The following is a 141,779-nucleotide window of genomic DNA, read 5'->3' on the forward strand; positions in this document are numbered from 1 at the left end:
AGAGGCCACAACAGTGAGAGGCCTGCATACTGCAAAAAAAAAAAAAAAATTACATCCCAGGGGATAAACGTATAGCTGATATATATACGCATAGCTGATTCACTTTGCTGTACAGGAGAAACTAAGACAATATTGTAAAGCAACTATAGTCCAATAAAAATTAAAAAAAAAAAAATTACATCCCTTCCAGGGGGCAGCCTGTGGCCAAGGACCAGCTGAGGCAGGGATGTGAGCACTGCCTCCTTGTTCCTGAAGAACTATCCCAGCTGCGGAGCCTCAGTTCCCACCGCCTAGCAGGGAGCATAAGGCCTGGTAGGCCTCATCGGGTTCTGGAGATACCATAGCCCATGCTTCACCAGGTAACACAGAAGTCTGCCAGCTTAGAGTGGGAACTAGGGCAGGAAAGGGCTCTGATCAAGTTCAGGCAACCCTGCCTCTTGCGCTGTACAACCCGGCAGGCTCCATGGAACCAGAGGATCTGCGGTAGGAACAGATGCCACGTGGAGTTTCTGGCAAGCCCCAGGAAGAGAATAATAGTATATTGGCTTCCCTGGTGGTGCAGTGGTTGAGAGTCCGCCTGCCGATGCAGGGCACACGGGTTCGTGCCCCGGTCCGGGAAGATCCCACATGCCGCGGAGCGGCTGGGCCCGTGAGCCATGGCCGCTGAGCCTGCGCGTCCAGAGCCTGTGCTCCGCAACGGGAGAGGCCACAACAGTGAGAGGCCCGCGTATCACACACACACACACACACAGAAAAAGTATAGACGCCTACGGTTCTGAAGCAAGACAGGACATCTGCAGGAAGAACTACACACCAGTTCAAAAGCAGTTCCCAGATGCTACAGAACCTGGGAGAGATGACGTTCCGACCAAGTGACACCAAGTGATCACACAGGCAACCAAAGATGCCCATCGTGGACTCGGTTTTGTAAGATCCACCCAGTCACAGGCAGGCCCAGCAGCAATCCATCATAAGATGGAAGTGGTACGCTCAGGATCAGCATGAGTGAGCTTCAGGAACAGGTGGCCCAGACCCCATGTTGTGCACCAGTGTTGCCCCAGCTCCAGGCCTAAGGCTGCACGGGGGTCCTGTATGGCCAACTGACAGAGGAGGAAAAAAGCCGAGCCAAGTGCATACATGGGTCAGCTCAGTATATGTCAGTGTGAACCACGGCTGCTGGTTCTCAGTGGAGGCAGAGAAGGATACGTTTGACACCCAGATGGTCCACCGGGGCATTTCTTGGTGTTATACCCAATTTTAATGATAAATGGCAGCCACGGCGTGAAATGAGAGTGGTAACCAAAGCCCCTCAGAATCCTCAGGAATGAGAGCCTGGGTCACCCCACCAAGCAAGCCACTTAGGCCAGCAGAGATGCTGGCCAAGAGTAAGAAGAATTTAGTACAGGTGGTGGAGAAGGGGACATCTGAGTATCAGTTAGAGTCTTGAGATCAAATGCAGTATCAGGGGCTGCAGTTTGCCCCATTAAGCCTTCTCTTGTCAGTTTCCCTACAAAACAACGCACAGTCCTAGAGAAACCATCAGAGATGGGGCAAACTTACTATGAAAAGCAAGTGGGTCTGAGCAGCTCAATGGATGATCTGTCACGAATACTGTCTGCCCAGATCCCCCTTTTCAGGACCATCCACCCATCTCCCAGCTGCTGAGAATATGGGCTGCTTATGGCTCGGAGCTTCATCCATCATTGGAAATTGCTTTACCCAAGGTACGTCCTCTCCCTGGGATGGCCCTGGCCAATGACTGGCTGATGGGGGGAAGCAAAGGCCCAGTCCCCTTCCTTAGGGACAACTCTGAAGGACCATCTCATTTGCAGCGCTCCCCATACAATTAGCTGAGGTCTCTAAGGCAACCACATTGGGGGCCTGGTCCTGCCTGCCTTGCCCCCTTATAGGTATATCTCCTGAGAACGCGCCTAACTAAAATTTTGCATGCAGCTCTGCATCTCAGAGTCTGCTTACTGGGGACCCAACCTAAGACATCCCGCAAGTGCATGCTGAGATATTGGAAAACTCAAATGATGCTGACTTAGTTCTTTGAAACAAGGAACCCCAACAGTTTCACAATGACCTACTGATCAATAGTTAAGCCTTGGATCAATCTTTAGGTTGGTTGTTTGCAACCTGTCCCCTCTCACTGGGGTTTAAGGAAATTATCAAAACTAGGGGAATGCAGCCTGAACCACACTTTATTGGTGACTTCCACTGCTGTGCCCTTCTTCCTCACTTGAAATCATATGACTCGGGAAAAATTTAACTAATAATAGTAAAGCCTTCAACAAGACAAGGACAAACCCAGGGACCTCTGTCAAGGAACACAACCAAGCTTGTCCTTCCAAAGGCAAGGGAAGGGAGATTAGCATTTAGGATGTCTACAGGGGGTTCAGTGCCATACAGGAATATTTTTAGTAAATGACAGAGAAGAAGGTAGAAAACAGGATGATTGATTGACAAACAACTCAATTTTTAATCTGGACATCTTTAATAAATTTCAGCAATGCAGGATTATCAATCTCATCTCACCAGGATTTCTACCCTTCACAAGGAGATGGCCTTGATTTTAGATGCCAGAATAAGTGTCTTCTTTATCAAAAGGTTCCCTGTAAAGGGCCAAGCCTGAGCGGCCCTGAGCCGGTCCCCGGGAGCCAAGTCTCACCAGCTTTTCATGGTAAGAGAGTTTTTTGTTTGTTTGTTTTTGCGGTAAGCGGGCCCCTCACTGTTGTGGCCTCTCCCGTTGCGGAGCACAGGCTCCGGACGCGCTGGCTCAGCGGCCATGGCTCACAGGCCCAGCCGCTCCGCGGCATGTGGGATCCTCCCGGACCGGGGTACGAACCCGTGTCCCCTGCATTGGCAGGTGGACTCTCAACCACTGCGCCACCAGGGAAGCCCCGCGGTAAGAGAGTTTTTCTGAGTAGTTACACATATGGAATCAGTCTCTATGTAAAGCCTTCCTAGATTTAAATGCAAGCAAAATGCAAATGCCAACTTCCCCTGGTGTGGTAGTGCTATTCCAGGAAGTTAAAGTCACAATGGCAAGTTTCCTGGGTCAGCAGAGTGCAAAGCTCTTTCCATCCTGGATCTCTTTTGACTCTTTCAACACCTTGAAGCAGATGCAGTGCTATTATTATCCCCATTTTGCAGATGAGCAAACTGAGGCTCTGGGAAATTAACTAATTTGCCCAAGATTACAAAATGTTGTTAATTGTCAGAACTGGAGCTTCAACCCAGTCTGTCTGAGGTGGAGCCCATGTTTTTAACTCTGATTCCTAAGGATTTTTAGCGATGTTATCTATACATCATAGCATCATAGCCACTTACATTTCAGATTTTAACACTTACATATCAAATTTAATAGTATATTTTCTATGATGATTTGAAAAGGTGAGGTTGTATACCCTCCTTTATTGTGGGAGAGGGCTGTGGTGTGTTGTTGGTTGTCTATTTTCAAGATTTTTCAGTCAATTTGTCTGTATTTCTTACTTCCAAACAAACAAAAATTCAAATTATATTTTTTTAAGTCACAAATAAGAGCCAAATAAGGAAGTTCTATATTTGACATTCTTTATTGAAAATAAACATACTGAGAATAAGACAACGTCCTTCCTAGTTTTCCTGGTACCAAGCTAAGTGAGATTTCCATACTGAATCGTGCTGCCCAGAATTTCTTCCTTCTTTGAGGGACGAGGGTTGAGGGTGGAATGGGAGGGGAGAGCGGTGGATAGACAGCTTCATATTTGTCCTATAACAACCTCTCATTTATTGTCTTCTGTTCTCTAAGAGATCTTCAAGCTCATGTTTTATTTATTTAAACATAATGAGGAAGAAAAGTCATTTATTGTCTGTAGTCTGATGGTTTCAATAACTAAAGTCTTTATAGATCTGTTTCTGTTGCCCGTTTTTGCTGGTTCTCACGGGGTCGAGTTTCCTTGTGTACCTGGTTCTCATCGACCATAGTCCAGTATTTTTTAAATTATTTATAGGAGTAATACGAGGCCAGATGTCCAGAGATCTGCTTCTGTAATGTGCTGGAGCCATACCAGTCTGGGCCCACCTTTTTTTTTTTTTGATGTGGACCTTTTATTTTTATGTCTTTATTGAATCTGTAACAATATTACTTCTGTTTTTTATGTTTTTGGTATTTTTTCTTTTGGCCACGAGGCATGTGGGATCTTAGCTCCCCGACCAGGGATTGAACCTGCACCCCCTGCATTGGAAGGCGAAGTCTTAACCCCTGGACATCCAGGGAAGTCCCAAGGGCCCACCTTAAATCACATCCAAGGCTGAGATTTCCTGGACCTGGACAATCTGGGTAATTGGAACCTGGGTTGTAATTCTGCGTTAAGGCTGCTCCACTTCCAGGTCGCCTCTCCCAGGGGTATAGCCCTGGGGCTCCCCACATACTGTGGAGAGGGCTGCCTTCCGGCCTCCATCGCCCTCTCCCTTCCAGTAGCTGTAGGGCCATCAGGATCAGTAACCCTCAGGGTGAAAGCAGCCTCTGTGCTCATTCACCTCTCTGGTTCCTATTATTCCATCCCTGTCAACCTAGTCATTCTTACTTTCCTATCAGCAATTTAATACTATTTAAGAATATTTCAAAAAATATTTTATGCATCTATTGTAGTTGTCTCCTGGGAAAGCTGGGCCAAATAGTTTCACCTACTATTGCTAGAAGCCTCATCCTACAAGCTTTTCAAGAAATAACCAACTCAAACCAAATTTGAGGCCCTACTAATACCAAATGTTTGATTTATGTGTCTTAAAATAAAATAATTACTTTTCCAGGGCTTCCCTGGTGGTGCAGTGGTTGAGAATCTGCCTGCTAATGCAGGGGACATGGGTTCGAGCCCTGGTCTGGGAGGATCCCACATGCCGCGGAGCAGCTAGGCCCGTGAGCCACAACTACTGAGCCTGCGCGTCTGGAGCCTGTGCTCCGCAACAAGAGAGGCCGCAACAGTGAGAGGCCCGCGTACCGCGATGAAGAACGGCCCCCGCTTACCACAACTAGAGAAAGCCCTCGCACAGAAACAAAGACCCAACACAGGAAAAATAAATAAATTAGTTAATAAACTCCTACCCCCAACATCTAAAAAAAATTACTTTTCCAACAAAAGCCTCTTGAATTGTGCTCGCTGAGGTCTGTGGTCCACAGAGCGCTGGTTTAGGGTTCTCAAAGGAAGTGGGGGGGATCTAGAGGTGGGAGGGGAGATGGTAAGAGTCACCTGCAGCACCAGGCCCACCGGCTCTGCCCCCGAGCAGCTGTGCAACCTTGGCCGGTAATGCCAGCTCTTGGCTGGTTTCCTCATCTGGAAAATGAGAAGAAGAAGAATAATGCCTGTCTCACAATGTTGTCATATGGATTAAATGAGATCAAATAACACATGCAAAGCCTTTAGCACAATGTTAAGTGTCCGATAAAGATGATTATTATTATTATCCCTGAGGTGCTAATGTTCTCAGAGACATACGCACACATACTCTCCAGACTGCCCTCTTCCCCACACGTGCACACAGACTGAGTCGAGAACCACTGCCTTAGTTAATGATGATTTGAATAAATCACTCAATTCCAACGGTCTGCTTGCTAAGAACGTCATTCTGAAGGCCTTAAAGGCAGGCCTCCTGGATTTTATCTCCCCTTAACTCATTCTGTGGCCTACAAATTGAAAGGACCACAGTAACTCAGATGTGGAAAGGGCCTGGAGATTCCCCCCAATAAAAGGTACCCCTGCAGCCACGTGGTAAGTTGTGCTGTTGTGATAAAGCGGAGGGCTGTTTGAAAATAATCAGAAATTCTCTCAGGAAGCCCAATTATATTTTTACATCAAGAATCAAAATGCTGGTGCTGTAGACTTCAACCTATCATTCACAAACCTTTTATCCTGTAATTAAGCCAGATCTGCTGCTGGGCTAATTCTTCCCTGAATGACACCACCCTTTGAGCCAGGCCGTATGTCGGCAGAAGACTTCACTCTGATGATCTATTACACCAATACATCACCGCGGTGAGCTGCCTCCTTAATGATTTATCTATAACACATCATCAAAGTGAGGCACGCTCATAATATATTGCTCAATAAGTCTGCGATGGCCAAGGGGGGAAGCCACAAACAGCGGCCGAGTCCATGCCCTTACATGGTTGGTGTCAGTGCACGGGGCCCACGCTGGGCACTCCCTTCCTAAACAAATGTTTATGTAGGTGGGAGGGCTTCCACACCAATAGGCTTTTAAAACATGAAGAACCATGACCTTAAGAAAGTCCTATAAATCCAAAGCAGAAAAGCCCCTCAGTGGGTAGTGAGATCGACCCTCTTAAGCCTGTCAAATAGGTAGAAAGCATTTTCCTTAAGCTCTTACTTAGTAGAAGGCCAGGGCCACTGCACTGCACAACTCCAGGGGGCGCCGTTCACAAGGCAATCTGTGCAAATGGTGCCCCCTGGGGTTGTGCAACGTGCAGCCTGAGCCACCCCACGCAGCAGCCCTGTTGGAGGCCTTGGTTAAGAGCAGACACTCTGGCATCACTGCCTCCTTTGAATCAAGGTTCTGGGAATAATGGTTGTATTTCATGGGGTTGCTATGTGATTGAACAAGATAATGTAACCAGGGCACCTATTATGTCCTGAGCACTGAACATATATTAGCCACGACTGATAGCAACCTTAACGAATCCCGAGAGCCAGGACACCTGCAGGACCAGGGCTGGGGTAGCGGGCAGCCCCTGTGTACTGTGATCTCCATTCTGTGGGGCGCTGTCTAATTCTTATGTATTTAGATCCTGCTTCATTCCAAAGAAAAAAGGAGGGCGGGGGCTTCCCTGGTGGTGCAGTGGTTGAGAGCCTGCCTGCCGATGCAAGGGACACGGGTTCGTGCCCCGGTCCGGGAGGATCCCACATGCCGCGGAGCGGCTGGGCCCGTGAGCCATGGCCGCTGAGCCTGTGCGTCCGGAGCCTGTGCTCCGCAACGGGAGCAGTGAGAGGCATGCGTACCGCAAAAAAAAAAAGAAAAAAAGGAGGGCGAATGGACAAAAGAATGCTTACAGAAAGTATACGAGGATAAAAATGAGTAGATGGGGACATCTGGACAAAGGGAAAGAAAGATCAAGCAAAGTTTAAGCAAAAAAGTAGTACACAAAACACCTCCAAGAATGGGCCAGGGTGGGAGAAATGGGCACACTCGCCTACTCAGCACTACTGTTCTAGAAGAGCGATTTGGCAAGATGGTTAATGACATTCCTACAGAAAAAAGGGGCGGAGCATCATGCAATTTTGCTAGCATCCCCCAATGCGTGCCGGTGCTTCATGTCAAAACAGGACTCAGAAGAAACTGCTCTGTGAGGACCCATCTTCATAGCCGGCGCGTCTGGAACAGGTCTGTGATAAGCAAGAGGGAAGCAGACAGACTCTGGGGCTGGTGCCTGGAGGCACAAGAGATAACATCAATCCTGGGCAGGGCCCTCCCTCACGCTCCTGCTGCCGGCTGGGACCCTCTACAGCCTTCGAGCTGGAGCAGCTATGGCCCTGGATCAGAAGCATCCACCCTTTGCCTGGCTCAGCTCATGGTCCCTCTGACTTCTCGGACCCTGGGTCCATTCAGCTGTCTGTTGAAACCTTTGGTTCTTATCCCCATTTCACAAAGTCGAGAATCGAGGTAGTTGACGGAACAAGAAATACAGCCATAAGCATTTTATGTAATTGTGATTGTGATTTGTAACAAGAAATATGTATTGGTCTCTGCCCCCGGCTCCTGACACAGGGCTCTTGAAACCCCTGTAATTTCCAGGGTGATAGGAGTGTTTTTTGTTCCAATGAGGTGACTCCAGGCGGGCTCTTAGATAGCTGCTGGATGAGGGCTGGTCACCAGAAAGCCCAAGCCACTATTAGAAGCTTGGAATTTTTAGCCCCGCCCCCCATTCTCTTGAGGAGGGAGAAGAGCTGAAAATGGAGGTAATGATTGATAATGCCTATATGATGAAGCTTCCGTAAAATCCCGAAAGTATGGTGTTCGGAATGCTTCCAGGTTGGTGAACGTGTGGGGGTGCTGGGAGTGTGGCGCCTTGGAAGCTCCACGTCCCTTCCCCATACCTTGTCCTAGGCATCTCCTGCATCTGGCCGTTCATCTGATCCTTTGTCACATATAAACTGGTAAACGTTAAGTAAGTGTTTCCCTGAGTTCTGTGAGTCTCCCTAGCAAATTAATGAAACCCAAGGAGGGGGTCATTGGAAGCTCTGATCTACATCTGTTTGGTCCGAAGCACAGAGGATGACCCGGGCTTGTGACCTGCCGGCATCTGAAGTATGTGTGTGTGTATGCGGGGTGAGGGTGGGCAGTCTTATAAGACTGGGAGGCTGGGCTCTTAACCTGTGGGATCTGATGCTATCTCTGGGTTGATAGTGTCAGAACCGAATTAAATTGTAGGATACTCAGCCGGTGTCTCAGAGAATTGCTTGTTGTAGGGGGAAACCTCCACCTATTTGGTGACCAGAAGTGAAGTGTTTGATGTGAGTAGTGAAGGTAACTGACAAGAAGAGACACCCAGGAGGGAAGAACTGGGTTTTCCCCTACATAGGAATGTGGAAGACTGAGTTTTTCCCCTACAGTAATGCTCCAAAGATAGAGGAACCATATTAGTTTCCTAGGGCTGCCGTAACTGCCACAAACCGAGTGGCCTAGAACACCAGGAATTTATTCTTTCACAGTTCTGGAGGCCAGAGTCTGAGATCAAGTTGCCTGCAGGCCATGCTCCCTCTGGGGGCTGGAAGGGAGAATCCTTCCTTGCCTCTTCCAGCGCCTGGTGGTTGCCAGCAAAACTCAACACTCTTTGGCTTGTGGTTGCATCTCTCCAATCTCTGCCTCTGCCCTCACATGGCTGTCTTCCCTCTTTGTGTGTGTCTGTTTCCAACTATCCCTCTCCTTACAAGAGTGCCAGCCATTGGATTTCGGGCTCACGCTAACGCGGTATAACCGCATGTGAATGTGATTACATCTGCAAAGACCTTATTGCCAAATAAGGTCACATTCACAGGCACCGGAAACTAGGACTTCAACATACCTTTTGGGGGGGAACACAATTCAACCCAAAGTAGAGCCTTAGTAGGTGTTACTATACAGAAGAACTAGGTGGAAATACACCCCAATGGAAGGAAGAGAGAATCTAAGTTAGCTCAACCCTCATCTATCATGGCAGGAAGCCCAGACACTGTGACTGCAGTGGGTAAACAAGAAGTGGTGGAAAAAAAAAGAAAAAAAAAAAGAAGTGGTGGTATAAACTATGATTTCTGGGAAAGTAATCACCAGAGGTGCTAAAACCGGAAGTATTTAACAGTGGTTGACCCCAGAGACAGACCTGGGGTAGGAGGAGTCTAAGAGCCTGTTCAGGGAACTCTGGGGACATCTGAATATGGACTGGGTATTAGGTGATATTAAATTAATTTTTTTGGCTGCACTGCGCGGCATGTGGGATCTTAGTTCCCCGACCAGGGATCGAACCCGCACCACCTCCAGTGGAAGCGCAGAGTCTTAACCACTGGACCACCAGGGAAGTCCCTAAATTACTTTTAATTACCATCTTATTAGGCTTAATGATGGTATTGTGTTGATGTAAGAAAAGGTCTTTTTTTTCAGAGAAGCAGGCTGAAGTCTTGGGTGAGGGAGGTCATGTCTGGACTTGCTTTAAAATACTTCAGAAAAAATACAGGCGAGCAAATATGGCAAAATATTAATAAGGGTTAAGTCTACACGATGAACATATGGAGGATCATTACACTATTTTCTCTACCTTTACGAGGGCTTCCATAATCAAAATTGGAAAAGTGAAAAGATTTTAAATAAGTATTTAGTAAGTCTTGGAACGTGCTCACTTGCCCCATCTTTGTGGCTCTTCTGGGACCCACAGACCCAAAGAATAGGCCTTCTGAGGTCTTGTAGTTCAACCCCTTATTTTACAAATGGCTGAAAAGGTTTAATGACTTTCCAAAGTCACAGCCAATTCGTGGATGAGCTGGGGCCGGGCCGGGGTCTCCAGGAGCCTCAGCCTGTGCTCCATCTACTGTCTCAAGTCTTCTCCTGTGTCGGTTTTGGGCTTAAGGGAGCTATTTTTAAATGTCAGTAAGAAGTGGCAGCACAGTCAGTTTTTTTTTTTGTTTCTTCTTGTGTTGTGTTTTTAAGGCAGACATCGCCTATGAGTTCTCATACATACTAAATTTTGACTATACCCTGAAAGTTTTATTCTCTTCAACGTGACAGTAAAGTACATTCAAGTCCTTTAGATCTTAAAGTAACCCCTTTGGGGTTTGGCAACGCATGCCAGTTGAGCAGTAAAGCATCTGTCATCTATCCTTCATTAATATTAATTATAAGTGGCCAACAGCTCAGGGGAACAAAGTCCTGTGGATGAGAGTTTCCTAAATCCGACCTTCCTGACTTTACAGGTATTCAAGGTGGTTCTTTTCAGAAGCCAGTCTGAATTTGATTTTGATTACTTCAACAATCAAAAGGGAAGGAATAAACAGGTCCAACCTTAAGAACATGCTGGATTGGAGGTTAGGTTGCCCAGGCCAGGAGAGACCCGGCTGGAATGCTGTAGGACTATGGAATGTTCTGGTGCCCTTTATCTGCCTGGAGCTCAGGTTACCAGACCGTTCCTACTCACCTGGCCTGTCTCCCAGGCCCCCTTCCTCTTCTCGCACATCCAAAATTGGGAAAGTGAGGGATGGGGCAATGTTGCCAAAGACAAGTTTGCCTTCTTAGGATTTAATGTGGAATTTTTCTGACATTAAGCCTCTTGCTCTAACCTCAGGGGCCCCATGAGTGTGGCTGGACAGCGAAACCGGGAGCCAGGGCTCAGGCACAGTCACTGAGGTAAGCCAGGCCCTGGGCTCAGACCCTTCCTCTGCCCGGTCTGAACTGGAGACCCTGCCTCACTGTGAGAGGCGACAGCCCAAGGCTGGCAGCAGTGACAGCACAAGCCCATTGTTCCTTGAATTATACCCTCGGGGGGCTGGAAGGGAGCCAAAGTGACACATATGCCATGGCAGGGGGATGGATCCCAGCAGGAAGCCAGGCCTTGGGAAGAGGATGCGCTCCAGGAGGGCGAGGAGGCCATGACCCTGCCATGAACTGGAGCAGGCCCATTTCACCTCACTTGGCAGGAGCCAGGGGAAGCTGGTGATAAAGCTCAGGCTCCTCCTCTCTCCCCGTGTTTAATATTCTAGAGGTAATCCTGAGCATGTCTAGAGTTTCAACTGAGCACGCCGGGAGGGGGTTTGAGGAACAGTGGGCATCTCCTGCAGAATTCTTTAGCAGGAGAGACGGGACCATCAACCTCTCCTGTTCTGCACCTCTCCTGAGGCCACAGTCTCCGGCTCTGCCCTCCTGGGAGAAGCCCAACCCTGCAGCTCCACACCCATTTCCATCTTCCCACACCTTTATTTCACGTAACTGTAGAAGGCTTGAGAGTTTACAAAGTTCTGCCACACCAGCATCTTGGTGGCATTCTGCCCCCCAAAGCATCCTTGGTGCCAATACGATTATCCCCACGATATAGATGGGGGAGCATTCCTTTGTTCATTCACTGTGTATCAACAAATACACTTTCAAGGACCTATTAGGCTCCAGACCCTGTGCTGGGACTGAGTGTGGCTTAGAAGGGTTAAGTGACCTGCCCAAAGCCACAGTCACACAGGGAGCATCAGGATTTGAACACAATTCTTTTGACTGGGGCCTCGAGAGGAAAGAAGGCAGAGAGCTCTTCCTCCCAACACACCCGGGTGGCACCCTAAGCCTTGTGCTCCTCTGACCTAGCATCCCGGGTGACCAGAGGCAGAGGGGTCCCACGACCCACCTGCAGACCAGCCAGGGACAAATGGAGGGAGCGGGGCACTGGACAGGGGGAAGGACAATGAACAGATCTTTCTGGCTCTCCGGACCGCACTCCCATCCGATCCACCATTTCAGCCCTGGTACCCACGACCTCCTGCCCTTCACTGGGAGGGGGACCAGAGGGAGTTCCAGAAACTCCTGCCCCAACTGCTGAGCAGCCCCGGGTCCCAGAAACAACGTCTCTGAGGTCTTCTTCTGCTGGGCCTCTAGGTTGTGACCCTCTGGCTTCCCTCCACAATCTGGAGTGCAGGGGGGGAGAAAGAAAGGAGAAAAGTTTAACACAAGGAGGGCAGGGGAGCAACAATGAGGAAGGAAAGAAGGGACAGAAGGAATGCCATTAAGACACTGGTTTCTACACACACACACACACACGTACACACAATCTGCCTGAGCAATAACTAAAGAAAATCAGTTTTTCAGTGAAACTTACCAGCGATGGGTAAGTTCCAATAGTGGACAAGTTTGCAGGCTGGCGTTTGGTTTCCTCCTTTGTCTTTTTTGATTGATTGATTGACTGATTGATTGATTGGGTGCTAGAAGGCTGGAAGAAGAAAAAGGAGATGGTAACTATTGGGGGGAAGGGTTGAGAAAAGATAAATGGTTAAACAAGCGGCTGGTGAAAAGGTACTCGACACCACTGTTTGGTTTCTTCTGCGTTTTGATCTAAAGCACATTCGTCTCCACCCAGTGGGAATCAACAGTTGCTGAGGCCTTCAAGCAGGGAGAGCAAAGACACATCTGATTTGTTCACGCTCATTTGCTCACAACTCCAAGAGGTAGATGTGAGTATTCCTGTTTTACAGATAAGGAAATTGAGGCACAAGCTATTCATTCACTCACTCCCCTAATGTCACAGGACAAAGCCATCTATCTGGGTTTCAAGCCCAGGTCTGTCTCTGCAAAGGCCCGGGTTTTTTTCCACTACTCCGCGCTGCCCCCCTGCCCGCAGCGTTTTCTCCCTCCATCCTCCGGAGCAAATTCGCAGATGTGTCACTGACTGGAGAAGGTTAGAGAACACTGCTCTGGGCAGGGTCCCCAGGGGCTCAGCACCAGTTAGGGTCCTTCCCCTTCTGCTCCTATTATGATGCAGACAGTGCTGGGTCCCCTGCCCCCTACCCGGTAAGTCTTTGTCATCTGCCCTGAGGCCCATCCGCTCCCATCTCTACCCTATCCCAGGCACCCCAGGACCTCAGCTTCCTAAATCTCAGGCAGAACACCATTTTACAAGGACACTCTCCAACCTTGAAAGGCAAGGTACCCCGAGGCAAGGAAATAAAAAATGATTGTGGCCGATCAGCATGAGAGTGCAGCGCCATCTAGCGGTGTTGGGGCCAAGGTCCCAGGCGGTGACATTTTCAAACAATCAATATCTCATTATTAACCATAATCACAGCCTGATGTTTACTTTTGGAGAAATGTTCAGCAGCAAGGGATGCAAGTGCACTTTTCTGCATGTTTCAAGAGGTCTGCGATCCTAAATGCCACAATGACTATTAAACAGTGTCCTGCCCATGAGCAAACAGGAGGGAGCAGAGATGGATTGTATGTCTTTTCATCTAAGCTGCTCACCAAAAACAAAGCATCCATTGAAGCGACTGACCTTTCACTAACTGCTGGAAAGAAAATGCTTGATAAATAATAAATAGACCACTACTGGATGTTACTTAGAATCATCTTTTAATTAAAAGAACTGAGCAACTAGAAGGTCAGGTGACTGACATTTAAGTTCCAGTCCAGGAAAAGCATCAATCAAGGGTAAAACTATACCCCCAATGTAATTTCATTGTCAGCTAACATTTAACGAAAATCCCTTCTCTGTAATCTGCCCCGATGGTGGGTGGTAGGGGGTGAGCCATGGAGGCGGCATTTGTAGGGAGCATAGCACTTAACTTCCGGCCTCCTTTGCCTTCCCCTAGCAACCTTTTCATTTTCATGCTGCAGCAATAAACACTTGTCTGGTTCAGCGTCTCCACAGAAACTGCTCCAGTGCTGGGCTCATCCAATCGGAGACCCACTTGCCACACTGAGCGCTACCCTAGGAGTGACAGGAAAAACATTTCCTGCCTTTTCCACAGGAGGGCAGGTGCCCTTCCTCCATCTGCTAAGGTGACCTCAACCAAGCTGCTCACTGAACATGCTCAGGCATCCATCTCATCGAGCACCATCAAAGGCTCAAAACGCATGATTAACCCAGCCAGCCGGTCCTCCACCTTTTGGCTGTTCTGGAATAGAACGCAGGAACACAGGGACCAGGAACAAAGTAATAACCTTGCCCCCTCCCACCCCCACCCCCCAAACACACACGACTCACCTTTCCTTGTTCCTAGCTTCACGGTGCCAGCCTGCTTCCATTATCGGAGCCACACCATGTCACATGCCCCAGGTCCCAGGTAGTCAGGGAAACAGACCGCCTGGTTCTGAGCAAGGCTTGGTCAGAGCTGAGAGCCCAGAAGGATGGATAAGGCCACACAAGGCTAGCGTGCCTCATCTGGATGCCCAAGAACAGAGGCAGGCACCAGTGCTAGCCTCAGAGAAAATCTCATCATCCCACCTGAATGACTTTGTTTAAAAAAAGAATCTGTTGGATGTTTTCAAGTGGCAAGCCATCATTTATTTAGGGGGAAGGGTATCATTCTAACAAAATCAGGAATCCTTTGGAGGCACAGGTTTTCTGTAATACCACTTTCACTATCAGGAAAACAGGACATTAAATATTATATAGACAGTCCCCGACTTATGATGGTGTGACTGACGATTTTTACACTTTACAACGGTGCAAAATTACGCATTCAGTAGACACCGCACTTTGATTTTTGAATTTTGATCTTCTCCCAACCTAGCAATATGTACTGTGATACTCTTTTCTTTTCCTTTTTTTTCGGTACTAGGGCCTCTCACTGCTGTGGCCTCTCTCGTTGCGGAGCACAGGCTCTGGACGCGCAGGCTCAGCGGCCATGGCTCACGGGCCCAGCCGCTCCGCAGCATGTGGGATCTTCCCGGACCGGGGCACGAACACGTGTCCACTGCATAGGCAGGCGGACTCCCAACCACTGCGCCACCAGGGAAGCCCTGCACTGTGATACTCTTTTGTGACGCTGGGCAGGGCAGCTCCCAGTCAACTATGAAATCACGAGGGTAAACAACTGATACACTGACAACCATTCCGTCTTTCACTTTCAGTACAGACCTTAACAAATTACATGAGATATTTGACACTTTATATAAAAATAGGCTTTGTGTTGGATGATCTTGCCCAAGTGTAGGCTAATGGAAGTGTTCTGAGCGTGTTTAAGGTAGGTTGGGCTAAGCTCTTATGTTCAGTAGCTTAGGTGTATTAAATGCATTTTTAACTTATGATATTTTCAACTTATGGTGTGTTTATTGGGACTTAACCCCATCATAAGTTGAGGAAGACTACACAAAATTACAAAAAGACTTGTGCTTGCCTTTTAAGGACACACAATCAAGGATCGGTTCTACCCAACAAAAGCAAAAGGAGAACTCTGTAAAACCTGGTGAATCTGGGACCACTTAAACAAGCCTCTCTATTTAAATGATGGATGATGCAGGACCTGTTTCATCTGCTGACTTTCTTGTTCCCCCGTCCTGGCTCAGTCCCCACACCCTGTGTCTCTCTACCCTCCCCCTGGAGAGCTCATTCATTCTCCTGGCTCCAACCCTTACCTGTGCTAAGGTTTCCTCTGCATCTCCCAGACACCCAACCGATCTCTGTCTGCCACTTCAACATTGAGCCATGACCTCTAACACAGCATGTTGAGAACTGAAGTTCTCTTCCCCACCTTGCTGTTAGCGATATCGCTATTCTTCTGGTCACTCAGGTTTGCAACCTTGAAATCCCTGCCTTCAAGTGGGATGGCTACAGAGACCAAAGTCTTTCTGACATGTCTCTTCTTCCCTCCCTCCCTGCCAACTCCCCCAGCCCTATTCTTTATGTCACATCTGGGTGAACCCTCCTCTGACCTGACAGTTTTCATTATGTGTTACTTCCTTGCTCAAACTTCCTTCTACCCACTCAAGTCCTCTGTGTAGTTATCGAGGCCACCATGATCTGATCCCATCCTATCTGCTCAAACCTGTTTTCCACTGCTTCTCAAGAGAGTAATAAAGGCACCTGTCACACATGCTACAAGTGAGTTTTGCATTCATTATCTCAAGTAATTCTCACAGTGCTAACTGGAAGCCAAAGAGGCAAACGTCATCCCTATTTTGTAGTCAGAGAGATGGTGACAGGCACAAGGTCACACCAGTAAAAACTGGAACAACCAGAACTAGAGCCCAGACCTTCAGACTTGTCTGGTGCGAACTTCACTGTAACCTGGACACATGCCTTCCTTGGCTTCAGCTCAGCAAACCCACACGGAGGGCGAACTCCTGACTTGATGATTTCGTGCATACAAATAAGAATTTCTGCTGTTGTTCATGCTCTCAACAGGGAGGGGATAGTCACCTCTGCCATGGAGACCAGGGTCGACCAGGCAGGAGTACAGAGCGGACCCAGGGTGCAAATGCAGCGAGCGCAGCCTGGAAGTGTCTCGACAGGGACTTGAGACTCAGTTTGGATGTTGGTAAACCTTGCGAGCAGAGATAGCTTTTGAAAGGGCTCTGAAGGTATGGTTTCTAAAGACTGTGGTGGCAGGGAGGTGCCCCTGACAAAAGAAACAGCACGCACGCTTCACGTCCCCCCTGCCCTTCAAGGCTCTCCAGGCAGTGGTCCTAGACTAGTCCAGGGCTCATCCCTCTCCCCGACTTCCGTAATTTAAAAGGATTCCTGTTCATCTTGTTTTGAAAGTCACTCTTATCTTCCCAACTAGATTTTAAGCTCCTTAAAGAAGGCCGAGAATGAGGTCATACTTCCATTCTCTCCAAACACTATAGGGACCTGGTGATGGCTTTTGCCCACACTGACCATGGGAAGAGTTCTGAATTCCCCAAGGAAGCTTCACACCTTTGACAATGCCTTATTGTTTTCTTTTTAAAGATTTCCCATCCTGGCTTTCTCAGAAGCCCAGACTTTGGTCACCCACCCCCCAGCAGCTGCCAGTGGGGAGGGGGGTGGCTGTTCAGGGATCCTTCTGTTTGGGGTGCTGGGGCTCCTGGGTTCTCTCTCTGGCTCGGGGTGGGGGACAGGGAAGGCGGGAGCACGCTCCCAACCCAGCCCCGCAGCACGCAGACCTCTCCTCATATCGTGCAACCCAAAGCGGCTCTGTGGGAACTGGCAGCCGCCACCCAGCCGCTCACAATGACATTCCCTTTGACTGTTTTGATCACTGAGGTTCAACCTAAAGGTTTGCTACGCGTCCATACGAAGGATCTCTGAGACATTAAGTGGAAAACAAGGTACAGAACAGTATACATTGCGTCCCCTCGTACACACTCAAAATTATTTCTGGAAAGAATGGTGATAGTGGTGGCCGCAGGGAAGGGAAAATGGGAGGGCCAGGGGACAGGAGTGGAAAGGAGGTTGACTTTTCACCTTCAAATTTTGAACCATGAGCATGTATAACTTTTTCTTTAATTATGCAACAAATAATTTTCTTAAACGTCTTCATTTCTATGACAAAGAAACCACCTTGGGCTTCCCTGGTGGCGCAGTGGTTGAGAGTCCGCCTGCCGATGCAGGGGACACGGGTTCGTGCCCCGGGCCGGGAAGATCCCACATGCTGCGGAGCGGCTGGGCCCGTGAGCCATGGCCTCTGAGCCTGCGCGTCCGGAGCCCGTGTTCTGCAACGGGAGAGGCCACAACAGTGAGAGGCCTGCGTACCGCAAAAAAATAAACAAAATTTAAAGAAAAAAGAAACCATCTTTTAAATCCCAGAAAGATAAGGTTTCTGAGAATGAGGGAGCCACGATCGCCCTTCTGAGAACAGAACCAACTGCTCCACCTGCCGCAGTCTTCCTCTCAAGGCCAGGCCCCGTATCTGGCACCCAATGGTTGCCTAATGTCGAATGGATGTAATTTACTTCCCCATATAAATGTAAAGCAGTCCCCAAACAAGAGGAATTGTACAACAGTGATAAAGGTGGGGGGGAGAAGCAGCATGGCTGAGAATGGCTTTTGCCTCATGTACTCATTGACCTTCCATTACCTGAGCACCCTGTGCAAGGTGTACAGTCTGTGGGGTGTGGGCCCCGCCCTTGACATGCCAGGAGACAGAAGAGACTGCACACAGGAACAGGGGGGAAAAGCTACACAAGTTTTAAAGTAAGAAGTTTCTGGAGCAGCAAATTACTGATAGCTGAAGGGTGTTTTATTTATTCAGTAAAAGATAAGGAAATGAAGAGAGCAGGAGAGCTGGTAAAAACTTGTAAGCACACCCTGACACCAGGGAGGAAAGTGGATGCCGGTGAAGAGCATCATTCCTCTTGGCAACCCAGTTACCTACAGAGAAGTCATCTGAATTCAGTCTTCAGCGGGATGTAATCATTCATTCACTCAACAAATCTTTCCTGAGCAGCCTACTACCTGCAGGTCTATGCTAACCATCTCCAGCACTCAATCCATGAGATTAAAGTTATAGTCTTGGCCTTGGTCCATCATCAATGATAGGTCCTCATTCTCACTGCAAAGCACAAGTCAGCCTGGCCTCTCAAGCAAAAAGTACAAAGATTAGCTGCAGACACAGTTGGCCAGGGAACCACACCTGATGTGCAAGTAAAAGTCTGATGGATCAAGAGAAGAGAAACGGGCTTCCCTGGTGGCGCAGTGGTTGAGAGTCCACCTGCTGATGCAGGGGACACGGGTTCGTGCCCCGGTCCGGGAAGATCCCACATACCGCGGAGCGGCTAGGCCCGTGAGCCATGGCCGCTGAGCCTGCACGTCTGGAGCCTGTGCTCCGCAACAGGAGAGGCCACAGCAGTGAGAGGCCCGCGTACTGCAAAAAAAATTTAAAAAAATAAAAAAAAAAAAGAGAAGAGAAACATACCAGAGAATCAAATGTGAACACAAAACCCCAAGCAAACCTACTAAGAGTGAGTCCCATTCAAACAATACTTACAAAGGTTTCCTCATGCTATTTACAGTTTTAAAGTAAACTTACTTTATAAGCACCAAGGAATTCTTTGTTTAATACCGCCCTAACATAAAAGTTCACATAACTGCTTCTTCAAACCATGATACAGAGCTTTATGACAACCTAGAAGTGGAAACCAAGAGAAGGCAAACGTGATGCCTTAGAGATCAAGAAACATTTACACAGTTCAACTGTTAAAAATAGTACAACATTCACGTTGTGAATCCAGTTTGGATGTCAGTATACACAGCATACAAGTTCTTCAGGGAGGTGAGAGGCCTGTCGACTGTTCTCCAGGTGCCCCCAAATGCTGCGCCTGTGGATCTTCTTTCAGAGACTGGTTCTCCTCCAACGCGGTCTGGGGCTCGACACCCATGGGTTCAGATTTCCAGGAAATGTGACTACCATCCTGTTGCTTAAAAGACCAGATATAAGTATGTCACACAGATGTTATGACTTTCACTCAATCAGCTGAAGCTATATGACTAGCACATTCTATCACTGACTCAAAAATCTAACATTAATATCTCAGGTCAAATTTGATTACAACAAATAATAAAAGTCTCTACAGAACCACAATTTTAAAAGCCCTCGTGACAACTCACTTGTTCCAAGCCGCAGTCCTTACCACAAAAATCTAGTTAATTCAATCTAACGGTATTTGACCTGGAGCCACGGTTGGGGAAAGAAAACCAAGCCTTCCTTTAACCTCTGACAAACAGACAACCAATCCTAGTAATAGTTTTAGCTAACAAAATACTCACAGTCCTTGCCTCTCCTACTCGTCTTAAAATGACACCTTCTGCCAATAAAGCCTTCCCTGCTTCCACAAATAACTTCTCTTCATCTGTTTCTCCAAGTTTCTGTAGCTCAATGTACTTCTCCACAAACCTAGAATTCCAAGCAGTCAGATCTTCAGTCTGTATATTGAGAGCTGTCAAGACATGCTGTTACACAGTCCTGAGTATTCCCTTAAGAGAACTTCCTAGGGAGTCTGGGATTGACACGTACACACTGCTCTATTTAAAACAGATAACCAACAAGGACCTATGGTTTAAAAAAAGAGTTAATTAAAAAAAAAAAGAGATCTTCCTATAGGAACATCTTTTTCCTCAAGTGGAATGCAACAAAACCCCTCAAATTGACAACTGAATCCTAAAAAAAGAAAGGTAACCAAAGACTTATGGAATGGCTTACCGTTGACAGGTAGACTTGAAGTTTGGATTGAACAGATCAAAAGCTTTTTGACCAGATCCATAGGTTGAATAAAATTTCCTAGAAAGTACAAAACAACACAATATAAATCTCCAGTTATAGATCATGGCCAAGAATGGAGGAAAGAATAACTGCTGGGCCCTGAGGAACCGAGTATAACATGACCTACAGACCTTTTTTGTTCGTTTTAAATAAGCAATGCAGGCACATGGTAAATACATCAAATGTTACAGAAAGGTATCCAGTGAAAAGTAACACTCCTCCTCACCTCTGCACCCTAAACTCCCAGTTCCCCTCCCCTTAAGCAACGCTAACCCGTTTCTTGTGTATCCACCCAGGAATGTTCTACCACTATACAACCATACATGCATCTATCATTCCCTGTCCCCAGCCACGCTGTTTAACCCCAAGGATAGTAAACACATCTTTCCTTTTTACTTAATATTTCTCAGAGATCATTTCAAATCAGGGCACGTAGATTGTTTCTAGTCCTTTGCTACTTTAGACAGTGTTGCAATGATTACCTTTATCTATATTTCTCAGTGTGCTGTGCAAATAAGCCTGTGGAATAATTTCCTAAAAATGGTATTGCTGGGTCAAGGTATGCGCCTTTGTAATTTGGCCTTGCAAACTGCCAGAATGCTTGCCAAAGGGGCTGTGCCAACTTATACCCACACCGGGAAGGCAGGAGACCGCCTATTTCTATACACCCGCACCTAATTGTATCTCCTGACGTTTTGACCTTTGTCCATCTGACAGGTGAAATATTATAATTCATTGTAGTTTTGCTTTTCTTATGAAACAGGTTGAACATCGTTTCATGTTTAAAAGCAAATGAATTTCCTTTTCTGTGACCTGTCCATGTTCTTCGCCTATTTTTCCTTTTGGTCTTTCTCTTGACTCATAAGCAAACTTTATAGCAATATAAACAGGAATTAGCCCTCTGTCATACATGTCGCAAAATTTTTTCCCAGTATGTCACCTGACTTTTGATTTTGCTTATGGTAGTTTTTGTGTGCAGAAATTTTAATATTTTCATCTATGGCTTCTGGGTTTTTATATCATGCTTAGGTAGGCTTTTATCACAGAGATTATTTTTTAAATTACCCCATAGTTTCTTCTAGAACTTTTAGGACTTCACTTGTTACATTTAGGTTTTGATAAAACTGAAATTTATTTTGCTGTTTTAAGTTCTTAAAAATATCAAAAACACCAAAAAAAAAAAAAAAAAGGCCAAAAAGATAAAGGTTCAAAAAACGATTTAAGTATAAGGTGTTATTATTTTGGCCTTAACAGCAATAAAAGAGGAAGCAGTAAAATATTCCACGTTCTCCAGTGACTATCACCCAGTTCCACTGCCACGCACACAGTAGAAGCACAAATGATTTTAATGTGTAAATGACCTTGAAAGCATCCTGACCGAGAGCATGCAACGGACCTGAGCAGAAAACTACTGAAGAAGTATTTAATGCCCCAAAGATCTCTGAAAATTTACAAGCAGAGCCAGAACGTACTTGTTCTCCTACCTCAAAGGAGTGTCGTGAGAGGAAAAAAAAAAAAAAAAAAAAAAAGATTTGTCAGGTGAAAGGTGCCTGGACCTCAATAGAGAAAATGACTTTATAAATTGTTTTCTTACATCCAGGAATAGGGGTAAGAATAAGGTATATGTATTAATTTCAATTAGGCACAATCTTAACATTTAAAGAGAAAAGAAACTGTACATACTCTGGATACTAAAAACTGACATCCGTATTTGAAGGAAAGGGCTTTGTCAGTGATTTCCCAGTAAGGTGACCCTGAGCCTCATTGTTCTCCTGACTAAAATGGAGACGAGGATACCGACTGACCTTGCAGGGTTGAAGACAGACCTAAATGAGATAACGTTGGTTAAGGGCTTAGCACGGTGCCAGCCACCAAACAGATGTGCAGAAACACCTAGCTATCATTGCAATGATCAGTCAGTTGTTGGGCTCCAGATTCTACTTCTCCGAACTTCTGCTTCTCTCACATACGGGAGGGGCTCTGATTCCCTAATCTGGCTAGATAGACAAGACCGGCTCCACAGAGCAAGCCCAGACTCAATTCCTATTTAAGTTGTCAGACTGCTGGCTAAACCTTTCCTTCTAAAGTTCTGCAGCCTCCTGTCCACCATACGGGCCCGGCACTCACGCTCTAATCCGATCCTCGTAGTAGAAGATGTCCTGGATGTGAGCTTTCGCTTTGCCGTATCGCAAGCGGGGCCTTCGGAAGACCGGCTCCCTCAGCGGCGGGAAGGCATTATATATGTCAAACCAGAGGGGCTTCTCCTTCAACACACTAGCCCGCATCAGGTCCCGCGTCCTGAAGGAAGGGTAAAGAACGAAGGTCAGAGGGCTTCCCTGGTGGCACAGCGGTTAAGAATACACCTACCAATGCAGGAGACACGGGTTCGAGCCCTGGTCTGGGAAGATCCCACATGCACGGGGCAACTAAGCCCGTGTGCCTACAACTACTGAGCCTGCGCTCTAGAGCCTACGAGCCACAACTACTGAGCCCACGTGCCACACTACTGAAGCCCGGGCGCCTAGAGCCCATGCTCCGCAACAAGAGAAGCCGCCGCAATGAGAAGCCCGCGCACCACAACGAAGAGTAGCCCCTGCTCGCCGCAACTAGAAAAAAACCAGCGCACAGCAAAAAGACCCACTGCAGCCAAAACTTAATTAATTAATTTAAAACCAAGGTCAGTCAGTGAATCAGCGTAGCCGCAGCCTGGGACACCGGCGGGGTCACAGAGTCCGGAAAACACCCGCAAGGAGGGCAGAGCAGGAAGTCCCCTACCTACAGGTAAGATGTTTCCATATTCCAAACCAACCTAACAGTGCTCGGGAGTTAATCTTCCACCTTCTTATGTGCGTCCCACCCCCCTCGCCCCATCCCCGTCCCGTCAAGGAAAATGCAAAGACGGTCCCGCCAGGCCCATCAGCCCCTTCCTCCCTTCCTCTTCCTAGAGACCTCCACTCGGGGAGCGGACAGGTGCGACCTTGAACGTGAGAGCTAAGACATTCAAGGGGTGACGTAGTCAAGCACAATTCTTCAGAAACAGGAGAGAACACAAGAGAGGCCTGGCCGGGCTCAGACCCACCCAAGAAAGGGCGTAAAAAGGGGAGGCGCCCTCGGCCCACCCCGGCTCCGAGCACGCACCGCGAGAAAATGCTCCCCACAGTTTCCAGGCGGCTCCCCGCCATGCCCGGCGCCTCGGATCCCGTGCGGTTCCTCGTACCGGAACCGGAAGCGCCCGCAGCAGGCAAAGTGACTGTAAATCGCGGGCCGAGCCGCGGATCTCTGGGCTACCGCCCCGGCCCCAACGGGAGGGCGGAGCCAGGCAGAAGCAAAGGATGGTCGCATCGGCACGCCATCGGCTACACGCCAGGTTCAGACAGGAGCACTCGATAGCCGAGCCGCCAGGGAGGGAGCGAGCCAAAGCCCGGCAGAAGCAATAAATGACCGATCCAGGGGAGGGGTTAATTGTGGTGGTTGCTTTACCCTCTTTGGCCTTATTGAGCCAACTCCGCCCAAGAAGACCGGGCCGTGCGGAGGGAAGATGATGGGGAGGGAGGAGGGAGGCGCAGCCTAGGTCCTGGGAGAGCCAACTAGTCTAGGAATTCGTAAGGCAGAGATAAGAGGTCACCAGCTGTAGGTACGGGCTGCACCTAATTTTGGTTGGAGCCGCGCAAGACTGCGCGGAAGGCCCGGGGAGGAACGTCACCCGCCCAGGGTCACCCTAGAGCCCAAGCCTCCGTCCTCCGTCTCCTACTGTTTCGCTCTCCCCACTAAACCCTTTGGCCCTGGAGCGCCACCTGCATGCGCTCTAATAGGGATGCTGCGGGCAGCTAGTGTTTTCTCCCCGGGAGGCGTCGCTAGCTAGCTGTTCCTTAGAGCTTGAAAAGTGAAAGTGTCCGGAACAAACAAATTCCGAGAAGGAAACTCAAAAATCTGGGGAAGTATCCTCTCAGGATAACCTTTTGTCCCAACAGTCATACTTTGGGTAAAGTACCCCATAGAAATTAAAACACAATTTCACGAGGATATTTGTGCAGAGATCGTCATTGCAGCATTGTTTGTAATGCACCCTCCCAACCATCGAATGGGAGATGGCTGGAAAATTATGCTTCATATAATCTATGGAGTCCTATGCAGCTATTGAAATGAACGAGCTAGATCCATACGTATTGACCTAGATGAACGCCCACGACTTACTGTTAAATGAAAAGGGAAATTGCAGAGAAGGTCTTTAATCAAAAGAAAAAAGAAATCTTTTAGACGTGTTTGTATGAGGATAGAAACTATGTGGAAAGGCACCTATGGCTGTGAACATTGATTATCTCCAGTGAGATTGCAGGAGGGGAAGGGAGAATTATTTTTCTTTATGTATTCTTCAGAGTTTGACCTGTGAAGAGTTTGTATTCATTTTTGAACTTTTTAATCCAGTGAAATGTTCTGAATCACATACACACACAGTATCTCCGGGGAGCCCATTATCTTTGTCATCAAGAAAGTGTCAAGTCATCCCAGAGTCCTCCCTGCTCTCTGGGAGGCTGGTGAGGTGGAGGGGGATGTCTGATGAGCAGTTAATGCTTGCTTGTGTTCTCTCACCGAATCCACACACCTACCCACAACTGGCTGTTGTTATCCCCATCATAGATGAGAATGTGAGGCCACAGGGAGTTAAGTAACTTGTCTGATAGGTAACTGACAGAGCCAGGCTTCCAGCCCCACCTAGGCACTTTCTAGGACCCCACAATGCCTCCTTAGCCATGCCTCCGGCTGGAGACTGATGGGCTGAGAAGTCAGGCAAAACTGGCGCCAGGGGCAGGGGACAGGGTGATCTGAGGCCGAGGGCCGAGAGGTGGGTTTCACTGCTGCCTCAGGACCCTCTGGAGCAGGGAAGAGAGAGCACAGCTCTGGCCGCTGGGCCAAGCATGGAGTCCTAGGCAGGTCTACAAGACTTTGCTCTAGGGAGAGCAAACATACTTGCAGCTAAATATAGTCTTCCCAGGCTTCAAAACAAGTTTCTAATTCCGTCCAAGTAAGAACTAGCTGCCAGCCCAGACCACAGACACACTTCCCTTCTCATACTCGGGACTGCCCTGTAGGCCACTGCTGTTACCCAGTTACCGCTGCTAAAGAATTAGAAGGGCTTATTGCAAGTTCAGGGAGGGGAGCCAAAGACCCAAACGCTCGATGGGGGAGGAATTGCAAGGTGGCAGTTTTCTCTCTAGATCTTCTTGGGGAAGTCCCTTCCTCTTCTGAGCCTTTCAAGTTTCCCCTCCAGCATCCTATTTCATGCTTCTGTGACTGAGAACGGAATGTTGGTGGGTAGTGTAAGGAACCATGGAGATGTGGGAGCAAAGATGCATTGGGAACCCTTTGAACCTGCAACAGGAAGTTGCATCCCAGGGAGCATTCATTCATCACGTAGGAGGGAGCTGGGGGCCGGCAGAATGGACAGTAGAGGTTTTCTGTCTTCTCAACCAGGCCTCTCAAAGCTGCAAGAAGCTGATGCACTCATGCCATGCACCACACCAGGGACCTGGATTATCTCCTTCAATAGTTCAACTACCTGAGGCCATAGATCATGTCCTGATAATCTTACAGATAAAGGAATAGAGCTTGTAAACTCTCCAGAAGGTCATATTCCTTCCACAATACCGCTTGGCCCCATTTTGTCCCACTGCATCACACTGTAGATGTGCCCATTAATCCTGTCATCTTGGGCACTTACATAAATTTTCAAGCCTCTCTTTCCCCATGTAACATTTGGCGGTGTCTGCTCACTGCCAGAGTAAAAGCGATCATTCATGTAAAGCACGCATCACAGTGCCTATACGTAGTAAGTGCTTGTAACAAGGCAAGTCTAGTGGCTGTTACAGCATCACTTCTGCTGCTGTGTCCTGTAATCCGCTGATTGCCACCTGAGACTGCAACATTTTGATGATATTTCATAGATCGCCTTAATGTTTTATTTTCTTGTTAAATGATCCATTCATCCCACAAACATTTTGGCGCCCACCTGACCCTGTGCTGAGTCCTGGAGAAGCTGGCTGTCCAGAGGGGGAGACAGAGAGGCAAATGCATAATTGATAAGTTATGGGCTGAATAGCTTATTGACTATTGGGTAGCTAGGGCTGCCATAACAAAATACCACAGACTGAATGGCTTAAACAACAGAAATCTATTGTCTCACAGTTCTGGAGACTGGAAGTCAGACAGAGATCAAGGTGTTGGCAGGGCTAGTTTCTTCAGAGGCCTCTCTCCCCGGTTTGTAGATGGCTGTTTTCTCCCTGTGTCTTCACATGGTCTTCCCTCTGTGTGTGTCCATGTCCTCTTCTTATGACTCCAGTCATATTGGATTCAGGCCCAAACTAATGATCTCATTTTTACTTAAATACCTCTTTAAAGATGCTATCTCCAAACACAGCCACATCCTGAGGTACTGGGGGTTAGGACCTCAGTGTATGAATTTTGGAGGGACACCATTCAGCCCACAACATTGATCAACAAGGACTGGCACTGAATAGCTTCCATTTGCCTGCCCAGAGCCACACCCACTGTGTGCCCTTCTTCACCCAGCTCTGCTTCCGCCCCCGGAGGCTGACTTCTAGGACTGCATCCTCCAGACCTTGCCCTCTGTTTCACCAATGGGAGGCATTGGTCAGGGACTGGGAAGAAGGAGGAGACAGAAGTCATTCCCACCCCTCCTCCCTATACAATCCAGGACCATAAAGTCTTAGATCCACAGGGCGGCCTCTTCACACCCAGCTCTCTCCCCAGGTTCCAGTCTCCTCCCTTCTCTTCAGGCCTAGAGACGGCCACCTGTGCCCCTCTGTACCGCCCGTAGGGTCTAGGCCATCCCTTGAGGCTTCCCTACAGTCTGCCCACATCTTTGTAATTAGCGCCCAGGAGTTTGTCTGACAAAAAGAACAAGCACATCTCCAATAGCAGAAGAGCTTTGGCAAGTGAACCCCCCAGCATGCTGATGAAATCATGAATACTGCAGAGAGCCAGGACCAAAGAGCAGTTAGATGTTGCTTTAAAAGGGGAGGAAAGCAGTAATATATATTCAATCCACAGGACAGGGCCCAGGAAGAGGAAGGGCATGGAGGGGGGGGTCTTCAAGGAAGAGGCAGGAGTGCCCCCTCTCACCTCCATGCTGTTTGTCTCCTGGCCCAGACCCTCCCTCCTTGGAGGCCCACACCTCCACTGTCTTTCAACAGTCAGGCGGAAAGGCGCTTCAGCCCCAGCACACACAGCCAGGCTGCATGGATGTGCCCCCGGGACCTGCTCGCTCCCTCACCTTCTCTCTCTCACTTTGCGGGGCCTGGCATTGTAACTGTCTGCTTGTCTGAGTCTGTCTGGCTGGGCCTCTTTGAGGCAGCAACCAGGACTCTTATCTCTGCCTCCCCACACCCAGCCTGGTGCTTGGCCCAGAGCTGGCTCATAGAAAGAATTTTCTAGTTGAACAGCACGGAGAAATAAAACCAAGTTAGAGCAAATGAGGATGCAGTGACCTCAGCCCTCCTTTGCTGCCCTCCTTCCTGGAGGCCTTCCCTGGATACACCCATAGGGAGAAAGCTGTGGTTGAATGGAAGCAATCCTCCACCCTATCAGGCCCCTGGTCACTTCCCGTTCTGGCTGTCCTCTGTGCCTCACTGATAGGATAGATCCCTTTTATAAACCTCTGAGCCTCAGCTTGTCTTCTGTGAAATGGGCATCATCATAGCACCCACCACATAGCCTTGTTAATACCTGTAGTTAACCAGTGGTTTAACCAGTGTAGTTATTACCAGTGGGTTAATACTTGTAGAGTGCTCAAAACTGTGCCTGGTGTATAGTAATTGCTCAATAAATAGGAGTAATGATGATAACAATTTCTGACCATTCCATGCCCAAGGGCAACAGATCACAATGTATTCAATCACACCTACAATTAAATCTCATCTAACAATTTTCAAGGCATTTTCTTTCTTTCTTTCTTTCTTCCTTCCTTCCTTCCTTCCTTCCCTTTCTTTCTTTCTTTCTTTCTTTCTTTCTTTTTTCAGGGATTGAACGCAGGCCCTCAGCAGCGAAAATGTGGAGACCTGTGCACTGGACCACCAGGGAATTCCCTCAAGGCATTTTCACATGGCTGCCCATTCATTTCTTCAGCAAACAGCAGCCTTGCCCCCAAGGAGAATCCAGTTCAGGCAGAGGAGAGAGAAGCACTTTGTGCCTACCTGCCCTGGGTGGTCTGTATCACTGTGGCTCTTGTTGTAGCCAAGGAAACAGGAGCCAGCTAGGTCTGGCCTTTTGTTATCAGAATTAAAGTCCAGTGGGAACCACGCTGTGGAGTTTTCCCAGCAGAAGATGAGACCCTTGCAGGCACACATTTCGGGGCGCTGGGGTAGGCCCTTCTTTTCTTGGGGGAGGCAGAGCCCTCCATCTTTAATGTGTACCTGAAGGTCATGGGGTTCTTGGAAAATGCAGATTCTGACCCAGTAGTTCTGGGGTGAGGCCTGAAACTGCATTTCTAAAAAAACTTCCAGGCTGACGCCAATACTGCTGGTCTGCAGATAGAGTAATCGACTCACCCAAGTTTGCCACGGACTTTCCTGGTTTTAGCATTGAAAGTTCCACATCCGCACATCCGAGGAAACCACTCCGTCCTGGAAAACCAGAACAGTTGGTTACCGTATCCACAGACCACGCTTTGAATGGCAAGGTCAGAGCAAGACAGGCTCGTGCTGAGTTTGTACTGAGCTTCACAACTCCTCCCTGCAGAGTCCCTGGAATAATCCTCCTGGCCTGATAAAGGACTGTGACTCTTTATAGAAATGACAGGCCAGGTAGATGCTGGTTTTGTGGGGCCTGAAGCTTATGTAATCTCAATGGCCCTTTTAAGAAAATGGTACAAAAATATCCTTGCTTTGCAAATTTTACCAAACAGAAGACCATGTGAACAGAGTAAACTTCCTCGTCTGGCTTCAGGCCACACAGGTGCTCTGGTCTTCCTTCTGGGAACATGGTGTTTGGGCCCCTCGGTGACCAGCAACTGCCGCTTCTGAGAGACCACCACCAGGTGGCAGTAGATCTACACAGCCCCCTTCAACACCCCAACCCACCCCCTCGCCCCACCATCAACTCCAGAAACTTCCAAATCTTTCTCCAGCTGGTCTAGCCAATTAATCCAATGAATATTAATCTATGCTGTGATAATGGGCAAAAGGGGTTCATGTGCGGCTCTCAGCAGCATATTTGCCATTTAATGGAAATGCTAAGATTGTTTTTAAAATCAGATAAAGAATGCTAATAGATGACTTCCGGGCATGCTGTTGAAGATGTTTTTAAGCAGGTGGACCTTTCCGTGCTCTACAAATTGCAGTTATGCAGGGGTTCTAAGCCTTATCACCTGTTCCCGCCACCCCAATATATAGCTTAGTGTTTAGGCACCAGCTCTGGAGTTCAGCTGCCTGGGTTCAAATTCAGGCACTACCACTTACTGACGGTGATACTGAGTAAGGACGTTAACATCTCTGGGCCTCAGTTTCCTGATCTGGGAAATGGCAGTATAAATACTGATTTCATACAATAGTTGTGGGATAAAATAATGTTTGTAAAGCACCCCAGAAAAGTGACTGACATACAGTAAGCACTGATAAGCAGCTCTCAGCATCATCGTCCCACACCTTCCCTGCCTGCTTCAAACCAAGTTCTCCTTTGTTTCCTCCAACCTCAACCCCTTACCAGTTGCTTCAGGAGAACAGAGGGAGGGTTGAGACCCCAGCATGGTAATAACCAGGCCAGTTCTTCTGGGCACAGCATTCCCCAGCCCCATGAGCTCCTCAGCAAGCTGGGACTGAGCCCTGAGGACACCAAAGCATACAAAGGGGGGAGGGGCATTGGCTGGACCAGACTCCAGATAGCCCAGCTCAGCATTTTTGCAGAAGACAAATCTACGAGCATCACGTTGTGGATACCAAGAGCCCAGGGCTTGCAGATGGGCATGGTGTGAGGGTGGGTGGCTGAGGCAGTCACCTGACCCAGCCCGACTCCTTCCTGGGTCCTCTACACACTGTTCAACTGGGAGGGACTCATCATGGAGCTGGACCTGGTAAGCTTTCTTTGCCTTCTTTCCCCGCACCCCCCTCTCTGGTTCCGATCACCTACAGCTTCATCTACACTAACAGGCATAATAGTGAGTGGTGCTCAAACTTTGCCGCATATTAGAATCACCCGAGGAGCTTTTACGATCTGATTCCCAGGCTAAATCCCAAATCAATTAAACCAGAATCTCTGGGAATGGGACCAAGCAACAGAGATGATTCCAGTGTGCAGCAAGTTTGAGAACCAGTGTTTCTCAACCTTACTGTGCACAGAAGACAACGGAGGAGTTTTTTAAAATGCACATTCTGGTTCAGTAGGTCTGGAGCAGAGCCGGGAATTCTGTTTCTAACAAGCTCCCGGATGATATAGATGCCGCTGGTCTGCAGACCAAACTTTGAGTAGCAAGGTAGTAGAACTGTGGTTCTCAAACGTATCAGAATCATCTGGAAGCCTTGTTCAAATACACCCCAAGTTCGGATTCAGGAGGTCTGGAGCAGGGCCTGATAACATTCATTTCTAATAAGCTCACAAGTGATGCCAATGCTGCTGGTCCGTAGAGCACACTTTGAGCAGCAGGGGTATAGAGAGTGGAGCACAGGTTTTGAAGTCAGGCAGCCCTGGCCCCTTTTCTGACTTCACACCTTGCTAGCTCTTAGGTAACTTACTTAACCTTTCTGAATTGTCATTGCATCATCTGTAAAGTGGCCATTATTGGGCAAGATGAATCGGGCTAATATGAAACACCTAACAGACTGCTTAGCGTGCTGGTCCTCAAACTTGATTGCAAACTTGAGTGTGAACTTGAATTACCTGAGGCGCTTTCAAAGAAACCAACCTATAACTGCTGGTTTAATTGGTCTACGGTACTGAGCATCAAGATTTTTTAAACTACTCTGGTAATTCTGCTCTGCAGCCAGTACTAGGCACTGACCGAACACCATGGCTCCCAAACTTCAGTGCATATCAGAAGCACAGACTGCTGGGCTGCACCCCCAGAGTTTCTGACTCAGTTTGGGGTGGGGTTGAGAATTGGCATTTCTAACAAGGTCCCAGGTGCTGGTGCTATGCTGGCGGTGGGGGGATTTACACTGATCAACAGCTATCATCAGTAAAGAACGCACAGAGCAGGGATGAGAGGATAATCTTGGGCTGCTGAGGTCCAAACTCCAGGTCTGGAGCATCACCAGCTGTCCAGGTACGTCAATTTACAAGCCCACCTGGGTCTACCTGGGCTAGGGGCAGGGCAGGGGTGGGGGCAGAACATTTTTGTAGAGGAGGCAGGAAGAACCTGCATTGTTTATCCAGGAGAAAGGCCACTGAACTCAAACATGGCATGGGGACGGGGTGGGGGGGGGACTTCCTTGGCGGTCCAGTGGCTAAGACTCCATGCTCCCAATGCAAGGGGCCCAGCTTCGATCCCTGGTCAGGGAACTAGATCCCACATGCTGCAACTAAGAGTCCACATGCCGCAGCTAAAGATCCCTCATGCCACCACGAAGGTCCCGCGCGTGCCCTGACTAAGACCCGGTGCAGCCAAGTAAATGATAAAATAAACAAATAAATATTAAAAACAAACAAAAAATCATGGCATCAGAGGAAAAGCAGTGACTTGGCCTGGGTGACTCGGAGCCCAGAAATAAGTTGTGTGGGTTGAAGCCACAAGGAGGCCCACAGCTCAACACCAGGAAGAACTTTTTAACCTTGAAAACCGCCCTGTCTGAAAAGGGCACCAGCCTCCTCCTTTGGCAGTGAGCTCCCTGGCGCGGGAGGTAGTTCACCGAAGCCTGGGAGTAGGGAAAGCGAGAGGGGTTTGAACTGGAAGATGTCTGCGGGCCCTCTGAAGCCTGACACTGCACATCCCCGCAGCTCCAGGCGAGACGTTATTCCGGCAGCTTTCTGTTTATTTAGGAAGGTGACCGGCTGGAGCGCTCGCAACAGACTGGTGTTTCCCTGGCCTGTCAGCAAGCGGTTTACTCACTTTCCCAGGCAAACCGGAAGGCGGACAGCGCCAGCAGGTGGGCGAGGCTGCGGTGCGGCACAGGGGCCACCTGAGGGGCGCTGCGGGGATGCCGAGCCCCGGGGCCCCGCGGGCGGGCCGGGCAGGCGGCCCACGGGCGCGGGGTGCCGCGGGGAGGGGGAGGCGAAGAGGAGGGTCAGCCCACGCGCCGCCACGTCAGAGCACCAAGACAACACCAAGTCTTTATTACACGAATTCCTATGAAACTGCTCCAAGATAAAACCCACACGCAGGAGAAAAAACAAAAACAAAAAAACGGACAAAGCCACACACACGGACGGGGGGTGGGGGGCGACTGGCGCTCCCCCTCTTCTGTGCCCGGTCATCAGGAGCCCTTGGGGGCCGGTGGGGATTGGAGGGCGGCAGCACTTCCGCACTGGCTCGGGAGGCTGAGCCGGGCCAGGGTCCCCCTCCGGCACCGCGGGGAGCCCGCCACGCCCTCACTATCTCGAGGTGGCTTACGGCCACCAAGCCCCGCCAGGCTTGGCGCCCGCTCCCAACGCCCCACCGCCGTGCCGCTGGGCTGGCTCCCCGCTCGGGCCCTAGCCCCGTGCCTGCCGGGCTCCCCGGTTCTCCCGAGGTCGGCGCCTTCCCGCCTCCAGCTGGGCCACGGAAGCCCGGCTGCCCCTCCCTCCCTCCCTCCCTCCCTCCCTCCCGTTGGCAGTGGTTGGTGCCGGGTCAGGTTCGTAGGACCCTTGTTTTCCTCCTGGCCATTTGCCTTCTCACTCTTGGCAAGGGGCACCCAGCAAGCCCTTCTGCCCCAGAGGCTCTGGCCCGGCTGGCAGCCTCTCCTTCTTGCCCCTCAGTCCTGCACCTTCTCAGGGTTACTAAAGAACTGGCCGCTGCCCACCCTTAATGACAGCAGAACTTCTAGTCCAACTGGGGAGTCAGAGCCCCTGGAGCCCCCACTGTCGTGGGACTACAGGATCCCATCCAGGACTGACTTTTGTCTTCTGTCAGAGTAAACACTACCCCTGCCTAGCTAGAATCCACCAGCTCCGGGGTGGCCAGCCTCCCCATCCCTGCTGGGGGCCCTTGCCAGCCCCTAACAGAGGCAGCCCGAGGGGCCCAGGCAGGGTACTCAGCAGATACCTCCCTGCGGTGGCCCATCACTCCTCAGAGCGGGCCCGAGTGACTGCCCAGGGCTTTCTCACCCAGAGCTCCGTGCAGGGGAGTGCCAAGGACCAGCACCCCTGGGGAAAGACTGAGATGCAGAAGGCCATGGGAATAAAGGACCCTAGGTGCCCAGAAGGGAGCTGCGGATGGGGGTATGGGATCAGGCAGTGTCTGTGGCCCGACAGGAGAGACCAGGACGAGAGGTGGGCAGGGGCTCCACCTTCAGGCCAACGAGCCTCTGGTAGGATCATCCTCCCCTTTTGGGTACTCCAACCTTTGCCAGTTTTCTGGGTGGTTTTTTGTTTTTTTTTTTTTGTTTTTTTTTTTTAAGAAGAGGGGTTAGATCCTACATTTCCACTCGTTCCCCACAGAACAGCCTGGCTACGAAAGGGACTGTGGTTGGCTGTTGCCTCCACCCTCAGGCCCTTCCTCCAGTCACAGCATGCAACTCCGAAGTTCTAAGTCCCTTGGGAAGTGGCAGTGGCAGTGGCTGGGCTGGACTGTGGCTGGAGAACCACTGGGCCTCAGAACTCAAGCACCCTCCGTCCGGCTGCAGCTGGGCTCTTCAGCGGAGGGCCGGTTTGCTCTGTGGCTGCCTCTACCGGGTCAGATGGTCTCCGGCGAGGAGAAACTGCTGCATCTGGCAGGAAAAAGGGATGGGAGAAGTCTTTTTCAGTGGAGCCCAGGGGTCTTTCCTCACCACTGGTTCCTGGAGAGATGGTTCTGGGCAGAAGCTTCTAAAGACAGGAGGCTTCTCCTTCCCCCAGGGACTCTATGTCAGCCTTGGAACTCTGCCTGCGGTCACACCCACCAATCCAAGCTCCTAGAAACATTCCAACTTGCAAAACAGCAGGGACTCTGGCAGCTAGAGATGGAGTGGGGCGGGTGGGGTGAAGCAGCTGTCTGTGAAGGGCTGAGAGGTGTGCCTGGGTGCCTGGCCTGTTCTGTGATACAGCAGTAGCCCAGCTGAGCTACACCAAGGGCACCTGTAGGGGCAGAAAAGTAAAATGGGATCAGAATTTGGTGGGACCCCCCACACCAAGCTGAGGAGCCTTCGCTTGGAAGACCCATTCAGAGAGCAAGGGAGAAATGGAACTATAGTGCTGTCCTGGCGATGGGTGAACAGAGCAGGGGCAGTGGAGAGACCAGCAGCTGTTAACCAGGTGATGAGAGTCTGCCAGGGCAGTGATGCGAGGAGTAAAGAAGAGAAACGAAATGGGGAAATCAGAGGTGGGACTGTCTAGCTTTCAGTGAGTTGACAGCCAGGGCTAGAAAGACCATCGTGGGCACAGCTGGGGCCGTGGAGTGGATTTGGAGAACTAAGATGGAGATTCAGATTTGGGAACCAACTGCACAAAAGTATTGCTGATGCTGTAAGAGAGGCTGGTGGCACCGCTAGGGAGAGGGAGTAAGGAGACTTTGAAGAGGGTCAAGCCCAGAGCTACGGGGAGAGCTGGGATTGAGGGAGTGGAAGGAGCCACGGGAGCCCAAAGCGCACAGAGAATCAACGGCAGAGAGAAAGGGGATCCAGGATTCCTGGGGCCACAGGTGCCAAGGGAGGGCAGTTTCAGGGGAGACGATGGGCATGGCGTGCAGAGACAGCACCAGAGGATGCAGAACAGGAGAAGGCCCAGGACCTGGCAGGTGATCCTGAGTCAGTCTGGGGGTGGGGGTGGGGGCGCCAGCTGGCAATGGGTGAAGGAGGATGCACTTTTCTGCAAACTGGGTGATGATGGAAAATATTGAGGACTCTTGGTTTTTAAGACGGGACGAGGAGGATGTAGACCTGAGAAAGGAAAGGGAAAAGCTGGAAGACTCAGGAAAGAAAGAAATGATGAGGAAGGTCCTGATAAGGGGTGGCTTTGGGCCAGCACATTTCCCGGGGGACCAGTGGGAAGGAAGTGGTAGCGACACTGCACGGGAGGCGGGGGTCCTCCCCTCGGCTGGCTTTATTTCAGCATTCCGGATACCTGGGAAGCCTGGGTGCAGCAACATGGGTGAGGAGAGCCTGAGAGAACAGAAGAGGTCTGGAAGGGCCTGGTGGAGGGTGGCGAGTCAACTAGAGGTGACATGAAGGCCAGCCGCCCAGGCTGAGGGGAGAGGGCGCCTGTACTCTTCCTGGCTGTGTCCTCCCCACCCTGGTTTCTCCCCTCCACTACAGTTACCCTGAGGGTAGCAAGTATTTCTCCATAGCCTGAAACAGGGCCATACCTGCCACACCGTGAGCTCAAGAAAGCCCTGTAGGGCTTCCCTGGTGGCGCAGTGGTTGAGAGTCTGCCTGCCGATGCAGGGGACATGGGTTCGTGCCCCAGTCCGGGAAGATCCCACATGCCGCGGAGCGGCTGGGCCCATGAGCCATGGCCGCTGAGGCTGCGCGTCCGGAGCCTGTGCTCCGCAACGGGAGAGGCCCGCGTACCGCAAAAAAAAAAAAGCCCTGTAGATAGCTGACCCCTGGGACCAGGACAGCGGCTGGGGGCAGGGTGAGCAGGCAGCTTCCTGATGGGGGAGGGGCTGGAAGAGGGACAGGTTCCCCTGACCCCGGAGGAGGTGTTGACATTCCCTGTTTCTTCCCCAGGGATGCACTGGGATAGAGGAGGAAAAGCAGCCTGGAGGCCCATGGCTCCAGCCAGAAACAGAGCTGTCTTGAGAGGGGCCGTTCCCTCATCTTCCCCACCACCAAAACCCGAGGCAATGGCAGAGTTCTGTGTGGACGTGGCCGGGTGAGGCCATCTCAGTTTTTCTTAAATTAGTGTGCTGTGTGTATCCTGGACTCTCTTCTCAACTGTGTTGTAAACTATTCAAGGTCAAAGCTGGTTTTTCTCTTCCTGTTCCTAGCATCTGGCATAGGCAGGTGTGATTATCTTCAGTCAAATGAATAAATAACGCAAAACACTGGTTCCCCCATGCACACGCCCCCCGCCGTAACAAGGGAAAAAACCCCGGACCTGCGCCATCTAGTTGCCTGAGCCTGATGCCTCTGGACCACGGGGAAGACCACCCTCCGGAGTGTGGGGCAGGGCAGTCCTGCACCTTACCTCTTACTGTCCTTCCCTTAGTGCTTCCTCCACCTTGGGCACCTCCTGTCGCCTTCCCCGGAAGTCTTCGTCTGAAAAGCAGAGGAAAGCACCTCACCCTCCACCCTGCAGGGCCTCACTCAGACACGTCTCCCAGGCTGGGCAAGACAGATGAGCCAACTCTCTCCACCCTTGTTTGCCGGGGCACACGCTGATCCCCGGGAGCGATGCGCGGGTCTGGTGAGGGGCAACTGGGCACGGTGCGGGGTTAGGACCCCTGGCTGCTGCTCTGTCTCTATCGATGAGCTCTGAGGCCTTGGACAAGTTCTTCCCTCAGTTTCCTCATCTATAAAATGAGATGGGGAAGTTGGACTGTCCAGATGACCTCCAAGGCCCTTCTAGCCCTTGTTTCTGGATGTCTCCTGACCACCAAAGGGCTCCTCTGCTCTGAGGCCTGAGGATCAGGGTTCAGCTGTGGGCCTCGGAAGGTCTGAGGCAGTGTCTGCTGGCCCACACGCCTTTGGGAGGGACTGCATGAACGCTGGAAGGCCTCTGGGCCCCAGACACTGAAACTGCCCAGCGCGTGGTTCTCAAGGGGAGGCCCTTCCATGTGGGTGGGCCTGTCTGTCCCCAGAGAATATTCCCCAGAAACAGCACTCGGTGCTTTGTGCTCCAGGTAAAGATTTAGGTGGAGATGTGGCTGGGCCCCTTTTCAGGAGTGGAAGGGAGAGGCAATATGGACCAAGTCACGAGGGGGACCCATTTCCTTGGGTCGCCTTCCCACCAACCCTGATATGTCCCCCAGGTTCGGTGTCCCCTCCTTTACAGTCTGGGTTCACCTGTGAAACACCCAGGCCCTCCTCTTGGAGGACCACCCATCACAGGCAACTCAGAGCCCCGACTTCCCTGCCCTCCCCGCCTCACCACAAGTGTGGCCCTCCACGTCGTCCAGGAGATTGGCTGTTGATGCCGCAGCCCCCAGTCTGCCGGGCCATTCAGGAAAACTGTCCCAGGGATGGGTGGGCACTCCCTGTCCCTGGACTTCCACCCCCGCCCCAAGCTCAGGAGGCCTTCACCGCACCAGCCTTATCCCCCCAAACTCCCCAATACCTCCCGCAGGCTCCTTTTCTTGGGGTCAACTGAGCAGCCAGGCGCTGACTCTCTCCCCCGGCTCCCATCTCTGGGGACAGAGAAGGAACTTTCTCCCTGTTCTCCTTTGGCTGCTCAGCTTCTATAATAATATCCTGGGCCCTGTTTGACAAGCATGGATGGAAGTCTGGGTAAAATTGTGGAAAACCATATTTTTACTGGAGGAACTAAGAGTGAGAAGGCAGGGCCAACACGTGAATTGAGGAGGTGGAAAGGTCTGTGGATCAATTCAACTTAAGAAATTAGGGGGGTTTCCCTGGTGGCACAGTGGTTAAGAATCCGCCTGCCAAAGCAGGGGACACGGGTTCGGGCCCTGGTCCAGGAAGATCCCACATGCCGTGGGGCAGCTAAGCCCGTGCGCCATAACTGCTGAGCCTGCGCTCTGGAGCCCGCGAGCCACAACTACTGAAGCCCGTGTGCCTAGAGCCTGTGCTCCGCAACGAGAGAAGCCACCGCAGTGAGAAGCCCGCGCACCGCAACGAAGAGTGACCCCCGCTCTCCACAACTAGAGAAAAACCTGCATGCAGCAACGAAGACCCAAAGCAGCCAAAAATGAAGAAAATAAAATAAATAAATTTATAGAAAAAAAAAAAGAAATTAGGAAAAGGTTTGCTTATTTCCATGGAAGGACGAAGTTTTCTCTCAAGACACAGATTACCCCAGACAAAAAGTTAAAAAGTGGTAGGACAACTTCTGAGCCTACAGGGGGCCTACACTGGCCTGTTCCCCATGCCTGGTGATGGGAGTCAACACTGGTGTCAAGAGATAAGTCAGGGCTTCCCTGGTGGCGCAGTGGTTGAGAGTCTGCCTGCCGATGCAGGGGACACGGGTTCGTGCCCCCGTCCAAGAAGATCCCACCTGCCGCGGAGCGGCTGGGCCCGTGAGCCATGGCGGCCGAGCCTGCGCGTCTGGAGCCTCTGCTCCGCAGCGGGAGAGGCCACAAGAGTGAGAGGCCCGCGTACCGGAAAAAAAAAAAAAAAAAAGAAATAGGGCAGCGCCAGGCTGGCAGCAGGGCCCAGGGTGGGAGAGGGGAGCGTCACATGGCCCGGTCCCACTCTGCAGGAAGGGTGCAGCCTCAGGGAGTCCAGCCCAGGGTTTTCAGCACCCTTAGCATCCACCACTGCCACCCAGTGCCAGGCTGGAAAGGATACGACTGATGCTTCAACAAGTGTTTCCTCTTTGACTTCCTCATCTTGGTCTTCTCCGAGAAGGCCCTGGCCAGTTCAAACAGCTTCCTCCGGGTGGCTAGGGGCAGAGAGACCTGTGAGCCGGCAGCGAGAGCAGCAGGTAGCTGCCCCGCAGGACTGGGGCAGGTGGGCAGGCTGGTCGGGGAGGGGAAGAGGTGACAGCCATCGCAGACCGGGGTCAGGCTGGTGCCCTGGCGGAGCGAGGCTGCCGTCCTGGGTCGGCCGGCAGAGGCAGTACAGGCCACCGAGAGCCTGGCCAGGGACCGCAGCCAGCGGCTGAGATCCGGGCGCTCCTCCTTCCCCAGCTGTGACAGACGGCTTCGCATCTTGGCTTTCTTCCTGCCACCTCCCCTTCTCCCCTCTCCACCTCCAGGGCTGGTTCTGGGATTTCCATGACTAATCCGAGATTTTCTCTGAAATGGAGCCTGAAAGGATGGCAGCCTCATTCACGCATGGTTGTGTGTCTGGGGGGTGGGGTGGAGGGGAAGGCGGGACCCGGCTGGCAGGACTTTGTGGGAAGGGGCCACTGACCCGGTGGACCGCCCACCCACAGAACGTGGACTTAGCTTGGGCCTCCCCACTCAGGCCCGGCCTGGCCAAGCCCCCTCAAGCCACAGAGAATGTGAACTCTAAAACGGCGGGGGGCAGGGGGGCGCGGTGTCCAGCACATTATTATTTTTCTGCAGACAGATGGCTCAAGAGGATTTAAAACTTAATTTGTATCCAGACTGAGTTGCACAGGGAAGTGAGGCAGGAAAGCTGAGGGAGCCAGCCCGTGATTAAAATGTCACTTTGGTTCACCAAGAGTCAGCTGCATTAAAATTCCGGGTGGCTCCCTCCCTCCCAGGAGGCCACAGGCCTGCCTTAGAAGAGCTGGGGAGGGGGCGTGCGCTGGACTCACATTTTCCCATGTGTTTCAACTTGTCCCTGAATAAGGCATCTTCAGACGCAGCGGAGTTGTTGTCGCTGGTTCCTGGAAGGGGGAAGACACCTCTGAGGGCCAGTGGCTGCCCAAGGCCCGGGGAGGGGGGTCAGGGCTGTCCCCACAGGACAGGGGCTCAGCCCCACCCTTCCACTTGAGGAAGGGAGCAAAGAGCAGGCTTCCGCCCTAACCAGGAGGGAGCTTATAGCAAGGAGGACACAGGGGTTCAAGGAGCATTTCTTTCCCCACCCAAGCCTCACTCTCCCCTTTTCTGTAAAAAGGGTCAGTGGTCTGGTCTGTATGTGTGGAGGGCCGGCTCCCGCAGGCTTCCGACTGTCCGTTCCTCTGACCACTCTGCATTCCGTGAAGGCCCTTTGGTAGCTTGAAATCAGCCACGATGGGAGTGTTTACACCATGGAAGCTACCAGATGCTAAGCACTGGGGCTTCCCCTGCACCCCGACAGGCTGTTACACATTCACCAGCACGTGGCCAGCCTGCCTGCGTCCTGACATGGTGCGCCGAGTCTCCCCGTTCGCTCAGCACCCACTTGGGTCCCTCACTGCCCTTCTAAAGCTCCCACGCTAATCCCGAGTCACCTTGCCTGCTAAGTCCCTGTGAGTCATTCTGATCCACCTCAGCGGTCCCGGTGTCTATGGTTAATTTGGGATCAAGGACAAGAGGCTGCTGTTAAACCCCCAGATGCGCATCTGGTGGGACCTAAGCCCCCAGCCTGTCGCTTATGAATCAGTTGGACAGGATTTTCTGTCTTCAAGCTGGGATCAGCTGAGCTCCCCATCCTTCTGCCCCCCTCCCCCAGTCTACCACGCGATGTAAGATCTGTTTCGGGCAAGAGCTGCGGATTCTTCCTCTGAGGCGGGCAGCCTGTGTGTGTGTGGTGGGCACTGGCTGACCAGGGGCCACTGTGCACACACACAGGCAGAGTCCAGATGTCGAGTATGGAACCGGGAACTTCAGGGTGTCCCCAGCTCCAGCCTGACCCTCGTCCGTGCAGCCCAGCAGCCTGCTGTCCACCCCTGGCCCTCCTTCAGCCACTGAGGCAATTCTTGCTTCTCACCACCTTGGACATGAAGCTTCCAATTCTATTCCTCCAACACTAAGGCAGAGCCTGGCCTGTGGCAGATGTTCCCCAGGTACTGAATGAATGAATGAACTCTTCCCAGATTGATCCTGCCCTTCCCCGCCAACATGTTTTTGCCATAATTAACAAGTGTGTCTTCAGCCTTGCTGCTTCATTCTGCCTGTTTCTTGGATGCATCTCCAGTGTTTGTTCCCAGTAAAACCATAAGCTCCCCCCGGGCAGTGACCCAGTCTCTGAGTCCCTTGCCACCCCAACCCCGACACCGCGTGGGACATTACGTGGTGTGGTGTGTCCCCTTCTTGCCCGTGCTCCAGGCACCTCCAAGGAGTTCAGCCAGCCCGTTGGCCAATCCCGGGTGTGGGTTGCCGCAGCTGCTGGGTTGGTAAGAACCCGGGGCTGCTGAGTGGAGGGGCCATCTCCCTCTCGGCGAGTATGGAGAAGAGGGAGAAACCTCCCCACCAGCCTGTTTCCTCAGCCTACCCCCAAACTCCAAATATGCAAACCACAGCCGGGGTGTGAGCCCCCTACACCCTCCAGGCCTCTCTCTTAGGAAGGCAAGGTTACCTGGGACAGGAGCGGGAAAGTCAAAGTCATTTCCCACAGCTACGCTGCTGGATGTAGATTTCTGGGACTCGTATTTCAATCGATCTGGAAAAGGACCACATTCTGGTTGGGGAAGTTAGCTCCCACCCAGGGGCAGCCTGCGCTGAGATGCAGGAGGTTGTTAGAGGCCAAACCCCCAGAATCACACACACACACATGCACACACGACGCCTACGGGCTCTCAAAGAACCAGAACTCTCAAAGATTCGGAAACGACTGCCCTGACAACCTGCAGTGTCAGAATGTCAAAATGAGAAGGACCCTGGGAAGTCAGACAGTCCAGCCCTTCATTTAAAAGGAGAGACCCTGGGCTTCCCTGGTGGCGCAGTGGTTAAGAGTCCGCCTGCCGATGCAGGGGGCGCGGGTTCGTGCCCCGGTCCGGGAGGATCCCGCATGCCGCAGAGCGGCTGGGCCCGTGGGCCATGGCCGCTGAGCCTGCGTGTCCGGAGCCTGTGTTCCGCAACGGGAGAGGCCACAACAGTGAGAGGCCCGCGTACCGCAAAAAAAAAGGAAAGACCCCGAGACCCCCAGCACCTTTAATGCAGAGCTGGGACCAGCCTTGGGCCTCCTCTGTCTCAGGCCAGACTTCTCCCTGCACACCGTGCTCCCTCCCCCAAAACAGTCAGACACACACACACACGCACACACACACACCCCTCTCCCACAGGCCCCTCGCTGTACCCCCATCAAACACTCCCACCCTGAAGGGGGAAGGCAGCCAGGCTGGGGGCAGTAGAGTGCTGGGCCCAAGGACAACTCAAACACCCAAAAAACTCAAGAGCCCCTGCTCTAATGTCCTCTGCTCAGGGAGGCACCCACGGACCCAATCACTCTATTCCTGGAGCTCCAGACATACGGTGCCGAAGCCAGTGCCCGGCACAGAGCAGACAGGCAGGGGAGCAAGGGAAGGGCACCCCTCTCTCTCTCTGAGTTCCAGAGGAGGGAAGCGGTGGCTGGTGACTCAGGTCCCTGTTGGCAGAATTCTGGGGCTCCCACCAGAATAACTCAACAGCACAGAGGCCACCCCGAGCTCCAAGGCTAAAGCCAACATCAGCCCCTCCTTAGCCATGCAGCAGCGGCCGCAGCGCCCCACCCGGGGCACCACCTCTCTCCAGGGCAAGGAGGAAGTCGCGGTTGCGCTGCAGCTCCTTCATGAACTCCTCATTCTGCAGGAAGAGCGCGATCCTCTCGTCCTCCAGGTATTGCTTCCAGCGGTTCTCCTGGTCCCGGGGTCCGGGCCCGGCCGTGAGGGGCCGGCCTCCCTCTGTGATCGCAGGCTTGGAGCCCCCGGAGGTAGCCTGAGGAGGGGAGCGAGCATGTGGACCGCCTACTCACAAGGACGCACGCTGCACAGACATCCACGCGCACCTGGGGGTACACGTGTCCTTCCCAGGATGCTGTGGCCGCACCCTGCGGCCAGCACCTCCTACCTAACTTAACAGGCCAGAGCCCTCTCTGCTGAGGAAGCAGCAAGGGCTTAAAAAGTACTCCCCACCTCCTCCACCTTGGACGCCCCCCCTACTTTCCTTCATCAAAACCTGAATAGTCCTGAAGAGTGATCTGTGAACTGTTCAGGGTCCCCAAACTCAAAGCTCTCCCTGTCTAAGCTGTCTCAGGGGAGACCCCTTGCAGAGGGCCAGCCTCTGGGGAGAAGCACCCTGGACCTTTCCCAGGGAAGGGAAGGAAGGTGCTCTGGTCCTCTGCTGTTGACAGCTCCCCACCCCCCGCCCCTGCCCACCTCCCTCCAGCCTGGGGTGATGGCTGCAGCCAGGGAGCGTCCTCAGGGCTGTCACCTTCCTGGGTGGAAGAGGAAACCTCCAGGCCCAGAGAGGAAATGAGGCTTTTGGTTCAGTGTTCTTTCCCTACAAACCCAGGGCAACAGAAATAGCTCAGCCTGGGCTTGAACAGCAGGGAGTGACACTGGCTGGCATGAACGGTGTGGGCAAGCAGAGCTGCCGCACGGGCCAGGGGCGGGGGAATCCTCCGTTACCTGTATGCTGTCCAGCTGCTGGGGCAGGATGCGGAGAAAGTCTTCGGGGAGGTTGCCTAGCAGTGGGGGGTTCCAGTTCCGATAGCGCCTCTGGCCGGAAGGGGGCGCGGAGCCCAGCACGTCGATGCTGCAGGGTGAGAGGTGACGAGGAGGAGGGAAGAGTCAGGCCCAAACACAGGTGTCCTGGCCCATCACACCAAGATCCTGCTCAGACTGGCACTGCTGCTCCAGAGTCTCCCGTGGCCTCCGCTGCCTCTGGCACAAAGGCCCAGCACGCTAGCTCCCCTTCTCAACCAGGCTTCGGCTGACCCCCAGCCTCTGGGCCTGGGCTCCGCTGCACTGGATGTTCAGCTACTCAGCGCCTTCAAGGCCTCTGGGCCTAGAGAGCTCTGTGCTGCCGGCGCACATATTGCGTGTTGTGGATTTTGACATGGATGTGGCAGTCATGGCCCTTCACGCTTCTATCCCTAGCACCTAGCATGACGCCAGCTCCTCCTGGCTGCTGAGTGCCAGGCGTGCTCCGAGTGAACAGACACAGAGCTGCCAGCAGCCCAGCCCGCCCCAGTGCTGGTTTGCTAGGGTCGGGGGACATGAGGACACCAGGATCCCTAGAGGGTAAGCGGATCTAGGCTCCAGTTCTGGCGCAGCCACAAGCCAGCCACGTGGTCCTGGGTGAGACCCTGTCCCCTCTGGGGCTCAGTCTCCTACAAGCTGCTGTCTCCCTGCCCAGGTGCGTGGGAGCCCCTCGGGAGGCTGTCTCGAACAACATGCTGAAAAGGCACATGGAGGTGTGGGATTGGAAGGGTCCTTGTTCCAAGTGGCGCTGGGGAACCGCTCCCCTGGGCCAAGGCGGAGGCCAACAGCGAGGCGGAGAGGAGAGGAAGGAGACCCTGGCACGTGGCCTCCCTGACCCCCAGCCTCCCGCCCTGCCGTCCTGGCCTGAGGGCGGCCTGGGGCCTGGCCAGGAGCTCCCCACAGCTCCTCGGCAGCCTGCAGCGTGGCAACCGCAGGACACGTGTTCTGCTGAATCAGGGAAATGACACACAGAGAAGGCAGCCGAGGGCCGGGAGCCACTCTCTCTCGGGCCTGGCTCTGATTTGGTCTCAAGCTCCAGGAATCCCGCCCGCCCCCTCACTGGAGGGGAGCTTTTCCGGGCTGCCCCTGACTATGGAAATAACTTCCTTTCGTTTTCTATTTTGGGCGGGTGGCCTGGCGGCCGAGGGGGAAGGGCGGGGGCGGCAGCAGACAGGATAACAAGCCGCTAAATGCCTGGTGGGAGCTCAGCACTCAGACAGGAGCCAAGGAACCCCGGGTACCCTCTCACTGCACAGATGCAGGAATGGTCCAGAGAAGAGCCTGCCTTACGGCCCGGGACTCCCATTCCTGGGCGCCTTTCCTGCTCCATCACTCATCCACCTCCTATCACTGTTGGCGGCTTCATTTTTCTCCAAGGGCCAGAGAGTCAAGGGGGTGGATACCCCATCCCTCTGGGACTCGAGGACCTTCTTTGGTCGACCCCGGCACCCTTCCTCCCGCTTCAGGGTCTTCATCTGGGACATGGGTGCCCACCCCAACTCAATCACACCCACAGCTACCCAGGAAAGCCATGGAGAGGGAGCCCCGGAGTTGCAGCTGGACCCCTCTAGCCATTTGTTACTGAAACCCAAGTCGGGAGGGGGGACGAGGAGTAGAAGGCTGAGTGTCCCTCGCTGCTGGGCCCGCGGTCCTGGAGGAGGGGCAGGCCCGGCCCCCTGCCCTGGCACCGGCTGAGATGAGGTCAGCCCACAGCTGTGAGAGCCAGGGGGACACTGAGCACGGGCGGCCCAGGCAACTCCACTGTGGTCAGAAAGGAATGTCAGAAATGAGCTGAGAGGCAAATAAAAAACTTCCAAGGCTGTAATTTCAATGGAAGAACAGCAGGTGGCCTGTGAGGAGGGGTGCCTCTGGCCTTCAGAGCCTGTCATTCATTCAGGAAAGGACAGGCTGGGCGAGGGGAAAGAGAGAGAAGGCTTGGGGGGGGGGGGGCGCTCTCTGGACCCCAGAACTAGAACTGCATGCCCCATAAGACCCCCAGGCTTACCCAAAGGATATCAGAGCCCAGAAGGATTTCAGCAACAAGCCTTCCAGGCAAGATTTTTGGTAAAGACTAGACACTGAGGCCCTGATGGGGTCAGGCCTGTCCTGGAGCACACAGACCATCCTGCTAAAACCTGGGCCCAGGAATCCTGGCATTCCAGGCACGCTCCCCTGGGATCAGCCTGCCTCTCTGTGCCCCAGCAGGGCCAGCTCCCAAACCCTCTTCATCTTCACTCTCAAAGGCACCCCAGAGACTGGAGGTGGCAGAAGGGAGCCAGGCCATTCCTGCCCCCAACCCCCCCACTCAAATCTGATTGGCCCCAGCAGCCACAGAGAGATTCCTCAAACACTAACCTCACCCCGTCACTCTCCAGCTTAAACCCCTGGCTGGAGGATAAGGCCAAAGCTCCTTGGAGGACCCTCAAGGGCTTCCACGATCGTCTCACCCCTCCAGCCTCACCCAGACATTCCATACTCCCTGGAGTTCCCTCAGATGGTGCCCTCTGTCCTGCCTCCAGGCCCTTGCACATGGTTTCCTTTGCCTGGAGCGCCCTACCGTCCTCCGCTGTACCAGCTCACTGCTTGGACATCAGTTCCTCTAGGCTGCCTTCCCTGCACCCTGCCGCGCGTCTCTGCCTCCCCCAGACCCTGATCTCCTTGAGAGGTCAAGGCGGGGCTGTATTCATCTCTGTATCACACATGCTTCAGGTGACTCCATAAATGCTGGAAATGCATGTCCTGGATGGAGAGACTGAATGAGGCCCTGCAAATGAGCTGGGGGTGGATCTGGGCCTAGCAGGGCCAACCCGGGGCAGAGGGGCACGTGCCCAGAGGTTGGCCCTGCCTCTTCTGAGCGCTGGCCTCTGAGGGCAGCCTTACCCCTGGTCTCAATGTTCACTGTCAGAGCTGACCTCAGGGGCCCACTGTGCAGCCAGGGGCAGGAGGGAGCAGTAAAGCACTGGTGACAGGTCTGGTTCATACCCGGCACTGTGCTAACGGCCCCACACACAATACCTCGTTCAACCCTCACAAGAGTGCTGAGGTGGGGATTAGTATTCCCATTTCACAGATGAGGCAAATGAAGCTCAGAGAAGTTAAGCAGTGAGCCAAAGGCACCTCAAGAATCACGAGTTAGGCAGCTAAACGAGGCAGGGCGGGGGGAACGCTCTGCCTCTGTCCGACTTCACAACTAAGCTCTCTTCCCTGTATCCACCCCCAGGCCAGCAAAGCCTTCATTTCCGGGTCAGGCCCCTGAACCTGAGGCAAGGGCAGTAACTTGTCCAAAGGTATGAGCAAGACCTCCTGAGCCTTGGTCTAGTGCTGAGGTCATTTTGCCCCCAACTGGGGCTCCCATCACTGGGCTACACTACCCCTGCCCTACTTCACCCCACCATACACAGAGGAGGGGAGGGAGGATGCGGCCAGGATATCCATGCCAGGTTTACAATGGGATTCTGTCTCTTATGGGCTCAGTTTTCCCTTCTGAAAAATAGGTAGAACTATTCTGCCTAATAGAAACTGAACTTTTTGCAAAAGCATCTTGGGATATTAAAAAAATATCAAAGGAAAATCATTTAGCCCTGGGCATCATGACCCATCCTGGGCTGCAAGTCCTGCCAAGATCTCACCCAGACCTATCCACTTACCCCCTGCTTTGCCCCATTACAGCCTCTGGTATCACTTGTGATGGAGGGCCTCAGCTCTGCTCCTGTCCCTGAGGCGAAACAATGCTTCCTCCCCCCCCCATAATTTTCTAGGCCTCTATCAGCTCCCTGAGCTGCAATCACAGAGGTGTTTCTCATTAGGGGGATGACAGGACACAGCAGGGAAGAGCGTTTGTCGGCTTTGGAGTCAGAAACGACCTGGGTTCGAGTCCCAGCTCTGTAGCCTCAGGGAAGTTATGAAGCCTCCCTGAGGCTCAGTTTCCTCACGTGTAAAATGAGGATGGCAACAGCGCCTACCTCACAAATTGTCAGATGGTTTGAATGCGCAGGTAAAGGACCTTGTCAGTTCCAGGCATTTGAAGGGCACTTAGTAAATGGTAGCTGTTATTATTATCTATACCTGTATGATCACAGAGTTCTCCACCACCACTGTCTGGGGCTCCCAAGATCCCCAGAAGGGAAGATCCACTGGAACAAGGTCCCTGTCCTATCATGTCCCCACACCCCTCCCCACCCCAGGCCTGAGTTATTCTCAGGACCAGCAGCTCCAGGACAAAGAGGCACCTGGGCTCCAACGGCCCTCCTCAAACACAGAGCCCAGAAAAACAAGCACTTCAGAGACCCAGGGACCCAGCTGGCAACTAGCTTCATTTTAAACTTCCAAATTACAGAGTCCCTGATCTGGACGAAGTCTCCAGGGACCTAACTCTTCTGCTTCCAATTATCGAATTACCCCAGAAAAAGAGACTTACTTGCTCCCATTGCTTAAAAATCCCCACAACATCCCTAGAACAGGGATAGCAAATAGATATCCATCCCATCAGTTACTCATGACTGTCTGGGAGTGCTGTTTTGAGGAGGATTCTGAGGTTCTGTCTCAACTTAGCAGGAAAGAACACAGTGATCAATTAGTAATGTTTGCCATGGGCTCAGGCGGGGAAGTGTCAGTACACATTCCATGCGTTTGTCATCCCCAGTCTGCATCTCCCTTGACTATAAACTTCCAGAAAGCAAAGGCTGAGCATCGTTTATCTCTATGTCCTGTCCAGCGTTCAGCATAGCATCTAGTCTGGAGCAGGAATTTAGCGGATGTCTGCTCTTGCAATCCTTACAGTTTGAAAGTTCTCTTTGGTATCTAGCTAAAATGCCTCTTGCTGCAGTAGAAGCCTGTTCTTGGTGCAATAGTATACCGAAGGGTCCAGTCAAGTTTCCCACTGTGTTGGTACTCAATCCCAACCCCTGATCCCCTTCCCCATTGCCTTGCGTTCTGAGAGGAGATGGATTCTTACCGGGGAGGTGGAGTGGGGGGAGCCAGAGGGTAAGGCCTGTCGAACATGTGCATGTGGTAGGCTGGAGGGGAGTACACAGGCGGGGGCTCCTCATCAGAGCTATCAGGTTCCAAGGTCCTTTCCAAAATCTGTATCAGAGACGACAAAGAGAGAAATATTAACAATCCTTCCTTGAATTTAAATAACATTTAGACAAAATCAAGTGTGGGCGAGGAGGTGTCGCAAGGGGGCTCCGCTGTTGCTGGTGGGAGTGTAAAGTGATATGACCAGCACTCTGCGAAACCGCGTGGCTTCCTGCGCTAACGCTCAGCACACGGGCTACTTCTGAGCCCACGATTCCGACACACACAGCACACGTGAAAGCGCTTCTCCCCAGAGGGATGCTCCATGCAGCATTAGCCATCCGAGTAACGTTCAAAACCAGGCAAAACATGGGGCTTCCCTGGTGGCACAGTGGTCAGGACTCCACGCTCCCAATGCAGGGGGCCTGGCTTCGATCTAGATCCCACATGCGTGCCACAACTAAGGAGCCGGCGAGCCGCAACTAAGGAGCCGGCGAGCCGCAACTAAGGAGCCCGCCTGTCGTGACTAAGACCCGGCGCAACCAAATAAATAAATAAACACGTGGGGGTAAAAAACAGGCAAAACAAATTTACAGGGATTGCAGGTGGAGCAGTGTGACCTCTGGGGGCGGGGAAGGCTGAGAAGGGGCACAAGGGGGATTCCAGGCTCTGTTGATGTTTCTTGATCCAGGTGCTGATGAAACTTCACCGAGCTGCATATTTGTGGCTCATGGACTCTTCTGTCCCTGTGTTACTTTTGATAAATAACTTTAACATCATTCCTACCCTCTCTCAAAGTACTTCCACATCGATTATCTCACCTGAAGCTCAAACAACTGGGCAAAGTAGGCTATGGATCATTACCCCCATTTTACAGATGAGGAAACTGAGGCCCAGGCTGACCGATGAACATGGCAAGAGCCACACACTGTTTCTACAGCTGAGTCTTTAACTTAGATGTGGTCTCTACAGCAAGACTGCCTCATTCAGACACAATGCCTGCACACCCAGGTTGGATTCTCAGGGCAGACAGCAGCAAAGGGAGAGCCCAGGCTCTTTCTTGGCCTCCTCTCCTCATCCAGGAGCCAGAGAAAGGGGCAGGAGAAGCCAAGGCTGGGCAAGGGCCAGGCTTCCTGCCATATGGACTGACCTGAACCCTTCTGCAAAGGAGTCTGGAGCAGGAGGAAGCCATCAACCTGGAGAGCCCAGGTCACACAACCCCACCCCTGCGCCCTCCTCTCCAGCTCTGTGCCCATCTCCTCCAAGACCAAAGAATGTGGGAAGGGCTCAGAGGCTGTCAATTGGCCCAAAATTTGAACCCCAAGTGAATTTGCAGAAATCACTGCTAAGATGCCTCTGCACATCTCTGCCCGAGCCCAGCCATGCCCAGGCACCCAGTCTCAAAGGGACACCACGGCGGGTGGGCAGGTGGGTGAGTGAGCGCGCGCGCGCACGCACACACACACTGCCACGCTCTGTACACGTACAGCCAGCCTGACCCACGGAGGCCTCCTGCTCTGGAATGCACTAACGTTCTTTCCTTTGAGGCACAAAGTACTTAAACATGCTTTTGCAGAGAAAGAAGAATGCAGCTGCTTTTCGGGCCACTGCTCTCCTTACCCCAAATTTCCACAAGAAAAAGAGAGAGAGAACACTGTCAACTCCAGCCCTGCTCACTGACACACACTTGCACAACCTCCAGTGCTCGGCACACAAGTGCTCTAAGGGACAGGGTTCCACGCTGGGGCCTGTAGGCCGAGCCCCTCCCACTCAGTGGCTGGCTTGGACCGTCCCCCCGAAGCCGGTCTGTGCGAGACGGGCGAGGAGGGGAAGGCTCAGGAGGAATTGCTCCCAGAAGGAAGCCGCTTGGGGTTCCTCTGACTGGGGCCCATAGCAGCCGCCCCTCGGGCTCAGAGAGATCGGGCCTCCACAGCCGCGCAGGGGGGCTTCCTCCCCTCTCAGCCGCTCCTGCCTCAGCGCGGCCTCCTGGGGCTACAAGAGCCAGACGCTCATCAGAGACTCCTGGAGCAGAATGAGGAAACACCAAGGAGGCAGACAGCAGGCCAGGCACGCTCCGGAAAGGCTGATCCCCAGTCTCCAGGGAGAAGTAACCCCAGCCATGTCTCTGGACTCCGCCCCCCCGCCCCGCCCCCTCCCCCTCCCCCACCAGCCACAGTGAGGCTGTTCTTCTGGCTCTAAAGGTGCTGAAGTTTTTGGTTCTGTGGCTTCCTGGCTTAACTCCATGTGGGTGATGGATGCCTGCCAGGTGCTCTGGGGGCCAAGGTCTGGGCCATTTATCTGACAGGAGATATTTCTCTGTGGCAAGGATACCCCTCGGGCCAGCCCACCATCCATCAGCCCCCAGAGAGGGGGCTTTTTCAGTCAGCAGTTATCGTCATCCCAGCTGCTGCTCATAAATTTTCCGCAGCACTTTCCGCTGGCTCAGGAACCGCCTGCCGATGGGCCCACGCAGAGCTCCAAAGATGGGGGGTTGGGGAAACAGCCAAGGAGGGGTGCTGAGAAGGGGCTCAATCTGGAAAGCAAGATTCTTGGGAAAACAGACGCGCACACAATGCAGGCCCATCTAGGGCATCAGGCAAGCTTTGCGGAGGGTCACAGGGCTGTGGGTGCCATGAACAGAGAAGGAAATATGATCCTACCTGCCAGACTGTCAGAACAGATGAGACTGTGGAAGGGGGTCAGCGTTTGCAGAGAACTTTCCTTCCAGCTCACACTTAAAGGATGTATCTGCGCGCACATACACACACCTCCCTTTCACAAAGAAGATCTGGTTTTTCCAAAACTCCCTCCACTGGCTAATCCAGGCAGAGCCAAGGAGTGCTCTCCCAGGGAAAGAGACTAAAGAAAGCTGCGCAAAGACAGCAGCAACATTCATTCATTCAACAAATACTCCCCGAGTGCCTGCTATGTGCAGTGACTGTCCCGGGTGCTGCGCGTGACACAGGGATGAGCCAGATGCCGTTGCCCACAGGGCTTCTCCTCCATCCGGAGAGAGAACTCCCAGGCAGCAAGCAGCCCTATAGGAGGAAGAGCAAGCGGGCTTTGCCCTACAGGGTGACTCTGATGAACGGAGAATAGCCACCTGCAGGGCTGTGTTGAGAAGGACTCTGAGGCCACATCTGGGTCTAGGTTTCCCACTGTAAACGGGGGTAATAATAACGCCACTTCACAAAGTTTATGAGATTCGAAGAGATGATACACCTAAAGCATGTAGGATGGTGCCTGGCCCAGGCTGGGACTCAGTGAAGAGCAGAGCTGAATCCGATCTGCTGGGTCCTTCCGTCCTATCCATGGCTGCATGTCCCAGATGCCCCTGTGGGGCAGTGACCCTCTCGTTGAAAGACTCTGAGTGCCCCTTCTTCACCCAGCACTGCACGTCCTGCTGAGACTGGGGGCTCAGACATCTACTGAGCTCTTGGAGGGGCCGAGGAGGCCTGGCCACACCCAGCAAGTGGGCCTTGATGCAGTGGGGTGGTCCCTTCGCCCTCAGCCACCTTCCTGGAGAGAGGAGGGAACTGCTTGGGTATCGCTCGCGCCTCGGTCAGAGGAACTGAACTTGCAAGCTCTCCTCCACGGGTCCCTAGGCTCCAGAACACACCACACTCCTTCTCAACCGCAAGGCCTCCTGGTCTCTGCTCACTCTAGGATCCTCACAGAAGGTCCTGCTGCCAGTTCCCTAACATTCCTGCTCTATTTCGCCTCTGAGCCTTTGCACAAGCTGTTCCCTCTGCCCACACACCTTTCCCTCACTCTTCACTCTTCCTCTGGGAAGCCATCCCTTCCTCTCTGTTGCTTCCATTTCTCCCATCCTAGCACTCACCCCTCCGGGCTGCCATTGCCTGACACCTGCCTCTAGTCCTCGCTGGACTGTGAACTCTGTGGGGACAGAAACTCTGACTTGGCTTTAGCGGGTACCTGGAGGTTCAGAAAATACAGACCAGACAGCTCCAGCCCGGAAGTGGGGTTCGGGACGTTGGGGTGGGGGCCAGGTGTCTACATTTTGAACAGGCTCCTTCATTCTGATGACCCCTGACCCAGGGTCTAGTACCGTGCCTGGCACAGCCCCGGAGTAGTGCTCAGTGTTTGTTTAGTGACCGCATGAATTTTGCCCATAAAATAAGGCCACGGGCTGACTTGGGTACGTTTCCCTAGGAGAAATAAGGCTGCTTGCTAGGTAGAACCCAGACAGGAGTATAACCCAAGTCCTCTAACAGGTTCAAACAGTTGTTGGAGCTCCTGGGAATTATCGGGGCCGTGCCCCTACCTCCGGGGGGATGCTGTCCTCCGAGTCCGAGCTGTCCTCGTAGACGCTGCCGCCACCCGCCTCCAGGTTCATCTGCAGCAGCTGGTCGATGGTGGCGTCCACGGCGCCGCTGTTGGCACGCAGCACGCACTCGATGATGTCGTAATCCATGTTGGGGAACATGGTCTTGAAGTCGTCCATGGCCTGGTTGAACTCGAGGCGGCGCACCTGGCGGGCGGGCCGGCTGTTGTTGAGCTCCTGCGAGGCGGCCGCGCTGCCCCCAGCCCCGCGCGCCGCCGCCGAGCCGCCCCCGCCGCCGCCGCCGCCCCCGCCGCTCCGGCGGAACAGGCTGGTCATCTTGCCGAGCCGCTGGGGGAAAATGTTTCCCGCCGGCGCCGAGCCCCTTCCCCCGGGTCCCTGCGCCGTCGCCGCTCGCTCGGCGGCTTCTGGAAGCTCAGTCCCGCGACGGGCGGGGTCCCCGGGTCAGGAGACAAGGGCGCGGCATCCGGGCCTGGGCCGTGCGGGGCTGGGCGGCTGGTCATCCACACCCCGGGAGCATCCTGGGTCCGGCTCCACGGACCATCCCACCTGAAACCGAGGGAGACAAGAGTCAGGGGCAGAATGCAACGAACTCGGCGACCCCCGCCAAGCCCACGGGAGAACAGCTTCTTTCTGCTTTCTCTCCAGCTGCGGTAAACAGCCACAGCTCTTTACCAGTTAGCAAGGGCTTACATCCTGACACCACTATGAGGTAGGTGCTATTTTCCCCCTTATGCAGAGGCACAGACCTGAGAAAGTGGAGGAGGCGGGGATTTGAACCCAGCACTATGGCCCCTGAGCCACTGGTCTCAACCACTACACACACTGCCAAGGACTCCTAGAGACTTGACTGGGGCAGGAGGGGCTCTGTACAGGCAATGTCCTCCCCCTCTGGTCTCCAGCCCATCCAGTCTCTGCTTTCCTTAGCTCCCTCACCTCAGGGCCCCACCATCATGGCATCACTTGTGCAGAGCTCCAGTAAATCTGCAACAGAACGCGGTGCAGCCCACTCAGAACCAGGCCTGTAAATCACTTCCAAGTGCAGGTAACTGAGAGTTGAATGTGTCCAAAAACATCAAGTTCTGACTTTCTCATGCTTATCCCAGGATGTACGGTAATTTCGCTAATTGTAGGAAAGTGGCAGCTTTATTTTAAGGGACTGTTCCAGCAAAGGATATTCTTAAGTTCTTTTCTAGTACTGGGGGTCATCATCTTAACAGATGATAGAGAAGAGCTGGTGTGAGCAAATCAGCTGATCTTCCTTGCCATGATCTCCACAGTTAACCAATGATGAAAGGAAGACCAGACCAGACCAGACCGTGTGGAAGGTGCAGTGGAAGCGCCCTCCCTCACCCTGAGGCCGGAAGACACATCACTACCACTGATTCCTTCTGTCCCTAAAGGTTAGTCCCCTCACAGGTAAAAACGGGGCTTCATACTGTCCCCCGGTGCCTTCCAGTGCCACCATGCTGAGATTCTTATCTCCTTCGAGCCTCCACCTCCTTCGAGGGACGTGGAAATTGTCCGGGGCTCATGCTCTGGGGCTTGCTGGGTGGGTGTCTGCCCAGTCCCAGGGAGGCGGGCTGTGTTTAAGAGCAGGAAGCTAGAAGCACATGGGCCCCATGCAGCCTCCGGACACTGATGTTACAGAACTATAATCCCCTCCCACCCCCAGAGAAAACCTCTTAACACTGGAATATCTACAGGCAGATACATTTTTCTATGCACATACTACCATATGTATGAATTCATTTTACTGAAATGTGGTCAGACCATAAATTCTACTGTGCAACTTCCTTTTTCCCACTTAATGATTGATTGTAGCCATCTTCTCATGTCAGAACATAGAGATCTCCTTCATGGTCTTTAATGCCTGAGTAGCATTCTGATGGCTGGGTGAAGTATGATTTATTATCCAACCTCCTCCACCCCATCGCTTCCCAGACGAGCGAGCCACAGCTCAGAGAGGCCAAAGCCAGTGCACAAGGAAGCACAGAGGAGTGACCTCAAAGGATCTGTCCAAGAAATGTGTTATGAGGATGAACACAGGAGGGGAGCCAAGTGTGACGTGGCCTCCCACAGCTGGCTTTAGACACCCCAACTCCCCTCGCCCACACCTTCCACCCGCCCTGACACACTGTAAAGTCAGAGGATGCTGCCAAAACACCCTCCAAAGTGGGGCTCCACCCTGGTGTCTACCTTTGTCCTGAGTTCTGGAAACTTGCCCTGAGGCTTCTAACAAGGACCTCAGGGCCAGGAGGCCCCAGAAGCCGTGCCCTGGGCTACAATCTGCTGTCCTGGTGTCGTCACACATGGGGGTCAGTGCCTTGTGCTAACGCGTCTGGAGTCGGCCACCTTCACCACCTTCGCCCTCCCCCTCGAGTAATTTCATAAGAGAGATTGAGGGACCTGGCTCTCACTTTGCCAAGGGCAGCCCCTTGGAGAAAGAGGCCAGGACCTGATCCCGCCCTGACAGAGGAAGAAGGAAGATGATGGGGTCCACGTTTTCCCCATTAACAGCCCTCTTTACAGGTCCCTTGGGCTCCGGGCCTGAGTGTCGGGAAGCCCCCAAGAAGCCTTCTTGCCCTCCTACCATTTAAGTAAGTGCCCTGATTCAGCCCCAGGCTGCAACTCCCGCTCTGCCGCTCCAGCTGTGGGACCTGGTACCCGTCCCCTGTCCTCTCTGTGCCCGATCCCTCACCTATACGAATGGGGCTTCCATGAGAATTAAACAGGATAATCCTCAGCACCGTGCCTGGAACGTGGTTAGCTGCGTGACTGTTGTTGCCACCGCCCCACAAGGCCGGCAGAGAGCCAGGGGCAGTTGGTATGCCAGCCAAGCTGCTCCTGGAGTGGATGGGGCGGGGGATTCTAGGCGATCCTTCCCCAGCATCTGGATATCAACCCCCCGAAATTCTGTCAGCCCTCGGGAAGGAGATACCGATCCTCACAGCCCCAGGGGAGGCTGGGCCGCAGCAGCTGTTCCCATGTACCCCAGGTGCAAAGCCTTGAAAAAGAGCACGTTGTGTGTCTGCCGCGACATGAAAACGGCCGACAACGCTACAGCCTGCTGCACATTACAGATGAAGAGCCGAGACCCAGGACCAGAGGAGATGCCCAGGACACAGAGCAGGAGCGGTAAAGCCTTGACTTTTCCATCAGAGAGCGTTTCTGTGGATGAGGAGAAAGTGGCTCAGAAACAGTCATGGGAAACAGGATTCAGTGTAGAGAAATGCTATTTTCATAGGACTCTGCAAGGACCCGCGGACTCCCAAAGCCAGGCTGCCTACAATTAACACCAGGAGGGGTCGCTGTGAGGGCCCCCACTTCTCAGAGGACCATCTCCCCAGCCCTCGCTGAGCTCAGGTGCAGAGGCTGAGGCCAGGGCTGAGGTTTGGCCAGTGTGGCTGGGAGCAGGGAGAAGGACTGTCCTCAGGGTCAGAGTCATCCGTGCCAGGCTGCCTTCTACAACCGGCACAGCTCAAATGAAAAAAAATTTTAAACACATGAAAAAATGAAGTAGGCAGCTTAGGTGTACGAGCTTGTGCCAGGTGCTTTCACATTTAATCTTTTTTTTTTAACAACTCCAGAGATAGATGTTATTGTCCCCACTTTATAGCTGTGGAAACCAGTTCAGAGAAGTTAGGTAACTTGTACAAAGTCACACAGCTAGTGTGTAGAGAAGCCAGAATTAGGAACCCATTTCCTAAGAGGCAAAAATGCCAAGTCAGGCTTGCAGGGCTAGGAGCGGAGGAACCTCAGAAAGGCTCAGGAGACGGCACAGCCTGGCTGACATTCCAGCAGAGGAAATGTGACCCAGACAGCACTGGCGGAGGGAGGGCAGGGAAGGGGTCTGTTGGCTCTGCCCCAGAACTGGCTCTGTGACCTTGGGGAAATCACTCCTCCGCCTCTCTGAACCCTGGCTGCTGGGCACTGGCAGGGAAACAGAGGGAGATAACCCCTGACTTCTGAAAAAGGAAGTGAATCTAACCTGCTGAGCCCATTAGACCTCTTGGAGGCAGACTCAGAGGCTCTCCTGAATTCACAGGTTGTGAGCAACCTGGGGATTGGGAAGCAGAAACCCCACACCTGTCCTCCCCCAGGTCCCAGGGAGCCAGGCCTTCCGCCTCCCCAGAAAGGAATCCAGGCCTGGCAGGGGCGGCAGACAGCCAAGCTCCCCTCCAAGCTTGTGTAGACAGCCAAGGCCTGAGTCACTCCCGGCCTGGCCCAGGGAGGTGGGCCAGCTGCCCGAGAGTTGGAGAGTCATTCTCCCGACTTTGCCCAAGGTCATCCCAGCCAGTCTCCTGCAGGGCCAGGTAGGGCCCACATGGGGGATGTGAGAGCCCAGGAGCCAGAATAGATTCCCATTCTGCCTGGGCCTGGTAAGGCTGTGTGACTTGGAGAAATTATTTCATTTCTCTGAACCTCAGCTTCCTCGTCTGTCAAAGTTGGGATCATACCTACGTGGAAGGGGTGTTGTGATAGAATTTATACGGGTGCCTCAGCATAGGAAGCACCCAACGAGACAGGTTGGTGTGACCTCCGGCCCGGGTCTTGGCCCTTTTCCTGAGCTATACTCAAACCTTGAGTGATCTTATCCAGTCCCACAGCTTTGATACTGTCTACACGCCGAATATTGGCTCCCACATGTCTCTCGCCCTGAGGCCTCCCTGGAACACGCCCTTGAACTCCACACTTGCACAGCCGACCCGCTGCTCCACGTGGATGTCCAACAGCAGCTCCAACGTAACTTATCAGGCAGATGAGTAAAGAAGGGAAGGAAAGAAGTTGGAGTGCAGCAACTGTGGGTTCCCTTCCCCTCTCTTCCTTCTCCGGCTCATATCAACGGTGGGGACGGGGTGCTTTCTTCATTTCCAAAGCCCTGTCTTCCCTGCATTCTCATTTAATCCTCACAACAAACCTATCATTTATACAGGGTGTGCATTATTACCCCACTTCACAGACGAAGCGACCAAGGCCAAGGCTGCTCAGTGACACGGTTAAGGTGCCTGAGCCCTCTGCCACCTGGCCTGAGGGCCTCCTCCCTGGCACACAAGGCTGGTCTGTTGGTCTTCTTTCCAAGACAGCGACAGCTCCAGCGGGCAGGAGATCGACCCCCTCCAACACCTGAATTGATACTCTGCTGCCTCCTAGGAGGACTCAACCCCAGAAGGTGGGGATTAGAAGAGGAGGCCTCAGGAGGAGGTATGGGGCTGGGAGGCCAGAGGTCCCAATTGCCAACACTTTTCTGCACGCCCCCCCCCATTCTTCTGAAGTGATTACCCGAGGCCAGCTGTGTCCCTGCACACCCCTGGCTCCCTCCTCTGAAAACTCCCAGAGACAGACCAGATCTTGTGATCTATCTGTAACTGCTGTGATCACAGCCTGCAGAGGGACTCGCTGTCCCTTCTTGCATAAGGTCTGGGCCCAGCCCAATGGCACTACCATTCCAGGCCACTAGGTGGTGTCCCAGGGCTCAGGCCACAGCTGCTCCCAGGAAAGGGCATACAGATCAGCTTCTCTCCAAGAACTCAAAAATCAGCCCCACCCCCGACTCTCGGGCTGACTAAAAGGAAGAGGAGCCACCCAGCCACTCCAGGGATCTTAGAATCCAAGACCGGAAGAGTTTTAAAATAATTTATTCCCAAGGTGCGAAATACAAGGCGCACACGCCACTTATTTATATCCTGTGTCCTTGGCAGACATCACTAATCCATCTAGGTATTGTCCTATGGAACCCACACAGCCTCAGAAGCCTTTTCAACTCAGCCCTCTGGGCAAGCCACTACCAAGTGATTAGAACTGGCAAGCAAGATACACCCTGCTAGCCAGCCCTTTCATTTCCCGTATGAGAAGACCAGGCCCAGGCTTATTTTGTCTCATTAGGAATCTGGGCTGCAAAAGCCAGCAGGGCCAGAATGAGGTCATATGACCCCTGGGATGCTTGTGTAACCATGGTTAAGTCCTGGGGAAACCTCAAGTGGGTAATGGCAGTGTTAATGGAGAAGCTGCTGAGCCTGGGGCAGCTGCATCCTTGTCCAATTGTCACCTCAGACGTGATGGGGGCAGGGCACAGGGAAGTCTGCCTGAGCTTCTTGGCTTCTGAGCTGGAGAGGCCCCAAAAGGGGAGAAAGGGGGGCGGGGCAAGAGACAGAGAGAGGCTGTCAGGGTCTGTGTGTGTGTCCGAGTGTGTAAGTGTGTGTGTATGCGCGTGAGCACCCGGCGGGGGAGGGGGGGCGGGGGCAGCCCTGACAGAGGGCGCCTTGTCCTCCGGTCCCCGCACAGTCTTGTTTTCTTCCCAAGCTATTAATGTCGCTGCAGCTTCAAACGCCCGGTGACCTTTAAATGCCGAGCCTCCTGCTCCAGACCAAGGCGCGGAAAGGGCTTAATGGAAACTCAAACAGCCACAGCTGCTGGGGCCGCAACAAAGCCAGCCTCATTCATTCCCGAGGCACCGGGAGCTGCTGGGCAGCCACACCTGTGCCCACCCCCCGGGAAAGGGGGTGTCAGGAAGGGCAGAGAGGACCCTCGGGCACGGCCATTGGGAAAAGGAGGCCTTATTGGACCTAAGAGAAGAGGAGGAGGAAGAGAGGGAGAGGCAGACTCAGTTCTGCCATGCCCGGCTGTGTGACCTTGGGTTAGCCACTTACCTCTCTGGGCCATCCCCCATCTATTAGTCCAATCTAAGGCTGGGGCAGGAAAGAAATCCACCTACCCCAGTAATATCTTTTTAAAATCTATAGGAGAAAAAAAACGAAAAAAGATGTTTTCTTTCCTAATTTTTCTCTCTCTTGCTTCAACTTCTGTGGGCAGGTCTATAGCTGATGGGGGCTGTTGGGTATGGACTAGGGCAAGAGGTTTCAAAGGAAGTTAATAAGGTCCCTACCCTATGAAAGGATTGGCCCCAGAGCTTCAGTTCTAAGGACACCATTGTTCATCTTTGTTCCTGAGGCCCAGACATTGGGCTTGGTTGCTGTAAAAGGGCTGAGAAGTCAGCTCTGCCTTCCAGTTGAAAAGATCCAAGATGAAGCTCCTCAGGCATGAGTAACATGTCATTTGTTCGGCTCATCTTGGTAGAATGACGGTAATAATAGCAATAATGATAACATAACACTTATCGCCTGCTTCTTTTTGTACCAACCACTATTCCAAGTGCCTTATGCATGTTAATAACTCTTTTCCTCCTCTCTACAGCCCTAAGAGGTACATATTACCAATGCTATTTCCACTTTATAGATAGAAAAATGAGGCACAGAGGAGTCGAGGAATTTGTTCAAGGTCACACAGCTAAGTGGCCAAACTGATCTGACTCCAGACCTGGCACTCTTAATCCGTCAGGCCTGACCCCCTTTCTGCATTCCCGAAGCTGAGCACAGAGTCAGGCACACAGCAAGAACTCGGTAACTGTGAACCGAATTGACTCCTAATGGGGCAGAGTTGCCCCTGGAGAGGCTGGGGGTGCCTGGTGCTCATGTCCAGGGAAGAAGGGAGGAGGACGGAGTCTAGGCAAAGCCTACCAGAAGGAAAGACAGAACCATGGCAGTTTCCTTACAAATACCTTTTCTCTACTCCACCAAGGTTGTCAGTTGCTTGGGCAACCAACTGTTTTCCATCTCTACCTGAACTGGTTGGGACTATTTCCACAACAATCCGTCTCTCCATCAACAAGCATTACCAGCTCAGCCAAGACACACAACCCAGGCGCCTGGGAGGAGATCAGACTTCAGTTGACAGAGGGGAAGCTGCTCCCCGCTGCCCCACCCAGGGACTGCAGCCTTGGGGAGCCCCTCTGGGCTGGCAGGAATGTGTTTGTACCTGGGACCAAGTGCAATGGCCCAAACTGGGAGAAGGGGGCACTGGCAGCTCAGGTGCAAGGCAGTGAAGCTGGGCTGGCTCCAGGCATGAGCTCTTGCTGGCCCAGTTCCAGCTCCTTGGGAAAGAGGGGCCAGCTGCCCCTCCCCGGGCATGTCCTTCAGGCAGTTAAGCTGAAGGCCCCTCCACAGGCTGGGCCTGCATGGTCTGGTGCTGAGCCCTGAAGTCTGGGCAGGAGATGTCTCTGGGCCCCTGGGACAGGTGGTCAGTCAGTGATGCCACATAATTCAGTATCTGAGCATGCCCAGGGAGTCCAGGCCAAGGAACCAAGATTAGGGAGGGGTGCTCAGAGCAGAGGAGGGTCCTGGGAACTGAAGTCCCAACTCCTGTCCCCTTACCCCACACACTTCGCACCCACCCACTGATCCATGAATTCCACTTCTATGGAATTCATATAACACATTTAATGGAACACCATACAATGGTAAACAAAAATAAGGCATCTCTGTATGTCTCTATGCCCAAGACCTATTGCTTAAGGGAACAATGCAAGGGACAGAAAAGTAAGTATAGTCTCTATACTATAGTGCATTATGGTATGTGTATGTCTACATATGGAGAGGGTGAGGGAAAGGGCTCTGAAAGGATTCATAAGAAACTGATACTATAGGCTTCCACTGGGGAGAATTAGGTCATAAGAGACAGATCAAGAAAACTTTTCTCAAAAAACAAAAAAGAAAAGAAAACTTTTCTCTGTAAATCCTTTTGTACCTTTTAAATTTTGATTCATTTCATTAATTTTAAAATTATAAAATAAGCAGATAACCTATAAAGAATATCAAAATGATAGCTCTGCCAGTGGTTTTCTATGTTCTCTTTGCATATGCATCTTATCTACAATTGACATGAATTACTTTTTAATAATAGTCATAGCAAATATCTATGAGCACATATTATGTGCCACACACTTTCTAAACACGTGGCATGCATTATCTCATCAAAGCCGCCCCACAGTAAAGCAATTATCATACTCATTTTACAGATGAGGAAACTAAGACTCAGAGAGTTTAAGTGACTTACGTAGGGTCACACAGTCAGTGACAGAGCCAAAATGTGAATGCAAACAATCTGTCCCCAGAGTCCATGCTCTTCTCAACCCCCATCTTATACTGTTGTCTGATTTTAAAAACCAAGTCAAACCAAACCAAAAACAACTGAATGATGACAGAAAGAAATCTTAAAAGCACAGAGCCTCCAGGGCTTTACAACTTTTGTAATCCTTCGAATCCCAACTCCATCCTTCCTACCCGGACTATCTGGGCAAGCCCTCCCCGGTCCTGCCTCGCACGTGCTTCCTGAGCCTCAGCCTCAGGGCCAGGGCCCCACCTATCTCCTGGTAGGGTTGCAGGGTACACAGAGGTTCCCGGTGGGCAAGGTGATGGCTGATGCCACAGCTGTTTCAGGGGTCAGACCACAGTGTGGAGGGCCCACCGGAGCAGCGCAGTGGGGCGGGGTCTAGCCAGGAAGCTCCCCGTGGAGGGGAAACCACAAGTTGGTTTTTACCGGCGCTGTGTCTGGGGTAGGAGCGCAGCGGTTAAGGATGGGCTTGAAAAAAAAAACAAAACAAAAAAAAAAAAAGGATGGGCTTGAGCTCCGGGCTAACCCCGGCTTCCATCCCGATCACTGCTGCTTGGGTGAGTGGAACGTCTCTGAGTGCGTTTCCTCATGTGTAGAACAGGGACACCTGTATCTCCTCAGACAGGTTCCTGAGGGGGATCACGTTCTCTCAGTCGGGGCAGCCGTCAGTAAGGCTGTCTGTGTCTAGAGCCTGGCCCAGGAGTCAGGCCTGGGGTTACGATCTTTTTTTTTTTTTTGGCTGCGTTGGGTCTTTGTTGCTGCGCGTGGGCTTTCTCTAGTTGCGGCGAGTGGGGGCTACTCTTTGTTGTGGTGCACTGGCTTCTCATTGGATGGCTTCTCTTGTTGCACGGGCTCTAGAGCACAGGCTCAGTAGTTGTGGCACACGGGCTTAGTTGCTCTGCGGCACGTGGGATCCTTCCGGACCAGGGCTCGAACCCGTCTCCCCTGCATTGGCAGGTGGATTCTTAACCACTGTGCTACCAGGGGAGCCCCTGGGGTTATGATCTTGAATCCGGCCCTGAGCGGGGAGAGTATGCAGCATTAAGGCTCTTCTCAGGTGCCTCCAGGACCTCAGGCTGGGGTGCTCTGGGACCCCTGCGTGGAGCTCCCGCTGCTGCTGGGGGCTGGGCTGGTTTGACAGGGGCCTGCCCCCAGGGAGGGGCTCCGGGCTGGGCAGCAGGAGCACAGGCACACAGAGTGCCCTTCTCAGAAGTGCTTCCTATAGCAGCTGGGGAATGCAGGTCCCGGGCTGGGGAGCAGGGGCTTGGGGAGGGGCCCAGCTTCACACAGCAGGAGGCAGCTGCAGCCCGAGGGCCACCACCCCTCTCAGGCAGGCAGCCGGGACACCATCAGAAATTCCGCCCCGCCTAGACAGCAGATGGGATTGTTTAGAGCCACTTACCAGGCCCCTGCTACTCTCCCCAACCGCAGGCTGCTCCCTCCCCCGCGCCCCTCCTCTGCCACCGCTGGGCTAGGTATCCCTCCCCACCTGTGGCCCTCCCTCACCCACACTGCTCAACTCCAGTACCCACGTGCCCACACATGCCCTCAGGAAGAAACCCCATGCTCTCCCTGCCAGACGGTGTGTGTTGCCTGAGGTCAGAGCTCAGTGGCCACAGAGCTGGGATCTGAACCCAGATTGTGGCCTCCTGGGCCAGCGCCCTGTCCCCGTGTGGGCGTGCACCCCAGTGCAGCGACGCACAGCTCATGCGTCTGCTTGTGCCACATACACCAGCTCCCTCAAAGGCTTCACTGCAAGGGCGGGTGCCACAGATGCCTCAGGCCCTCACAGCCAGGGGCCACGCTCCCTTCCTTTAGATTTTCCTGAACCCTCCCGCCCAGCCCAGGCACTCAGTCCACTCCTCTCTTCACCCAACTTGGAAGCTGTGTTCTTCCGCCAGACTGTCCTACACACACGCTAACGTGCGCTAACCGCACCCTCAGCCTTCCCACGGCCCACCCTGCAAGCCCCTCCCTTCACTAGGCTGACAGCAGGGCCAGACGAGGCCCTGATCCCTCTCTCTCTTCCCCAAATGTGCCCAGAATGGTTTTTACAGCATCAGGTGCATCAGTGGTGAGAGGTGAGGTCAGGCTGACCTGGTTTGCAGCAAATCTGGCCAGAACCAGAACCTAGAAGTGGCACGCCCTGGCCAAGGCATCAGCTTTCTGATTCCCTGCAAAACCAACTCCCAGATGGGAGTGAAGGAGGGCTGCAGGCCCGCTGGGGCTGGTAGCCCTGGCCCTCAAATCTGACAGTCAGGGGAAGGGGCAGGAGATCCTGGCGGTCCCAGAACCAGCCTGCTTTGCCTCCAGGGGGCCTCAGTCTCCATCCCTAGCAAATGGAGAGAAAGAGTCCCCTATTCAGTCTGACCTTCCCCATCACTGAAACCTCCCAGAGATGCAAGGACATGAGTTGGGGTGGGGGACGGATCAGAGCCAGAGAAAGGCACCACCAAGCTAGGTACAAACCATGGTGACATCTCTGCAGAAGGGGGTGGCTGCATCCCAGTCCCCCAGGGCTGGAAGGACCTGTACCCTTTCTTTAGCTACAGAACCGGAACCCTTGTCCTCAAATGACATCCTCAGCAGACATCCATTCCATAAAGACATTAAGCAGAGGCCTGCCCTCCCCTCCCTCCCCCAGCAATTAGTAATCAGAGAACCTGCCATTTACTGAGTGCTGGGCTGTGCTTCCCGTGCACCGTGTTAATCCTCACGATAATCGAGTACCGCAGGTTATTACCTTCTACCATCATCAGAGCCATTTTACAGATAGGGACAAGGGGTCGTCATGTGTGACCTAAAGGTCATCCAGGGCTGCACCACATCCAAATTGCATGGCCTCACAGGAAAGAAACCAGTGTGCTGTCAAGTCTTCTGACACACCAGTTTCTTGCAACCCGCTTTAAAGCCTAGGTTTAACCAGAGCTGTCTGCATCTCTGCCTGTTCCCCGCACTGCTACCGGCCTGCTCACGAGGCTCTGGGAAGTGCAAATGTGCTTTTCTATCAGTCTAAAAGCAAACGCCCTTTGCGTTATAGCAATGTATCTGAGAGGATGGTGGAGACCGCCTTCACCAGACTCCTCTGAGGCGTTTGCTAAGGACGCACGTTCTTCACCCCACTATGAAATCAGAATTTCCGGGGCTACAGCCTGGGAATCTGTATGTTAACAAGTTCCCCAGATCATTCGAATGCAGTAAAGTGTGAGGACCACTACCTTACAGAGTGATGCGGTTTGGGGCCCCAGATTCTGACTTTAGCTCCATCACTGACCAGCCAAGGGAACTTCAGCAAGTCATTTCGCTGCCTGAGCCTTCAGGTACCCATCTGAAAAATGGGCAAGGAGGACTAAACGATCTTCAAGATCCCTTTCATTCGTGGCATCCTCTGTGTCTGCCCTGAGTCCCCAGATGGTCCACAGCTGTCTGAGCTGAGTTTCGTGGACTGGTCAGTCACTGGAGCAGCCGACGTACACTGTAGGCACACATTAAAAAGAATTCCTATCTGGCTGATTTACGGAGATCTGCAAAAATACCTTATCTCTGGCTCCAAGCCCTGAACAAATGGCTTTTGGATTATCCATGCCACCTCCCTACTCCCCTGAATATCCATTTTTTTCATTCCAGCCTGCCAATCAGGATTCTGTAAACATTAGCCCCACACACCTGGGCTTAATCAACAGTCATCAAACAAATGCTCTGCCAATTCACCCCACAAGCCCAAACTCGTAGCCGCTCTGTCCCTCCCGGGGAAGCCGCCAGCCAGGGATGTGTGGACCCTGCACTCCCTTCCTTCCAGTGTGGGATGGGCACGAGGGCTGGGTCGGAGAGAGGGTGTAGCCGGAATGGCCCCAGCCTACAAGTGGGTTGCAAGTCACCCAGACTTAAGGGGTATGAGGCGACAATGGGGACAGTCCAGCAATTGCTGGGACCTTTCCAAAGCAGCTGGACACTCCTTAGTCCCGTGGCTCCTTGATGAGCACTGTTAAAACACGAGGTATTCAGCTAGTGCTCAAGCACTTCTTGCTGGTGGCAAACAGGACTGACTCATCCTTCAAGGTTTACGAATCTTTGACAGAGGAGCTGTAGTGGTTTTCAGGCCCATAGCCCACAGACACGGGGTGAATCCGGATTCATGCTCCCTTTGTGTGGCACAAAGGGGGGAACCCGTGTGCGTGTGCCAAATAACCAAAGAGGAAAGACCAACAGGAAAGGCAGGAGTGAAAACCCAGCTTCCACAGTGGGAAACGTCTGTGAATTGTAGCCAAGGTCTGCTGATCCCAGCCGTTTAAAAATCCTGAAATAGATCATTCTCTCACTCTGAACGTGATGACTGCCCCCAAATGATTGTGCTTTACATGTACACAGCACTTTACAGTTTCCAGTGCTGGGGGCGAGTTCCACAAGCCAGGCTCTAGGCTGGGCCTGTTCCCCGAGAGCAGGGGCTCAGCTGGCACCACGCTGGGCACTTCACCTCCATGGAATCCTAGCAACAACCCTACGAGGTAGGAGGTGTTATCTTCTAGATGGGGAAGCTGAGGCACAGAGGAATTAAATAACAAGCGGCTAAGTCAGGATTCTACCCCAAAGCCCATGTTCCCAACCACTCAGTGTGCTGTCACCCCACTTATAATGGGGAGCCTCTGATCTCTGCATGGGGCACAGAGGGAAACTGAGGCTCCAGAAGGGTTGGGAACGTGGGGCCACCCTGGGGCAGGAGAGAAGCGGCTGCATGGATTGGCCAGGAGCAGGGAGATAGAAAAGAAGGGGGTGCAGTCCAGCTCAGAGCTGAGCAGGCCGGTCCTGCCATATGCCTCCTCTGCTACAGGGGTCCCAGGGCCAACAGGACCCTGCCAGGCTCCGGCTCCCAACCCCAGCAGGGTCCCCCTGTCTGTCCCTGGGCTCTTCAAGTTGGGTTTCCATCCCAACCACAGCGGGCAGCAGCTGAGTGAGTCGGGCCCAGCAGGAGGAAGTGGCCACACTTGAAAATCATTAACATGCAGGGCTGAGCTCAAGCCTTTGTTCTTGAGCAAGGACTGTAGCATTTCACTTTCAGGAAGGAGCTGGGAGGGTGGGGCAAGATCAGAATTGCACAACCAAATGCACAAGCTCAGACACACAGAGGTCCCACGTGGAAAGTCTGCTTAGAGGGCCCCTGCGGAAAAGTACAAGCAGACCCACGGACCCTCACATACGGCAGGTCCACACAGAGAGCACAGGCCAACTCATCCCCTCTGCTTTTTAAATCAGAGAGGCCTTTCAACAGGAGTAAATCAGGGCTATGTGGTCAATCGGCTTCTAAGTCAGGGACGCCAAGCAAAGGGAGGATGCAGACAGGCATAGAGGGAGGGTGGGAACTCAGGCCTCCCACCCGGCCTGACCACAGTGGGAGCCCCAGGTCAGAGAGGGACAGTTCGCCCCACGTCTGGCTGGCAGGGGCAGCCCCAGCTCTGGGTGACTGCCTTCCTACATGCCCCTCTTCCCAAAACACAGCATCCCTCTTCCAACCATGTGCTCCCCACATCCACCCTGCCCACGTCTCCCAGATGCAAGGAAAGCACAGCAAACAGCCCTCACAGGCACCCCAGCCATGAGTGTCCAGGTGAACGTTTCAGGGCTGTAGCTCTTCCCTGAAAGAGTCACATCTCAGCCACCGGCAGTGGTGGGAAAGGCTGTGAAGTGAATTAGTTAATTCTGGGACTGGGTGGATGAAGGTTGGGGAGGTGAGAGGAAGGGAAGGGAGAAAAGTCAGTCAACAAGGAGAAACCTGTTTTTAAAAATGTAATACAGGGGCTTCCCTGGTGGTGCAGTGGTTGACAATCCACCTGCCAAGGCAGGGGACACGGGTTCGAGCCCTGGTCCAGGAAGATGCCACATGCCGCGGAGCAACTAAGCCTGTGCGCCACAACTACTGAGCCCGCGCGCCTAGAGCCCGTGCTCCGCAACAAGAGAAGCCACCGCAATGAGAAGCCCGCGCACCGCAATGAAGAGTAGCCCCCGCTCGCCGCAACTAGAAAAAGCCCGCGCACAGCAACGAAGACCCAGCACAGCCAAAAATTAATAAATAAAAAATAAATAAATTTATTTTTAAAAAAATGTAATACAGGGAATTCCCTGGTGGTCCAGTGGTTAGGACTCCGAACTCTCACTGCCAATGACGCGGGTTCAGTTCCTGGTTGGGGAACCAAGATCCCACAAGTCGCGCAGCATGGCCAAAAGAAACAAGATGTAATACAAACAAGAATAAAACAGCTTTGAGCGAGTCCCACGGCCCTTGGAACAGGACCGTCCCTAGATCCCAGGGAACAGACCCCCTGCTCCCCTCCCCACCTCGCAGGGGTCAGTCAGAGGCTAAGGTTTTACCCTGCTCCCCTCCTGCACCTCATTAGAGCTTAACCTCCAGGCCTTCAAGGAAATTGGTAGAAATGAGACCCTTGTCCTTTGTCAATTAGGCCCTCTCACACTCTTGGACAACCCCCTGTTCCCTTTGGGGGTGGCAGAGGGAAGTGGAAAGGAAAGTGGACTTGTTCAGGGAAGCTGCCGGCTCCCAGAGTTGTGGGACGTCTGGCAGGGGCAGGCCACCCACCAGGTCCAGCTCCCCCCCCCCCAAAGCCCCTCTGTTTGTAAAGGGCTTTCGGGGACAGGAAGCAATAAACAGAGTCAAGCGTCCAAGATGCAGGGGCTGATTATGCAGTTTGTGGATTTTCCAGGCCTCTTTGTACTCTCCCACCAGCTGCCTGGGGCTCTGCAGAAAAAGGTGCTGGCAAAAGATAGGCTGGTCCTTGGCTTGAAAGGTGGCCTTTTGCCAGGCCTAAGCCGGGTCTGTCCAAGTGTGTGAGGGCACAGCACGCCTTGATGGTCCCACAGCCTCCTTCTCAGAGCCCCAAAGAGAAACCCCGCCCGCCCCATGCTGTGAGAGTCTGGACTCTCTCTCTCTCCAGCTGCAGCTCACCTCTCTGCCCAGCTCTAAGTTACCTCCTCACTTCAAAGGAGGCTGACTCCCAGAATTCCCAGAGGGGAGGGTGTACCGCGCCAGGCTGCAGCTGGATAAGGCCAGGTGGGTGGCCCTCCTTCACAAAACACAGCTCAGCTAGTTTAGCTACCCCAAGCGTAGAGCAACTTGGGAAAAGCTGAGACTGATGGGGAAGGTAGTTCTTGGCCACAAGGCCTCCCCAGTGCCAAGGTCAGCTCTGGCAGCCGACGTGCGCAAAGCTGTGAGTGCATAGGGTTTGTGAGAATTGTCTCTCACTACCCGGGAACCGATACATGACGCAAGGTGCATCCACAAAACGGAGAGGCACACAGCCGAGAACTTCAGGTGCAACCTGGGATGACGTGGAAAAAAACCAAGTGGCAGGGCCAGCTGTCCCGTGCACTACTTTTGTTGAAATGTCTGAGTGTACGCTTGTATATTTGGAGATGTACAGGGAGGGGTCCAAGTGGATACACACCGAACACTGAGTAGCAGCTGTCTAAAAGGGAGGGTTGCATCGTTACTTCATGTACCTCTGCATCCTTTGAAGTTTTGTTTTCTTTGCTTTTTTTTTTTTTTTGCCATACGTGGGCCTCTCACTGCTGTGGCCTCTCCCGTTGCGGAGCGCAGGCTCTGGATGCGCAGGCTCAGCGGCCATGGCTCACGGGCCCAGCCGCTCCACGGCATGTGGGATCCTCCCGGACCGGGGCACAAACCCGTGTCCCCTGCATCGGCAGGCGGACTCTCAACCACTGCGCCACCAGGGAAGCCCTCCTTTGAAGTTTTTATAACAAACATGCATTGTTTTTCAGTTAAAAATTAAGAATTATTTTAAAAGGTACACTGCGACATAAAATGTACCACTGCTATGGAAAACAGTTTGGTGGCTCCCCGAAAGGTTAAACAGAATTACCACACGATCCAGCAGTTCCACTTCCAGAGATGCAGATGTTTGAACACCAGTGTTCATAGCAACATTATCACTATAGCCCAAAGGTAGAAACCACCCAAGTGTCTGTCACCGGATGAATGGATGAACAAAATGTAGTCTATACATATGGAACCATGGAATATTATTCAGCCCCAAAAAGGAATGAAATTCTGATACATGCTATAACATGGATGAACCCTGAAAACATGCTAAGCCGGACACAAAAGGACAGACACGGTATGATTCCACTTTTATGAGGTACCCAGAATAGGCAAATTCTTAGAGACAGAAATTAGAGCAGAGTTTCCCAGGGACTGAGGGGACAGGGGAATGGAGAGAGATTGTTTAATGGGCACAGAGTTCCTGTTTGGGATGATGAACAAGTTCTGGAGATGGACAGTGGTAATGACTGCACAACACTGTATGTATACTTAATGTCACTGAATTGCCACTGAAAAATAGTTAAAATGGTATGTTATGTTCATTTTATCACAATGAAGATAAAAGACACAAATCAGGCAGGATGAGGCACTGGGTTGTAGAAGAGACTGTGACTCACCGGGCAGAAGGGGGCTCTCCTTGGGCTATGCAGAGAGAGGGCCAACAGCACACAGGAAATCCTGCCTGCACAGAGGGGCTCTTTCCCCATGTGCATGGAGTAGGCCAGGGGACAACGACAGCCCTGTTGACGAGGAATGTTCATATGGTCTGCAGAGTCACACATGCCACGGGGATGGCCGTGCAGGGATACTCTGTGGGACATTTGTAACGGCTGAGTTATGATACACTAGGAAACAGCTATTAGAAAAGGTTAGTGTGCCGGAACATGCAGCGTACATCTTGAGAGCCTCGGACAGGAGCCGGGAGAGGAGAGATGGCTGGCCTGCCCTGCAGGGCGAAAGGAAGAGGACGAGAGAGAGAGGAGCAGCAGAGGGCTGTCCTGGAGGTGCTGTGGCAGGCAGAAACCACTTCTTCACTCGTTCATTGAACAAACATCACAGAGCACCCCCAGGCGCTAGCCAGTGGGAAAGTGAGGGCGAGAGGGGGATAAGAGGACCCACTCAGCTGGTGACGACCTTAAGGCACCTTCTCCCCACCACCCACCTTGCTCAAAAAATATACCCATATATAAAACAAGAAATTAAAAGCTGTTCCTCGGGCTTCCCTGGTGGCGCAGTGGTTGAGAGTCCGCCTGCCGATGCAGGGCACACGGGTTCGAGTCCTGGTCCTGGAAGATCCCACATGCCGTGGAGCTACTAAGCCCGTGTGCCACAACTACTGAGCCCGCGAGCCACAACTACTGAAGCCCGTGCGCCTAGAGCCCGTGCTCCGCAACAACGGAAGCCACCGCGATAAGAAGCCCGCGCACCGCAACAAAGAGTAGCCCCCGCTCGCCGCAACTGGAGAAAGCCTGCACGCAGCAAAGAAGACCCGACACAGCCAAAAATTAATTAATTAATTAAATTTTTTTTTTTTTTAAAAGGACATTGTATCCAGGGCCTTCCTGAAACTTGTAATGTGTGTATGTGTGCACAGAGGCAAGAGGGGAGCAGGCAGTATAGCCTTCTCAGACACCCGCTCCTTCCAGAATTGTACTGCCCAAGAAGGTAGCCACTAGTCACGTGTGGCCAGATAATTTTAAATTTTAATTATTTAAAATTAAATAAAATTTAAAATCGGTTCCTCGGTCATGCAACCACATTTCAAGTGTTCGATGCCCGTCACGTTGAACAGCACGTGTATTAGAACATTTCCAACGTCACAGGAAGTTCTATGAGACAGTGCTGTTCCAGAACCCAAGGGGAGCCCTCCTCCTCAGTAGCGTGATGTCTCGGGGTACCATGATCGGGGGGCTTCGTTACAATGATCTGGGGGGGACCAAGGACTGTGGACAATTGATCCCCAACAGAAAAGCCCTTCCACAACCTTCTGGGAAGGGCAGGTAAGTGCAAAGACCCCCTTCTCCTGGGCAGGCAGAGCTAGGGTGAGTAGTAGGCCCACTCCCCACTGGTGTCCTTGGCCTCAACCAAGATCAAAGCTTTGGCCCGGTTCCCATGGTGAAACTTGACACCCAGGCAGGGAGAAGCAGGAATCCAGCTAGGAGCCCAAGTCTGGTTTCAGAAGCTGCAGGGCCCTGGGCTCAAGGACCTGATTCAGAAAAGTGTCTCCCGCTTGCCCTGCCAGGACGCAGGGGGTGCTTAGCAACGGCAGGGCTCATCCATTGTCCCCTCTCCTGGCTGTGCCCCATGGTGGCCCTTGCATTGCCTCCTTGGGCTTCTGGGAAGGAGTCAGAGGAAAAGGGTAGCTGAGGCAGGGTGTGTGCTGATGGGGTATGGGAGGGATAGTGCTTATTAAAGAAAAAAAACATTTGTTTCCAGGAACCCAATGTGCCAGGCTAAGGAAATGAATGAAAAGGGAGTCTGAAAGCACACAGAAGCCTGGGTGCTTGAGCCTGTATCTCAAGAAATTGTCAAGGCAGCTCCTGTCCCTGCAACACACACACCGCACACAATGATAGAAATGGCTGAGACAGCTTCACTCCTGACTTAACTGATCTCCTCAAGAATTTCCCCATTTGAGTCAAAGGGGAATCCCTGTTCTCCCCGCAGGCTGTCTCAGCTTGGCCCTGAAAGTCAACCAAAATGAGCTGTAAATCTAAAGTTTTTCCTGCAAGCTGCAGATTGGGGGCTAGGGTCTGGGAGGTGGGTGGGCAGACAACCCACAAAGGGTGGGAACAGCTGGAAATGAAGCCCAAGGGAGGACCGGTGAACAGGGGTTCCGGTCCTGACTCTGCCACACAGATCCTCGAGCAAGCTCCTTTTTCCTTTCAACCTTTTTACAAAAATAAAACAGATAGAGAAAACTGCACAAAATACATGTAAGTTTAATGAATTATCATAAGGCAAACACCTTTCAACCACTCATGTCAAGAAATGAAACTCTGCCAGGTGCTCCAAAACCCTCTCCACGTGCCACAAACTGTTTGCATGGTAATCACTTCCTTGCATTTCTTAACCCTCAAATGTGCATGCCTGAACACTATACTTAAGTCTTGCACATTGTCTTTAAAGTCTATTTTAATCTACAGGTTCCCCCTTCATCCCTTTTGTTCCTTGTAATTTATGAGCTGAACAACCCAGGCTGTTTAACTCCAGACTTCCCTACCATCTGAAGTTCATGGAACAAGTTTCCTTTTCTCCCTGAGCCTTAGTTACTGCTTCCTTACCAGTGCCACCCTGCCCACCTTATGGCGCTCCTGTCGACAACAAAAAGAGACAGCCTCAAAGCACATCAGGAAATGCTTATGAAATTATGTTAAGCAAAGGATGCAGGATGCAAACTGATACGTATGGTATGCTTTCAACCACATAAAGGAAAGATGCATAGGAAAAAGGAGCAGAAGAAATACTCCAATATATCAATAGTTGTCCTGGATGTTGGTGGAATTCTGTACCCCCCTTTTTCTTTCTTGTATTTTCCACAATTAGCATATAACAATGTGATAGGGGACAAATCGTTTTTAAACATTTTCAAGAAAAGAGCGCTCTGAAAGCGTGGCATGAGATCCAATGTGTCACCAGGCTTGTCTACTCTCCTGTCATAGGACCACTTGGCTTTGCTCTCTGCTCCCACGGCCACCACCAATCCAGCTGGGACCCTCAGCACCCCAAGCCTGCTTCCCTTGATGCCTCCTGGCTGGTCAGCCCGTCTCCTTCCTGTCTTTTGTCTGTGCCGCCAACAGAAGAACTCATCTAAAACATGCCAGGTCGCTTCCCAGCCCCTCGGTCTCTTGTGTAAAGATCAGGCCCTTCCTTTTTCTGCATCAGCCGTCACCACACTCAGTGAGCATCAGGGTCACCTGCAGGGCTTGTCAAACACACACTGCTGGGCTCTACCCCCAATGCCACTGGTTCAGGGACCACAGAGCACAGCCGTCTGCACCTCTCCTCTGTCCTCATAAACAAGGCCTGTCCAGCTTTCACGCCCCTCTCAAGTTCCCCTTTTCCATGAGGCAGTCTCTGGAAACTTCGGCCAATATTGAGCCCCCTCTGCTCTTCCAGATCAGCCACAGCACTCAAAACGGTCTGGTGGCCTCGAAGAGGGGAGAGAGCACTGGGTGGCCGTAATGATGGGCAAGGTGGCACGTCATCATTTGCTGCCTCCTTCTATCAGACCTCAGGGCAGACACAGGGAGGGACACTTCTTCAACGCCCCCACGCCACCCAGGGGGTGTTCTGCATGTACCAGGGAAACTGGGTCTGTTTCATTCACAGACACCCCAGCGACATTCACACACGGGCTTCTAATGATTCACTCATTCATTCACTGGCAGGCAAAAAACACTTAGGGAGGGCCTACTGTATGCCAGGATATACAAGATAAAAATCTCTTTTCACAAAGAACAAGAATTACAATAGCGCGGGTTATAGCAGAAAGGGCTCTGTGAGGAGCCCTTCCAACTGCAGCACGAGAGACCGCTGCGCACACACAACCGTGGCCTGAGAGGCAGGTGTTGGTGCCGCCAGTAAGCACACACAGGTGTGGACGCGCCCTTGTGCAGCCATGGCAAAGGCTTGGCTGCCGGTCACAGGCTTCGTTGTCCCCCAGCTAAGCCACCCTGGAGTCGGGGACAGGATTTATGGGTAGATATTGTTAGGAGAACAGATGTCCAGGCAGGCGGGCAGAGCAACTGGGAACAGTGGTCGTGATTGTGCCAGCCTGGAACCCAGCAGAGGGAGGCAAGAAGACACTGCGGTGTCTGAGGAGCAGACCCCTACCCCGCTTCTTCGAACACCCGGGGCTCGGGACCCTTAGGCTCTCTGCCCAGCAAGACATTCAGCAGGCTGAAGACACCATGGACTCTGTAAGGCAGGTTCTGGCTTCTCCATGACCTTGGACAACGTTTACTTCCTTGTGCCCCAGTTTCACTATCTAATAATACCTTTTTAAAAAGTAAGTAAAGCCAAAAAACAAGATGATAGAGATCACCGTCAGAAGAATAAAAGGACAGATTAAAACAAACAACAACGGGCTTCCCTGGTGGCGCAGTGGTTGAGAGTCCGCCTGCCGATGCAGGGGACGCAGGTTCGTGCCCTGGTCCAGGAAGATCCCACATGCCACAGAGCGGCTGGGCCCGTGAGCCATGGCCGCTGAGCCTGTGCGTCCGGAGCCTGTGCTCCGCAGCGGGAGAGGCCACAACAGTGAAAGGCCCGCGTACCACAAAAACAACAACAACAACAACAATGCCACTTTGTAAAAGAGGAAGTACAAGGAGATTGGGCAGGGAAGATCCATCAGCACCTCAGTGTGGAAACCCTAAAGGTACTCGGGCATCCCTGAAGCCAGGATTCTCAGGTGAAGGGGTGCAGCAGGATCTCCGGGAGCTTCTGAAAGGCAAAGGTCCAGGGCCCTCTACTGAACCAGAATCTCCTAAGGTGCACACAATCCTCGTCCTCCAAACCCCAAGCAAGTCAAAGAGGCTCAGGGGGGCTTCCCTGGTGGCGCAGTGGTTGAGAGTCCGCCTGCCGATGCAGGGGACGTGGGTTCGTGCTCCGGTCCGGGAAGATCCCACATGCCGCGGAGCGGCTGGGCCCGTGAGCCATGGCCGCTGAGCCTGCGCGTCCGGAGCCTGTGCTCCGCAACGGGAGAGGCCGCAACAGTGAGAGGCCCGCGTACCGCAAAAAAAAAAAAAGAGGCTCAGGGGTATTCTGGGCCGCTCCCAGTGTATCTGGGATAGATATACTATCTCAGAGGTGAATGGCAAATTATTATCTAAAAGAGGGGGAGGGAGGGACAGTGGCTGCAGGGAAAACATCAAGGGAGCTCAGAGACAAGCTGGAGGCGAGAAGGAATGTCAATATTGAGGTGCCCTTCCTTTCTGCTCCCCACTCCAGAAATCTGGTACTGGAGAGGAGATAACCTCGTCTTCGCACAGGTTGACCAGTCCTCCAGGGACCTGCTGCTTCAGCCACGTGTGGCCGAGTCCTGGGCTGCTCCTTCCTCTGGCCACCATACCATCCCAGCACTTTTCCCTAGTCCTGTGCTCTTAACGCCTCGGCCCTAACAGCCTCACCCTGACCAACTGCAATTTTACGATTCAGAACACAGACCTCCTCCTCCAGGAAGCCTTCCCAGATGCACTCCTTGGCTCTCCCCTACATGGCCTGGGCCTGTTAGAGTCTTGCTGCACCATCAAAATGGCAGCACTAGTCACATGATATCAACGTTACCAGTGTGCCAGCTGGTGGCCCTGACAGAGCAGGCATTTTTTGGTCTCATTCAGCTCTCTGTCCCCAACGCCTAGTTCAGTGCCCAGCATAAAGCAGGTAAGCAATATGTACAGGCAGACCTCGGTTCATTGCCATTCACGTTACTGCACTTCACAGATGCTGAGTTTTTTACAAATTGAAGGTTTGTGGCAACCCTGCATCGAGCAAGTCTATTGGTGCCATTTTTCCAACAGCACTTGCTCAGTTTGTGTCTCGGTGTCCCATTTTGGTAATTCTCACCATATTTCAAACTTTTTCATTATGATTATATTTGAGCTGGTGATCTGTGATCAGTGATCTTTGATGTTATACTGTGACTGGCTGAAGGCTCAGATGATGGTTGGCATTTTTTTCTCAGTGAAGTATTTTTTAATTAAGGCATGTACATTGTTTTTTTTTAAGACATAATGCTATTACACACTTAATAGGCCACAGCATAGCGTAAACATAATTTTACATGCACTAGGAAACCAAAAAGCGTGTGTGACTCACTTTGCTGCGATATTCACTTTATTACGGCGGTCTGGAACCGAACCTACAACATTTCTGAGGTCTGCCTGTATGTTTATGCTGATCAGGAGAAAGGGAGGGGAGGAAATTTTAAATCAAACAACGGCACACTTTTCAAAACTCTAGGGAAATTATAGCAAATATTTTCTTTAGCGCTGCCTATGTGCCACAGAGAAGCCTGAGACACAGGGAGGGAAGGGCGGCCACGGTGGCAGCGCTGGGTGAGAATCCAGGCAGTTTGGCTCCAGAGTCGCTGCTCTCAACCACTCTGCCATGGTACCTGTGGTTCAAAGGGAAAAGAAAAAAGAGTAAAACCTGGAGAAAATAGCTCCCTCTGCAGTCCTTGCTCCTGTGGCTTGGGGGTCACCCTTCAGACAAAGCAGAGATTCAGGCTGCTGCCCACGGGAGCAGAAGCAATTGGTGAAGGCCTCTCTCAGTGAGGTGCCAGGGACCCTGCTGCAGCCGCTGGGAGAGCCCGGAAGTTAGCAGTCCCAACTGGGAGCTCCCGGAGGTCAGTTTAGAAACAGGGACAGGGATGGTGCCATCCAGGGCCTTTTTGCTCTGGGCCAGTGAGAGGATGTCCCACCAGCCCAGGGGGCCTCATTCAGGAGAGGCTATGAGGAAAAGCAGGGACCCTGGGTGGCATAAAAGTAGGCAGGAGAGAAAATGCATTCAGAGTTAACCGGAATGATTGAAAATGGACCATATGCCAGGCACTTGGTGACGTGCGTCCCCACGGGATTTAATTTTCACACCAACCCGGTGAGGCAGCTGCCACTCTCCTCATCTTACCAACAGGAAACTCGGGCATTGTTCTGCTGGAACAAGAGAGAGCAGGGAGGCAAGGCTCCCAAATCAGGTGTGTTTGGCCAAGGCTGAGTAGAGATGTAAGGGTCTTTGGGTAAAGCATTAAGGCTACTTGTTCTTTGTTCTCTTTCTTCAAGACAGACCAAATAAAATGGGATTTAGGTGAGACTCCAGAAGAAACTTTCTTGACTGTAAAGAGGTGTTAGAAAGAGCACTTCCCAGGAGAGACCCCTGAACAGTGCATCACTCCAGCAAGTGCCTGCTCTGCAGCAGGAGACTGGACCGCCTGACCTCTATCACCACGAGAGTATCACCTGACGCACTCGGAGTTCCCCTCAGACATCTTGACTCCAGCTCCAGTCTCAAGGCAGGCTTTTGGACAACACAAATCTGAGGTTAAACACATCCTTTGCTAAAGTTGACAAGCAGATGGGTGGAGAGTTCCGATACTGAAATGAAGCATGGAGTTGGCGTATTTGATCAACGAGTAAAGCTGGCACGAGCGTGGTACTGAGTGATAAAAGCCTACTGTTTCGCCTGTTGGATAACATAGCTTGTCAAGCCAGCAGTGACCGAGATGACCACAGGAGGTGTGGCAGGCAAGCCGCTCAGGCAGAAAACTGCTCAGGAAGCCCGGTCCTGCATGGGCCACCCTCGCGTACTTGCTACTGAGCTGCTGGGGGTCCGTGAGGACACAGAGCAGATCTGCTGTCGCCCTGGGCTGCTCGGGCCAACACTTTTGCCTTGACCTGGAACAGCAGTCTCCCTGCCGTGATCAGCCCGGGAATGCAGGACACCCTGGGCAGGAGGAGGGGGCACCTGGGGGCCTGGATCACATGCAACAATGCTCAGTTTAGTCTAAAGAGAGGCTCCCAATTCTGAAGTTTCATTTCAAACCAGGCAACTCCCTGGTTTGAGTCAAACACAGAATTTACTATTTACCATAGACCAATCATAGGACAGTGATTTTGCAGTTTACCCAGATGTGGGGCTTCCTGAAGGTAAAAGGGGTCACAGTATCAAAGAGGTTCAAAACCTCTCCACCCTCCCCGGAGAAACCGAGGCCTGGAAAGGTTAAAGGCCTCGTACAAAGGTCCTGCCAGAGGATCAGCAGGTGCCAGCTCTCCCACCAGCTTCCCGCCCCAAGTGGCCAGCAGCTGCCTCTGTGCTGTGAGTTCGGGGCGGGGGGGCGAGGGGGCTGAGTGTCTATAAACCATGGCGCACTCGCTCCACCCATGGCCTCATGACGCACGAGGCTCCACCACACAGGCCAAGCCCAGGCACGGGTCCCCAGCTGGAGGACTAACTATGGCTCCCCCAACCTGGGAGCTCCAGGCCACTGCGAGTCTTCCTGTGCGGTCCCCACGTTCCCCTTTGAATCCCAAAGAGGGGAAGACGGTGGAGAGCAAAGAAAAATCCCCAGCCGGCAGGCATCCATTTGCCCAAAGCAAAGGCAACGTAAAGGCTGCGCCTGTTTCCATGGAGACGCGATGGGCGAAGCAAAACAGAGCGATAAACACAAACCGTCACCACCTTCTGGGCCAGTGTGACCCATGTTGTCAGGCCAGAGCCCTGACAGGAGGACAGCGGAAGGATTACAGGTAATCAGAAGAGCCGCAGACAAACCGGAAGCCCTTTCAGTAGGTAGAGAGCAAGGCAGCACCCCCCACCAGCCCCCAGGCCTACAAATTAGCGTGGCCCCCACTCTTGAGAAAGACCCTGAACAAAAAAAAACCAAAGTCCAAAGTGAATCATTATTCACTTTACAAAAGGATTCTTTGCTTGACAAAGGGATTCTTTGAAAGGGCCAGAGCCCAAGGTAGACTGGAGCTTCGCTTTGTTTCATTATTTACTTCTGTGGGCCAGAGGAAGAGGGGGAGAAGGGAGTAACTTGCAGCTGAAAGTTTGTTAGAAAAGATGACAAAATTCCTAAGGGGAAGGCGTAGAGGGGTGGAGACAAGACTGTGCTTCTAAAACATTTGCCAGGAGAGGCCCTCGAGAAATCGAGCCAGGGCAGCTTTCAAACAGGAGGCAAGAGAGCCGAGTGCCTGTGGCCCGTCCCCCGGGAAGGGCACAGCACAGGAGGCGGGCAGCAGAGTTTCCAACAGGTCCCCACGGGGTGGACCCCAGAGCCATCAGGCTGCGAGGAAAAGCAGGGAGCAGGAAGGGGCAGCAGGAAGGCAGGAGGCCAGCAGCAGGCTCAGCAGGTGGCAGGGGTGTCACCCTTTATCAGGTGACATTTATTTATGAAGCGTCTCTTTGCATGTGCTTGTCATCCTGGGGAGGGATGCCCTGCTCTTGGAGAGTCTCAACCAGACCTTCACTCCACTCGGTCTTTTTCATAATTCCTACGAGGAACAAGAAACAAGCGTAGCAACAGCAAGAATATTTCCTGAGCGTGCGAACTAGCCATTGTCTCCTGTATCCCCTCAACCGCCCCGTGAGGGGGACATTATTCTTATTCCCATTTACCCATGTGGAGACAGGCACAGAGACGTAAGTAACTTGCCCAAGGTCACGCAGCTAGTAAGTAGCAAAGCCAGGATTCAGATACAAGTCTGCCCAACTTCAAAGCCTGTGAACACTAGGCTAAATGCCTGCCGCATCAGCCCATTTCACAGACAGAGATGCCGAGGAGGAGAGAATGCAAGCGAGTTGCACTGAAGCGGGGGACGGACTCTGAGGACCAGCTCTCCTGACACACCCAAGGCTTGTCTGACTTGTGATACCTCCCCTGGGAAGGCCAGCCAGCTTTCTTGGTGGGGTACGTGGACTGCTCTGTGGCCATTAAGTCACTTACCGGGTCTGGGCCTCAGTTTACCTCTCTGCCATTCATCAGTATAGTGTGAGTCCCCCACTACCTCGCTGAGAGAGAGAAGAACTGGGAAGAAACGTGGGGTAAGGTCCAGGGCTGTCATCAGGGAGCCCACGGGAGGAACAGGCTCAGTTCCAGCTCCAAAGATTCACAGAGATCCACAGGCTCTGGGTTGAGCAATGTGATGTTCACAGAGCAAAAGCCTAGGCAGCATCTCCAGGAGGCATCTGGTTCAATGGTCTGCCCACCAAGGTACACCTGGGAAACTCGGGGACTTCCTGACATGGTTGGCCTTCAGGGAATCAATTTCCAAAACCTCCACTTCCCCGTGGTGTCCTTCCACATACCAGTGTGCTGGGAACCATCGGAGCCCACCAGCTCTCTTTCGAGGTGGCCCTCCTCAACGCTTCCCTGAAGAAAGGCCCATTCCCCCAGCCACCCAACTTTACTCTGGTGCTTTGCCGTGGTAAAAGCCACCAAACAAAGGGACAACTCAAGAATGCAGCACTCCTGGGAGGAGTCTCCTGAGGATGGACATTGAGAAGGGAGCTGGCCTTATTTTACCAAGACCTTCTCTAGCTTATCTACCCATCTGTTTATTTTAGAATTAGGAAGGAAGGAAGCTGACACAGGGACACCTGTTTAACACATTTATTGGAATAAAAAAATGGAGTCAGAGGTTTTCCAACACAAAGCATGATTTGGCTGACGGTCTAACAACGAGGTCCAGCTTTGCCAGTTAGGAATTACGGCAGACATTTTCCATAACTGTGTGGGCGGAGTTTGCCGTTCTAGGCTTTGACAAAATAAGCCTGGAAATACGCTCTGCTTAAAGTTATGAGAAAAAAATTTTACATGTGAAGTTTTAAATGTGTAAGGAGATACAGTTTTTCAAAATTCTTTTGGCAGGTGTGGGAGCAAAAAAAGTTTGAAGCCTGTGTCTTTACTTCCCTGGAGCCACACTCAGAGGCTGTAGCTTCCACACCACCCACTGGGCCATGAGAGTAATAGGTTCTCAAGAGAAGGCAGCCGCAGTGCATATGACAACCATTCGACCTGGACCCAGGGTGCAAGTTTATTTCTGCTACTTCTTAGCTGTGTGGATCTGGTTAAGTCACCCAAACTCCCTGAGATTCAGCTTCCCCATAAGCAAATGGGAATAATACCATATGAAACATATTAAAAATCCTGATGTGGGGCTTCCCTGGTGGCGCAGTGGTTAAGAATCCACCTGCCAATGCAGGGGACACGGGTTCGAGCCCTGGTCCGGGAAGATCCCACATGCTGCAGAGCAACTAAGCCCGTGTGCCACACCTGCTGAGCCTGCGCCCTACAGCCCGCGAGCCACAACTACTGAAGCCCGCACGCCTAGAGCCCGTGCTCCGCAACAAGAGAAGCCACCGCAGTGAGAAGCCCGCGCACCACAACGAAGAGTAGCCCCCGCTCTCCGCAACTAGAGAAAAGCCCGCGCGCAGCAACGAAGACCCAACTCAGCCAAAAAAAAAAAAAAATCCTGATGTGATGATGACAACATTAAATGTTATCACGAACAGCACCAGACAGTAGCCAACCAGCAAGTGTTTTCTGTTTGGCTTGGACAACCTGATGGCCTCTATCTCCAGATGGTACTAATAACTGATATTTACTGAGTACTTACTATGTGCCAGGCACTGGACTAGGTGCTTCACAGGCCCCAGTTCATTTTGTCTTCGCATCCATCCTATCGGCAAGGTGTCATTCTTATTCCTCGATTTATAAGCACAGAAAGCTTACACACTTGCCCAGCTCAGTCGGCTAGAGGTTAAAGGCCCAGTGGGTCTGTTCAGTTCCAGAGCCCGTGCTCTAAACCCTCCCTATTCAAAGTGCGGCCTCCGACTGGCCGCATCTGCACCGACTGGCACCTTATTAGAAATGCAGGATCCCAGGGCCTACTCCATACCTACTGAATCAGAATCTGCATTCTAGCAAAATCTACGGCTGATTCCCATGCACATCCCTGTTGGAGAATCCCTGCTTTAGATCACCAGTCCAGCTGATTTACAACCTGGTTTTATCTTGCTGAAGGCAATATTAGAATGTTTGCTTTCTCCACACGTGCACACACACAGCTGGCAAGTAAAGCAAGCAAGGTGGTTAAGGGTTACAATAATCCATCAGTGACACATGCAAAAGGCGTATTTTAAAAAGGGCTGGGAGGACTCACGTCAAACACGCATCAGTGGTTACCTCTGAGGAGTGGTATGGGATGGGGAGAAGGGGTGGTGGAAGGGGGGGCCATTTGTTTTATTTGTTTATTTTTTTCGTTTTTAATATTTATTTATTTGGCAGCACCGGGTCTTAGTTGTGGCATGCAGGATCTTTAGTTACGGCAAGCGGACTCTTAGTTGCAGCATGTGGGATCTAGCTCCCTGACCAGGGATCGATCCCAGGCCCCCCGCCTTGGGAGCATGGAGTCTTAGCCTCTGGACCACCAGGGAAGTCTCAGGCCATTTGTATTATTTGAAATTTTTAATAAAAAGAATGGAGTTGTTTATTGGTTACACAATTTTTCATAAAAAGCATGACAGTTCCCCGGAAGGCCAGGAAGGGGGTCCCTAGGGAAGTGTTGGTAGAAGAAAAGGGTTGCTGGGCTTGTAGTCATAAGACCTGGATTCAAGGCCAGGCTCTGCCCCTAATTTGCCTCGGGACAGCAGGGCTCTCACTTGGCATCTGTGGGCCTGTGTTTCCCCCACTATAAAGGGGGGTCGCCCCACGTACCTTTCCAAGCCCCACAGCATGGGTGCAGGGACCAACCGCGCAGCGAAATGCACAAGAGGCCTGTGTGAAGGGCAGGGTGCTGTGTTTCTTGGAAGGAAAAGCGACGAAAGAAAGCAGTGAAACATTCCCCCTCACTCATTCCATTCCCCAAACACAGGCAGTCCATGACTTTATAAGGAAGACACACACAGCAACCTGGATTTAGAGTCCGTGGGAGCCCCAGGCTGATTTTCAAATCCTTATTCGAACTTAAAAGTTAGGTTTGGACGTGGTTCAAAACACAGAAAGAAAGGGCTTTCTCAGCATCTTGCCCATTCTCTTTGCTCCTCGCCGGGTTTCTCTGCAGGCTCAGGACTCGGGGATGCTGTGTTGGGGCACAGATGCTCCCCTCTGCTGTGCTTTCCATGCCTCCCCACACACGGCCCCAGCCCCGGCGCTGCCTCCCAGCTGCTCTGAGGGTCCACAGTTCGGCTCACTCTGGCCGATGCCTTAGTTTCCCCACTTTTATCTTAGAACCGGAAGGAGCAGCAAGTCCTCCCCTAGCTTGTCTCGGGGGAGGGGTGGAGTCTGGGTCCACAGGGATAAAGGCACTCGCTCCAACCCACAAAGCTAGCTTAAAATAAATAGAGCTGGGTCGGGTTCTCTATGACCTTTGGAAATACCTCCTTTTCCTTAAGATTTTTCCATCATTCCTTTGCAACTTGTCCCCTCATTCTGAGAGATGCACAAATCTGAAGACTAAAAGCTGCTGTGCTTTTCCTCAAACTGAATGATCCTAAAACCACACAGTCTGAAGGTATCATTGAAACTGAGCCAGAAAAGAATCCCCTGTCAGATTTTCCAATGAGAACCAGGCCCTTCGAAACCATTATGAGCTTTAGCTACAGTGAAGTAATGGCAAAAGAAGCCTCCACGCAGGCAGTTCCAGCCCCAATATACTTACGTGGCCTTAGGCACCTAACGTCACCTCTCCGAGCCTCAGTTTTCTCATATGCAAGACAGTGAGAGAACCGGCACCTTTCGGGTTTAAAAAGAAGATTCTAGATAAGAATAAAGCCTTTCATGCAGAGTAGGAGCTCAGTAAATAACAACTATTACCATCATGGTCATCTCACTCAGGACCATCCATCCCAAAGACAGGGGTCTGTCTAAATCAGTTCTCCACTCTTGTCACACATTAGAATCAACTAAGGAAAGTTTTTTCCTTTTTAAAAAATACCAGTGCCCAGACCTTATCCCCAGTGACTCTGATTCAGTCGTGTGGATTAGGCCCGAGGGAATCAGTACATTTCTTACAGCTCTCCAGGTGATTCTAACGTGCACCTGTGATTGAGAACTGTGCTCTGAATCCTTGCTTCTCAACCTTGAATGTGCACACGAATCTCCTAGGGGCCTTGCTAAAATGCAAGTTCTGACTCAGCAGGGTTAGCGTGAGGCCTGAGAGTCTGCATTTTCAACTAGCCCCCAGGTGATGCCAGTGCTACTGCTTCATGGCCTCAGGAGGAACGGCACCCAAAACTCAAGGTCTTGGGCAGATGGCTGGCAAGTTTATAAGATTCTTCTCTGGAAGTCTCAAAGGCTGGCTCTGTCTAGCCAGGCGAGAGCTCACTGCCTCCTGGAAGTAGACAGCCAACTATATGCCCTCAGACTGGGGCACAAGGACCCAGAACCAGAGCTTGTCCTCAGATGACTCTCTCTTTGGCTTCATGTTGTTGTTTTTTGGCGGTGGTGGGTGAGGCAGGGAGGGGTGGTCTTAGCAAGAGCCTGCAGACACGCGTGGCCACAAAGGCACACTAGCAAGTTAATCATGACACCGCACCCTGCATTCCTGTGGAGTTGCCCTCTCAACACCGTCGAAGACAAAAGCCAGAAGGAAAGGGTCCTAGTTACTTTCGCTCAGATCGGCGGGGTGTAGGAGGGCATGGCCCGACCTGGCACCATGGCCCATCCAGAAGGAGCTGAAAACAACTGCACCTCTGGTCAGCCTGCCTCCTCTGATCAGCCAAGCAGGAAAGCTTCCTGCCTGGAGCTGGCTAGGTAAGTGCACAGTTGAAGGGACTCCAGGGAAACATGAGGTGGGAAGGAGCTGGACGAGCAAGTCCCTCCGGCTTTGAGGGTGGTGCATTTTGTGACCCTAAACAACATCAGCAACCCAACACTGACTGGGCACCTATTATGTGCCAGAGAATTTTACAGAAATACTCTAATTGGATCCTCACGTCAACTTTGCAAGTCAGGCATCACTGCTTTCATTGTACAGGTGAGAAGACTGAGGCTCAGTGGATAAGGAATGGAACTTACAGAGGACAGAGTCAGGATCGGAAGCCAAGCTCAAAACTTAAAACCTCTCGATGCCTCAACTTACCCTTTCACAAGAAAGGGAAAAGCGTATAAATGAACAGAACTGAAAGTGGCTTCGTTATTAATCATTACCCTCATCAGAAGTGTAGTTAAGAGCTACTGGGAGAAACGGTTGGTGTCTGTCCTGACGTTCAGGTGGCTAAGCCCAGACCCCTGCGGTCCCCAGGCCCTCGAGGGGAGGGTGAAATGCACCTGACGACTCCAGGGTGAGTACAGGAGCCTTCAGGGGAAGGCCCGGCTGTGGGACACAGCTAGGGTCCAAAAACCCAACAGCTCAAGGAAGGAGACAGAGCTGAGTCACAGCTGCATGTTCCCGGCACCCGGGCCACCATGCCAGGCCCAAGGCTGGAAATGTGCCCATGGGTCCTGAGGGCCAACCTGAACCTGTGCCCCATCGCCTCACCCCTGCATAAGTCATGGAGGCTTCCTGAAACAGCCAGGGGCCGTTCAAGGACTACGGCACCAAGGGCCAAAGAGGCCATGCTGGGAGCCTCTGTCCCATTGGGCCCCAGGCCCCTCCTCCCAGCACCCTGGCAGCTCTGGATTAATATTACACCCATACAACCCCGACAGTGGCTCCTGACCATCCAGCTCCGTGAAGTTCTGAGGCTTAAAATACAGACAAGCTGGAGATGGGGGAGAACAACAACAGGGGATGAACAAGGAAGCAACAGTGTAGCCACTGAAAATGTTTTAAAACCACACCATTTCATTAAGAATGCTCATTCTACAGTGTTACATGAAAAAGCTACATACAGAAGTATGTCATCAGTAAGATTACAACTAATTTTTTTAAGAATCTATGCACATTAAAATAAAGAACAGAGGAATATACAATCAAATGTTATTGGTGGCACCATTTAAATGATCAGAATGATCATTTTTGTTGGAAATTAAGCATTTTCCAGTTTTTCTGGAATGTAATGTAGAATGTAAACTACACAGGGGTCAAAGGAGCACATTCTTTTTTTTTTTGATTGAAGAACAGTTGATTTACAAGAGGAGCACATTCTGACTAAAGTCCGTGTGTCTGAGGAGTCAGGATGAAGACTTGCAGAGAGGGCACAGCCCAGGCGAGACAGTTCACAGCAATGAGATGGAACAGGCACATCTGCAGTCCAAGGCCACGGGGCTATGGTGCTCAGACCTGGGCCAGCGGGCCAGTGGGAGACCCTTCCCAAGGGGCTGGAATTCTCCAGGGAATATAACAAAAAGCCCCTTAATCCTTAAAGTGCTCTAAAGGACTCTATTGAAAGGCGCCTACTGAAAGAGTGCAGTCAGGTGCTCTGCCCCACGCTGGGGGCAGCAGACAGCTGCCACTGCAGGTTCCAGCGTCCCTCGAGACTGCCGGCCGGCCGAGGAGGATTCCTGCCTGTGCTGCAAAGCCCCACCAGCACAAGGACAGAAGAGAGCTGAGCTTCACCGTATGGGGCTCAGGAGCCTCCTGGGAATGCCGGCGGGAGGGGGAATGGCAGGTCCCTAAGCCCTGTGCAAATGTGAAGGAGGGAAGAGGTTTAAAGTGAAGGAACAGCACCAGCTGTCGCCAAAACAACACTAATTACAGGGGCTGTGCCGCCTGCACCAGGCCGGGCTCTGCAAGCAAAGATCCTCCCAGGGGCCCGGCAGTCACCCAGCCGCCTGTGCTTTGCTGCCTTGTGGATGGGCTGCAGGCCTGTCACCCAGCTGGGCAGGGAAGCCCAGGTCCAGAAAGCAACCTCCACAGGTCCTGCTTACTGAGACGTCCCCATCACAGGGTCAGTTGCCTGGGCTGCGGGCCAGGGCCAGGAGACACTGGAATGTGGACAGGACTAGAGAAGCTCCTTCTCTGGAGTTTTTTTTTTTTTTTTTTTTTTTTTAATTTTGGCTGCATTGGGTCTTCGTTGCTGCTCGCAGGCTTTCTCCAGTTGCAGCGAGCAGGGGTTACTCTTCATTGCAGTGCGCGGGCTTCTCATTGCGGTGGCTTCTCTTGTTGCAGAGCACGGGCTCTAGGCGTGCAGGCTTCAGTAGTTGTGGCTCGCGGGCTCAGTAGTTGTGGCTCGTGGGCTCTAGAGTGCAGGCTCAGTAGTCGTGGCACGCGGGCTTCAGTAGCTGTGGCTCGTGGGCTCTAGAGTGCAGGCTCAGTAGTTGTGGCACACAGGCTTAGCTGCTCCGTGGCATGTGGGATCTTCCCAGACCAGGGCTCGAACCCATGTCCCCTGCGTTGGCAGGAGGATTCTTAACCACTGCACCACCAGGGAAGCCCTCTGGAGCTTTTAAAGACCTAAGTATCTGGAATAGCAACAGTAAAGTAGGAAAAAATTGATGTCCTTGTCCCTTGAAGCTGGGGAAGGGGCAGAGTCAAGTGGAGAGACCAGAAATGCCAGTTCTCAGGGGCCCGTCACTCGCAGCTCACAGCTCATCACGACAAGGAGCTCAAGTTCACCATCACTGACGGGGCGTGGTGGGGGGCGGTGGGCCCTGGACGTCCTCCTGCCCAAGGCGTTTCTGCTGAGACCCTGGGGTGGACTGAAAAAGGCCCACACTCAGGAAGCCAAGGAGGTAGGAAGCGCCCAGGTCCAGACCCGGGTTTTGTCCCTGTTCTGTGGCTTCCTAGCCATGGGGCTGGTGCCAAGCCGCTTCACTCCCCTAAATTAGGTGTAAGCGGTACCCATCCTCGCTATTGCATCAAAACGTGTGCGGATCCACGAGAAATGCATGCGATGGTATTTCTAAGACTATCAAATTCTAAACACATGGAAGGTGGCATTATGACTAGTGGGGCGTCATTATAAAGCGGGGGCATTTTGCTTCTCTCTCATGACAGCATGCAAATTAGAAGCAAAAACAGACACATGCCTTGTTTTTCAAGCCCTTCACCCACACACTCTAAAACAGGACTGGATGGGGCAGCCTCAGGAACATAGGATGGGGCTCCTGAACCGGAGGGGAAAGGGAAAGGGAGAAAGGAGTAAACAAAACCAGCGAGACTAGGGAAGAAGTAAGAAGGTTAGAACCCAGATTCTGGCCTCCTGGGAACGAGCCCCGCGTCCCTGGGAAAGAGGCCGAGATGAAAGAGAGGCGCAGCTGGGGGAAAACAGGCCGTGAGAACAGGATGCGATTGTTCACCAGGACAGGCTGAGCAGCCACCCCGGCTTTGTGCGTTGATGTAATTAAGGCCCGGTAGGTGGGGGCCGAGGTTTGGAATCCTTTAGCTCCTCGCTATTCTCCCGGGACAGCTGAGCCCGAACTTGGGGTTGGAACTGGGGGTGGCTCAGCTAAAAGGGGGCAGCGGCCCAGGCGGCGAGAGGCGAAGCCCTCATTCCTGCCTGAGAGGCACTTCCTTCTCCCCAGTACTTTCCCCGGGAGTTCCCTGAGGGCCGGCCTCTGCCCTGACCCCAGTTAACACTCCCACTAATTGCTGGGGCTGCGAGAGCCCAAAAGCCCAGGGAGCAAAAGAGCCTGAGTTAATTAAGGAGAGAAAAAAAGTCTGCTTCTCTGTTCTTCCTTCCCCTCCTCCCTGCTCCTCTGGGTCGGGCGTCTAGTTTCAGGGAAGCTCCAGAGGCAGGGATCTTCAGCCTGGAGCCAAAACCAACAATGGCACATGGAAATTACTGAACCGCGAGGGCTTCTAGAAGCCTTGCTCCAAAGCTGTCCAACTTTCCAAATTTCCCAGAGGTATGTCAGGGGGGCCACTCCACACCCATCCAAAGGAAAGCCTCATGGTCTCAGTCCAAATACTGTTTGCTCTCAAATAAGCACAGCACAAGTTCTTGCTACCAAGGTGGGATTCCTCCAGAGGGCAATGGGCATTCCGTAAGCCAAACAGTAATAACGCAACATAGGCATTTGACAAATATTACCTCATCTAATTTCACAACTACCCTATGAGGTAAGTACTATCCTTGTCCCGACTTTATAGATGGGGAAACTGAGGCTTAGAGGAGATAATTAATGTACCCAAGTTCAACAAGCCAGCAAGCAGCAGAGGAACGATTCAGACCCCTGCACTCTGACTCCACAACCTGCCACTTGGATATTCTAGTACACTAGTAACAAGCCTTGTGGAGCTTCTTAGCCAAGGGTCCTTGAGGTTTCGATGAGGTCCAGGGATCTCCCCCCAACGACATCAAATGCACAATTGAATGTGTTTGGGTGTGCATACACTCTTCAGGGTGAAGGAGGGTGTCAAAGTTCTCTTTAGATTGTCAGAGGGGTCTGGAACCCAAAAAGAGGTTAACAAACATGGACCAGTGAGGTGACACCCCAATCAATGCTTGCTAAGTTGACTCCAGAACACAGATCTTCTAACTTGAGTCCTCTACTTTTTCACTTCATCTCCTCGTTCTGATGAAACATCCAAGCGGGAAGCTGAATTTCTCCGCAAAGAGATGATGCACTGGCCGTTTAGAATTAGGCAACTTAGCACTGAAAATCCACCACCCGGCCTGCTTGGGAGAGGGTATCCAAGAGATACACTGTGGGGGAGGAGAGGGAAGAGTTAACAGTCCGGCCCTGCGGGTGAAAGGGATTTCCTACCCACTGCTTCTTACTTCTTTCCACCGCTGCAAAACAAGTTCCAACATTGTCCCAGTTCTGATCCTTGGTTTTGCTTGGATTCACATAGAGGAAAATACGTTACCTGCAGCCCTAAACTATCAGAAATTCACAGGGGGAAGAAAGTTTCTGTTCCAAACTAATTTTCTACACTTTTAAAGACAGCTGTCTATCTAAAAGCAATGGTATTCCCTTAACTGCAGCCACTGTCCTCATTTTCAGATGCTCCAAGACAGCAAACAGTAACAATGCTGCTGCTGCCCACAACTGACAGCCAGTATTATCAAGCACGCATTCTGCGCTTCACCCACGCTTACCTCATTTAACCCTAACTCCAACCCTAGAAGGCAGAGGCATTATTATCTCTGACTTACAGATGACAAAATTAAGACTCAGAGAGGCTAAACAGCTGCCCAAGAACACACAGCAAGTTAAGTGACAGAGCCAGGGTTCAAACCCAAGTCTATCTGACCCAAAGATGGGGCCCTAGACCAGGGCCACTTAAAGCAGGTCTGCAGACCATTCAGAAACTGTTAGTCGTGGATCCTTGGCAAGATAAGCACAGGAAAAGAGAGTAAGTAAGGATTTAGAGACGTTTCTAGCAATTTGATGTTGCTACCACATTCAAGCATGCGACGGGAGACTTGCCTCTTTGAATAGGGAAAGCATATAGACCAGTTAAGACTTGTGCAGAGGGTCATGCTCGTCGGGCCACATATCCGTCCCCAAAAGAATGAAATAAACCACCTGTCCTTCACCTCAGAGTTTGAGAAGCACTGCCCTAAAGCGCTCTGCAAAGACGGGCACCTACGCCCCTCAAATGAGGCCACCCCCCGCAGTTGCCCCCCTCAGCGAGCAGTCTTCTAGCAAGGCACTCCTCAGGCTTTTACGTGCCCGCAAACCACCTGGGCCTCTTGTTAAAATGCAGACTGACTTGGGCAGCCCGAGGTGGGGCCCAAGGCTCTCCATTTCTCACCAGGTGGCGTGGGTGCTGCTGGTCTGGGGACCCGACTTGAGGAACAAGTTTCTAACGGCACATCACACAGGGGCAGATAAGGCTGGTTCCAGAAACTCCACTGGACAAAGCCAGCCAGAGCCCAGCAAAGGGCCCGAGAACAGGCTCTCCCCCCGGGACTGGCTGTGAGGGGGCAGAAGGCCCTGCATGGGACCGGGTTCCTATCACAGGCAGCCCTAGCAACACACCTTTCCCACCCCAACCTGAGCCTGGGACACCAGGGGCCCTTTTTTCCTGAGTTGCAGAAAAACTGCCTTAAGGGCAGAGAAGAGCGGCTCTGAGGCACTTGCTACCTATAACCAGACCCGAGAAGAGGAGGTATTCTGATTAAACTGTGCCTCCTGCCTCAGCTCTGCTCATGCCACCTGCAGCTGGATCTCAGCCAGTGATGCCCAGGGAGGATTACCACACACGTGTGTTTGGGTCATCCCAGGAGGGCAGAAACGGCTCCTCAGTGGCCACTCCTGTGGCCAGAAAAGGCCACGAGCAGGGGAACTCCAAGGGGAAATGGTTCCCACTTCCTTCAGGTTACCTGTCTTATTCCCTGGAAGTTCTTGACCGTAGAGACTTTCCTCCTTATTACCAGTCTGTCTCTCCTAATTTAACTTATGGCCCAAGGACTGAAGGACTATGTACTTATTAAAGGGGCAATTCACAGTAAAAGGCCCAGATCTCCCACTCATTCAGGGATTCACTGTTTCATTCAAAAATATTTATGGGGCAACTGCCATGTGTCAGGTACCATGATGGACTCGAAAGGCGAGGGACACTTCCTCACTCTTCTCTAAGAAGTAGGGAATAAATGACCGAAGGCGCCATGAAGCCAAGCCATTAACTAAGGCAAGGGGCACTGCATCTTCCTGGAGCCAGCGGGAAGGCGAGCTTCTGCACAGTAGCTCTCATATATGCATGGACTTAGGGAAAGTCAGTCCGAGGGTGGGGCTGGGCACTTGAGGCCGATGGTACCTGACAGGGGCTCCTTGACTTGACTCACAACAGGGCGCAGAAAGGCCTGAGGGTTACTTACACACACAGCAAACACAGAGGGGCTTGACGTCCAAACCAAAAGTGTCTGGACAAGACACAGACCCAACTCTGGGGAAAATCAGGCTGAAAAACTAACTCCGGATCTCATGAAACCACGAGGCTCTTTCTTCTTTGCGAAAGCAAACCACATTCTCCTACCTCCAAACCCTGCCATGTGCTATTTCCCTACAAGAGGCTCTCACCAATGTCAGTAGCATTACCACCCCTAACTGTGATAGCCAAAAACGTCCCCAGACACTGCCAGTGTCTCCCAGGGGACAAAATCATCCCCATTTGCAAACACTGCACTGGAGGGATGGCCGGAAACCCTGGCTGTGCATGAGAAACACCTGGGGAGCTTCTAAAACTCACCCATGCCTGGGTCCCACCCCACACACATTCTGATTCTGGTCTAAGATTCTATACGTAAACAAGAATGTCTGTCACTTTACAGGCCCTTAATGTTGCTTTAATGTGCTGGTTGACTCATCCATTAGACTGACTCTCTCCAGAAGCATGAACTACATCTCTTATTTCCCTCTCTCCACAAAGCCCCAGACAATGCTCCATGCAGTGCCTATTTTATGCTAATCAGAAGAGTCTGGAAAGTTCTTGAGCCCTCTCCACCCCCACTTCAAATGGCACCATCTCCCCCGGATGCAATAGTAGATGACAAGAAGAATCTACAACCTCCAAACCTCAAAAGCAGGAGGGGACAGAGGAGACGGGGGCCGGTGAGAATGCCGCCACCTGACTTGGGTCTCAGTGTCCAACCTCTGAATGAGTCCCCCGTCATGCTCTCCTGTGGGTGTGAGGACCATTTGCTAAATGGCCAAGACACCCACCTATGTATACTCAAGTTTATTGATCCCCCACTTTTCTTGACCAGAATGGGGGCAGCAGCAGCAGTAGAAACTCCAGTCTACCTGATTGAACGCTGTTTTCCTCAGGCTGACGGTGACCTGAAAATAAATGCAGGCCCAGAATCAGCTCCTTTCTGAGCTGGAAAGGTTAGGATCTTTCCCCACACCTCGCTCAAGGATCCCCAGGGGGATCTGGAGAGCTGATTGACGGAGGCCTGGCCAGTGTTAACAGTTAACTGATGTAGTCAAGTTCATGTCCTGCCTCCCCATCTCCCCACACCTGAGGCTGCCCCTGCTGGCCACCTCTTCGGACAAGGCCAAAGAGGGATGGAGTGTCAAGGGATAAGATCTGGCTATTAACCCCTAGCCGCCCTAAGTGGAAATGCATTCATCATTCACACACTCGTTAACAAATCTATAGAGACTACCTTAAAAGTGATACAGGTGCTTAGAGAGCAGACATGCCATTCTTCCCAATTTTTATACTTGAGTTAAAGACAAAATGAAGGGAGGGAAATCCAGCGGCCAAGCTCCCCCAAAGACAGCAAAGGCTATTCAAGCTCCCAAGATCAGCTTTCTCACTAAATTTCACTGGCTAATACGTAAGAATGTAAATTGCCATTTGGTTACATTACACTGAACGAATGACTTAGTATTTTCTCTGATATTTTCTCATTTGCTATTCATTGCCCAAAGGATGCGTGAGTCTTAAAGATCTGCTTCAGGTGGCCCTGGCTAGCTTGCTAAAATCCGTCTAGGGCAGGCGTCCGCAACCCCTGGGCCGCGGATCGGTAGCCATCCGCGCGGCCAGTTAGGCACCAGGCGGCACAGCAGGAGGTGAGCTGCGGGCGAGTGAGCGGCGGGCGAGTGAGCGGCGGGCGAGACAGCCGAGCTTCATCTGCGGCTCCGCATCGCACGCACAACCGCCTGAACCGTGCCCCAACCCCCCCAACCGTCTGTGGAAAAATTGCCTTCCACGAAACCGGTCCCTGGTGCCAAAAAGGTTGGGGACCGCTGGTCTAGGACACCGAGGCCTTCCATTCTTGGAGGCCAATAGGATAGGGATTTTTTTTTTTCCAAGCTTCCTTCCCTCCCCTCAGTTACACACAGACACACACACCCTGTTGCCTGGAGACTGAACACATTCCTCATGCTTACGTTTCTTTTCATTCTCCAGAAGCAGGATCTGTGGAAACTGGGGCCTCCAGGAAACAAGCCTGGGGCGGGGGAGGAGGGGACCAGGAGTGACACTTCCTCATCAACAGGCCACCCCCACCCCGCTACCCCCCTTCCCTCCCCGGGTCTGAAAAGCCCGCTGGCTGCAACTGAACGGCTCCCACAGGGAACAAGGCCCCCTTTGAAAGCCCGTGTTGACCGCAGCCCGGCCGGGGTTGCCATGGCCACGGTCCTCCCGGCAGCCCGGAGCCGGCGCAGCGCCGGGACACCCGTCCTGACCCCCTCCCCGGGGCCCCGCGGGCCCCCGACACCCCTCTCCTGCACCCCGCAGCTGCTGGAAGCGCCGATTTTCCTCAAATCAGAAAACATCCTCCTAAAGGGGACGAAAGGGGATTAAGCCTCCCCCCGGAGCAGGCCGGGGGCGCCTCCCTCCGGGCCCTGCCTCCCCGCCCGGCCGTCCGCTCACGGGGACAGGGACCCGCACGACCTCCTTCTGTCATTCATTCTCGCAGTGCCCGGGGCCCAGCGGCCAGGGAGGTCGGGAGGGGCCGGCTTGGGCTCGGCCTCGGCCTGAAGCCGCGGGCCGCCGGGATCCCGGGCCTTACGGCGGCAGCCGGGCAGCTCCAGCCTCGCAGCTCCAGCCTCGCCAGGCCCACGTTCCTCCCGGTCCCTCCCCCCGCCCCCCGCCCCCCTCCGAGAAGCCAGAGGGAGCTGGGCCTCTGAATAATTCAGCCCTCAAATTGCTCTGTGGTCGGAAGGGTTTCTTCATTTATTTTTTAACTCTCCAGGATCTGCAGTTTCACCACGGGAAGCACTTTAATCCCAAACGTGGATCTGGTTTGAGACCCGGGGCCTCCCAGGACTGCAGGGAAGGGGGTCACTGAACTTCCAGAATCCAGCCAACCGCCCACCCAGCGCCAGGGCTGGGAAGCGGCTGCAGGTCGGGAGGAGGGCGCAGGCCTCCAGGGAGGAACTGAATTACTAGAAAGCCCTGAGCATCAGCCCCCAGGCTGCCTCTAGTGGGCCATGCCCAGCCCCCGCCCCCCAGCTTCCCAACCTCCCTCCCCACAGTCCTAATGTTCAGTCTGACTCAAGAGGCCTGAGCACACAGTTACCACACGGCCGCAGGTCCCTGGCAGCGGGTAGCTTTGGCTTCCGTTAATCATGTTAGCTAATGTTTTACTGAGCCTTCATGTCATATAACCCTCACAATAACCTAATGAGGTAGGTACTATGAATATCCTCATCAAACAGACTGGAGGAGGTTAGGAAATGTCCCCAGATCATACAGCTAGCAAGTGAAGGAGGATTCACACCCAGCTGTCTCATTGCAGACTGCAAGCCTTAATGCCCATGTTACATGGCCCAAGCATACGCTGCACACAGCGTCCTCAAAGAGCAGAACTCAGCCCGCAGAGGTGAAGAGGCTTGCTCGTAGTCACACAGCCCACTGGGGCAGTGTCGGACGAGCACTGAAATGCCGTAATGTGGGCTAACATCCTTTCCACAATCACAGTGTCAACTACCGAGGCAGGTGAGAGCACACTCCAAGTATTCCCTCTTTTACAACGTTACGGTCTAACGGCCTATAATCGTAGCTTGACCCCTGGCAATGCCCCCCACGCTAGTCCTGTCCACTCCCTCCAGTCTCTGCTCCATGACCTTCCAACAAACAGCTCCCCTGCCTCCACCAAAACTTAAACCCTCTCCCACAGCATTATAATCTCTCCCATCCCCCTCCAGGGCAGTGCGATCTCCAAGACTCCTAACGAGAAACCCCACACCACCCTGCCAGCTCATATTTATGCAGCACTTTAGAGTTCTCAAAGCGCTCTTACAGACACCATCCAATCAACTCGACAACCCTTGAACTAGGTAAGCACCAGCACCTTTCTGAGGACTGCCCCCACCCCCACCCACAGGGGACAGCCCCCAAGCCAGGTGGTACCATATGACCATGTGTTCCTGGCCATCACTGCTTGGACCAGCAGGAGACAGCTGACACAAAGGAACAATCAGACTCTTTCCTCAGGAATCTGAATCGAGGTTCTGAGATACAATCCAGTCTGATAGTTACTGGAAGGAGGATGGGTATATTTGGGGGCTGAGGACCCATGACATCTGGCACACATCCACGGACGCAGTGGCATCCTCCAGTTCCAGGCACTTGGGAGGCCAGCCGTATTTCCTGCCCTTGATTCCTCCATTCCCCCGTGGCTTCAAATAGCTCAAGCTGGCTTCTGTTACTTGCAGTCAGTAGAGTCTGAACTAACAGATGGGTGGATAATTATCCTCCTTTTTCAGATGAGGAAAGAGGCTCACAAAGGTGGAGTGACCACATGAATATCACATGACCAAAATGTAGTAAAGGAGAGGTTAAAATCCCTGCGAAGTGACTCTCCTTCAGTGCCATCTCTTGCCTCCTTCCCTGGATTAAAGAAAGTGGCAGGTGCTCCCTTCTTGTTAGTGTTTAAAAAAAAAAAATTATAACTGAGGATAAGTGATTAGGCTGGAGGCACTCCAGTGGTTTAAAGCCAGAGACAAGAAATACAAAATCCTCTCCTTTGAAACCATGAAGACAACCCTTTGCTCCTCTACGTTTCCCAGCCTCCTTTGCAGTTAGGTTAGAGCCGTGTGACCAGTTCTTGACAAATTAAATGCACACAGAAGTAACAGGTGTCAGTTCCTTGCTAAGGCAGTTAAGAGCCAGGGGCTGGGGAACTGTGATGGCCCCATATTCCAGATGGTGTGGCTACAGGTGGGGGAGGGCTGGCTAACCCACGTCAGACTCTCCACGAGCACAAATGAACCCTAGATGGTGTCAAGCCACTGGGATGTCAGGGTCTGATTATTACAGCAGCACAGTCTAGCTCCTCTCCTGGCTGAAACACACGAAGCATTCAACCGGGGCCCTTCAGCACATTTCTCTGGTCTGCAGGACGCTCTATTTGTTTGTCTAACATTCACTTGTTCAACAAATATTTCTAGAACGTCAAGACTAGATGCTGTAACGTGTCCGTACAGCCAAGAGCACAGTAGTGAAAAAGACCCAATCCCTCTCCTCAAGATGCGCCCTATCTGGTGACCCACAGGCCCTACATTGGCACTAAAAGGAGCAGTCCTACAGGTGTGAAAGCAGGACCTCCCACCCAGCCACTGGCTAAACTGAGCCCAAGAAAATGTAAGCTTCCAGGAGGCAAAGACAGCTTGTCCCAGCAACTCCGGGAGGGTAGCAGCCAAGACTGAGTTCGCACCGGGTTTTCATACCCTGGGTTCTACCAGCTCCCCTCCTGCCAGCCATGCGGCCACACACAAGTGCCTCCCTTGCCCTGGGCACAGAACAGAGGGGAGAGGGCATCAAGGAGGAGTCATCAAGAGAGCAGGTGGCTGGTAGAACACAGGAGCAGCAAAAGACACGGCTCATCTGCCCTCACCCTCTTCTGCAGCAAGAGTTATCTCCTCTGGGAATTACACTCCTGCTTAATTTATTTTAGCCCCCGAAGTCCCCAACAGCTGAGCTTTTTCCCCCTGACCCCATGTAGTTGAGGGCCAACCAGAGAAATCATCACTCTGTCTCTTTCTGCCAAAAGCTAGATGAGGAGACAAGTGAGGCAGGTAGGGCCACCACATAGAGTTGTACGGGCTGTTCACTGCACAAGGTGCCCATCCAAAGGGGCAAATGGGGCTGGAATCCCGCCTATGCTCTGCTTACCAAGCTGCATACCCTGGAGAAAGGGTCCCTTCTTCTAATTCACACAAAGGTGTCTGCTCTATACCGCAGCCCCAGAAGCACTGGAGCAGGGGCTTCTCCACAAGGAGCGAAGAAGTTTGGTGATGGGTCCGTGGGAATGTACTGTACTAGCCTCTCTCGGTTTGGAGTCTATTTGAAAACTTTTACAATAAAGTTTAAAAGAAAAACAACCACATCCCACTCAGTAAGTGGCTGTATTACTTAGGCATGTTACCTTACCCCTTAGCCCTCAGCCTTGGTTCCCACATCTAAAAAGACAATAATCCCTGGCTCATAGTTTGGTACAGGACTAAATTAAATGACTGAAGTGAAATGCTTGAAACGAGTGAGTCCTCTTACACATGGGAGCTGTTAACAGTAGCTACTGCTGATGGCTGGGGCAAGAAGGAAAACGAGGCGAAATGGGGGCAGCGGGGCCTTGCAGAGAAAAGCAACCGCTCTGGGGAAAGTTCGCCATGAAGCCAGAGCGTGTCTGAAAACGGCCGCCGTATTACCATTCCTAAACTGGGCTTCCAGGGGGGCTGCTCTGAGGGAGTTTTCTTGCAATACCTCCCTCCCAGGCGGACTTTGAATTCCTCTGGGGACTCCAGCCTTGGCTCACAATCCAAATGACAGTCCACGGAAAGGTCACAAAGAGTGGCTCAGAAAAGGATGCGCCCCCCAGCTCCCTCGCAAACTCAGAGACAAACAGGGCAGCTTCTGGGTGAGGCGGGGCAGGCAGGGAGTACTCACACCTGGAAGGCTCCTATCTGAGTTCTAAAGAGAACAAGAGGTCCCCAAAGATGTCCCAGGGGAGTCAGGCGTTAGCACAGGGAGGGCCCCACCCCCTTCATGGGGTGGAGTCCAAGTGGCCATTCACGTCCCTAAAGGTCAAAAACTATGTTTGCAGTGTCTCTAGTTGTATGTGATGAATTTTTACATTATTATCTTCAAAATTATCACTGCTATGTATGAATTTCACCAGTGGTTTGCCATTTAAAAATGACACCCCCCCCCAAATTTATTTCCCCTTAAGGCCTATTCCTTCCCCAGAGCCTCACGGGGATGGAGAGGGCTGGAGGTGGCAGTGGCACAAAGCTGGGAGCCCTTCCCAAATCCCCTGGGGGTATCTCACCCTTGGCTCGAGCCACCAAGACCCTCTGCGTCCGCCCGGCCTCTACCTTGGGATACCCACACAGAAGGCCTCTGGTTTCAGTCAAATGCCATCTCACTCACTCGTGCTTTCTTTTCTTTCTTCTTTTCCAAGATGAAAGCTAATAGGATGATTCATTCTCTTAAGTCAACTCATGAGAAGAAAGGAAGTCACCCAAGTTCCCAATTCTCTCTCCTTTGAACACCAGCCACTCCATGGCTCACCCCCATATGCATTTCAGAGAGATGCAATAACAAAGAAGAATTTCCACTAAAAAGCCCATCTTTCACCTTGCCTTTCATGTGTCAAGAATTTGCTATCTGTATCCATAGCAGTTAGTTCTAAGTTTCCGAAGCTGTCACAGCTGAGGGCTGAGTTGGGATGTAAAGACAGGCTTCCAAATAAAATGATAGGAAAGTGATAGGAGATCCCTATCCAAATAAAGTGATAGGAGAGCAAAGAGACACATGGCCCTTAAATCCACAGCGCAGCCCCTCAAGGCACAGAGTAAAAATCCACCCAGAAAATGTCCTTCTCTGTCCCTGTCGGCTCTCTTCAGCTCTGTCCCAAACTTAGAAACAGCTGTTTCCCTATAACTCCAAAAAAAGCTCTCATATGCCCCATCTCCTCATTCTTTCCAACACTGTGATCTGTACACTTAATCTGCCTCCAGGCTCAGCTTATCCCTCCCTCAGCTTGTCAAATAAGAAGAGGAACAGTCAAGGAGTAAGAAGTACAACACGACGACAAAGCCCTCTTGGAAACACCATCTACAGACTCAGCAGCCTGGCTTTCTGAGTTCAGATCCCAGCTCCTCGGTTACCTAATTGTGTGACCTCGGGCACGTTGACTTAACCCTCTGAGTCTCCTCAGATGGAAAGTGGTAAATAATACTATACTCATACGGGGCTGAGTAAATAAATATATATACTCTTAAAATGTACAGGAAGGTGATTGGCATGCAATAAATACGTAATAAAAATGTTATCATTGTTAGACCATCACAACCATCTAGTGCAACAGGGATTATCATTACCAGCTCTAGTTAACAGATGTGTTCAAAAGCCATTTGCTGCCGGGGTACAGTAACAGATTAACCTCAAGAAAAGTACAAATTAAGAAATTAAGCGATCTGCTCAGAACAGCACAGATGACACAGTCCATACATGGCAGAGCTCAGCCTGGATCTCTCATCTTGGACTCCAAATCGCACACTCAGAAATTTCACACTTTAACACGCTCCCTTCCTCAGGCATGGAAATTTGAGAAGTCCCATGGATAAGCATCAAAAACAGACTTCAATTCTATAAGCCCCAGAGAGTGGCAGTATCTCAAGGGAATGTTGCAGGATTTGCCAAACAAAATTAATTTCCATTTGTTTTCATATTCCAAGAAAATATACCAAAACGGCCTTATACCACCTCACCAAAGGTGTCAAAAGACCCCTCAAGGCCAAGGATCACACCCACCTCAACAATAGTTCAGGCTCCCTCGGGAGGCTCCCAGGCTGTCAGCAATTTGCAAAAAAGGTCAGTGCAAATCATTTGGGAAGGCATTTGTGCAGGCCTGGCCGAAGACATGTAGACTTCCACCAAGCCCGTAGTTTTTAAAACCATGCACTGTCTTCACCCTGGATAAATAGCAGCCAGGCTACAGAAATATTTCCATCACACCCAAAAGCCTGCTTGCCACCACAACTCATTGAAATGGATGTTTCCAATTTGAGGAGAGCTCAACAAAAATATCGAGAAACACCCCAACCTTTCCAGCAGAGGTAACCATTCTGGCATTTAGGAAACCTCTGAACACTAGTAAAGGATGGTTGTGGACACAGATTATTTGGGAAACATATGCCCTCGTGCCCAAAGTCTAACTATATCTAATACATGGATTGAGCCCATTTCTTCCAGCTCTACTATGAACGTTCATTCATTCGAAGATTTCTACACAAGTGCTTTCATCAGTGCTCTTTGTGTATTTCAAGACTGTGATGAAATCATCTTATGGCCATGCTGGAGAGAACTAGGAGTAAAAAGAGTTCAGCACTGGAGCCCAGGCTCTACCACTAACTAGCCACGTGATTTCGTGAAATGATGATAATAACAATAATAATAACAACAGCAGCAGCAGTAGCGGCAGCTAACGTTTATTGAGAACTTACGATTTGCCAAGCACGTGCTAAGGGCTTAATAAGTGATCCTCATTAGCAACCATTAGGGGATATTACTACTCCCATTGCATGGGTCAGGAAACTAAGACTCCGAGAGCTTGAGTAACTTGCCCCAAGAACACAGCAGCAACTAGCAAGGGTGGATTCAAACACAGGCAGTCTGACTTGCAGTTCTTAACTACATACCATAGTTCTTTTCAAGGTGCTTAATGACCCAGGACCACAAATTCCTCTATGGGAGCCGTCTGGATAATCTTCAAAATCCTTTCTGGCTTTGAAATTCAGTGATTCTTTTAGAAATAAAATGAATTTGTGACTTCGAGGAATAAAATGCAATGATGCTCTAGCACTGCTAAGGTGGGATGAAACATCTGTGTCTGCCACACCCACATCCGGTCCCGGGAGGAAAAGTGCTGATTTTCTAGGATAATGATGCCCTGTGAAACCACCAGACTGGCCCCAAACCGTCTCAGGAAGAACGACAGCTTGAAGACAGCGTCTTAGAAGATGCTCCAACTTGCAAAGGTCTGCAAGTTCTCAACTATCAGCTCTCAAACCTTCATTTGTCTCTTTTTTTTTTTTTTTTTTTTTTAAGGAAACTCAAACGCAAGAAGATGCAAGTTTTAAGGATACCGGTACAAGGTGGGTGTAGGCCTTGTGGCACACTTACACCTGGCTTTCCTCTCAGCTCTGCACCTGCTCGTGGAAAACCCACCTCATCCAGGTAATCCGTGTTTTACAGCTTCCCTACAACCTCCCAGCTCAGTAGTCCTGTAACTGTGCGGGGTTTTGCCCTGTGCACACCTGCTGCTATCTTCCTTCTTATGCTGCCTCCCAGCCCATAGACACACACATGCTCAATGGCCGCCTTCCCCGACTCCAGCTCTGATTCATCTTCCTCCTCTCCCTGCTCAGCCACAGGAGTTCCCTGCCCACCCACCTTGCCACTAGTGGCAGCCAATGGTGAGACTCTCCCACCTCACTTCTCTCACTCGCCCTAGCTCCCGCGCGTGCTCTCTCTCTCTCTCTCTCTCTCACTCAGCTCCTGGTACAGCCTGAAACCGAAACTAATCTCAGACCTGAACGAAGTGAAATAACGATTTCCTACGCCTGATCACCCTATACGACCACAAAGAATCTTCTCCGCAGAGCTCCAGATCTAGCGTGCTGGTCGCCGGGAAAAACAGAGCTCTGCAGGTGCCTGCTAAAACCCGATGCTTCCTTAATGAACAGGCAGGAGGAAGCAAGAGATCCTCCACAGGGTTTTCTGCTGCTGCTGCTTTTCTTTAATTTGCACAAGTTAATTTAAATTCACCCCAGCAAGTAAAGTTCACCACCCAGTATTTTAAATTCCTTTTCCAGCGTCGGTTCGAGTTTGGCTCATTCTTAAGCAGATTCTCTTCTGAGAGCAAAGCCTTGCTCCCCTTGGAGATCTCTGCAGCCATCTTGCTTGCTACGCAGCTTAGATGGCTAGACCACATGCTTTTCCTAAATTCGAAAAATGCAGCCTTTACTTTCATGCTGGGAACAAAAACAACAACTACAACAAACAAACAAAGAGAGCAAGTCATCATAAATGAACATAAGGTCTGCCCTTGAAACCCTTTCAAAGAATTATACATTCTGAGAAAAATCCCAAACTGTTCCGTTCATCATTCTTGCCCCCAGCATGCTTTTGGGCGCCTTCCTCTGTTGCTGGGGGCATCGTGTAATGATTCAGTTGTTGGCTTGGGCAAAACAGAATTGAAATGGTAAATGTACTGGCCCAACAAGTGTTTGGTAAAAGAGTAATAACTTGTGGATCGTCTGCTATTTACTCTTCATTCAACAAAGTTTACTGAAGGCCCTGTAGGTATGCCTGAAGCTCATCTAGGTGCTGGGCCAGGAGGGTGAATAAGATGACCGCTAGCTCCGACTGGGCCATTCTCAGAAACATCTTGTGAGGAGGAGCTGAAGCTTTTCTCTAGTGCCAACGGCCAGACAAGCGGTCAACTACTTGCAGGTCTCCTGCAGCCCTCTTCACGAGGCGTGGACTCCACCCAGTAGGGCTGCGGAGTGCCCCCAGAATGCATCCCCTCTGACAGGGATTGACACAGGGCAGCACACAGCTGTTGGGCAGATGTGGTTTGTGTCTTGGCTCATTAACTAATGAATGAGCCACTTACGGTGATGGGCACTCTTCAGTCACTTCAATGGTAAAAGGAGGGGTTAGGCCAGATGTGAGCAACATTCTAGCTCAAAAATTCCAGATCCTTTTCCCCTCCCGTTGCTGAGCTGACACAGATCTCGAGGGGCCTCTACTTCATCTTCCTGTCTCCGGATGAAACCCCTTAAACCACAAAGACAAATGGAACTTGTTCCCATTTCTAAAGACCTTCGGGGATGGCGGTTCCTCTCCGTTCCTGTGTCACTTGTTCTCACATCTCACATCCTATCTGCAGCACTGTCCTCAGACCTTACTCGAGTCCTTCCTCTGCAGTTTACATGCATTTGCCTCTGGTTCTGCTTCTAAGTACGGAGAGACAAGAGTGAATCACTGTGTTCTGGGCAACAACTCTTACAAGATTTTTATTCCTTCTTCAGCATGTTCACTGCAGGCAGTATAGGAGGTGACTTTAAAAACCACAAAAGCATCAAGGTAGCCAAATAAGGCAAGGGCGTTGCAGGATCCAGAAAATTCGACCCTCGGTTCTACTCAGAATTCACAGAGTGGGAGAGCGATATACTCTGTGGTCAGATCAAAAGCCCGTGGGGGGCTTCCCTGGTGGTGCAGTGGTTGAGAATCCGCCTGCCGATGCAGGGGACACGGGTTCGTGCCCCCGTCCGGGAAGATCCCACGTGCCGCGGAGCAGCTGGGCCCGTGAGCCATGGCCGCTGAGCCTGCACGTCCGGAGCCTGTGCTCCGCAACGGGAGAGGCCACAGCAGTGAGAGGCCCGCGTACCGCAAAAAAAAAAAAAAAAAAGCCCATGGGGCAGCAGCCACCTTTACCCTCACTCAGCTCAAGTGCCCCCTCCTGCAGGAAGCCCTGTCCCAGCTCCTCTTCTGGCTGGAAAAGCATCCCCTTCTTCAGTGCTTCGCCTCAGTGCAGCATCTGCCATGGCAGCTAGAGTTCTAGGCTGACATGTTTATCCCCCCAACTAGACTGTAGCCATCTCCCAGACAGGGGTCATGTCTTAGTGACCTTTGTACTCAGGGTCAGGCCCCAGGAGAGTGTCTGGCACTTAGCCAGTGGTTCTCAGTAGGCTGTGCTAGGCTGAACCCTCCAGGCACGTCCCAATGATGCTTGAATGCTGCATTATCATCCCTTCACCCAGAGCACATAACCCCTCCAATCCCCCCACCCAGCATCCCCGCCTCTCAGCCCTTGGCTCAGTAGGGGTCTCTCTGAGACTTTCCCTAACGATGTAAGCTCTATAGCCAGGCCTCTTGGGTTCAAATCCTGGCTCTGCCAGTCTCTAGCCATGTGACCTTGGTCAAGTTATTTAACCTCTTTATATCTCCGTTTCTTCACTGAAAAATAGATATAATATCTCATAGGACCTTGTGAGGATGAAAGGAGCTGATCCACGAGAAGCACTTGGAACAGGGTCTGACCCACAGCAAGTGCTCAGTGAGAGCTGGAATTATTATTTCCCAAGCCTATTGCTTCACAGAACCCCTGACCTGCCCCTGGCAGCTTCCACTCCTGACTGACATTGGGCCTGCCCTCCCCCCACTAGACCCCCTTCCTCCAGGCCCCTTCTGCCCGTTCCTCCAGGACCAATATTAGCATTAACATAAAAAGCCATTCAACCCTTTTTACTGATTATGATCCTCCCCCCACCCCACCCCCACCAGCTTAGAGGGCAAATCCTCCGAAGAGAAGGGAGAAGAGTTGGTTCCACAGCAGGGCTACGAACGCCGGGTCATTCTGCCCCCAACTATGTTTCTCTGTCATCTCCTGACATTTCAGCTTGTCATCTCCCCTCTGCTCAAAATTTAAGCCTCATCCTATCCCATCCCACCCCTCCAAAAGCCAGCCTCAGCCTCTAGTTTTTACCAAAGATCTTCCTTAGCAATAAGAAGCCTCAGAACATTAGCACCCAAGTGAAGAAATAATAATAATAGTAGCTTCTGTCTGGCATAGATCTCCTTTCATTTTTTCTAAAGCTGAGAAACTGAAGCATCTACAAAGTCATAGAGTAAGATGGAGAGCTGGAATTGCAACTGGGAATATGTATGTAACTTCAGATCCTGCATTCTAAACCACTAAGCTATTATGGAAATGGGCACAGAGTGGCCGGATTGCCTCCTGGGGGTGGAGGTTAGAGGGATTTGGAAAGTTTTCATCCCACCAATCATTCCTCAGTGCATTTCACATTTTATGAAAAGGGAGTTTATGTTGACAGGCATTGTTACTCTATTTATTATTTATGACCTGTTTTAAAGATAAGAGCTATAGCTGCATTATTAGGAGTCCATTATATTACTCTGACACATCAGAGATGCCTACTGGGAGGTTAAAAGCAGAGAGCATCAGAGAAGAACTGAGTGAGCCGACATAACCAGCATTCTAAACTCACCAACCTGTGGCAGCCGGTGTAGCGGCCGACAGACGAGTCCTGGCCACCGATGAATGCGAATCTCTAGTCACCACAATGGGACCCTTACATCCCACCAACACAGCTTCCAAGTTCCAAGTCAGGGACCACTGGACCACAGTGTCTCCAAAGCCCTTTATGGTTCTCACTTCCTGTAAGTCTAAGAGCCAACAAAACGGAGACATCACCTCCTCCAGGCCACCTTGTATAGTCAGAGGTGATCCCTGTCTGACTCCCAGCTTCTTGCCCCCCAAGGCTCCAGAATACACCTGCCTATGTTGCTTATTGCCAGGATCGGGGAAATCCATCAGGGCAAAGTAAATGTAGGAAGCTCTGAAGGAACAAACTAGTCTGAGTGCTACCACATGCTCAACACTGCTTGCTAGGCAAAGAAAAGTCTCCATGAACTACCATTGTCTGGGGGCACTTGAACCTAAGAAGAGCTTCTCAATACCAAGCAGAAAAGTCACAGACAGCAGACCCTACTAAAGCCTCTTCCAGATCCCCAAGTATAAATGCCACCAACACCTGAGCAGCAGCCCAGAGCCCAGTGAGCTTTGGCTAAGAAAGAAAAGGCAGGCCAGGTCTCCTTGGGGGTGCACTGGGGATGGTGACAGCCATTCCCTCTGGCCCCGACTTGCCTAGTCCAGAAGGATCTAAGGAACCTACAATACCTCGATCCTGGCCTTGAACAACTCTGCCCAAAGACCTCCTCAAAAGGAGGATTGTCTTTCACACTTACACTCTCCACTGAAGCACCTTCTCCCCCGTGGCCCCAAGAATGAGCTGGGGCTATTAAAGCACCTGGCTCCTATTCTGTTGAAACACCAGAATATCCATCCCTCACCCTAGTCCCTGTATTTACCTCTAATTCAACAGTTCTGTGGCCCTGGCCCAGTTAGTGCCCAGAGCCTTCTCACCACATAGCAAAATCAGCCCCTGGAGAAGGGCCACCACATCAGCCCCCATCCTCTGGCTAGCTGTAGGGAGCTGGGATCTGGTCCAGAGTTTCCAGGTCTCTATGGCCACGGCCCAAAGTTGCATCGGAAGGTCATGAGAAAACCCCTCTTGAGAGGTCTGCTCTCCGCACCCTGGGACTATTCACTGACCCGACACAAAGGAGGGAACTGCTCTGAATGGCCTAGGCTGGACCACAGACTCTAGATCAGGGGTCTCAACAGGGGCCCCAGTGCCAAGGGGCACAGTGACCTTCTGATACTACATACAAAATGTGTCCTCACACACATGCACGTGTCAGAGGGAGGGAGGGGGGAGTTAGAGTTGTCACCGGATTCTCAAAGGGACCCATAACCCCAACTCTGGCCCCAAGCCCCTCCCCCCGCACCCCATCATATCATCATCCCTAGACCATCCTAGCTGCCCAAGGTCTCTCTCCTATTTAAGGATGTGCCCAGGCCCGAGGCCCCACTCCTGATCCCGTCTCCTGCTCCTTCCAGCTGCAGAACGTGAGCTGGGGTGGGGTCCCTCACACACCCTCCAGCTTCCTGGTGACCTGAGCCAGGTTTCTCTCTCCAGCCCAGGGATGCCATCCTCCATTCAAACTGAGGTACCAAAGGCCTCGACTGCCAACAACAGAGAGGGACCCATTTCACACTTGATCCCAAGGGGGCCAAATCTCATGGTGAGACAACTTCCTTCATGAGAGAATTCCTGGTGTCCCTCACCTCCTTCAGGCACACCTGGCCAGCTCCACCCAGGCTGTAAAGATGAGCATGCCTGGCAAAGAAAAGGAATGAGAGGCCCAAGCACCTCCCTGAGTTCCTTCACCCGAGCAGGGCGGCTCAGGGTGCTGCAGGATAACAGGAAGGCTTCCTCCCCGTGCTCAGCGATGCTCCTGCCGGAGGGTCAGGTGGGGAGTGAGAAGGTCTTGTATCCTCTATCACCTCTAGGACAACTTAATAAATTCCCAGTCACCCTCCACTCTCACCACAAAAAGGAAAATCTAAAACCTCCCTCCGCTTAAATCAAATTCCTCTCCCGGAATTTCATTTCTTGGAACTAAAACTTCTTTTAACGGGAAAAGAAACGGGCAAGCCCGTGCTAGGTGTAAGACAACAATGCAACCAGAAAATGAAGAGGAAAGAAAGAATTAGCGCCGACACCAATCCCCTGGAGCTTAGAGCCCTGGGCACTTAGGGCCGGACGGGGTGGGGTGCGGGGGAAGCAGGGGCGGGGACAGTGCCTGGTGAACTTTCCCTGGCCGAGCCACGAGAGATGCAGCTCCCAGGGGACCGGGTGGAACCAGAAAAAGCTGAGCCGACCTGTGACATCGGCGGGGACAGGAAGCGAACCTCCCCTTTTCCTAAAAGGAGCTCTGGCCCCGGCAGGCGCCCCCCGCCCCGCCCCCCCGCCAGCCGTCGCCAAGCAGCCAGCGCCCCCCCCAACCCGGCCCGGGCCAAGCGGGGAAGGGCGCCCACACACACAAGGGGGAGCAGCCGGGGAAGGGGCTCCGGGCGGCGCCGGCTCGCCGAGGCCTCGCTCGCTTTCCCCGCGCTGCCCGCCCGCGACCACCCCTCTCCCCGCGCGCCCCGCTCCCAGCCCCCAGGTGCCCGCTCGCCCCGCGCGCCCGCGGCCCGGGAGGAGGCGGCGGCTCGGGAAGGATGCGGGGCCGAACCGCCGCACGAGGCTGAGGCGGCGCGGGCTCCCGGCAGCAGCAGCGGCGGCCGCCCAGGGAATCAAACTCGCGCCCGCCCGGCCCTCCCGGCGGCGCCTCGGAGACCGGGCCCGGGAAGGTGGGGCCTGGCCGGGTCGGGGCCGCGCGCGGGCCGGGCGGCGCCGGCGGGGAGCGAAGGGAGGTCTTACCGAGCAGCCGCGCGCGCGTCCGCTCCCCGCGGGCCGGAGAGGCCGGGGGCTGGGGGAGGGGCGCGATCCCGCGGCGGCGGCGGCGGCGGCGGCGGCGGCGGGCCGGGTGCGGCGGCGCGGCTGGGGCGCGGGAGGCGGGGAAAGCGAGGCGCGGCCGGCTTCCTAGCGGCGGGCGGCGCGAAATGCAGCTGTCCCTGCGCGGCCGCCGCGGGGCCACAGGTGGGGCTGCGCGGGGAGGAGCGGGACTGCGGGCCGAGCGCGGGCCGGGCAGCGGCCCCCAGACCCTCTCCGATGCAGACCCCTCGGAGGGAGGAGGGAAGCGGTATCGGGGTCCGCTAGTAACGCAGTCGCGGGGGCCGGGGGCTGCCAGGCCAAGACGAGGCGGATCCCCGCCGGACCCCCGCAGCAGCCGCGGGGACTCCCGGCTGGCGGGCCGGAGGGCGTGAGCGGGGAGTCTCGGTCCCGGGCAGAGTGGGTGCGGGGCGTCCTGCCCCACCCTGCTCGGGGAGCGACGCCGGCAGGGAGACCAGAGACCTCGGCTGGGGGCGGGGGAGACCTAAGAGCCGGACTGCCCGAGAGGGTGCAGAATGTGGACGCGCATCTGGGACCTGGGACACCTGTAGTGGAGGGGAGGGAGGCCCCCTGGGAGTAAGGGCTCAGGAAAATAAACAAAATAAAAGGCTGAGGTCAAAGGAGATGGTGGGGAGGAGGTCAAGAAATCAAAGTAGTACCCAATCACACCATCAGATGTCACCTGCCATCTCCCCATCTCCTCTCAAACATACCGGGTCACTTCAGGGGCGTCTGAGCCCTGAGATCTCCCACAGAAGAACTTGTTTAATGGGAAATCAACTTTGGCTCTTCTTTTCCACATGGTTTAGTTTCAGACTCCAACTGGGGGGTGGGTAGGGTGGGGCAGGTGGTGGGTGACCTGCCAAGCATCCAGCTTTGAAGAGGAGCTACCTAAGGAAGGGATCTGAGGCTGACAATGGCCAGAATGCAGGTCCAGCACTGCCCCCAGACAGCTTGCCAAGGCCTGCACCCTCCTCCTGGATAAGTGTGCCTTAGAGACCCACTTGCCCATCTGGGTACAGATCTTAGGGAACAGCTCCCTCTCCCCTCCTCCCCTGAGGGCTTGCAGTCCCCTAGCCGGCTGAGACAAATCAACGTGCTCAGCCACAGAGACATCTGAAGGTAAAAAACACAAACCAGAGTGCCCCAGACACCCGTGTGTTTCCATCATTTGCATGTCGAGGGTAAGTTTCTTCAGCAGGTTGGGAACCTGGGAGAGGGAGAAACCTCAGAACCACACCCTCTGGGGAGGCCCAGCAGTAACTAGCGTGTGGAGTTGAGCTCCAGGGCCAGTTTCCCAACCCCCTCCCGGGGATCTCCTCTCTCCCACCCACCTGTCCCCAGGCCCCTTCACTTGGTGGTACATTCAGTTTTGGGGGCCCTTGAAACTCCAGGAGGTGGTCCCTAGACCCCAGGTTAAAGACCCTTAATCTGGAGGGACTGACCCATGCCTCCGTGCTGATTCCTGTCTCCTTTCCCAAAGTGGTAACCGAGAGCTCAGGATTTATCCTCCTCACTAGATTATGTTACACTTGCCCACAGTGCAGTTCATCTGTCACTTTTCTGCTTACTTGCACGATCCCTCTGCAGCTCCTCTCCCTGTCACCTTGGCATTTTGGAGCTGGGAAAATGCACCTGCAAACTTGGAGATTTTGCTGTTTACACTGGGAGGCCAGTGCTCACAAAATCTTTTCATGTATTACTCATATAGTCATCAAATGAAACCGATCACCGTAATGGATGCTCTTCCTTGAAGAACACTTCTTAGGCGTTGGTAACATACTCTTCCTCTCCGGGCTGTCTTCCTGGAAGCTTTTCCTCAGACTCCGTCCCTGCCTCTCACACCCCACTGGGTAAACTCGCTTGCTCCCACCACTGCATCTGAGCTGAATGTTCCCCAGGACCCCAGGCCAGCCCACCCTCCTGGGCTCCAGCCCATCACACCCAGCTGCCTACAGAGGCTTTCCACCTGCAGGTCCCTTGGACACCCCAAATGCAAGGAGGCAAGAGGTCCGGAGCATTTCCTTCCCAAGCCCCCCCCCACCCCAACCCTGGCTTCACAGCTGGAAACCTCAGTCCGAAGTGTCCCTTCCCCTGCAGTCTATTGGTTATGGAGGCCTGTTCCTTCCTCCTCACTCTCCCCATCCTTTGTTTCCCTGGCTTTACCCTGGTTTGGGCCCCTCTTGTCTCTGCTCATCTCAGAGCTTGAGATGTCCCTTTGCTTTCAGTTCTTTCTCTCCTTCCCCCACAGCCCGCCCCGCTTCATACCCACAAACACTACAGAACGTGCCCTGGTAAGACACCCGTACCCCAACCCTGCCCTACCCTCAGGCCATTGCCCTATTTCTCTCTTGCCCACTCATCAGGAGACTTAACATCCTCTCTCTGCTTCCTCAGTCCCCATTCAATCCTCGAAATCCAGCTTTCTTCCCCATCATAACCTTTCCATAGGAGGCACCAGCGGCTCCCAGTCATTTCAACCCACTGGCCTCCTCCCCACCTCACCCTTGGGCCCGCTTGTCACTTGGGATGCCGTTAACTCCTCCTTGAGGGGACTCTCACCCCCAAGGCCTCCTATCCTCTTGATTTTCCTACAGACTCCTTCATTTTTTTCTCCTTTTGGCCACGCCACACGGCTTGTGGGATTTTAGTTCCCTGACCAGGGATTGAACCCGGGCCCTCGGCAGTGAGAGTGCAGAATCCTAACCACTGGACCGCCAGGGAATTCCAACCAACTCCTTCATTACTTCAGCTCTGCCTGCCTCAGAGGCTTTGCCAGGGCACAGTCCTCTTCACTTTTCCATAAATCCTGCAATTCCCAGGGTGCTCTCACGGAGGGAAGAGAGCAGAGTGGGTACCAAGCGCTGACCGTGCCACCTGCTGCTGCATGACTCTGGGCAGGTTACTTAACTCCCTCTGTGCCTGTTTCCTGATTTGTATTTGGGGCTCACTACAGTGCCTACCTCAAAAGATTGTACTGAGAATTAAACAAATTCACACGTTAAGTGCCCAGAACAGTGCCTTGCACCTTAAATGTTCAATAAGTGCTGGTATTGGTATAATAAAGAGTGTGTTGATGGCCCATTCCTACACCTGCCCCCTCTCTTGAACTCCTGATTGGACAGGCTGCACCACAACTGCCTCTCCTTCAGCATGGCTGGTGTGGAACCCTTCATCTCTGCATCTCCTGTGCCAGAATTCTCTGTCCTGGGAGAAGGCACATCCCATTCACTCAAGCCACCAACTTCACACACTGCCTTTCTCCTCTCCCACGTTCACACCCCTAAGTAAACTTGGGCTTACTACTTCCTGAATTTCTCTGGACTCTTTCCCCTCTGCATTCCCACTGTTCAGGCCACCAGGTCCCCTGCCTTTCAATCCGTCCTCCTCAATGCTTGCAGTTATTTTCTAAAGCATAGACTGGTGATGTCTCTGCTTTGTTGAAAAGATGTGGGTGACTCCCCAGGGCTGGGAGAATGAAATTTAAATGCCTTAGGGAGGCCCTTCCCCCAACAGGATGTTTCCCTTGGGGAGTTCCCCAGCCCAGGACAAATGGCAGGCCTGAATGGTGACAAGAGCGCGTGGCTGAGGTTTTGGAAGCAACCACATGGTCCCAGCCATCAGGGGACCCCCACCCCTCCTTGAACCACCAAAGGTAGCTTAACAAGGCCCAAAGTGGTAAAGAAAGTGGGGTAAACAGCCAGACGATCTGCGTCATCCTATCCCTTTCTCCATCTTCACTGATTTGACTAAGAAACTCAGAGGAAACTTTTAAAGAATTGGTCATTTCACTTCGGGGTTTTGAAAGAACACATGGGTGAAACGTGGAGACAGTGGCCCCCCCAAAATGAGTAACTGACCCCCTTCTCGGACAATAACTAAATGGATGCCTGTGGGATTGCCAGTCTGACTCCCACCTGAGAGAAGGATTCCCTGGGACCCTTACCCTTTCCCAGAGTGCCCCAGCCAATGTCACGCCTGTGGCACTTCCTTTGAACCCTCTTGCCCTTGTGTAACAAACTGTTCCCATGCCGTCCCTTTGTCCATCCTGCCAGCCTCTATAAAGCACATGGTATTGTAGCTGGTCTCTGAACGAGCTCCTGGGAGGTAGGGGGTGTCTTCTGTCTCAGTGCCCACACCTCCCAGCCCAAGGCCTGGCTGGGCCCATGAGTGAGTAAATGTTTGCCAAAGAACTGACTTCTGACAGGTGGTGAGACATGCCTGGTTTGCCCTTACAAAAACCATGTGTCTTCCCTTCGTTGGTAACTGTTTGTAAGGCTCCAGGTGTCCTGCCTTTCTGTTCAGAGGCTGTCAGCTTGTCCTGTACAAGGTGGTGGGGTGGAGATTAGGTGTAGATAAATGGAACTCTGTGCAACCATTAAAGTTGTTTTTAAAGAATATTAAATGTCTATTAAAATACCCAAAATATGTTATGGGAAAGGAAGGCTACAAAACAGTATATGCAATGTGAGGCTCTTTAGTAATTTTTATTTAGTTAGTTATAAACACAGAAAAAACCATGCCAACATGTTAACAACTGTTGGATGAGGGTTTTATAGATAACTTTTACTGTTACTGTTTTTCATATTTTCCCAGATTTTCCAAACTTCCTACACCGAACATACATTCCTTTATAATCATACACACACACACACACACACACACACACACACACACACACACACACATATATATATATATATAGCTTTCAAGATCATTATGTATGGGGACCTCCCTGGCAGTCCAGTGGTTAAGACTCCACGCTTCCAGCTGCAGCGGGCACAGGTTCCATCCCTGGCGAGGGAACTCAGATCTCACGTGCTGTGCAGTGTGCCCCCCCACCAAAAAAATCATTATATATGACTGCAAAGAGGAAAGTTAAATATAAGTAACTCTCCTCCATAATTTTGTCTAACTTAGACTATTTCAATCCAGTTGCGCGACCGTTTTTGTTGACTTCCCGTGCACTCGTACTGAGGCCCCAAAGATGAACAGTATGTAGCCCCTCTTCGCCCCCACTCCAGATCTAAGGGCAAGGTGGATATGGAGCAGCTAGCAAAATAATACAAGGCGGCGTGTGACACTTACTAAAATCAAGATGTAAGCAGAGGGCTCTGGGGCTGCCAGGAAGGAAAAGGCTAATTCTCATGGAGGACCGGTCAGAGAGAGCACCTTTGAACAGTTGGCTTTTTCGCTGTGCAAAAGAGGCAGGAGATGAAAAAGATTTTAACTGGGGATAAGGGCATTCCCATCTGTGGGCACAGCATAAGCAAAGGCACGGAGGAGGGAATGTTGAGGCATATTTGGATGTGGGTAAATATCCACTGTGGCCAGACTGCAGGGTGGGTGGTGGGTAACATAGCAAAATGAAGCTGGAAAGGTGAGGAGGGTGTGACAGTGGATGGCCCGGAACACCACACTAAAGAATCTGCGGAGAAGGCACAAGCTTGAATTTAAAAATAGAATATTAACATTTATTTTTATTTTCTTGACAATACCAAGAGTTTGAGGCAGTGAGGTCCCCTGGTCCTGCACCAGACCAGCTCCTGGGGAAAGCCAGCCTGGAGTTAAACATTCACAGAGGTTAAATGTTCAATCCCAGCTTGAAGCAGCAGATTCCTTCTTCCTCCTAAACTCCCTCTAACCTCCTAAGTATAGCGTAGTGGCTAAGCGCCCAGACCTTCGTGCCAGTCAGACCAGGGTACAAATAAATCTCAGCTGTATCCGTTTACAAGCTGGGTGACCTTGGGCGAATTACTTAACCTCTCTGAGTCCCTCATCTCTAAAATGATGATAAGAATATCACCTTTCTCCCCACTAGGTTAAAAATAATAATAATAAATGATAAATTTTCTTGAACGTTTACAATGTCTAGCCCTGTTTTAAGTATCTTTGCACACTTTAGCTCATTTAGCCTTCAGAAAAACACCAAGGGGCAGGCGTTATTACCATTTCTATTTTACAGATGTGGAAACTGAGACACAGGGAGGTCAAAAGTGTTCCCAAGGTCCAGCAATAAGTGATAGAACCAAGACACAGACCCAGCCTGTGACTCCAGAGCCCATGCACTTCACTATACTCCTGGAGATAACAATTATAATAATTATAAATTAAACCCATAATACCAGTTAACATTTACACTGTTAACTCATTTACTCCTCAACGGCCCTGTGCTAGGTACTACCATTAGGCCCTGTTTACAGACTAGGAAACTGAGGCACAGAGAGATTAAGTAACTTGCCCAAGTTTCTTCGCAGAGGCAGGAGAGGAACTCAGGTGGTCTGGCTGCAAAGTCTGTTCCTCGTCACTCTAATACACTTAATGAATGATGCCTGTTTTACTTATTGTCATTCTTTTAATTCCAAGGAAGTCTGCCTGCGATCAGTTTCATCCAGATGTTCAGATCTGATTCTCTCCGGTGATGAAGATCCATGGAAGAGGTTGGGGGTGGGGCAGGATGCATATTCCTGGGGGACTTGGGAAGCAGGGCCACGGGTGGAGAAGGAGCCTTCGGACCTTGCAGTTCTGGGGAGGGCTCCTTCGTGCTTCGGGCGAGGGAACCTCTGTTGCACCAGTAAATGGCCAGGAAAGGAAAGAGAGGGAGCTGGCACTACTTCCTCAGCCCCTGAGCCGAGCTCTGGGCACTAGGAGAAATGGCAAAAATGTCTTATTCTTTGGTGGAAGAGCATCCCTGGGGTTATACCACAGCTAGTTCCAGGGTGGTGGGTGGAGGACCCTAAAGGGCTGAGTGACATCTTTGAGGGAGATTTCACTCACCAGGTGTCTCTTTAACAAGGAAGATAGAAACCTCTCCCCAAGGGGCAGGACTGAGCCCCTCGGGGCAAGAAAACCTTGACAGGACTGGGTTCCTAGGGTCCAGACCTTCAGCCCAGGTCCCACACTTGAGGCTGCAGGGCCTGCTCCCTTTGGGGTAGGGGGAGGTAGAGCCAGGGCTCAGTTCAGCTCCATTCCCTAGTCAGGGAACTGTCACCTGATGGTGGCTGGTCAAAGGAGCAGCACAGCTGGTGTGACGGCATAAAGGGGCACAGCTGCCACTGCAGGGCTGCTTCCCCAGAAAGCAGAACTGAGAATTAAAGGAGCAGCAATATACACTAATTCATTTACTTATGTCTTCATGGATTCTTCCTTTCCTTCAAGAGCTTATAATTTTTTTTTTTTTTTTTTTTTGGCTGCGCTGCACAGCTTGCAGGATCTTAGTTCCCGGACCAGGGGTTGAACCCGGGCCATGGCAGTGAAAGCGCCAAGTCCTAGCCACTGGACCACCAGGGAATTCCCAAGAGCTTATAATTTATTATTATCATTATTTATTATTAATTTTTAAAATTTTTTTATTTTTTATGGTACGCGGACCTCTCACTGTTGTGGCCTCTCCCGTTGCGGAGCACAGGCTCCGGACGCGCAGGCTCAGCGGCCATGGCTCACGGGCCCAGCCGCTCCGCGGCATGTGGGATCCTCCCGGTCCGGGGGGCACGAACCCGCGTCCCCTGCATCGGCAGGCGGACTCTCAGCCACTGCGCCACCAGGGAAGCCCATATCATTATTTATTTTGATGCTTAGATTGTTCCGGATTTGGCCATTTGCTGGCCCTGTGTTCTTTTGATACATTCCCATCCTGACTTTCTTGTGCAGAGATGTTTCCACCATCACCATAAAGACTGCATCAGACCTTCAGTAGATGCTAAATCTAGAGGGAAATTTTGATGATGAGGAGGATATTTGAATGGTCTTAAAGTGTTTCCCCACAGACCTCTTATTAGTTGCAAGGGGGAAAACAGTAATTATATGATGGAGAAACTAGGCAATGTCTTGACTGACTGATCTAAAGTAACATCACCCAGGGAGATCAGCTCGGTGCTTTGTGACCACCTAGAGGGGTGGGATAGGGAGGGTGGGAGGGAGAATGACGCAAGAGGGAAGAGATATGGGGACACATGTATATGTATAACTGATTCACTTTGTTAAAAAGCAGAAGCTAACACACCATGGTAAAGCAGTTATACTCCAATAAAGATGTAAAAAAATAAATAAATAAAGTAACATCACCTATGAGGCACAGAGGGCTGTCATGTGCCTCTAGATATGATATCCTGAGGACACATTGCCTCAGCAGTATTCCAGCTAAGAATGAATAATCTCAATTTAATCATGGAGAACATCAGACAAACATAAAATGAAGAATGTTATATTAAAAAAAAAAAGCAGGGGTGTGTAATTTTTTTTTAAAAAAGCCAGCTATATAAATGGTCCAAATTTAGGGAGACTAAAGAAACACAGCAACTAAACGCAACACCTGACCCTAGACTAGGCCTTGTCCTGGGAGTGAAGATGCTCTCAAGGACATAATCAGATCATAATGGGAATGTAAGTTAACTAAAAGTATTATATAAGTGTAAATGTAGAAAGTTAATAACTCGACTGTGGTGTAAGAGCTTATCTTTATTTTTAGGAAATATACACAGAAGTACTTAGGGGTAAGGCCCATGATGTATAAAACCATGGAATGGTTCAGAAAAAAAAATATATATATATAGAAAGAGAGAGCCCATATGCGATTAAGCAAGGGATAAAACGTTAGCAATAGGTGAATGTGGGTAAAGAGTATACGGGTGTCTCTTGCACTATTTTCATTTTTGCAACTTTTTGTAAGTTTGAAATTATTTCCAAATAAAAAGTTTTTCAGAACTCTTTCAGGTTCACTTTGTGTTTTCCCTGCCCAAGCCCTGCAATCAGCTTTTTCTCCAGAGGAGCTAGTGAGCAGGAATATTTAACCACATTAAAAAAAAAAGTGAATGAGAAGGAAAAGCATTCCTACCATATGGAACAGCATGACAGAAGGCAAGGAAATGTGAAATATAAGTGTAGATGATAGAAAGGATCGGTGCTGGGAAAGTGGCTCTTCTGAAAAGCTAACGCAGCAAACGGCATCCCGGGATAAGCCGTAGCCTCACCCCGGAGAGGCAAAACACAGCCCTCCTGCAGCTTCTGTCCATTCACCGGCACATGTGTGATTTGGAAATGGAATACAATAAACTGACAGATTCGGCCATCCTTCAGAGGACCAACACTATATTGCGAAGCACATCATAGAACTTAATTTTATCTATTTACATAGAATGTGCACAACTATTGTGCAGAGTGTAGAAAGTGAAGCAGCATTGGAGTAAACTTCAGCGGGAGTGGAGCAATGCTCCTTGTGAATGAGCACCCTGACCCGACCAATCAGAACGCAGGAGACATCAACCAATCCCGGCTCCTCAATGCTCTAGTCGGGGCGGGGCTGACACGCCCAGAGTTGTTTGTTTGCCTCCGCTCTAACCGTAGTCTACCCTGGGCGGGGTAGGGGGCGCCGACCGCGGAGACGAGGCAGGCGAAGTAGATTTGCCCAAACGGTGGAGGGCATCGGATGTTAGGCCTGGCAGTTTGGGCACCGTAGTAGGTTGACTGACCCATCCCTGACAAAACCCACATTTGCCGCGCGCTCTTTGGGGCTCCTCTCTCAGAGCGCCGAGTCCAGGACGCCTTCGGGCAAACAGGTTGGAGCTGATGAGGGCTGATTTAGGAGCGAGCAGGTCTGAGAAGTATGTCAGGCTTCTCTCCCACATCCTGCCTGGGTAGGTGGTGGCGCTCCCTTTCCTCTTGGGAAGGAAGGAGGTCAGGCCCGTGCCAGGCTAGCGGCAAGCTATAAGAACTAACTCTGTCAGGATGGTGAGACTGCAGAGGGAAACTGTCCAGGCGACTTCTCTGGATAATAGTGCATGTTGGTGAATGACGTGAGATGGAACGACTTCTCTGATAGGCACATATCCTGACATTTTCCATGTCTCCCAACCTGGTGACTATTCCCTCGGTGTAACTTGAGCCCTCCCTGCCACATATTGGGCAGCCTTCAATTAGCTGCTGGTCAGATGTGTCTCCCACCTAAATTTCTCCTTCCCGAGATGAGGTTCTGGCTCCCATGCTGGATGCCAATCCTCAAAATCTCAGCGTCTGAGATGGGGAAGCCATGAAGGAAGGCAATCAGCTCCTTTGCTCTTTTAGAGAACGCAGTTGGTGCCTCTGAGGGAATTGATGTTGCTGTTACTACATAGGGTACAGGAGGACCAGGTGGGGGGGGTATATTGAATCTGAGGCTCCTTCCTCTATATCAGGCTCTGTACTAAGCACTTTACATGAATTAGATCTTCAAAAACTTTACTAGGTTGGAACTATTATCATCCTTGCTTTACGGCTGAGGAAACTGAGGCCAGAGGGGTTACATATCTTGCCCGAGGACACACAGTTCCAACTGGCATAGCCTGGATTTACACCCCAGCCTGTCAGACTCCAAGCCCCTGCTCTTAATTGCAACGCTGTATTACAGCACCTCCCAGCTGTCCCTTATGCCAGGTCTTGCCCTGCTCTGGATCTTCTGGGGGCCTTACTTACCTGTTGCTGCTGTTTCTGGCCTTGGTACTTGGTGCCTTGTGTTTTGGGCTTCCTGAACATTGGGACTCATTGATACAAGGGCAAGTCAGCAGCAGGTTGCCATGGTCCCACTAATTTGGAATCAGAGATTTAGGGGATGTGGCAAAACATTTGGAATATACAGTCCGACTTAGGAACTAGCCTCCCTTCTGCGGGGCCCTGGACTACCTCCACTTTATTTGGGTATCTCCCAATTCTGCCTGTATACCAAGGAGGAATGAACCAACTGCCTAAAAGTTACAGGGAAGGCTTCGGAGGGAACAACATTTTAATTAGACTTTGAAGGATATCTAGTGGTTCACAACAGAGAAAATGTGTTGGAGGGTTGCTTGGGGGAGGACATTCTAGGCCTAAGGGACAGAATATACAAAGGTTCTATCTCCTTCCTCTTTCCACAACTCCACCCTCTCCCCAGTCTTCTCCCTCAGACATCCTTGACAGCCACAGTTTCTGGTGTTGGCAAAGTGGCAGAACTTCACTTGTGTGGGACAGGCCACCCTGGAGTCTAGGCCTACTCTCCTGGGATGAAGCTCTAGGATTTCAGGAAGGGGGACCCCTACCTCCTCAGCTGGAAGGGGCTCCTGGGTCCCCACCACAGGTGGGGATTCGCTACTAATTACCTGAATCTTGCCTGTTTCTTCAGCTGCTGACTTTGTTCTTTTTCTGGCTAAGAAGAGCATGTCTTCTTTTCTGCCCATTGACTGGAGCTGAAATCATCACAGCTGGCTTACACTAGCAGCCTGTCTCAGGGTCCTCTGAGTAATCATGTCCAGCTCGGGGCAGATGCATGGACAGGGGAGGAGGACAGGGTGGAGATGACACCACAGGAAGCACAAGGACAATTTCTCCAAAATCTCTCTCTCTCCCCCTTCCCTGGGCCTCTTTCTAACCTCCAAATTCCCCCTTTCCCTTCTCTCCCTCACCTCATAAGCAAAGCTGATTTCTCTCTGGCTCTTTTCCCACCATTAACAAAGCTCGGAATTTCTTGGCTCATGACCAAGGGCCTTGGGGATCCAGGCTCCTTCAAGCCTGATCTCTGAGTGGATTTAGGCTGACTCAGTAAGAACCATGGCTTTGGTGGCCTCCCAATTGCCCCTGAGGTTGACAAAGACTTAGCTTCCTGTCCCAGTCTCTGAGGCTGGCTCCCCTCTCCACGAGCAGCCTCTGGAATTGGTACATTATTCCTCCCAGCCTTGGACCTGGGCACTGACTGCCAGACAGAGCTGCTGGACCAGTCACTAGAAGGGCATGTCCCTTCCATTTCCCTTGGTCTCCTCGTCCTCTCTAGCTGCTGTGCCAAAGGAATCACTCACAGGCAGAATGAAAAGTCCTCAAATGTCCATCGTTAGCAGATTAGTTCTTGCCCAGGGTCTTTATAGGTGTATTTAGGAAAAAATGACATTCAGGTGAAAGGGCTGACACAGCCAAATGCAGGTGGACCTCACTTTGAGAAAACTCCATAAACAATGTAAATTTACCAAAACACCCAAGAGAATTCTTCTTGAATGGTTGGCAGTTATATACATCAGAAAGGATTCACTCCAATAAGCAGACTGACTTTAAGTTCTTCTTCTTCTACGTACTCTTCAAAGAGATATTTAACAGTTGGGAAGGTGGGATGTCAACTTAAAGATCATCAGGGATGAAGACAATTTCTGAAGCTATGATGCAAGTCAGTGGTGATACAGAATCTGAAGTGTAAAACTCCATTCCCTTCCCATGACAGGGCAGTTTTTGTAAAGGAAAGAATACTTGACCCTCATGGTCCAAGGCCAAGATCTGGGTCAAGTGCCTGTCTTGGGAAGAAGAGAGCTAACTAGTCAACCCCTGATGGGCTGGTCCAAGGGGAGGGCTAGATCACACAAAGATCCAAAACAGAGCCCTGGACCCTCCCTCCATTCCTTCCTTGGGAACTACATGGGCCTCTGATTGCCCAAAAGTGAGCAGCCAAGAGAAGCTGGAGTCTAGATCAATGCACAAACTCAGTATTCAGCCGTGAACCATAACGCACTGATCTGCCTGGCCCCTACTTTTACAAGACAGGGAGAGATTATCCAGTAATCTGCCAGGGTCAGATCAGTTGTGGGGGAGATTTATAGGCCCAAATGGGGACAAATGGCATTCTTTCAGGCTACAAGACTCTTTAGAGAGGAAAGAGTACAGGACTGAAGGCCAGATTTATTAAGCCTGGGAGGGGAAAGTGATTACCATTCCATGCAACGATACTTGAGGATACTACAGGGAAAACCTCCACCATGCCCTCTACATCCCGAACCCAGGGCTCTCCAGAGAGGACCAAACAGCAGCGCCCCTTGAGAAGAGTGGAAACACCTGGACAGCCAGGACTGTTAACTAGCAGCTCAGTGAAATAACACTTCCCATTCCAGACAAAAGCAACATAAGGAACTCTTCCTTCAGCTGTTTTCACTGAGTCAATAAAGAGACTAAAGCAATTATCAGAGGAAGTTTGGAAAGCCTCAATTATATATGAAACAGATGTAGGTATCCAAAACTTTTTAAAAAATGGTGTCAGATCCATCTTGATTTGCTGTCTGGTGGTACTGTCACTTGGGTACTTGTCATACCCCTCTTAGCCTCCTTGGAGGCAGCAACCATGTCTTAATCACCTTTGTATGCCCTTTAGTGCCTAACAGTGCCTGGCACATTGTTGGTACTCAGTAGACATCTGATGAATCTAGTTGAACATAAATGGTTAGGCAACCCAGCCTAAAACCCTTTTCAAGTAAAGAAACTGGGTTTAGAGCATGCAAAGAAATGTTTGAAACCCACCTGCTCTGGGCTTTACTCAAGCTGACTGGAGGAGGTTACTTCTCTTACTGCAGCCAGTCTGGCGCATTTCCGCTCTTCCTTCTCGGTGGTCAAACCGGCCTGACATTAGTCCTTCCCTCTCTCTCCAGCCCAATATCAAGACGTGTACACCTGGAGAAGCAGTGCTTCAAAAATTTCTCTATCATCATGGTGAAATGGTGAAGCTTCTGAGGTATTAAGCAATCCATCATAACGTTTGTGACCGGTTAACTTTAATTTGTCAAAATAAATCTGCAGTTTTTGCATGTTAGTAATACAGTGCTGGTATTGACAGGAAAAATCATCCATCTGCTTACAGAGAAACCTTCGTTTAGGAGCACACCTTAGGAGGGAAATGGATACACAATAAAAGGCAAATGTAGGCCAAGCAGCGAGCCCTAGGGCGTAACAGGCTGGATGTCAGATTTGAGGATGATCTAATACAACTGTTTAGCTGCCAATCTGATAAAGGGGAAGCTCTCAACCAGGTTACAACCAGAAGAGAAAAACAAACTCTCTGCTTTTTTCGTGAGCGGTGGCCTTCTTGCCTTCAACACTTGGTTGAATCAGTTCATCAGCATCAAAACTCAATTCCAGTTCCAAGACAGGAGAATTGCACCACACAACCTACTCGGCCCCTGCTTTCAGTGGCCCACTGCCACCCCCAGCCTGCCAACTCTCTCCCTCCCAAAAGAAGACACGACGTGGGTTTATTATTGCAGACAAGCTTAAGTGAATAAAGAATGCATACAAAATATCATTTTAACTGAAGTCATACAATGAAGTCACTCCTGTTTATTATACAATGAATTGATAAAGCAATCATTCCTAGTATATATCTTTTTTTTTTTTTTTTTAAAGAACTAATACTTTTAGGGTTCTGACGACCACACTCTAGCCTGGGGGTAGGGTCCACACCTGCCCCCACTGAGGACTGCTCCTTGGGCCATTGTGGAGGAAGCCGGGGCCATCTCAATCATGGAGGATTGTGATTGCCAGCCCAGCCAGAGAGAGACGACAGGTCCCAGCGGGCAGAGCCAGAACCCGGTCCTGGGGCTGCATGCCAGGAAACGTTGGCTTCCTCCAAATGTGGCCAAGACCTGCCCAATCCAGACCTCAGCAGGGCCACGCACGGGCCTTCCCTACACGAGTCCTTCCAGTAGTCCACACATAATGCTCTACATATTAAAAACAAACCATTTTGGTACTGTGGATAGGAACAGTTGTAACAAAGTCATAGCTACATATTTTTCTCTACATTTTGTTTATTGAGACAAACTAATTAAAAGGCACAAACATAGGGCATGTTTACATGGACATTATAACAAACATACACATTAGAAGTGTAGGAATGTGTTGCCTTCCTGCTAAACAGAAAGTTCCTAAGCTTTTATATATACAAAAGTTGTACAATTTAATGTCCTAAAGTACAAAAGATCATTTATAAAATTATTTTACACTAAGTACTATTTATTTTTTTACTACGTAGTTCAACCCCCTCGAACTGTTTTGTATAATGACACACAGATACCTGTCCCTGATGTAGGAAGTCTGCCTCAGATGCAAGGTATTTTGATGCTTGAACTGACACAGTGGGGTATAAATGGAAGTCATCCAGTTTGATAGTCAGTCCTGCAAACATTCTGCAAGATCAACACAACTAATGTCCATTTCTCTTAACTGCAAGATTAAAAAAAAGGAAAAAAAACCAAAAACATATTGCAACTTAAAAAAAAATAATCACAGCGCCTTGGTTTTAGTAACTTTTTTTTCAAAACACAATGCTTTAAAAACATTAATGTGTGACATGATGGTGTAAAGAGTATCTGTCTCCCTAGCTTTTGGTTTCTACTTTGTACTATGTACAGAGATAAAACATCCGGCTAAGAAATAAAAAGCACATGTCTTAACGTGCACAAGCATTGCTGGATTTCTGCAGGGAGTGCAGACAGCCGTCTCCCTGAAAACCCGACAAAGCTGCTACAAGTGTTTTCTCAAAGAAAATAAAGTGATGTCCATATTTACAAAGTTGAACAAATCTGCACAATACTTAAGAAACAGAAGGAGAAATTAAAAAAAAAAGATACACTCTGCTTGTTCTGAAGGGGCATACTACCTAGTTAGTGGTTAGAATAAAAACTGTATACAATTTAATATAAGACATAAACTCTAGTGAGCAACTAACACACCTTTCCCTGTTGAAATATCAACAGGCTCTGATTGGGAGAGAGAGGGGCATATCACATCCCAGTGCCTCCAGCGTCTTCCAATTAAAGCAATATATTTTAACTGTTCCAAAGTACTCCTTGACCCCTGAATAGGAGTCCCATTGATCTCCGTTTGTTAGGAGTCTGCCTGTCCGCACACTTGCCTTCTCCTCTGTCAGCTGCGGCCTTTTCTTACCAAAACACATTGTGTATATTTTGTTTGTTTGTTTTTTTTAATTTTTTTAAAAAGTCAACTACAATGCTATATTCCATCAGGATTAGTATGCTGAGCAATATTTACATCTCCAAATATCAGGTCACAATCCCTATTATATGTTGAAGATAGAATGATAAATTATCATATGCTTTGCATATCAGAGCTGGTATCACCTTTCCCATAGGGAATGCTGCCTGAAATTAACATATTCCCAAAGGTAAAATGCATATTCTCTGAAATGCATTTTATTATGACAATGCATGTATTTACTCATAAAAACAATAAACACAGACAATTTTACACTAGCTCTCAATCCCTGGATTTAGAACTTCAGGTTAAAATCAGCCATCCACCTTGTATATATGGGGAGAAGAGTTCTGCTAGTGTTCAGAATAAAATGATTTCTTGGGATCAAAAACAGTAATGCTGCTTTTTAATTTTGAAATGGGTTTTGCTTTTTCATGATTGGTTTTAATTCCGGCTTTCATCTTGCCAACTACTATCCTGTTTAAGCAATGCTGTCAGCTAAAAGGAATTTCTGATTAAACTAAAGTGGTCCAGTGATAAGTGACATACACACCCTACTTTGAACAATCCCAGCCAAATTGGAGAATAATGCTACTACACTATTATTAACTAATGTAATAAATCTCCCAATTTCATGGTTTACTTTTTGCTTTAATAAACTAAAAGTAAGTTGCTGGTAAATATTTACTTGAACCCATATTTTGATTTTATAATACTGTTTACCAAGGTGGTGATGTAGGCAAAGCTTGGGGTAAGAAAGGCATGCTCTCTACAGGCCTCATTGCTATATTGAGAGGGGCAGCTAACGTCATAGGCGTGGGCAGGTTCATTGGAGACGTGATCGTGACAGGGTGTGCTATATTCACTGGGGCAGTGACGGGGGTGGGGAGGTTGACTGGGGTAGTGAGTGTTAAAGGAGAGGTCATGGACAATGGACTGGTTATAGTCACAGGGTGCCCTATGTTCATTGGGCTGGTTATGTTAACTGCACTTGAAACATTTACTGGACTTCTCATGCTCATTGCAGCGGCCACTGTGACTGGGTTTGACATAGTCCCAGACGACACAGAGGACGTTATATTGAATGGAGTAGTGAGAGTCACAGGTGTCGTAGCAGCCGTGGAGGTTTGGCACAGGTTAGCAGCTTCTAAAATAAGAAGACAAAAGGGCCTTTAGACTCTCAAAACAGTGAACACAATTCAGTTTCTGAATCAACTTCTTTTAATTAAAAAGGACAAACATTTAATAAATTAAATTATAGTTTTCTACCCTGTGGTCAACAGGAAGGGAGGATCCTTCTGAGCACAAGACTGGGGGCCAGGAATCCCAGCATGAGAGCAGATCTCTTCTGATGCTGTGCCTTTCACAAGACTGAGGCAACTGGCTTAGCCTTGGTGCTTTTGGTTTGGAGTTTAGATTTACTTACCTACCTCACAGTGATGCTGGAAGATCAGGTAATTTCTGCAAGGCACTCTGGGGGGCAGAGATATCAAGCAGGGCTAAGTATTCTCACTACCACTTCCATGTAGTTCCTCTGAATTCTAAAGACTTTCCCGGGAAGAACCAAGCACCCACAGGCCAGGCTGGAAGAGCTTGTTTACACAGAGCTGGGCAGACGGTTACACAGTAACAGATAATCAGAAAAATCTTCTCACAAGGCACACTGTAACTAGCAGAGAGAGGTGTGTGTCCTCGATGCTATGTGCTCTAAAGCCTTCTCAGAGGTGAAGCCACGTTCTGTTAAGGTTTTAAAACTCCATTAAGTAGGGATGGATAAACAAGTTGTTTTAATATCATCTGTTTATTTCAGTCTTAGAAAAATCATTTTAGTTAAATAATCCTGTTGTTTCTGGTTGTTTCTTAACACTGTTTAGAATGAACAAGTATCCCTCAGTAGGTTTATGTTCTCCTCCCCGCTCCCGTTTCTTCTTCTCTTTCTGAGGCTAACATAATCACCTACTTTATGCCTGGTGTCATTTAACTGTACGTATTCCACACACCACCAGCCATACCAAGGGGGACTAGCCAGGCTAGGAGACCCTGCAGTGAGCTGGGGGACCGTGGTCCTTGTTATCAGCAAAGCCTGGGCACTTCTTAAGGAAAACTTCCCTCACAGGTGACACCCCTTACACCACCCCTCAACAAAATTCAGCACCACCTGCTGGTGTGTCAGAAAAGTGCAGTAAGAAGACAGATGGGCGTGCTGGCTGTGACTTGGCTGTCAAAACAGAGAAATGCATTTGAGACTAAAGATGGAGGTCTGCCCGCAGGCCACGCATGGTCAAATCACCTCAGGTGGACCCTTGAGTCAATGAGCAGCCCTTCCTTGATGAGCATGATGTAACCTTGGCATTGCTTCATACTCTCTATCAGGGATTCCCAAACCTGGCTGATGATCAAAATCATTTACCTAGGGAAGTTTTTTTGAAAAAAACTGCTTCCCAGGAAATTCAATTGTGAGATTTAGATGGAACCTGGATATCTATCTATCTAAAAAGCTGCTGAGATGATGACCTCATTGTCATCCAGGTTTGGAAACTTATATTACCTTATTTAAGCCCAATATTTAAAAGGGACATGCTGATTCAAGTTCGGGTTTTCAGGTCAGGAGTCTCTTCTCCCCCCAGACGTGACATTTACTAACATGAACACAGAAGTTTCTAACATCAGTGGTCGTCTCCAAAGAGATTCATGCAACAAATGGGAATACAATAGCATTTTGTTTCACGCAGATCAGAAGATGAGCTAAACAACTGAGTCTTATTGTGCAAGCACACTGAAATACAATACCAAACAGAAGAGTGCAGAAGAAAAGAATGAGGGAGAAAACCGACTCACTTTTGAGGTGATGGTAGTGTGCTAAAAATATTCTCCTCCTGTTTTCACCAAATAAGCTTTCACTTACTTGGTGGGTGTGCCATCTCCCCACCTCCCCTTCATTTTCTTTTTAATCTAACCCTATCCCTTTCTGTAACTTAAACACTTTTACTTCTTCTCTGAGCAAAGCATCCTTCGTAATATGCTTTCAACCCACTATGCAATTCTCACGGCACATACACACATATAAAATTTTCTCCCCTACCCGCCATTCTCCATCCCTTCTCTTTATCACAAAATATTTAATCAAAATAATGACAAATATTCATTTGGAAGATAGGAATAAGCAGCACCTGAGGCAAAGTGGAAAGCCTATCTGAACTGCTGCATTCTTTCCTCCAGTGCCAGTAGATATATGGAAAAGCTATTCCTTTTATCTTTTTCCAAGTACAGGATGTTTAGAAGGGATCTGAGGAAGGGAATAGCTGCACTACATGAACGCAAAGGATGGAAGAAACTACACAGCAAAGGAATTACAGCAGAGCTTACATGCAGCGGATTCCTTATGAACTTAAAATAAAACAGTAAGGCATGACAAGGGTGGGGAAGGCAAAGCGGAATTTAGGAATCTGTCCTGTGGCCGATGATGCATTGACAAAATGATTTAACTGAAACGGCTGCACAGTAGTCCAGAAGCCAAAGCTGCAACTACTAAGTTAAAAAGCTGTGCTGAAAACTGATACTCCAACCGCTTCTTTATAAGATATATATGAGAGAAAAGCAAACCACGCCCAGTTTCAGTAACAATCACAGCAAAGTCACTAACAACTGAAGTACATACATGTTAAGCTAAAGCCAGCCCCAGTGACAGACTAAATTAGATTAAGGGTGAGACCGAGAAAAAAGACATCAGCATTATAGAGTCTGAAATATGTAATAAATAATACAATTCAGAAAGAACACTAAAGAGCAGAAAATAACACAGTTGTAAGAAAATGAACTTATGTACACATAAGGATATTTCATCTACCTTTAAGAGTGGGACTATTTTAGAAACACAAAAAGGAGCCTTTAATGCATGGAGGTTGACATAAAAATGAACATAAAAAGGAACTCTGAGCATACACAGCAAAGGACCAAATTTGGCTACAAATGTGTAACAAAATTAAGTCAAAAGAAAGAACCTGACAAGAAGTACTAAGAATTTTTATTAAAAAAAACTTAGTAAAAAAAACTTTTTTAGTAAAAAGTCTTAGTAAAAAAAACTTACTTGGAGGCTTGGAAGCTTTGTTGCTAATAACTTTACCAGGTATTTCCTAGCATACAGTATCTCCTTAAAGTGTTTCCATAAAGCTGAATTCTCTAAGCTGTGGCTGTTTTACTTTGTTACTTGGCATACCAGATGAAAACACTAGCCACGCTGTGAGCACTGGATGCCTCATCTTACCTTTCTTTCTTGCTTTGACAGCTTCTTCCCACAGTCTCAGTGTCTCTACCTGCTTCCCTGGCCAGCTCGTCACATGCTGCTGCTGCTGCTGCTGCTGCTTCTGGCTGCTGGTCTCTTCACTCATGCACGCTGCTCCAAAGACAAAGACAGAAACGCTATATTTACCTGGAAAAAGTGTGGCTATTTTTTCAAAATCCGAACTTAGATACTTTGACTCCTCATGCCTCTATGATCTTTATCATTTGACCTGATAGTTTTTTACTATAGTACATCTTTTGTGCTGCTGTGTCTCTACTGGTCAAAATAGATAAATTTTAAAACTCCAGAGAGCTAGGGAAAACCAACATAAAAGAATTCTTTGCTACATTAAAAAGCAAGTATCTTTTAGAATGGAACTTGGGTAATATTAGCATGGAATAATTAATGCTCATCAAAATATGTAACATAGTTACCTGACCACAACGATGTACATTAAAAGTAAATTTCTGTAAAGTTAACAAAGTTTGATGTGCTAGATAATAAACCCAATGTACTTACAAAGAAGCAAAAACGAATGAGATTGAAACACATTAACCATTCTTTCCCATTCACGTTTGGCCACCTATTCTGAGAATCTGATGTTTCTGCTGCATGAAGTACATATATAATAGAATACAGAATTAGGAAAACACTTTCTTCTGGTGGTTAGGGAGATCTTAGAAAAAAGCCTGGGTAAATGCAAGTATTGAATTTTATCCACAAGTCCCTGGAATATTCTATCTTTTCAACTCTGAATTTAAGGTAAGCAAAGCATTTAAACATTCAAATGGGTACGCTATCCCTTTTCTCTATAGATTTGGGTTTGAGAAGTAAAATTATGTAACACTGCTTTTATCTTTAGGTTATGAAGGACATGTTATTAATACTATCAGGAGTTAGGGGGCACTCGTGCCTGAGAATCTTCCTAACATTAAATAACATCAGTTAAGATTGCCTGGCATAAGATGCAGCTTCCTAGTATGGCTTCTGCTGCCACAATCCTAACACACTAAAGCTTTTTATTCAAACCCCATAGAAGAAGGGACACACTGAAAAATAGCTGCAGGGAAATTGTGCTCTTCTAACATGGAGGTTATTAGTAGACAGTACAGGATTAAAAGCAAAATAAGTGGAGAGTTTATCATTGTTGCCTGTATACATGGACGGAAAGTGTATTTCCAACACTAATATACACCGTCCATTGACGCGTGTTTGCATACTTTAGCAACAGGAGGAAACAAGTAAGGTGAACATTAATATAGTCCTGAGAACACAGGTGAAAATATCTTCAATATATTATAAAAAAAAAAATCTAGATTCCATCAACCTGAAACGCAAAAGAAATACAATTTGGGCTTCCCTGGTGGCGCACTGGTTGAGAGTCCGCCTGCTGACGCGTCCAGAGCCTGTGCTCCACAACGGGAGAGGCCACGACAGTGAGAGGCCCGCGTACCGCAAAAAAAAAAAAAAAAAGGAAATACAATTTGAAGTGTCACCTACTTTTACTGATGCCTTGTTTACATGTATTACAGTTGATGCTTTGGCTCTGCCCATGTGTCTTTAGGTGGCTGGTGATGTATGCTGCGCTCAGGAGCTTCCCGCAGATGTTACAGGATACCTTGCCTTCGTGGCGTACCATGTGTGTCCGCAGTCTGTCTTTGGTGGCAAAGGCAGCAGTGCACGTCTGCATGAGGGAGGAAAACTTTTTTTAAATATAGACTATCCTGTTCTACTCATTTTAAAGTACGTTATATTCTAGGTATTACCCTACTCATGTCAGCAAGCAGACTGAGTCAGCTGAATTTTAACTGCATGTGTTACCTAGAATTGTACTCACGATAAAACACCTGGTGAATTTTAGACTCTTACATTTTGAGGGGAAGAAAAAAATATCAACAAAGTAGTGAAAAGATGTGAGCTGTAGAGTCAGTTAAACCTGGATTTAAATCCAGCTCCCTGACTCAATAAACAATGCAATACTCAGAAAGTTAGCTAACCTATCTGAATTGATTTCATCTGTAAAATGCAAATAATACCTACCTCACAAAATTACTGGTGGATTAAGAGCCTGGCCCAAGGCCTCATGACAGGTAATCACTCAATGACACTAGCTTCGTTCCTCCAATTGGATTTTTCTTAGAATTCGAATCACTTACTTAATAAAATCAGTCATTAAAAAAATTTAACTGAAAGGAGCACAAAAAGACTTCCAGCAAAAAACCAGAATTACTGACGCCCAACACGGTCATTTCATTTTGCAAGATTCTTAACCTCTTCATTACCACAACTTATGTCATTAGAGAATGCTCCAATTTGGCGATAGCAGACAAAAATCCAGTAAGTGGTAACATTTGGGAGAAAATTCATATCTTCTTAGATTATGGTTAAAACAACCTCAATCATCAACCCAGAAGTTAATTTAAAACACTTCATTCATTTATTCTTTTCAAATAAACGACCTTTGCAAGACAATAAATTTTTTTTTCTTATAACAATAAATACTGTTGCCCAAGGAAAATGAAATGTAGCTTAACAAAAACAACATTTACATTTTTAAATGATCTTGCCTCACAGAAATAGAAGCTGTCATTTATATTTTATAAAACCAGAATTCAAATGGACCACATTTACTCAAGTCAGTGATTTTACGACTATTCAAGAAAGGTGAGACTTGACTGGCTCAGACCTTCTGGATAATGTGCATTAAGTGCTACACTAAGGATAAGTCATTTTAACTCTTACTTGGCATTTGAAGGGTCTTTCTGTTGAATGGACATGTTTTACGTGACAGCTTAAGTGGTCAGGCCTGTGAAAGAGAGAGTTTCAACAGAAGATGTAATGGAACACACATAGAGAAATGCTACTTACTGTGATGTTTACATGCTTGGCAGACATGGGTGGGGGACATTTTAAAGAAAGACAGCAGAATTACCAACTCCCCCAACCCCCAGTGCAAGCCTCCTTACCTCTCTTACCATAAACAAAAGTCTTAGTCCTTTATACCTGTTAATTTTCTTTCCTAGTCAACATCAAATCGTATTAGGTCTTGATTCTTTACAATTACAAAATACCCAAAGTTTAGTCCTAACACTTGCCAGAGACAACTGCTACTACATTAACTTTAAAAGCCTTTAAAAATGAAAATTAGTGAAATGTTAGTAACCACAGAAAAATGGAAAAAAACGTTCTCTTAAAAGTTTTAAGAGATTCCAAGGTCATCCCAACTTCCAGGATACGTTTCTTTGGTTTGTGCAGTGAATCTCATGTCCAGCCACCCAAATGAATTGAAAACTAATGGTTTCGCAGTGATAAGAAGTACTGATGTGCCGAAAGAAGGCCTGAGTCCACCAAGGCACTTCTTAAATGAAATAATAAGTTAATCACTATGTCACCACTTGTCAGCCACACCAAAACTGGAATTAGACCTGGAGGTGTAATACTTTATCTGTCACCAATCTCCTCTAATAACGCAGGCCTGCAAATATCTATTCTCACATAAACCTTCTAGATCACGCAGAGATCGTATTGATACCATAATGAAAAAAAAGCAAAGCAAAATGCAGTACCTCGAGAAGCCTTTCCCACAAACACTGCAAGTATAGGGTTTGGTGATGCCTCCTTCGTGAGACCTCACATGGTAAGTCATCCGGTCCTTCCTCTTGAAGCGCTGATTACAAATAGGACACTCGAAGGGCTTTTCGTCCGAATGGGAGAGCTTGTGCCGATTGAGGTGGTACACATCTCGGAAGGCCTTCCCACACATCTCACAAGCATGGTTCTTCTTGACAGGCTTACTGGGTTTCTTGACAGACTGCGTCACGGGCATAGCTGTGGTGCTGGCACTGCTGCTGGGGTTGGTGCCCGAGGAAGATGTAGTGACTGTTGACAAGATGCCTGCAATGGTTGAGACCAACGAAGTTCGGCTGCTGTCCCCAGCGATGGTGGAGATAAGGGGAACGACCGTGGTGGGGGTTTTCTTTGGCCGGGACACCAACTTGATGCCTGTGTGGCAGGACTCGTGGCGCCTCAGGTGATAGCTGTCCCTGAAAGCTTTACTGCAGTAAGTGCACACAAAGGAAGTTTTGGGTTTTTCTTTTTTAATCCCGATGGCATCCTTTAATGTTTCTGGAGCAGCCTGAGGTTTCTGAGTTATCGGTATTGGAAGCAATGGTTTCTGATCGGGGGGCTCCACAGCAGAGCTCAGGAGGGGCAGCAAGCTGTTCTGTGCTGCCTGCTGTTGGTGATGGGAGGCTTCGTGGGCCTAAAACCAAACATTTGCACTTCAGAAATTCAGCCTCTCACAATGACCTTCAAAATTCAACATGCTTCAGACAATAGAGACCAGAAGAAACAATCAAGGAGCCTGTAAGCTACTCTCTGCAGCAGAGATCCAGCAACCACCTGGCTACTCTCAGAGCTCCCAATACAAAGCATTAAAATCACTGCACAGACACAAAACTTTTGCGAGTAAGTTGCTGACAGTGATCTTGCTTTCAAACAGCTGACTAAACTACACACCACCCTGGTTCATAAGGGACATACCAGCTGATGAAATGAGTCTGCATTAGTCTGTCAGTGCTGAGACCAAGTTTAAATAACTTGTCAAAAAAATTACACTCCAGACTTAACCATTTAACAGTACCTTACTGCAGTAACCCACAAGCCACACACTCACACATACACATATAGACAAGTAATCATCTACTTGTCTATTTTACCTAGGAAAATAGATGTCTCTCCCCTTCCACCACAAACTCTCAGTGACCGAGGAAAGAGGCTGTTGCTAAGCAATACAAGGAATCTAGGTCTCTGAATACATATGCTAGTGGTTAAGTTTACTTTTAAAGTTTCCACTTAACTCTACTAAAAGATTTGGTTGAAATGGAATCTGCTATTAATCATCCTGGAAGGCATCTGTGAAGGCAGCCCCCAGCAAACACCTGTCAATTGTTTCTCAGTTCATTTAATCTTACACTAGAAGTCTGCATCCTTTAGCAACACTAGTTGTTCAAACCCTAAACTCAGACTAATAAGAAAAAACAAACTATAAATAATTTAAATTCCTTTCATTTTCATCTTCTTCTAGCAGTGGTAGGGCGAGTTAAAGTATTGGACATTTGCTGTTATAAAGTGCTTTTCCACTCCAAAACTGGGAGCTGGACAATGTTTGGAAATTTTCTTTAGCTGCACTGAAACCAAAATTTCATTGTGGGTCAGGTTCTTGGTATTTATGAGTAGTTACTCACTTGGTTTTGATTCTTCCAAAATTCTCCATACCTCTATACTGATTAACATTTAGGAAATGATGGAAAAAAATTCCTGAAATAGTTCTTCCTAATATGCTGTATTTGATCAACATTATTTTTGAAACTCTTGACAGTGAGCTCGAGCCCCTATGCTTGAGTTTTGTCATCCTAAAAGCATACATGCACTCAGAGGTAAGAGTTCCAAATGTTTTAAGCATACAGTGTCCTAGGAAGGGCCCATCCCATCATCTCAGACACTCTAGACACTTATTTACCCTTTTCACTCTAAATCTAAGTTCTACATTACACTCCATTAAGTAAAAAAATATGGAGACACACAGACACACTCACACAAGAGCTCCTCTCCTGACGAATAAGAACACCTACCACACACAGCTCCATGTTTACTTGATAGCAGCACAACAGCTAAGCCTAGAACCAGACTTCCCTAAATCATCAGGAGGTGTCATATCCAGAGTTAACCACTTTCAATTTAACTATTTTGACTGAATCTTCCTTTGAGTCCTGGAAGTACTCATAGAAATTGTGTGCTTACTTATGAGTATCTTTCTGGACTTAGTGCTCACACTGAGTCCACTTTTAATTTAATTTATGGAGCTCCTGTAATTGTCAGGGTCTACCCAAGTGACTTTAGTAAAAACTTTATAGAATTTGGACTCTAATCTCACCCCCTTTCCAACCTGGCTGTAGGATGCCCAAGCTTCCGTACAGTATACAAACGGTTAATAGCTGAAGATAGCTCAAGATATACAATTTCAAAGGCTAACAGATCAGATAATAGGGAAAGCAAATCTTCTGGACAAAGTTCAGACTTATAGTGTTTAGAGGCATTTTTCAATTCTAAACAACCATTAGTTCGATGGAGTACTAAAAGCACTTACTGCCATTTTACCAATTCAGATGTCTGTGGCAACATAAAGTATTTTTACAGCATTGCTGAAGCTCACTCTCACAGGAGGGTCACACCAGGTCCCTGCTTCTCGGGTGAAATGCTGTAGAATGCCTCGCCCACTACGGGAATCACTCTCTGAGGATTCCTAGGATCCCCACACTTCTATATGAAGCCTTCTAAGAGGGGAACTGGGTTTTCCCAACTTGTTCTCTGAGGGAGAGACAGAGTAAAATAACAACCATGGCCTGCCTTCAGTTAAGTGATTTTTAAAAATATATAACTTCTGGGTAGACTTTTATTTGACTAGCATCATCAAACCAAAGTTTTAATTTTATCTCCCATCTCTTTCAACTGCAAGGCTTTTTTAACCCTGCCCAAGCTTTCCTCTTCTGGGGCTGGCAAAAAAACAAAACAGAAATGTTATTTCATCACCCAGGGTGGTAGGATATGGCACCATGAAATCTCCAGTGCCAGAGGGTAAAAGATTTTGTACTGAAGGAAACTGGCATCAGTGAGTCATATCTTGAATATCCTATTAGGAGAATCATCCATCAAACACTTTAACAGATATGGGTTTCACTTTCCACCAGGTTATTTGGAAAGCAAGCAGGTATTAAATTGTTTTAAAATATAAATTCAACAGGATGCTCCAGGAAACAAATGAGAGAGTTTAACTCTCCATTTCCCCAGTGAAAATTACTTAAAACTGGAACTGAGTAAGTCTATTCATACCTTTCCAGAGAAAAGACTGAAATATTCTCTTTACCCATTCAACTGTCCTCGGCTCTAAATTATAAGTTTTCCAACAATTTTCACTGCACACATTGCCAAGCCCAGGATCAAATATTAGCTTTCACACTTCTCCATCAGGTGGAAAAAAAGATTTTAATAGCTGAAAAAAATTAAATAATATAAAATCTAATTAAAAAGTTGATCATTAAATGCTTGGCATTTGCTTTCCCCAGGAAAAGAATAATAAAAGTATTCCAAAAGATTTTTCAACTAGTTTTCCAAAAATTAGTTACGGGGTTTTCCTTTACATAAAGAACTCTCGTTTTTTTTCAATCTCCATTGAGAGCACGTTTAATATGGTAAATCTAAATCATTCCTCATGTGAAAAATCACTGCAGTGGCCCATTAATCCCATATTTTAAAATGACCATTTGAAAGCTTTTTCTAGAGAGGGCATTTGCCACCTTTACACCAACCTGGATGCAAGCTAGTTATGTATCATTTTTTTCCAATGCATTTTTAAGTTGACTTATCACATTATCAAGCTCATCAAAGCACTTGTTAAAACAATACAAGATCACAATAAGGGCCAAGTTAGTGAATTCCGTAATTTTGGGTATGTTCAATTTTAAGAAGCCCGAATATATTTCAATTACTTAAAAATCAAATTACTCACATTCGAAAGAATACTTCTTAAAACAATAAACCATCTCTACACAGTAGGCACTATTTGAATTATCCAGTTCCTTATATTAACTCCACTGGGATGGGTCCAGTGGCTGGGAGGATTTTTTTTGAAAATTCTGCATCCGTTCCTGGTTAGTTCCAAAAGGTCTCAAGCGCCCAAGCTACGCATTTGGGATTTCACGAAGTTATTCAAAGAAGGAAAATAACTCAGAGAGGCGGGAAGAACGCACTTAAAGTGACGAGCTTCCAAACCTCCGGTTCCTAAGTTTCCCCGTGAGCTCATTACTACTGCCCATTAAGTGCTTCGTTTTCAAACAGAAACGAAACGGGGAAAAAATAAGTTTTAGGTCTTCCAAATAGGGGTCCCCACCTCAGATGGGCGGCAAGAAGGTTGCCAACGCATCGGCTACAGTCACCTTCAAGTTTCTTGCAGAAAGTGAAGACCAACACCCCACGAATGACTCATCTGGGGGCTCTGTAAGCGGACTTTGTTTGCTCTCTCCACTGGCCGTCTCCCCCACTTGGTTGGAGGAAACGCTAAAGGTGGGACGAGAGAGAAACGCGCCCCAGCAGAAGGTGGGGCCTCCCGGAGTCCCGGGCCCCCGCCCCCCCACCCTCAGCCGGGGGATTCCCCGGGCTGAATGGGACGGCGGTAGAGCTGGACAGAGGGAGAGGGTGTCAGCTGCCAAGGCTCGGCACTGGCTTGGGAATGAAAACACGTAAATCCAACGAAAAAGTTTGGGGAGGGGATACACGTTTACAGCACCCCCAAACTGGGTAAACATGAGGGGGGCGGCGGGAAGGGGGAGTGGCGGGGAGCCCAAGGATACCCGCTATTCGCGGGGACTCGAGCGGGGGGGCTTGTCAGAAAGTCAACATATACACACAAAAAGAAGACAGGGAGGTGAAAAGAACGGAGAGCGAGCGAAAAGATGCATGAAGTGGGGGGGAAGTGAGCAGGATCCGGGGACCCCCCTCACCCCACGGTGCGGGCCCGGGCCCGGCGCGCCGTGGCCGAGCGGACCGCGCTATCCAGCGGCCCGGCGCCCTCCTTTCTCTGGGCCGCGGCTGGTGACAGCGACCGGCCTCCTCCCTTCCCCTTCAGGGCGGGAGGGAAGGGTGTGTGTGTGTGTGTGTGTGTGTGTGTGTGCGTGTGTGTTTGTGTGCTGGGGGGGGACCGGGGGTCACCCCGAGGCCTGCTCTCTTCCCCGCACCCCGTGAGGCCGCCTCCTTTCACCTCAGCAGCCCCGCTCCGCCGAGGCGGGCGGGCGGAAAAACAAAGGGGGATTAAGGCCGGGCCGGAGAGCGGAGCCGGGAGGGAGGGAGGAGGAGCGCCCGCCCGCCCGCCCGCCAGCCCCGGGCCCGGCCCCCCTGTCCCCCCCGTGTCCCCCCCGGGGGGGGGCCCCCGTACCTGGAACAGGAACGCGGTCCAGTTGGCCTCCATGGCTGCAGCGGCCGACCCCCCTCCTCCCCACTCCCCCCGCTCGGGGAGCCTCCTCAGGCGGAGGAGGCGACAACAAAGCGGCGGCGGCGGCGGCGGCAGCGGCAGCGGCGGCTCCTCAACATGGCAGCGCCGAGCGCGGCCACTTCCGGTAACCTCCGGGACGCACCACCGCCGCGGCGAGCGCGGGCGGGGGGGGAGCCCCGACCCGGCCGCCGCCGCCCCCAGTGGCCCGGACCCCTCCCGGGCGTCCCCGCGGCCCGCTCGCCGCCTCGGAGCTCAGCCAGTGCCTGCGGGCGGTGGGGTCAGGGCCCCCGCGGGGGGGCTGGGGTGGGGCCGGGGGCGGGGATGGGGCGCGGCGTCCCCCCCCGCGGGGGTGTGTGGTGCTGCGGTCCGTGGCTCAGGCAGCTGGAACAGGGGGAGCTCAGGAGAGAAGATGGAGGACGCCAGGGTCTGGCGCTGGCTCGCTGGGCACGGCCGGGCCGGCTCCCGTGACTCAAACCCGGTGCCCGACAGCATCGCGTCCCTCTCAGGCCCTCAGCGGAAGGCACAGGCCACGGTGGCCCCCGGGCTCTTCAGTCCCTTTCGCGCAGCACAGCCCCTACCTCCAAACTGGGGGAAGCCCCTTCGACTTGGCGTGTCTTTCCCCTCTGGTATTTCATTCCAGCGAAACCTTCCGCACTCTTGCTGGATACGCATCTACCTGAGTGGCCTTCCAACTCAAGCAGGGAATCCCACTGGGGTGCAGCCTCAGATCCTCCCTGTGCGGAGGGAAACACTTCCCACGCGTTGAGGTGTCATTACTGGGTTATTCTTGGGTGAAGGGCTGAGCTTCCCCATCCTCTTCTTAACTCCAGATATGATGTGAAATTCTACCGAACACCCCCCTCTCCCGCCAACAAAAATATTTTTTTTTAATTAAAGAGAAAGTACAGACAAAAAATTGTTTTAGTGCTTTAGTACAGTCTACTTCCTCACCCCCCAAAACAAGAATCGAACTTCTGGTTGGACAGCGTCAGTTGTCACTGAGGTGACCCCAGCCTCTGTTTGCAGTTCCAAGTCTTCCGTGTAGGCGTCACTGCTACTGGAACTTTGTACGATGATGCCCTGAACATTTTCTATCAAAGACAAGCTGTTATTAAACAAGTGCCTCCAGTCCAAGAAGTCTCCTGTGGCGGGAAATGAGGAGGCAGCCTCTATCAGTGATATTTTTGTAAACTCTGGCTTTAAAAAATTCCACAGATGGTCACATTATTTCAAGACTTCAACCTCTTTCATAACCGACTGTCTCTTATCTCATTCCCTCCATTTATTCCTCTTAAATCACATTCTAATCAAGGTCACCATCTCCAACTTCCCCCATACATACACAATAAAAAATAATATGGTTGAAGAATTCTATTGGTAAAAGAAACTGAAGAGGTATAGTAATTTGACAGTCTGTGTTTCCTTTCCATCGACTACACATATATACCCCCTTCCCACACTTTCCTTCCCTCAGTCACCAGAATGAAGGGGCTGGCAAACGTTGGTCTGGTTCCTTTTAGAGTTGATTCCCTACTGGACACTGCCTGGAGGCCTTGGGAACGAATGAGAAGTTCTGCAGTTTGGATCAGTGGCAGAAGCAGGTAACACATCAGGGAACCAGTCAGCCTAAGACAGGAGGGGACAGAAAATGATGAATAGTTTCTGATTACATTCCTCAGCTAAACTGCTACAGTGGCCCCTATGTCTCCTATAAATGTCCATTAGTCTCGTTTGGAAAGAGAAATAAAATGGTTCAGGAAGCCTAAGTTTATATATACATACAAGATAAGGAGAGAACTAAGATGTAAACCTAAGGAATCAACTAGGTAAACTAAAACCTTTTTGCTCTGACCTCGGACACTTCGTATTCTTTTGTTTTCATTCAATGAATGCACCTTCTTTCCTGTTTTAACGCATTCACTTCGAGGTCTGTGTAATACATCTCCTCAGTCTTCCCTTCCCTGTATAGCCTCTCCTACTTTGCTGCCTTTCAAACTGTGGTGAAAATGAAGTTTCAGGATTATAAGACTAGTACTTGATGAAGACCATTTTTCTACTGACAATATTGCCGCACTCTCTTGAACTTCTTTTCCCATGATCTAGAAAACCTTTCTCTAGCAGTCCTTCTCACAACCTCTGGAGAGGGGTCTCCCCACTACCACAAAGTAGAGGTCAAGTAAAAACAGGCCAGTTCTCATTACTGAAGAGCTGGGATTCAGAAGTGTCACTTTTCTTGAGGTAAACGGCTAATTTTTATCTCTATCCATGAGATGAAACCAGAATTCCTGATTGCTCCGAATTTTCTTTCCCATTAAAAATAAAAATTAACAATCTTTTAAATTCAGATGAAATTTTAAATCTTAGGATATTTTCCAGAGAAAATATCCAAAAGTTTGGAATGAGTAGTCAAAAACAATCAGCTCCAACTGTTGTGAGGAATATAATGAAATTAGGAAGGTCAAAGATTCCATTCTTAGGACAGAAAAAATCCTTAACCACAAACAAAATGAACCCCTCCTCAAGCCTGCTTCCACAGACTATACTGGGGTCCAGTCAAAACACCAGCAATGTCTGAAGACAATAAATTCATACTGATTATTGTAAACAACTTTCAGTGAATGAATCAATGGTGTTACCTCCAGTTATGATGTGTAACTGAAATGTCTGGTGTCTAAGCCAAAAAATATATGTGCCTACATCCACCCAAATAAAATTCAGATTCCCTCCCCACCCTGTTCAGGTTCTTCTTTCCCATCTCCCCTGCCCCAGTGTGTATAACATGTCACTTAATCTTTTAGGGCCTCAGTTTCCTCATCTGGAGAATGAGGACAAAATAAATACCTATCTCACAGAGACAGGACTGTGGATTAAATGAGAAATGTGTATAAAAAGCTTAGAACATTTCCTGGAATATAACAGGTGCTAAGTAGATGTTTTTATTGGTGCTACTGAGTCAGGTTCTAGATTAATTCTGGGGCTAGGAACTCTGCATGAGAGCTCTAAGCCAGTTCTTACTTTCTCTCAAAGTAACAGGTTTTCCCCCATGCCCCATCCCCCTCTCCTTTGAAGAGCCCTAAGGTAAAGGGCCAAAAGGCTAAGGACACATGACAAAGGAAGAAACCTACCAAGATCAGCATTTACAAGGACAACTTTTAGCAAACATTAGAAAGTAACAGGATATTTCCTTCCCATTTTGGAAAGGATTTTAAAATCCTGTGAGTACGTTAAGGATTAAGATTAGATGCAGAATCCTAGGCATAGAAACTATCTCTGCTATTGTCAATTACCCTTCCCAAGAAAGACTAATCAACAAACCAAAACCAAATCAAATCCAAAACTGTCCATAGAGTCTATCTAGTTAGATGCAGCTTCTAATTGGCAATTAATGAACAAACTCTTCATGCAAGAAAGCTGGAACTGACAATGAACAGATCTACTAGTAAAAAGCAAGACTGCAATACTTAGAAATACCAAAAACATTGGCCAGAGAGAAATGTTACCCTACATTATCAGCCTCAGTGTAATCGGGGAGAAGGGACACACACCCTACCAGACCAAAGGCAACAACTCACACACACACACACACACACACACACACACACGCCCAAAAAAGAGACAAAAACAAGCCTCTCTGGGAGGAAAGCAGAAGTAATCTCCCCACCCCACCTCCCCACACTAAGGGCTTAAGCCACTTGCCTGTGGCCCATGTGGCCAGAAGCTGGATTTGTGTTTCAATTCTACCACCTAAAGTGTCATCGCTAGTTTATTTCTGTTTTAACTGGTAAGGTGAGGAAGGGGAAACAATGAAGAATTTTTTTTCCTAAACACCAATTTAAGTTCCTTGACAGCTGGAACATAGTCACAGAGAACAAAGGGACAGGGAACAAACCTACCCATTTTCCTAGTAGACATTTAGTTTACCTGGTAGTTGAGGGTCCTTAAACACTCTATTGTTTGTAAGAAGGGCCATATACCCAAGACGCCCCAAACATATCCAAAGCCATGGAAACACATTTATCACCTTAACTCTTTTTGAAAGAAGCTGCCAGAAATCAATGCTTAGCCTACCAGTTTCTTCCACAAAGCATTTGAGTAGAAATACCTTCCGTTTTACAACTCCTGAATGGCTGTCAGAGGACATCCAACAAATAGCAAGCAAAACAGCATAGGAAACAAGAAGGAAAGAAACTAAGATAGGTCAAAAATACACCAAGTAAGAAATTCAATACAACTGGAAAACATACTCTCAGGCACCAACATTTCTCCTTTGGACACCTGTTCCTCCCTGCCCTCAGATGCCCCAAGTCCAGGGTAATGGCTGAGCTTGAAAAAAAGTTGCCACTTAACAGGTCACGCAAACTTCGTGGGCCTTAACCAACAACTACAAAGCTTAATTTAGGACTTCCCTGGTGGCGCAGTGGTTGAGAGTCCGCCTGCCGATGCAGGG

The 141,779-nt window shown here is 50.6% G+C and overlaps 3 protein-coding genes and 1 pseudogene across 9 annotated transcripts; all 4 read right to left on the reverse strand.

Moving 5' to 3' along the window:
• Positions 1–18,140: 18,140 nt before the first annotated feature.
• MRPS23 (mitochondrial ribosomal protein S23) lies at positions 18,141–23,447 on the reverse strand. The gene is made up of 5 exons (XM_022552648.2): positions 23,316–23,447; positions 22,305–22,475; positions 20,118–20,195; positions 19,685–19,811; positions 18,141–19,335 (listed from the first exon to the last, which is right to left on the reverse strand). Exons 1-5 carry the CDS (start codon positions 23,357–23,359, stop codon positions 19,183–19,185), a joined length of 573 nt encoding a protein of 190 aa, XP_022408356.1. The 5' UTR covers positions 23,360–23,447; the 3' UTR covers positions 18,141–19,182.
• Positions 23,448–32,427: 8,980 nt separating this feature from the next.
• On the reverse strand, positions 32,428–53,064 carry CUEDC1 (CUE domain containing 1). Of its 2 annotated transcripts, none has more exons than XM_022552541.2 (10): positions 52,729–53,064; positions 48,382–48,509; positions 43,353–43,479; positions 42,468–42,660; positions 41,324–41,407; positions 39,639–39,710; positions 38,702–38,795; positions 37,326–37,384; positions 36,423–36,493; positions 32,428–34,027 (listed from the first exon to the last, which is right to left on the reverse strand). In XM_022552541.2, exons 1-9 carry the CDS (start codon positions 53,062–53,064, stop codon positions 36,426–36,428), a joined length of 1,161 nt encoding a protein of 386 aa, XP_022408249.1. In that variant the 3' UTR covers positions 32,428–34,027; positions 36,423–36,425. The 2 variants fall into 2 exon arrangements, with proteins under 2 accessions (XP_022408249.1, XP_089757003.1); XM_089900877.1 differs by lacking the exon at positions 32,428–34,027 and adding an exon at positions 34,041–34,373.
• Positions 53,065–53,187: 123 nt separating this feature from the next.
• Positions 53,188–109,062, reverse strand: LOC149746737 (uncharacterized; annotated as a pseudogene).
• A 12,707-nt stretch (positions 109,063–121,769) lies between these two features.
• On the reverse strand, positions 121,770–137,987 carry VEZF1 (vascular endothelial zinc finger 1). Of its 6 annotated transcripts, none has more exons than XM_089900879.1 (6): positions 137,911–137,987; positions 131,853–132,547; positions 131,029–131,092; positions 129,787–129,988; positions 128,269–128,400; positions 121,770–125,151 (listed from the first exon to the last, which is right to left on the reverse strand). In XM_089900879.1, exons 1-6 carry the CDS (start codon positions 137,965–137,967, stop codon positions 124,724–124,726), a joined length of 1,578 nt encoding a protein of 525 aa, XP_089757005.1. In that variant the 5' UTR covers positions 137,968–137,987; the 3' UTR covers positions 121,770–124,723. The 6 variants fall into 6 exon arrangements, with proteins under 6 accessions (XP_089757005.1, XP_022408458.1, XP_022408461.1 ...); XM_022552750.3 differs by lacking the exon at positions 137,911–137,987 and adding an exon at positions 137,276–137,502; XM_022552753.3 differs by lacking the exon at positions 137,911–137,987 and adding an exon at positions 137,276–137,500 and having other exon boundaries at positions 129,787–129,970.
• Positions 137,988–141,779: the final 3,792 nt, after the last annotated feature.

The sequence above is a fragment of the Delphinapterus leucas genome, chromosome 19 (genome assembly GCF_059928025.1).
Source record: "Delphinapterus leucas isolate spDelLeu-1000000601 "Yukka" chromosome 19, BTC_Dleu_Yukka2, whole genome shotgun sequence".
In the NCBI taxonomy this organism is placed as follows: domain Eukaryota; kingdom Metazoa; phylum Chordata; class Mammalia; order Artiodactyla; family Monodontidae; genus Delphinapterus; species Delphinapterus leucas.

Bases quoted from the DNA above. Each gene is read 5' to 3' on its own strand.
- CUEDC1 (XM_022552541.2), bottom strand. From the start codon at position 53,064: ATGACCAGCCTGTTCCGCCGGAGCGGCGGGGGCGGCGGCGGCGGCGGG. The intron at 41,408-42,467 runs GTGGTGCCCCGG...GTCCTTTTCCAG, and splicing joins CCTCCTTGCCCTGGAGAGAG to ATCGATTGAAATACGAGTCC. The intron at 39,711-41,323 runs GTAACCTTGCCT...TCCCCCTTCCAG, and splicing joins CTTTCCCGCTCCTGTCCCAG to GAACCAGCGACAACAACTCC.
- VEZF1 (XM_089900879.1), bottom strand. From the start codon at position 137,967: ATGAAATACCAGAGGGGAAAGACACGCCAAGTCGAAGGGGCTTCCCCC. The intron at 132,548-137,910 runs GTAGGGGCTGTG...GTTTGGTTTTAG, and splicing joins GGGCTTCCCCCAGTTTGGAG to GCCCACGAAGCCTCCCATCA. The intron at 129,989-131,028 runs GTAAGAGTTAAA...ATTTAAAAAAAG, and splicing joins AAAGACCCTTCAAATGCCAA to TTTTCCTCCCTCATGCAGAC.
- MRPS23 (XM_022552648.2), bottom strand. From the start codon at position 23,359: ATGGCGGGGAGCCGCCTGGAAACTGTGGGGAGCATTTTCTCGCG. The intron at 22,476-23,315 runs GTGCGTGCTCGG...CCCTTCCTTCAG, and splicing joins GTGGGGAGCATTTTCTCGCG to GACGCGGGACCTGATGCGGG. The intron at 19,812-20,117 runs GTAAGCCATTCC...TTGGAATTCTAG, and splicing joins TTCAAGTCTACCTGTCAACG to GTTTGTGGAGAAGTACATTG.